A 114,069-nucleotide genomic window follows, 5' to 3' on the forward strand; every position below is an offset into this window, starting at 1 on the left:
ATCTTTATAATCAAAATTAAAACAAGGTGGACATATATATATATATATATATATATATATGGCAGCAAATCTTTCCAATGAAAAGGGAGGAAAAGCTGTACAAATCTAATACAACTTTCATATCATAGCAGGAATAAAGACAACAAAGGGGATTGCCCACTTTGATCTCGGACGGAAAAATTTAGAAGAACAAACAACAGAAAAATTAATATTGAAGAGGATAGAAAGAAAATCTTACTGAAAAAAAAAATTAAAAAAAAAAAAGACAAAAACAAAAACAAAAATTAAAATAGGATAGCCAGTAAGTCACCATTGACTCACCAAGATCATCATCATCATCATCTTTTCCAGCTTCGACTCCTTGAGAATGGATCTCTCATTCCACCAGCAACCCATGTCTCCTTTGCAATATCAGATGAAATTTTGTAGAAATCAGCGTCATATTTCATCACAACCATGTTCTCTTTCGTTTTTCTCTTCTCTTCATCCATTAGCAGTATCAGCCATCCACAATTTTAATTCACCTCTCGATGTTTTTCTTTTGGAACTTCCTATTATTGTAGGAATATGAAATCAAGTTATATTTGTTAAATATGAAAGTGTTCATCGCTGAAATTGTCTGGACCAAATGCACTTTTAGGTTGTTATATAAAAGCAGCCAAATTATAAGTTCAGAAAATTCTGGAGTCCAGCATATATATCCAAGGCTTCTGGCAAATCGGACTACCAAATTAAATAATAGCACAATGATCACGTACAGTATAATAACATATGCAAATTATATATGAGTTCAAAGGGAATATGGGTATAGAATTGATTTCAAGACCATTTCCATTAATTGAAAATTAAGTAAGAATTTCAGTCACTCACACTGTAAAGGGTTTTATTTTTATGATTTTTATAATAGAAATGGATTGCTGTGGAATGCAAAGGAAAAAGATGATGAATGTGAAATGCTGCATTCAATATATTGAAAAAGATAATGAACTGTTCGAGAGGTCCGTTTGGGCGTTCAATTTTTGAAATTAAAATTCAATTCTTATTTGATGCGCAAATTTCAAAGTTTCAAACTTACGTCGGTTGGAATAAAACCTTTCAATGATAAAGTCCTATGACCGTAATGGTGTCCACGAAGAAGGAATAACTCTATGGCACACGTCCTATATATAGTCCCACCTTCAGGAATCAAAGATTACAAAGGTACTTAGCAACCAGCAATTGATAAAAAATAAATAAATAAATAAAATCCCAAAACAGAAGAAAAACCAGTTACATGAACAGATGTTGTATAGTGACCGCCACCCAAACCTCCATAGTGATTACTAATTGCATACAGCATGTAGCAATTAGACAACTGGCTATTCCTGTGGGCAATGTAGAGCAGGAAGACTTGCTGAAGCTTATGATGTGATTATGAGAATGCTAGTTGAACCTGATTTATTTGTATGGGGTGCATTATTAGGGGCATGTAGGAATTATGGGAATGTTGATCTTGCCAAAGTAGCAGCTAAGCATTTGTCAGAGCTTGAACCTGACAATGCAGGAAACAATTTACTATTGTCAAATTTGTATGCTGATGCTGGGAGTTGGGGAAATGTTGCAAGGTTGAAGACGACAATGAAGAAAAGTTGAGAAAATTTCCAGGGTGCAGTTGGGTAGAGGCAATCTGACACATAGGCATCACTTTACAGGAAGCTGTATAAATCTTCATTCAGAATAGAAGGAAATATTGGGGTATCTTGCAAGTGATCATCAGCCTCGTGCTAGCTTTATTCTTATAAAGTTTGCTCACCGGAGGTCCCCTCTGAATCTTTTTACAAATTTGCTTTCTTGTTATCCATGCTTTGAGTTGTCACGAATGCTTTCAAATGTAATCTGCAAGCTGACTCTAGTGGACAATCAATCCTCTGCAACCAAATTGAAGATGTGAGACAAGAAGGGCCATTTAAGAATTACCTCAAGGTGTTGGGGGATGAAGAAGTCGACTGTAGAAAGACAGAAAAAAAAAAAAAAAAAAAAAAAAAAAAAAAAAAAAGGGGAAAAATTTTGAAGTATATAGGAGCATGAATTTCTTCTACAATGTTTGATGAGCCAGCAGTGGTCATTTGAGATTATAGCAATAGGAGCCGCTGAGCCGCAGTTCTAATTTATTTCAAGACTGGCAAATATATTTCTGTAACTTGCGATTATAGATGTTAGAACTTGTGATTCAAAATTTTCATTTTAACATTTCAACATGATTCACAATAATTGAATGGTTTAGAGAGAAGCCTAATAAAAATGCAAATTCGTGAAACGGCATCAAGCAGTGAGCTATTGTTGTTTAGAAACCAACCAAAACTCATAAAAAGTTCAATTCAGTGATTATTTACTAAGCTTTCGTCCGACACGCTTTTCAAGCACAAGCAGCACTAAACCCAACCTATTTCTTTAGTATGGCTGATTAGGAGTGGTGGGAACCAAGGGGACCTTTCCCTTGAAGGACTTAACCCCCTTCAGAGGCCCATCTTTAGATATCATGGGTCTGGGTCTTGTACAGCCTAGTTCAATTATAGTGTTGTGAGTTAAATGTCAAAGCATAATAATAATGCTACATGGTAATTTTTATTGCATCATTAACCTGGGGCATTACACCAGCCCTTCTTAATTCATTATAATTGGCCATAAAAGTACTTACCGAGTACAAAATTTAGACACTCTGGTCCAAAACTAAAATATTTTTCTTTTCTCTCTACCAGCCCAACTGCCCAAGTTTGGAATACATACTCGAAAACCCATGATTTTGGGTAAAGGTGATAAAGTCCAAATCACGAGTCCCGACCTGTTGGAGGGAGGGAACTCATGTAATTTGACCAGCCATGCTAGCACAATGTCTACATGGAGAACGCCGGGGTCATGGCATGGTGAACAACCGCCCCACAATTTCTTTCTAATTGCCCTATCATTTTCAGCAGATAATCTTCGACACTGTCTGATCAACAACTGGAACGATGGAGACTAAACTTGATTCTGAGATGCGGGTGCTCTTCGCAGCCATGAGTTCCAAGTTTGATCAATTGATAGATGATCGGCGCACTAACACCGGGACCGGATCTAACAATCGCAACGAAAGACCACGTATCACCTAGGCTGGTTCGGGCACCAGTAGATCTATGGCTCCTAAGGTGGCTAAACTGAACTTTCCACAATATGGCGGTAACGAGGATGAGAGGCTACGCTTTGCAGCCTACCACCTTGACAGTGATGCCCAGTTATGGTTCCAACTATTTCGAGAAGGGGAGACATCGGAGGTAACGCGGGAAGCCTTAAAAAAGGGCCTCCATGCCAAGTATGCATGGTTCAACTCTGTTTGAGAATTTTTTTGGAGATTTGTCTAAACTGGAACAGGAGGGAGCAATAAAAGGCTACTAAGTGCAGTTTGAGAGACTTTTGAGCCAAGTGGAGCGTTTGGCACCTTAACACCAGATTGCGTGTTTTGTCAGCGGCCTTAAGAAGGACATATGCACAGAAGTGCAAGCTGTTCAACCAACCAGCTTTTTTGCGGCTGTGGGTTTAGCAAGATTATACGAGGCTAGCTAGGCAACTAGCCCAACATCAGCTTTCCCAGGTAGAGCTTTGGGACCTCCCTAGCTTTCCACCCATGCTGTCTCTTGCACTTACAAGGACAAACAACCCATGTGAAAAAGCTTTCAATTTCGGAAATTAAGTTCTTAGATTTTTTATTTTTTATTTTTTTATTTTTATTTTTTTTTTTCTAATTTTAAATAATTTCTTTCATCTACTTATCCTCTAATTAATTAACAAACAGTATGATACCAATCAATTAAGTGAAAAAGCGGTATAGTTGGGTACCCTTTTGTAAAGTTATCCCTTAGTGTTATTTAAAGGGTAAAATTATTCATAAAAATGTGAAATGACAATTTTACCCTTCAAATAAAGTAGTCTTACCTTGAAGGGATTCCAAACGTCATTAAAAAGAAAAAAAAAAATGAAAAAAAAAAATGAAAACTTCACTTAACACTCCTGAGTTTCCATTACATTTGCAATTACCTCTCTAAACTTCAAAAACTCTCAATTAGTGTATCAATCTTTTAATTTTCTTTTTTGATTTTACTCATCCGTTAGAATTTTATGTTAAATCCTAGTGGAGGGGGTGTCAAAATTTTCAAAATACATTTCCTTTATTTTAGGCGAAAAAAATAAAAGAAGAAAAAAATTGTAAGGATTTAGGAACTGATCAGGATTTAATGGAATTTGCAAAAATACTTATGCTTGAATAATTTGAAAATTTTAGAGTATTTTGGGTTTTAATAGGATTTAACGGAAAATCCTGATGAATGAGTAGAATTGAAAAAAATTGAAAGATAGACACGCTAAATTGACACTTTCTAAACTTTAATGATATAATTACAAAAGTAATGAAAAATTAAGGGGTAAATAAATTTTTTTATAAAATAATAATAAAAATTTTTTAAAAAAAAGAAGGTAAAATTAAAGAAACATACCAGGATTACTTGCTTTGAATCTAATGGCAACCCATCCTTTCTTGGGCAGCGAGACGGTGTTCATCTTAGGAGGATCAATCAAATTGTAGCCTGTTGGGTCAGTCACGTTATCGAAGTTCCCATAACCCGACCCGACTACATAGAAGGTGTAGCCATGGAGGTGCATCGGATCGATGCACCTCCGACGCATCAAACGCATTGGTTCCCTGAAACACTATCTCCACCTCCTCGTTATAGTCGAGCACCTTCTCCTTTGTCCCTTGGACAGTGTCTGTGGTATCATCCGGCACCGTTTCTGCCGTGAAGTTGAAAAGAGATGGTGGGTAGTCGGGAAAATCTGTGGTGTAAAACCCACTCATGTTGCTGCACGTGTAACCATTAAGGCTTAGTGGGTTAATTAACTAATTTAGCTCCCCATCCCTAATTAATTTCTATAACCTCTAAATAACATTAATCCATTTAGCTTACAGTTGTTGCAACATGTTCAAAAGACACTTGATAATTTATGTTGAAGGAATAGGAGGAAAATTCTGTTCAAATTACTGCAACTTTTATTATAATTAGTATCTGACAAACTTGTGTACGTGCCAGTTCACGTGGATTGCTCACGTGAATTTATAAGAAAATTGTAATAAAAATTGTAGTACCCTAATCATTTTCATATTAGATTTTAGGAGAATTAAACTTTTACTCAACTCCTCTGAATTGTCGTTGTTATTGTAATTACTCTTCCAAACTTAAAAAACTCTCAATTTATATCCCGTGACTAAAATGGTCTATGCTTCCTCCCCGCGTCTCCACCCTCTTACATCAAAGCCACAGATTTCAACTTCCTTTAGGCCCCACAACAAAACACCCATCTTCTACAGAACATATCAAACATCTCACGCGCCTACGATGAACTCATGGGGGATGTACGATGATGGTCGAGCGTTGCACTCAGGAAAAAAACTCCACGCGCACTTCCTCATCACTGGCTTGGCTCGTAACGCTCGTTTAACCCGTTTTGCCGCCAACCTCGTTGCCTTCTACACGGGATATGGAGAACCGTCCTATGCTTGCAAACTGTTCGACCAAATTCCCGCAACAAATCTACGCCGCTGGATCGTCCTTATTGGGGCCTACGCTCAACATGGCTTTTATGAAGAGGCTCTGGGTCTGTTCCGTGAGATGCTAGAGCAAGGCCTGAGACCCAACGCGTTTGTCATTCCCAGCATTCTCAAAGCCTGTAGGCGCATCTCAGATGGGGAAACCGGGGAGAAAATACATAGCGTAGTTTTGAAATGCTCGTTTGAGTCCGATGCTTTTGTTAGAAGTGCGTTGATTGATACGTACTCAAAATGCGGTTGAATTGAAAAGGCGAGGCGAGTGTACGATGAAATGGTTGAGCAGGATTTGGTGGCTTTGAACACTGTGGTTTCGGGCTATGCTCAACATGGGTTTGCCAAAGAAGCATTGGACTTGATGGAAAAGATGCAGGCTTTAGGAGTGAAGCCTAATGTGGTGACTTGGAACACCTTAATTGCGAGGTTTTCGCAAAAGGGTGATGAAGTAATGGTCTCTGAACTTTTTAATTTGATGCCCAGCAACGGGGCTGAGCCTGATGTGGTATCTTGGACTTCGGTTATATCAGGGTTTGTTCAGAACTTTCGAAATGAGGAGGCCTTTGCTACTTTTAGAAAGCTGTTGGATTCTGGGTTCTATCCGAAGTCAGCTACAATAAGTAGTCTCTTGCCTGCATGTGCAACTGAGGCCAATGTGAGGCGTGGGAAGGAGATTCATGGGTATGCACTTGTGATTGGAGTTGGAGATGATGTATTTGTAAGGAGCGCCCTTGTTGACATGTATGCAAAATGTGGTTTTATAGCCGAAGCAAGGAATTTGTTCGATTGGATGTCTAAGAGGAACATAGTTACTTGGAATTCAATGATATTTGGGTACGCTAATCATGGGTATTGCAATGAAGCAAGTGAGCTTTTCAATTAGATGGAGAAGGAAGAGGGAAAGAAGCTTGATCATATGACCTTCACAGCGGTTCTCACAGCATGTAGCCATGCTGGGTTGGTTGAACTCAGACAGTCTATTTCACTTGATGCAAGAAAAGTATGGGATTGTTCCAAGATTAGAGCATTATGCATGCATGGTGGATCTTCTTGGTAGAGCAGGAAAACTTGCTGAAGCTTAAGACGTGATTATGAGAATGCCAGTTGAACCTGATTTATTTGTATGGGGTGCATTATTAGGGGCATGTAGGAATAATGGGAATGTTGATCTTGCCAAAGTAGCAGCTAAGCATTTGTCAGAGCTTGAACCTGACAATGCAGGAAACAATTTACTATTGTTAAATTTGTATGCGGATGCTGGGAGTTGGGGAAATGTTGCAAGGTTGAAGACGACAACGAAGAAAAGTTGAGAAAATTTCCATGGTGCAGTTGGGTAGAGGCAATTTGACATTTAGGCATTACTTTACAAGAAGCTGTATAAATCTTCATCCAGAACAGAAGGAAATATTGGGGTATCTTGCAAGTGATCATCAGCCTCGTGCTAGCTTTATTCTTATAAAGTTTGCTCACCGGAAGTCCCCTCTGAATCTTTTTACAGATTTGCTTTCTTGTTATCCATGCTTTGAGTTGTCACGAATGCTTTCAAATGTAATCTGCAAGCTGACTCTAGTGGACAATCAATCCTCTGCAACCAAATTGAAGATGTGAGACAAGACGGGCCATTTAAGAATTACCTCAAGGTGTTGGGGGATGAAGAAGTCGACTGTAGAAAGACATAGAAAAAAAAAAAAAAAAGCAGGGAAAAATTTTGAAGGATAGAGGAGCATGAATTTCTTCTACAATGTTTGATGAGCCAGCAGTGATCATTTGAGATTATAGCAATAGGAGCCACTGAGCCGCAGTTCTAATTTACTTCAAGACTGCCAAATATATTTATGTAACTTGCGATTATAGATGTTAGAACTTGTGATTCAAAATTTTCATTTTAACATTTCAACATGATTCACAATAATTGAATGGTCTATAGAGAGAAGCCTAATAAAAATGCAAATTCGTGAAACGGCATCAAGCAGTGAGCTATTGTTGTTTAGAAACCAACCAAAACTCATAAAAAGTTCAATTCAGTGATTATTTACTAAGCTTCAGTCCGACACGCTTTTCAAGCACAAGCAGCACTAAACCCAACCTATTTCTTTAGTATGGCTGATTAAGAGTGGTGGGAACCAAGGGGACCTTTCCCTTGAAGGACTTAACCCCCGTCAGAGGCCCATCTTCAGATATCATGGGTCTGGGTCTTGTACAGCCTAGTTCAATTATAGTGTTGTGAGTTAAATGTCAAAGCATAATAATAATGCCACATGGTAATTTTTATTGCATCATTAACCTGGGGCATTACACCAGCCCTTCTTAATTCATTATAATTGGCCATAAAAGTACTTACCAAGTACAAAATTTAGACACTCTGGTCCAAAACTAAAATATTTTTCTTTTCTCTCTACCAGCCCAACTGCCCAAGTTTGGAATACATACTCGAAAACCCATGATTTTGGGTCAAGGTGATAAAGTCCAAATCACGAGTCCTAACCTGTTGGAGGGAGGGAACTCATGTAATTTGACCAGCCATGCTAGCACAATGTCTACATGGAGAACGCCGGGGTCATGGCATGGTGAACAACCGCCCCACAATTTCTTTCTAATTGCCCTATCATTTTCAGCAGATAATCTTCGACACTGTCTGATCAACGACTGGAAATATGGAGACTAAACTTGATTCTGAGATGCGGGTGCTCTTCGCAGCCATGAGTTCCAAGTTTGATCAATTGATAGATGATCGGCGCACTAACACCGGGACCGGATCTAACAATCGCAACGAAAGACCACGTATCACCTAGGCTGGTTCGGGCACCAGTAGATCTATGGCTCCTAAGGTGGCTAAACTGAACTTTCCACAATATGGCGGTAATAAAGTTTCTGGTCTATTTTAAGCTATAGTTTATTAATAAAGTTTAGCTCCACCAACATTTTGAGAGCATTATCACCTCTTTTCTCCCCTCAAACTAGGCTCTCTAGGCTCGTTGTCTGTAATTCATTTTAGAGATAAATACAAAATTGGTCCATTTGGTTGAATTAAATTACAAATTGCTAATTTTCGTATCAAAGTGAATTCAGAAGTTTTTGTAATATATTAATTTTTTTTTATTAAGAGTGACATGTGCCGTCATTTTATTGATGCTGACGTATCATTTAACAAGATCTGTCAAATATTTTAGGGAGATGATACATGTACTACAAGCGCACTATAAATGCACAACACCAAGGCATATTGGGGTGGGTCTACACATGTGGGTCCCCCTCAATATGCCTTGGTGTTGTGCACTTATATTGCACTTGTTGTAATTTGAACATTTCCCAATGTTTTTTTAACACAACTTGACTCCAATAACTAAATTGTTTTTTAGTCATATCACACACAAAGAGTGATTGGTTCACAACAGTTGTGCACCACTCTAGAGATATGTGATGGGTCCTATGTGAGACCTATATGGTGGAACCCATCTCATATCTCTAAGATCTTACTCAACAATTACACAACTGTTGTGCAAGATTTATTTTCCATCACACAAACCTTTAAAATTACTCTGAATATGATAAGGATCAGTTTATAATTTAGGGATAAATACCCCATTGGTACCTGAGTTTTACGTGTTTTTAAATTTAGTACCTCAGTTTTGTTTTGTATCATAGGTGGTACCTGAATTAAGGGTAAAAACCCATTTGGTACCTCTGTTAGATTTTCTGTCCGAATTTTAACGGCTCGCCACGTGTCAACCGCTGAGGTTGACACGTGGCACTACATAAAAAAAAAAATTAAAAATTAAAATCTTTAGAAAATGATTAAAAATAATAAAATTTTAAAAAAGAAAATTAAAAAAAGAAAAAAGAAGAGGGGTGGCTGAGCCACCCTCCTTGGCCACCATGGAGGTGGCCGGCCACCCCCATTTTGGCCAAGGAGGTGGCCCAGCCACCCCCTTGGCCGGTCTGACCGGTCTGGGGTGGCCGAACCACCCCCTATGGGGTGGTTCGGCCACCCCACAGTTGAAAAATTTTTTTTTTGAAGGGTTTTGGCCCTAGGGGGTGGTTCGGCCACACCCTAGGGCCAAAACCCATCAAAAAAAAAATTGAGGGTTTGCCCTTGGGGGTGGCCGAACCACCCTCTAGGGCCACGGGGGTGGTTCGGCCACCCTCATACAGGCCGGACTGGGGTGGCCGAACCACCCCCTAGGGCCAAAACCCTTCAAATTTTTTTTTTTTTTTTTTTTCAACTGTGGGGTGGCCGAACCACCCCATAGGGGGTGGTTCGGCCACCCTAGACCGCCCAGACCGGCCAAAGGGGTGGCTGGGCCACCTCCTTGGCCAAAATGGGGGTGGCCGGCCACCCCCATGGTGGCCAAGGGGGGTGGCTCAGCCACCCCTCTTCTTTTTTCCTTTTTTAATTTTTTTTTAAAATTTTATTATTTTTAATCATTTTCTAAAGATTTCAATTTTTAATTTTTAATTTTTTTTTATGTAGTGCCACGTGTCAACCTCAGCGGTTGACACGTGGCGAGCCGTTAAAATTCGGACGGAAAATCTAACAGAGGTACCAAATGGGTTTTTACCCTTAATTCAGGTACCACCTATGATACAAAACAAAACTGAGGTACTAAATTTAAAAACACGTAAAACTCAGGTACCAATGAGGTATTTATCCCTATAATTTAAGCTAATCTAATGTACTAATTTTATATTTATTTCCTCATTTTGTCTCGTTTAAAAATAAAAAAAAAAAAGGAATAATTGCACCGTTGGTCCCTGTGGTATACCATAATTATTTTTCACTCCCTATGGTTTAAAAAGTTCATGGGAGGTTATCGTGATATGCAATAATTACAAATCGATCCCTGGCGTCAAATTCTGTTAAATTTTTTAACAGATTCCGTCAAATGCCACATCAGCGACACGTGTCGCCAATAAGATGGCGACACGTGTCCACCATAATAAAAAAATATAAATTTATTAAAAAATAAATAAAAATACTTAATTTTTTTTTTTAAAAAAAAAAAAAAAAAAAAAAAAAAAAAAAAAAAACCTGAAGGAGCCGGCCACCCCTAGCCACTGGGGGTGGCGCGCTGGGGGCGGCCAGGCCACCCCCAAAGGGGTGGCCGGCTCCTTCAGGTTTTTTTTTTTTTTTTTTTAAAAAAATTTTTTTTTTTGTTTTTTTGTTTTTTTAAAAAAAATAAGTATTTTTATTTATTTTTTAATAAATTTATATATTTTTTATTACGGTGGACACGTGTCGCCAATAAGATGGCGACACGTGTCGTTGACGTGGCATTTGACGGAATCTATTAAAAAATTTAACAGAATTTGACGCCAGAGATCGATTTGTAATTATTGCATATCACGAGGACCTCCCATGAACTTTTTAAACCATGAACTTTTTAAACTATAGGGAGTGAAAAATAATTATGGTATACCACAGGACCAACGGTGTAATTATCTCAAAAAATAAGAAATAAAAAAAAAAAAGGAAAAAAGAAAAAGAATAAGAAAAAAGAAAAGTAAAGTAAAGTAAAGTAGAAAGACTCAGAGACAAGTATAATATTGAACCAGCCAATGAGGTTGACCTCAATGAATGTGAAAAGGTCAAGAAAAACTCGTAACGTGCTTTATGGTCTTTCTTTGAGGCAATTGATGATGCCTCTGCCTCTACTTGTTTAGCACCTGACACTCAAAAACAAAAAAAAAAACAAAACAAAACGCCAAAAAATAAAAATAATTTATATTTGTGTCTGCACTCTCTCATCCGTGAATAGGATTCTTTCTATTTTTTTAAAAAGAAATTATATTATTTATTTTATGGTCAAAATTTAAAGTTAATACATTTAATAGTGTATATAATTTTATGTTATTGAAAATTTTAAAAGATATGTCGACATTAACTTCATATACATCGATAAATATATCACCTTTAAATCATAATCTTTCATTTTAAAATAAATAAGGGAGGGCTGAAGGTGGTCCCTCCTAAAAAAAAAAAAAAAAAAAAAAAAAAGGTTTTGATATTTAAATTTGTTTTTTTTAAAAAAAAAATAGTTTAGGTCTCTTTTTTTTTTTTCCTCTTATTTTGGCCCTTGAGAAAAAAAAAATTGATATAATCTGGTCCCTAAAGTTCAATTTCTAATTCTATCCTTATTCATAGATTGATCATACATAGTCTCTCAATCTCTCTTTAATCAATACATATAATCTCTCTTTATACTGTATATGTACAAGGTTATGTGAAATAAAAAGAGACAAATTTTAAATTTAATTTCATATATGATGACCATTTCGTCGATACCCTAAAGATGCTTTATTGAAAAAGGGAACCATTCACCTATGGTTGACTCTGCTTTCAGTCGTCTCCATCTACGGTTTAAATTTTGTCGCGTTATTTAAATTTTATTTTTGTGTGCAAGATGAGTCATTTAGTGTATTTGTTTATTGAAAAATGCTAAATTTTATTTCCACCTTAGTTTTTTTTTATTAACAAGTGTTATGTCGCCAAGTTAGTCTGACATGCTTTTCAAGCACAAGCAACACTAAAATAAAGCATTAAACAAGAAATATAATTAGAATTCAAAGAGGTACACTCATAATCATCTTGATTAACAGTTTCACAAAATTACTGTAAATCATTTAGCGTCATCAAAGAGACCTTACAGACTTCAGCAAATTCCTCCGGAGTAAACTTGGAGCAACATATCTCTGCAAGTGAAAGTAATTAAGGAGTTAGTTAATCCTTTCAATCAGAAGTCATTGTCACCTACGCCTCTCTGAATCTGCTCTTCTATTACAAGTGTTTGCAGAAATTTCACACACATTTCTAACATGAATCACTACAAAATCTTTTGGACAAGCAAGAGAATAGGCACAATGAAACATAACAGAAAACAAGAACTATCAATTGCTCAAATTCAAGAACATTTCCCCCTAGCTGCATCAGAGTCACTACAACTAATTACTAATTAAAGATACGCAATGAATTGTGAAGAAATGGTCATAAAAGGCCATTTGATTCAAGGCATCTTCGATTCCTAGGCGTATGGAAGCCCACATGCATTTCTGCAAATAAGATGCTTGGAAATGTGGGTAATATTCCTCATTTGGGTTGCTGTGTAAAGTTACATTTGCCATTGGAGTCATGCTTTAAGAAAAACCTAGCATCCAATTATGTGGATCAATTTTTCATTTTGGTTTATATTGAAAGTAAAAAGGCAAGAGTTTGTCATGACAAACCTGGAAGTGTTACGCCTGATCATAACTATGACTAGTGCCTCAGCTGCTGATTGTTGACTGCTGGTCCTCGACAATATTCATTTCCAAGATACAGTTTAGGATAGATCTTGAAAAGAATGTTATCAACATGTTTGTAATACCATATCCTCCACCTCTTCAAAAACATAAGGGGTCTCATTACAATTCCAAAACCAAAACTAAATCCTAGTTCAGCACTTATGTAATTCCACTCGATCATACTCCTATGAGATTCTTCATACGTAGTTGGAGGTGACGATCGTGGCTCCTCATGTGAGCACTGTGATTTCAAAGGTAACCCACATAATCTTTCTTTTCCTTTGAAAGAATTTTTTAAAAATGTAGCGAATTGCTTGATAAATGGAATAGGTCCCACCAATTGGTTGAACAAAAGGTTGAGGACCGAAAGGAAAATAAGACCATTGGCGAGTTGTATAGGAATCTCTCCAGTAAGCTTGTTGTTTGACAATTCTAGTGTCTCAAGATTACTCAATTTTCCCAAAGATGTTGGGATTTGGCCTGTGAAAGCATTATGTGATAAGTTGAGAATATATAACAATGTGAATTCTCCAATTTCTTAAGGTATAGGACCATCAAAGTTGTTGCAAGAAAAATTAATGGTGGTAAAGGTAGTTAGGATCTTGACTAGCTCCACCTCTGAACCCTTGCTAATAACTGTTACTGGATCTTGATAATAAAAACCACCAATACCAATTTGGATGTGATTGAGTTTTGAGTTGGCCTCATGTGCACGATCGGTCAACGCCATCCAAGTAGAAAGGAGTACTATTGGAAGGTGACCAGTAAAATTGTTTGAAGCCACATCTATGATTTGAAGCTTCGGGCAAGGGGCAAGCTCTGGATGACCAATGGGCTCATAAAATTTGTTAGATCGCAAAATAAGAACCTTCAATGTGGCTAATCCATTCAAGTAAAATGGGAAGGTGTCCTCGATGTGGTTGTTTCCAACGTCCAAGACCTCCAATGAATGGCAATTCTTCAGAGATTTTGGTAACTTTCCCTCTAGATGGTTTTTATTGATAGCTAAAGTATGTAAATTACAAGACTCCGGAAATGTATCAGGAATTGTACCATTGAGATTGTTTCTTCTTAGACTCAACACCTGAAGAGCCCCACTCATCTCACTCAAGCATTGGGGAATTGTGCCACTGAAGTAATTATCAGACAGATCGAGAAATCGAAGAAATGAAGCTTTGCATATGGATCCAGGGATACTCCCATATAATTTATTACTTGAAATAGAAAAGAATTGTGTGAATTCAAGGGACTGGCCGATGCTAGCTGGTAAGGCAGAATGAAAATTATTCATTGAGAAATCCAAGTAGCTGACAGGTGGGAGAACTGGGAGTTGGCCTTGGAACTGGTTGGAGCGAAAGTCTAGAGATCTCGTCCTAAAAATAGAAGAGATATTGGAGATAGGTCCTTTGAGAGTGACCAAGTTGTTATAGGAGAGATTTAGAAATCTAAGTTGGGGAAGTTTCCAGATCCAATTAGGCACCTCTCCATATATCTGGTTCCTTGAAAGGTCTAAAGAGTATAATTTGGATTGGTTTCTAAAGAAATCAGGAATTTTTTTCAACTTGATAGAAGCCAAGCCTAACCAAGTGGGATAGTGGGAAGACGAAAGGTTAAAACCACTATATTCATCCAACAAATTGGAGCCATCAAAGTTGTTTGAAGAAAGAATGAGGGATGCAAGACCTGGAAGCCCAAAGATAGATATGGGTATTGGCCCTTCCAACTCGTTATTGCTCAAATCAAGCTCTAGTAGTTTGTAAGAAGAAATGTTGGAAAATTCCTTGAGTTGCCCAGAAAATAGGTTATTGGAAAGTTGTAATACCTGCAATGATGGGAGGTGAAACAATGAAACTGGAATATCCCCGTTCAATGAATTGTAACTTAAATCAAGAGTGTCTAGATTCAGAAGTTCTTCCCACTGAGTGGAAGTAATCTGCCCTGCAAAGCCAGCATTTGCTAGATTCAAATCACTCAAATTCGTCAACTTGTCAAACTTTGATGGAATCTGAGAAGAGTTGAAGTCGTTGTAAGCCAAATTCAAGCTCTGGAGAAGATGAAGACTGAAGAGGCTACTTAAATCGTCAAGTCCACCCGAGATGGATTCACTAGCCAGGTCGAGACCAATAACACTTCCCTCGTGGCAGGTTACGCCTTCCCAAGAACAACAATCAGCACTTTGATTCCACTTAACAAGTTTGTTGGACCTAGCAGGATCGAATGTAAGGTTGTTCTTCAATTGCAGTAACAAGGACTGCTGATTGCCGAAACATTGCCCAGACACGCCAAAGACACAAATGCTAATTAGGAAAGGTGAGTAAATGGGGATCAAGAAAAGCCACGAAAAGGCCGCAAGTCTCATTGCAGGGAATGGAAGAGGTGGTGATATTAATTAATGGTGGATTCAGGATGGTATTGATTTGTTTTGTGTGTGAGTAAATATATAGATGAAAATATAATGGTGGAGGATGAGGGGAGGAAAGTTCCAGTAACACGACTTTTTGACCTGTGACTCTCGAATATATATAGATGAAAATACAAGTGGCCAACCAAGAAGAAGAAGATCGATGAAGTAAGAGAAGAGAGACCTTAATATTTTATCCTTCTTCTGTGTCCGGTTCTGCAGGCAAGGCAGCTTTATTCACACGTTTGGAGAAATTTGAGGTTGAGTAATTTGAATTTTTAGGAATGTGATTATATATTCACACCGAATCACACGTGATCGTCTCTTTTGACGCCTAATTTGTTTTTTTTTGAAATTTATGTGAGGATTAACTTCACGTACAGATAATTTACATGATAAAATTATTTCTCATAGTCTATCGTCTTTGGATTTAATATTCTGAGTCAGTCAAGAGTATTACGACTCGGGCTTTCTATGAAGGGGCGCCATATACCAATACAACGTGTTCTGAACACAGAATTTTAACTTCTTTTTCTATCGAGTTGGGAATTAAACCATTGAAAAATGGGTGAACTTCTCGACAACAAACTCAAAATAAAAATATCGCAAAAAATATAAATAATGACCAGATCCCCGCTGTAAGGGCCGTATAAAACGGTAAGCAAAGCAAAAGAAGCACAGGAAATGACACGCACCTCGAAAAGTCTCTCAACAATACAAAGAATGTATAAAAAAAAAAAATTTAGAACGTTGGGTCATAGAAAACAGAATTCTAGAATGAAAGGAGGAATGTGGAAAACAAGTGGAGGGTGGGGGAATTCCTACTGGTTCTTTGATTGAGGAAAGCAACAACTTTTGGTTTGGTTAGCGGAATTCAACAATTTTTTTGTGTTTACATTTTTCAGAAATTTGATGCTTAGTCATTTGAATTTTCAGAAATGTAACTATTTTCATGTTTGAAATAATTAGGAATTTCTAAAATTTTTCGAGAATATAGGATTTTCATGTATAATTTACTTTTGAAAATAATTAGGAATTTAAGATTGCCAAACTATACGAATAGAAGTCGCATTTTTAATTTAATTTAATTTTAAGACAGCCAAACTAGAATAGACAGGAAACAAGACTCCCTAGGAGGTCAATGCATATTAGGTGTTTGAAATTTCTTTCCCAATCCAATGGTCTAAAACTGAAAATCCCTAGATGCATTAAAGAGCACAAGATTAGTGGAGCCAGAAACAATTTTCATTCAATATATCAAAGAGAAGAGTAGTAGATATCAGATCAAATATTTATATCTGTATGATGTTGTTGGTGCTTCATTAGAGTTAGAAGAGATATTCTTCATTAATTATTTATTGAGTAGGATTTAGTCCACATGCTTTTCAAGCACAAGCAACACTAAAACATAACAATAAATAGGAAAAATAATTAGAATTCAAACAACATGACAAAGGTAGTTCAAATTATTACACATAAATTTGTACATCAGCAACTTAGCATAATTGTCACTGGAGAGGCCTTACAGACTTCAGCAAATTTCATCCAAAGTAAACTTAGAGCAACATATCTCTGCAAGTAATCAGGTGTACAACATTGGTGTAAGTCAATATCAACCAAAAGTTCTTTTACATGATCTAATTGAATAATTGCACAATGAAATTGATGCACACTAACTAGTACAAAACACAAGAAAATGATAAATGAGCTCGTCGAAGGATGTACGTCATGACTTCTAATAGCCACTTTGAGAGAACCGTGATATTCAAAAATAGTAAAATGTATTATCAATTGATTGACTAGGATTAAGACTGACTCTATTAACTCTAGACTAGGACTCTAACTATGCTAAGAAGAATAGGAATCAAATCCCTTATTGGAGATCTATTTCTTATTGGACTCTTGACATGAGACTAGGGCAATACAAAATAATTAGAGAAAAGTCCACATACTTCCTTCAAACTATCACTCAATTAACAATGTCCCCCCAAAACATTGTTAATGTATCCCCAAACGCCAAAAAAAGACAAAAATGACCTTACATTTTTTTTAATAAAATAAAAGTACCCCTATAAAGTCCAAAAGATAAAAAAATTATTTTTTATTTTTTTTAGAAATAAAAAAGGAAAAACTTTTAAATTTTTCTTTTAATTTTTAAATTTGGCCACCCTTGGTTGTTTTGTATTTTTTTTTTTTTTAGTTTTTTTTTTATTTTTTATTTTATTAAGGGTATTTTCGTCATTGAAAAATATTGACAATTTTTAGTAGTTTAGAAAAACATTGTCCAAATTTAAAATTAGATGAGACATTATCAATTGAGTGCTAGTTTGAAGAAGGTATATAAACTTTACCCATGATAAAATTATGCACTGTTACAAAAGCAGAATCTAAAAAGAGAAGTTATATTCACCTAATCAATCCTACAAAGACTACGTTCCTAAAAGGTCTGTCACAATAATATAATTGCACAGGGAGAAGAACAAGTGATCTTATGGGGATTACAATAATATGCATAATGTTTAAAAATTAAGTACAGCTATTGCACTTCAAATTTCTGTGAATCTTTAATCGAACTACTCTTCGACAGTAGAAACACATATATGGAAGATTGATAAAGTATATATACATTCAATACATTGTACAAATTTCAATGAACATTTCCCCCAAGCTGCATCAGAGTCACTGCAACTAATTAATAATTAAAGACACATAAAGAGTTGTGAATAGCCTAGAGTTTATGTTGCAGCAACAAGGACTGCTGGTTGCCTAAACATTGCCCAGGCACGCCAATGACACAAATGCTAATTAGGAAAAGTGAGTAAATGGGGATCAAGAAAAGCCACGAAAAAACCGCAAGTGATGTTAATTTATTGCCCAACTTCTTTTTTCTCTGATTAATTAAATGGCTCCGTTTGTTGAAGTATGGGAAAAAGAGTCAATGTTGGCGGCCGGAAGCATTCAGCAATTTTCTTTGCTATATCACGATGTTTTTCTTTTAGAATTTCCTATTATTGTAGAAGTATGAAATCAAGTCATATTTGTTAAATATGAAAGTGTTCATCGCTGATATTGTCTGGACCAAATGCACTTTACAGTATGCATCATATGCTCTTCATTGCCCTCAAAATTATCATATGCTTTTAAAGCCTTCGTTACTGGGCAAATTTTAATTTGATATTATCAAGTCCTACGTTATTGGTGGTCGGACAAAAAACACACGTATATAGAACTGTAACAATACTTGTGATGTTGTTAACACTTCTTCTTCAAAGTATTCTCTTCGTAATTAACTAAACTATGTGAAATGACTCCTCAGTCCTCATCTACAACTAATTTCTACGAAAATATCACGGAAAATAATGTAAGATGATGACCCATGTATTTATTCAACATATATGACTTTACCTGCAGAATTCGGACTACGCATTTAATAGCCCAGGAAAAAGAAAACAAAGACCCATTCAACCATCTTATCAGCGACGTGTTCTTCACACTCTTCTGAGCCATACGTTTAAATTTAACTTAATCCTGGTTGTTGGTTTTACTTCCATCTCATTTTATACCTCCAACAAGTTTTCCTCGCGTCCCTAGCTTGCTCCACTTTGTTCATTCCAAATGCTTTCCCATGACTTTTTTAAACTGTTCGATTCTTGCCAGTTGTCAAATTCTAGCCTTTCAAGCATTTCAATTTCAGCCGTTAGATTGGACCTTTTAATCATAAACCTTCAATCCTTATCATTCAGCATTTAATTTCTCTCACCTACTCACTCAGCTAGAGCTGTATCATAAGGTTTAACAATAACAAATCGTTGTTATTGTTAAACCTTATGATATAGCTGCCACAGCAGGTGTATCTGCTGAAGCTCCAACGGCTGGTATACAGTAAATCATTAGAGAAGACTTTCCTAACATAGATTATTTTCTGTATTTCTACCTTAAGTGTAATGATGTATTTCCTTATACATTGTATTCAATAAAACTTAAGCAAAAGTTTCACCATTTACAATTTCTTTCAGTTATATAAAAGCAGCCAAATTATAAGTTCAGAAAAATCTGGAGTCTAGCATATATATCCTAGGCTTTTGGCAAATCGGACTACCAAATTAAATAATAGCACAACGATCACGTACAGTATAATTACATATGCAAATTATATTTGAGTTCAAAGGGAATATGGGTATAGAATTGATTTCAAGACCATCTCCATTAATTGAAAATTAAGCAAGAATTTCAGTCACTCACACTGTAAAGGGTTTTATTTTTTGATTTTTATATTTTATGATGCGTATAATAGAAATGGATTGATGTGGAATGTATAGAAAAAAGATGATGAATGCAAAATACTGAAAAAGATAATGAACTGTTCGAGGGGCTTAGTCTCCAAATTACAGGCAATTGTTACTATTCTGAAACGCAAATAAAATAGGTATGTCCACTACAAAAAAAAAAAAAAAAAAAAAGAAGAAGAAGAAGAAGAAAAAGCGCGCCTACCAAGTGTTTGAAAAATGCTAGCATGCATGGAACAAACGCAGCTTTTAATCCTAGCCAATCACATTGGTTAGGAATCAACGTCCACCAAGAACTTCTGACCCAGCTTCCTTTCTTCTGGCTTCACCCCATGGCCCATGATATTCATGGAACTTCAACCCTCTCAATATCAGTTTGTCTCCTCTCATTACAGCAACATCTTCCATCATTGCTCCTAACAAGAGTCGTTATTTATTAGCCATACACTTAAAAGGGCAGCATGATAACCCTAAGTGTCAAACTAAAGATGTATGGGCACCATATAGATGCTTTAAGAAAAATGAATATTTCCTTTTGCCAATAAAACAATGAATTTGGTTAAACCCCCTATGGTTTGTGCCAATTCTAATCACATCCATCGGTTTCTAACCACATCTCTTATGGTACTTAATTTTTCTAATACACCACTTTCATCCCCTTCAGTTATATATATATATTGTAAGTAATTGGCACTAAGGAGAAGGGTAAGAAGAGATTCGAAACTTACGTTATATGACATCACGTGACCAGCAACTCAAATGGAACAACAATAAGATTGGAGAAATCATAACAAATAAACGTTAGATAGAGAAAGAAAGAAAGGAGAGGGAAGGCAAGGGTCGTTTGGTAGAGAGTTGTGTGCCGGGCATTTTGCGGCTTTTAGTCCATTTCCAATTTTATTGTCTTCTACTGGCATTGTTTCTTATTGGTTTGATGTTGTCTAGCCTTGTTCTTTGATCTTTTTGCATGCTATTTGCTTAGGCGAAAAGTACATATATATATATATATATATATATATTGGACTAGCATCCAAATTTTCTGCAATAATCCTATCATTTTAGAACATCACTCTTGTGATTCTATACAACAAATTTCCAAATAGGTCAAAAAGTTTCAGACTTATGTAGTTTGGAATGAAACCTTTTGTTAAGGAATATTCCTCCCCACCTTAGAAAACGTCCACGTGGAGCCTTGTGCTTAACAGGGGTAAAACGGACATTTTGCATGTATGAGTATAAAAGGGAGTATCAAAATTATTAAAGGTAGATCTACTATCTCTGGGAGATCTTCTCTCCCTCTCTCCTCTTCTTTAGACATTGGACTGACTTGATCGTCGGAGGAGGCTTCGCCGGCCAACCCCCGGCGGGTCTTTCTTGTTTTGCAGGCCTGTACATAGAAGAAGGGACGTTTCTGATCACGCCACGTCACCCGGTAAAAAATCAGCATCAACATTTGGCGCCGTCTGTGGGAACGACGTGGTCGCTCCTACCAAAACAAAAATCCAGAGCGGTGAACCGGTGATCAGAAACCCCCTTCATCAAGAGAAAGAGATTAAAGCAAATCTGAGCCTTCATGTGATGGATCTAAACTCGAGAACAGTGCATTTGTATTCGAATATTCAGATTTCATGAAGATCGATTTTGTCCTGGCTTGCCCAGCACCGCTACGTCGAAGAACAAAGTTTACCTTCGCCAGATCCACAGTTCGCCGAGTGCAAACTGATATTCAGTTTTCCACGTGCATTCAGAGTGCACCATATCATCTTCAGTGAGCCCCCGGAAGACTTCTTTGAAAGGCTCTTCTGAGCACGTGCCTGTTAGCAAGAACAAAGGCTAGAGTGGTTCTGAAGTGAGCTCCAGGCTTGACAAAGGATGTCCGAAGTCGTCATGTGATTCAAGTTAGGGGCCATATGGGTCAGACGAAACGTGTCACATTATGGTGAAATGACAGCTTTCTCTATGTACGGGCAAGATAAGTTTTCTGTTTCTCTTTTATGATCTTGACAGTCTATCTTGAAATGAGAAGTGCAAATGAGAATTTTCTTAATTTGCAAAAAAGCTTACAAATAATAAATATAGGGTGAGGAGAGGGCCACGTCTTAAGCCAAAGAAAAGTCATGAGAAATGTGGATTTTGCTTTGTTGGTCTTCGTGCAACATGATATTCTTCTGACAACATCATTTAAAAAAGCTAAAAGGAAATGGGATAGAGTTCCTATACTGCTTTTAGTCTTGTGGGTTTCCTCCTCCTTGGGGCTTTGTATAGTAAGAAGGGTAAATGCGAGATTCTTGGTCTACTAAGTCAGAGGGCTTTCTGAGGGATCCCTAGATTTTTCTGGGACCACCTGAATGTGCCCGATCTTGGTGTCGTGGACGAGTTGGATTCCGCAAGGGAGAGGAACAGAGATCCGATGCAAGAATACCAGGGTGATGGAGGCGATATTGATCTCGGGTGGCAGACTATCCGGGGACTCAGGAATTCGGGAAGATTGGTTGGTCGACAAACACCTGTATGGTTATTGTCAAGGAAGCCCGCGAATAAGCAAAGCCGATTTGTAGATTCTTGGTTGAGGGACTGAAAGCGCTCTTGGACAGGTCTCGGACGTTCGGCAAGAATTTGAATTCATTATAACTTGGCTCTATCTCCCCGAGAAGCTTATCTTCGGTCTCTGAAGCCGGGCCATTACGCCTGAGTCCCCATCGCGATCCTCGCTGCCTGGATTTCATGGCCAAGCTTTTTCGGGGTCGTCCGTCTTCATGACGACAGGATCTTCTTCCGGGCTCCATCTCCGGGAGACAGGATTATTTGCCGGGGTTCACTCCTCACTCAGACCCCAGACTTCCACGACAAGAATCAGAATTGATACCCGATAGAGTAGCCTCTCCTCCGATGGGCCTGATCAGGATGCACAGACATAGAGTTCGAGAAAACAAATCAGAACGAGATTTCCGGATGATCCGAGGTCATAAGACGTCCATGCAGACTTGCACGTTATTGGATAAGGTATGAAGAAAGAAATCCCGAACTCTGTTTCAATTTACTGCATGTCAAAAGCGAATTTGGGAGCATTTCTTAAGTGTTCGGAGAAGCTGGTGTCGGAGTAGGTGGACCATGTTTCCTCGAAGTTTCTAGATGCCTAAAGAGGATAATTCATTTAGTGCGGGAACTCGCCCAGGGACCTCAGCCAACTGGACTTCGGTTCAGTCCGAAGACGTCAATAAACGTGACAACACTGGCCAGGATAAGTTCGGAGAGCATTCACTAAGAGGTTGCTACCGGTCGGATTGATTACTGAGTCTGAGCAGCAACAAGATAGCTGAGTTCTAACGTAGACGCCATCCCTTTTTTGGGTACCTGTCCTCCTCCAGAGGTGCAGGGAGGCCTACAGTGAGCTGACGAGCGAGGGACGACGTCTACAGGGTCACTTCCGAGATGAGAAGATAGTCCCGGGGTCAACCTTAACCAATTTTATGGAACCTGGTTATAACAGACACCCTCCTAAGTCGACAGCGTCAACAACTGTGACCAAGCATGTTGGCCTGTTGGGTCCATGCAAGTTTCGACCTCAAGGACTTTATTCATGATTAGTTGGCCTTTGTAGAAGCCTCCTCTGCAGCATGTTTAGTCGCATTTCTAGTTTCTTGCTGAGACCAGGCCGTCACCGCTCAGTGTATCAGAAGCGACTAGAGAGTAGCTTATGAAAATCTGGCCCCACCTTGTGAGTTGCCTCCTTCAGCTGCGGTGCAGTGGTCGGACCTGCCCGTGACTACATTATACAGTGATCAATGGCCCTGCTGTGTTTCCATTGTGTTCCGATGGGTGCTCCGGCAAGTTCATGTTTGAGGACACCTGAGAGGCGCGCATGTCGGGAAGTATGGCCAACGTCTCCGAGCTCGTGGAGGACCTTTAGACCCCGATAAGAGGTCTACCTGTTGAAGTCTGGGACATGGAGTCCGACCTGGTGTGAAAAGAAAAGAAAGTGAGTGTTAGATGGTCCGAGATCGGGTCCGACGTCGTTTCCGAGGTCCGGGGTTACTTCCGAGGTCGGGTCCGGCCTACAGAGGTTAGTGTGGTAGAGCTCGGATAAGGTGTCGGAATAGCACTGTATGGTTTCGTGTCTTCGGGCATCGTTTTAGCTGGATGATTTTGAGAGCTGCTAGAGAAGAAATGCTGGAAAAGCGGAGGAAGCCAGACATGATCATGATGCTTGTCCCTGAAATTACGAGTACACACAAGGATTTCGTTGATAAGAACATAGAGGCTCCTTTTCTTTGTGCACAGCTTAGATTGTTGGATGGGCAGTTCCAGAGTCATTGGAAAGCAACTTTTCAGAGTTTGAAACAGAAGGTAGAATCTTTAAGACTGAGTCCTCTTGAGAAGAGATTTAAATCAGTTTAAGCTGCAATTTCTGAGAGAAGAAGGCGAGTTAGTGATCGAAACGGTCAAAAAAATTGTGGCTGCACTTGAGAATTCCGCAAAGACATGTCTGAGGTCAGTTCCGGGGTCATTTCCGAGGACCCTAAGCCTAATAAAAAGAAGAAGAAGGGGGTTACACATGAGAGCATTCGGCGATCCGAGGAGTGCAGTAACAGAGTTCAGGAAGGTATCTCGTTCGTAAAAGAAAAGCAAAGTAGAAAGAGAGCTCTAGATGGACCGAGAACCTGTCCAAGGTCATTTCTGTAATCACATCCGAGATTATGTCCGGGGTCCGGGGGCCACAGTTATCATAAAATTTTCAGGACTGGTATTAGGTTGCATGGCGCCAAGATTATATTGGGTCTGACACGGTTCTACCTAGGCAAACACGGGAAACTTGCGTCTACATCTGGTGGATAATGAGAGTTTGTTTCTTTAAAAGAAGAGGAACATGCGGTCTCTGCCCCCGGACTGCAGAGGTACCTCACCACTTCGTGTGTAGCAGTAGCGGGATTTGCTTGTTGATAAGAGGCCGATGTCCGGTCAGCTGGATCGTTGAGCAACCACGGATCAAAGGGACTCTACTGTAGGCACCATCTTTGTCTGATTGTGGGTCCGGAAGTTCAGCATCATAACAAACGTGGAATATCGGGAAATGAGGTCTGGGCAGGAGAAAGGATTGTTGTAGGTATGAACTTGGAATCCACGAGTGCAGGTATCTGACTCACTATTTGAATGGTAGATTTTGGAAGACTCATTGTTGGACTATAGGCCGGCAGAGGCAAGTTGATAACTGTAACTCAAGGCGCAAGCACCGAGGCGGCACAGCAGATTTTGCACTCTGTCTGGGTGCCACCGTGTCCCTTGTCTGGCGCTGAAAAAATGAGGCAGTGCTTTTCTGTGAAATTGGTTGATTACTCTTGCCGCCGCGTAGCCATAGCCATCTGTCCGGATAATATGCTTTGAGGCAGCTCTCGGTCTCAGGGAAGAACTTCTCAATAGACTTCGTAAATTTATTCCAGACACTATCTATGCTACAGCCGGACAGGAATCTCATCACACCTGTCCATATGGAATATTTCAAGAGCTACTGAAGGAAAGAGGATGGTCGGAAAGGTGGAATCTCGAGGACTTTGACAAGAATAAAGAGCAAGAGTCGGAGAGCCTAGGTCCCGTTCCTCAGTGTTATCCGGGAAGGTCTTCAAACTCGAAGAGGTTGACTCAGTTTGGCGCACTCCATGGGAGACACGCCCGAAGCTTCACTACAAAAAAAATTGTAAATCGCCACATGCAGTTAGCCGCGTGTACAGTAACTGTACACGTAGCAAACAGTTCGTCGCGTGTAATTAGCCGCGCAGATACACGCGGCAAACTTGGGCAATGCTAATTGCACATTTGGCAGCGTGTATTTTAATACACGCGGCCAATTTGCCGCGTGTACAATAATACGCGCTGCCAAATGGCAGCGTGTGTAAATGTACACGCGGCCAACATCTGGCCGCGTGTACATTAATACACGCGGCCATCTGGCCGCGTGTATAATAATACACGCGGCCAGATGTTGGCCGCAGTAAATTTTATATATATATATATATATATATTAATTATATTTTGTAATTTCTTTTTATTTAAAATATATTTATATATTTTATATAAATATTATTTTATATATATATATATATATTAATTCTGTTTTTTAATTTCTTTTTATTTAATATATATATATATATATATATATATATATATATATTTTACTAAAATTCTCCAAATTTATTTTATCCAAAAATATCACAAAATCAAATTGCACAAATTAATCAAAACAACTTTTTTCTTAATTTCGAATACCATGTACTAATAAATATATTCATTACTATATATAACTACTTACACAACAATATCAACAAATTTGAGATTCTTAATTTAATAAAGTTATTCGGTACTAAAAAAAAAAAAAATACACAAAATATCTACAAATCTGGAGGACGTCTCTGCGGATCACGAGGTGCAGTCCCGGGCGTGAGCTCGCCAACTGTCGATTGTCCCGCAAGAGATGGTGTAACGGGCGAAGGAGTCCCGAGAGGGGATTGTTGGCTCAGCAATTGTCCAGAAGGCGACAACGGACCAACCGTTGTCGCATTACCTGCAAGTACTAAAAATAATTAACCTACATAATATTATATGCAAATTTAAACAAGTAATGAGAACAAATTAAAAATAAACCTAAGTGTATACATAATATGAACCATACCTGCAGGCGCACTACTAACAGATGACGTACTACCGACGTGTGCAGGTGAAGACTGCTGAGCACCAGGGCATACGAACGATAATCCTGTAGAGGACATGAAGGCCTCAAAATGTCACATGCGCTGCTCCATAGCATCAAAATCTCGCATGCGCTGCTCCATATCATCAATCTGTCGTATGCGCTGCTCCATGCTGTCAGCCCGCTCTCTCTCGGCCCGCACTATGCCCTCCAACTCCGCGATTTTGTGAGCAGCCCAATCCTGAGACGTGCCCTCGGCCGGTCCCCCCCGTGTGCGGCCCCTATACGAGAAACAAGTCCCGCGAACAGGAGTAACGTTTGGCCCAACCTGCCGAACCCTACCCGCATACTCGGGTCGCCCAACCGCTTGCTCGTACGCGTCGCCAGGTGCCCAACGCACCGTATCTGATGAGACAGGGTCCGAGGCAGCAGGATCAGTGGACAAACTCTGTGTCATCCGCTCCTGTACGTCGTCAACATACAAAACAATGGTAATTAATAAATACTTTATCACACGCATAATTAATAATATTCGATAACCTATAACAGTAGCATACGCATAGGTCCCGTGTCCGCTCGTTCAGGTAAGTGCCGTCTTTCTTTGTGTGCGTCTTCACAAACGACTGGGCGCGAGTGGGGGGCGTGCCAGATATAGATGCCTGTCGCCATACAGTATAAATATATAACAAACATTGGATATTCATTTAACGTTAAGAAAGAACAATTACGCACAAATAAGAATTAGGGTTTTTACATATTGTTCCATACCTCATCGTGATTAAATCTGGCATAACTTTTGGACCCCAGACTATGGGGGATGTCTTGCTGCTCCCGCAGCCGCTTCATTCGTTCAGACCTCTCCTTTACATTGAACATTCCCAAAAAAAATGTCAGAATTGATACTTTTAATTACTTATGTGTTATGATTGAATGAACTGTTTATTAAAAAAACACAACATTATAGTAATACATTCAAAGACCTACATACCACATTTACTTTTGTGCACCACTCGTGCAGTACGTCCTCCACATCCGTTCGGTCATACTTATCAAAAAACGTCTCTGGCATTCTCGCACGTATTGTCAATGGCGTGTCACCGTCTCGAATATTTAGCTGGGTCCTCAACTTCGACTTCCACGAACGGTGCTTACGGCCCATATCACCCCAGAATTCATTCTGTGCCAGGCGCTGGTCGACGGATACGGGTACATAAAATTTTTGCTGCACATTCAATCTAATGATTAATTTTAGCAGTTCAATAAAGAAAAAATCATCTTAACTTTAATTTCACAAAATACATATATTAGTTTCATACACATACCATTATGGCATCCCACATAGCCTGCTTAACCTGTTTATCTACCTTTCCCCATTTGTCCCGCAAGTGAATATGGGACCCGCTCCGTAACAGCTTGCCCGCAGCCCGTCTATAACGATTGCATGCTCGTCCCACTGGTTGTGTTGCAGCATTGTACTGCAACACAACTTTCTTACCCCTCGGGAGCACCCAATTTCTCTCAGGGTCCTTAATCACCTCAAAATATATGCTCCCGTCTGGGTTATACCCTAGTCAATAAATATAAAACGTTAATATATTAACACTAAATAACTTAATTATATCAATAAATTAAAAATTCAATTTAAATATTATACGAACTTACTAAATTAATTAGTTTATAATGATGTATACAAATGTACTTACCCATCAGCCGAATATGGTCGAACGCTATGTGCTCGGTCGCTGGGTCACCAGCATGCTCCTCGCCTGCCTGATCTTCTGGGTGATGCTCATCATCATGATCGTCATCCGAAGGCATATCCTGGGGGACATCATGTGCTAACTGATCAAGCCCCAACATCACATCATCCCCCTCGCGGGGCAGCCGGCTCTCCCCCACATCTGGGTCCTGACTCTCCCCAGGAAGCGGCAACTGGCTCTGTCCATAAACATGCATCTGGCTCTCCCCAGGTGCCGGGCCCTGTCCCCCAGCCGGGGCCGTCAGCTGTCCCGACCGCATAGCCGGCATAAGCATCCCCCCCCTGTGACAGCGGGAATCTGTCATCCTGAGTCTCACTATCAGGAATGACTGGCATAGGTGGTGGAAGGGGGTATGGATAGTACAACGGAAATCTGCTCAGATCATGACACTCTCGCGCCCACCATCGATCAACATGGCCCGGTGAGGTCAGCCCCAACTGCGATAACGTCGTGTATGGAGAAGGAGAATATCCAGCTGAGCTCGTCTGGCCGGGATCTGACCTGCTCATCCCCGCCGTACCCGGGGGCAATGGTCTATAAATAGCGTCCGGGTGGTGTGACCACGGTGTAGTATGTAGTGCCGCTGACATCGCCGGTGTCGACGTAGGCGGGTATAGAGAAGGAGAATATCCAGCTGTGCTCGTCTGTCCGGGATCTGACCTGCTCATCCCCGCCGTACCCGGGGGCGGTGGTCTGTATACAGCGTCCGGGTTGTGTGGCCACGGTGTGGTATGTAGTGCCGCTAACATCGCCGGTGTGGATGTAGTCGTGCAATGCACGGGCTGGCGTGGTGCACGATGTGCGCAAGTAGGGGGTCTCGGGTCCATTGAAACCTGCGGACAAATGTGAGACAAATTACTTGAAATTCGTTTTAATTTTAATATTAAAATAGAATATGCATAATATACAATAAGCTCTATGCAAAATAAGAAAGTATTTTGAGTTTAAGCAAATTGTACCAATAATAAATATAGCAATCATTGTATAACATGTGCTTCAATCGGATCAATGTCGGGCCTGTCGTGATCGAATTCATCATTCGTATCATGCAGGTCATCAGTGGGTAATACGATCGGTACACACTCGTGATATGCATTATCTGCATCACTACTCCCTTCCCCCTGACCAACATCGTACACGTTGCGCGGTTTAGTCCTCACGGCACAAACCCAGTTTGGGTTCCTTTCATCCTCGACATAAAACACTTGGTCTACCTGAGATGTAAGCACGTACGGCTCGTCAGTAAGCAGTTCTCCCCTGTGGACGAGGTGAGTGAAGTTGACAAACGCTAGACCATAATCGTCGACTCTAAATCCTCTGTCCATCGTGGGGTCCGCCCAATTGCACTTAAATAGGACGTACGTAGTCCTATCGTAGTACTCGACCTCAACCACATCGGTTAACTGCCCGTAGTATGTTTCGCATTCAACGGTTGGCACACATACCCCGCTGTTCTGAGTCCTCCTTCCCACATCATGGGCTAGCGTGCGGAACAATTTCCCGTTTACCACGTACCTGTTATACTTCACTACTGTCTCCTTCAACCCTCTACTCCGCATAACCAATTTCAGCCCCAATTCCTCCCTACTTTGATCGTCAAGGCCATCAACCTATGTTATCATTTCATATATTAAAAGAATACATCGGTTAATAGCGGCATATTGTCGAACCCTATCTTAAATTGATAGGTAAATATTATATACGAAAATACCACTACTTCCTTACATATGCGCGGTACCACTTGCAGAACTGCTCGTGATGTTGGGCTTCAATCAGAGCGTCCGTGATGCGACCCCTAACGCATGATCGCCTAATAGCGTCTTTATGCATCCTACATTAAGCGGATATAATTAAAAAACTAATTATTATCAATTATATCATTTGAATCCGGTTCAATATGTAAACACTACTTACATCCGCAAATTGAGAAACTCGTCAGAGTTGAACACAATATAACGATGAATCTGATGCATCGTTAGCCGGTTCAATCTAACTCGCGTTCCTGCCCCCTTGGAACCATCAGGGTTTCTCAAAGGTCTGTTGTGGAAGGTTGGTGCATTTTCTAGATATCTCGAACAGAACGTTACTAGCTCGGTCGCTATGTAACCTTCCGCAATGCACCCCTCAGGAGCCGCTTTGTTGCGTACATTCGACTTGAAACCCCCAAGACTCCTGGTGCACACACAAACATTAAGGACTTGCCCCCGTTTATGCCATGAGTTACATGAAAAAATGCATATATATATATATATATATATATATAACTGCCGGGTACATCCACCTATACTGAACGGGTCCGCCGAGTCTACATTCGCGCACAAGATGCACGACCAAGTGGACCATGCTAGTAAAAAACCCAGGAGGAAATACCTGTTCCAGCTTGCACAGTGTGATACAGACGTCACCCTGCAGTCGGTCCATCTCAGCTTGGGTTAGCTTGGTTGAGCATATGCCTCTGAAAAATGCTGACATCTCAACGATAGGTCTGACCACTTTGTCTGGCAATGACTGACGCAATGCAATTGGTAGAAGCTGCTGCATCAGTATGTGGCTGTCATGACTTTTTAACCCTGAAATTGTACGGTCCTTCATCCGAACACACCGTGAAATGTTCGACGCATATCCGTCTGGAACTCTCACATTTCGAAGCACCTTTAAAAAGCTTTCTTTATCCTCCCTGGACATCGTGTGACAAGCTGCGGGTATATATGTTTTACCATTTGCGGCGGTGAACGGATGCAATTTAGGTCTCAACCCCATCTCCTGCAAATCCAGCCGAGCTGCCAAGTTGTCCTTCGTTTTCCCTTTGATGTCTAAAATAGTGCCAAGTATATTGTCCATGACATTTTTCTCTATGTGCATGACATCAAGATTGTGCCGAAGCAAATTGTCCTTCCAGTACGGCAATCTGAAGAAAATACTTTTCTTCTTCCATACAACATCATCAGCACCCCGTGCACCCGTCTTCCGCTTCTTCCGTCTCGTCTTACCCGCATTCTCTTTCCCAAACGCAACTCCGTCCAACTGTTGGAGGATCTCGTCCCCGCAAGGCACATCAGGAGCACATTCTAACTCCTCAGTCCCATCAAACGTTCTTCTGTTCAGCCGCCACAGATGTTCGGCTGGCAAGTACCTCCTGTGTCCCATGTAACAAAATTTACAACCGTTCTTCAGATGTTTAGAACGTGTCGAATGCATGCAACAAGGACATGCCTTCACACCTTTGTTAGGCCAACTGGATAAATCTGCATACGCCGGGAAGTCGTTTATTGTCCACATCAACTGAGCACGCATATTGAAATTCTCCATCTTCGCAGCATCTAGTGTTCGTACCCCTACATCCCACAGCTCCAACAGCTCATCAATCAGTGGCTGAAGGTAGACGTCGATATCCATACCAGGTGAGCTCGGTCCGGGGATAACTAGTGACAGGATGAACGACGTCTGTTTCATGCACATCCAAGGAGGCAAATTGTACGGTACAAGCAATACGGGCCATGTGCTGTGGGATGTACTCATGTTCCCAAATGGATTGAATCCGTCTGCTGTCAGTCCAAGCCGCACGTTCCTACTGTCGGCCATGAAATCCGGATGTAGAGAGTCGAACGATCTCCATACCTCACCGTCCGCGGGGTGCCTCAATACCCCGTCCCTAGTGCGGCCTTCTGCATGCCACCTCATATTGTGCGCCGTGTGCTCCGACATGAATAACCTCTGTAACCGTGGGATGAGTGGAAACCATCTCAACACCTTCACTGGACGTTTTTTCCTCGACGATATTACCTCACCATCCTGATCGAAATGTATATCAGCCATCCACTTAGATTCTCCACATACGGTGCAGGTATCTAGATCTTTATTGTCTTTCCAGAATAGCATACAGTCATTACGGCACGCCGGAATCTTCTCATACCCCAGACCTATGGAACTGAGGAATTTCTTCGCCTCGTACGTATTAACCGGCAATGCATCATCGCAAGAAGGCAATAACTGACTGACAAGCTCCAGAATATCAGAAAAAATCTTGTTACTAATACCTCCAATGCACTTCAAGTTGTAGAAATGTACAGTAGCACTCAATTTACTGTGCTTTGTACCGGGGTGAAGTGGCTTCTCGGCAGTCTTCAACAACTCAAGGTACTTCAATGTGTCCCTTGCAGAGGTTCCTTCATTTACTTCTCCGGGCTGGCCAACATTATCAGTGTCACCTACTTCGTGCACGCCGAAGGCGTCACGCAACATTGCGTGCATGTCACCACCTTGTTCCAGGTCTCCGCCTTGTTCTGTGACTTCTACATGTTCAATGCCACATGCAGCCGTATCTGTGACACTGGGATGGTCGTGACCCCGAACAGGACCAGCAGGGCTTAGGGTTGTCTCACCGTGCATATACCAGAAACCGTATCCCGTGCACATTCCCTTCCCCCCTGTCAGGTGGGCAAGAACGTAATCTGGGGGGTGCCGCTGGTTATTCCGGCAGTACTTACATGGGCAGTAAATTTTGCCATCAGCAGACCTACAGTTACGAACGGCGAATGCCACGAACGCTCTACACCCGTCGTTATACTGTGTCGTACCTCTAGGTGCTGACATCCACGACTTATCCATATTCCTCTGTACGCGAGTTAACAGTCTGAAACGAAATATGTTATTTGATTACAGCAAATAAAGTGCTTGTTTGTTTACTGTTTGTTTTAAACAGTTAACTCAAAGTATCATTTTCTCGTACTTTTTTTAGGGGTTAGGGTTTTTCCTTTTTAGGTTTTAAGGTTAGGGTTTAGGTTTTTAAGGGTTTAGTTTTTAGGGTTAGGGTTTAGGGTTTAGGTTTTAATATTTGTAGGGTTTAGGGTTTTTTAGGGTGTAGGGTTTTAGGGTTTAGGGTTTAACTAAAATAAAATAGTAATAAAAAAAAAAAAAAAAGAGATCTCGAACCTTTTTCTTTTATATTTTTTAATATTCTTCTTTCTTTTTTTAGGGTTTAGGGTTTTGATTTTTTTTTTTTTTAGGGTTTAGGGTTTTAGGTATTTACGGTTTAGTTTGTAGGGTTAGGGTTTGGGTTTACCTCACCATAAAAAAGTAATTAAAAAAAATAGAGATCTCTCCCATTTTTAATTTTTTTTTTTTTTGCTATTCTTTATTCTTTATTTATGGTTTAGAGTTTTAAGGTTTCTTTTTTTAGGGTTTAGGGTTAAAAAGGTTAGGGTTTAGGTTTTTAGGGTTCTAGTTTTTAGGGTTTGGGTTTTAAGGGTTTAGGTTGTTAGGGTTCTAGTTTTTAAGGTTAGGGTTTAGGTTCTTAGGGTTTAGTTTTTAGGGTTAGGGTTTTAAGGTTAGGGTTTAGGGTTTTAGGGTTAGGGTTTTAAGGTTAGGGTTTAGGGTTTTAGGGTTAGGGTTTTAAGGTTAGGGTTTAGGGTATAGGGTTTAGGATTTAGGGTTTAGGTTGTTAGGGTTTAGTTTTTAGGGTTAGGGTTAAAAAGGTTAGGGTTTAGGTTTTTAGGGTTAGGGTTTAGGGTTAGGGTTTAGGGTATAGGGTTTAGGTTTTAGGGTTTTAAGGTTCGAATTTAGGGTTTAGGGTTTAGGTTTTAGGGTTTTTAGGGTTAGGGTTTAGGTTTTAGGGTTTTAAGGTTAGGGTTTAGGTTTTTAGGGTTTAGTTTTTACGGTTTAGTTTTTACGGTTTAGTTTTTAGGTTAGGGTTTAAGGTGTTAGGGTTAGGGTTTTAAGGTTATGGTTTAGGGTTTAGGGTTTAGGGTTTAGTTTTTAGGGTTTAGGGTTTTAAGGTTAGGGTTTAGGGTTTTAGGGTTTAGGGTTTAGGGTTTAGGTTGTTAGGGTTTAGTTTTTAGGGTTAGGGTTTAGATTTTGAAGGTTTAGTTTTTAGGGTTAGGGTTTAGGTTTTGAAGGTTTAGTTTTTAGGGTTAGGGTTTAGGTTTTAGGGTTTAGTTTTTACGGTTTAGTTTTTAGGGTTAGTGTTTTAAGGTTAGAATTTAGGGTTTAGGGTTTAGGTTTTAGGGTTTTTAGGGTTAGGGTTTAGGTTTTAGGGTTTTAAGGTTAGGATTTAGGTTTTTAGGGTTTAGTTTTTACGGTTTAGTTTTTAGAGTTAGGGTTTTAAGGTTAGAATTTAGGGTTTAGGGTTTAGGTTTTAGGGTTTTAAGGTTAGGATTTAGGTTTTTAGGGAGAAAGTATTTTAGGGTTAGGGTTTTAAGGTTAGGGTTTAGGGTTTTAGGGTTAGGGTTTCAAGGTTAGGGTTTAGGGTTTAGTTTTTAGGGTTAGGGTTTTAAGGTTAGAATTTAGGGTTTAGGGTTTAGGTTTTAGGGTTTTAAGGTTAGGATTAGGGTTTTAGGGTTTTAAGTATTTTAGGGTTAGGGTTTAGGGTTTTAGGGTTAGGGTTTTAAGGTTAGGGTTTAGGGTTTTAGGGTTAGGGTTTCAAGGTTAGGGTTTAGGGTTTAGTTTTTAGGGTTAGGGTTTTAAGGTTAGAATTTAGGGTTTAGGGTTTAGGTTTTAGGGTTTTAAGGTTAGGATTAGGGTTTTAGGGTTTTAAGTATTTTAGGGTTAGGGTTTTAAGGTTAGGGTTTAGGGTTTAGTTTTTAGGGTTAGGGTTTTAAGGTTAGCATTTAGGGTTTAGGGTTTAGGTTTTAGGGTTTTAAGGTTAGGATTTAGGTTTTTAGGGAGAAAGTATTTTAGGTTTAGGGTTTTAAGGTTAGGATTTAGGGTTTTAGGGTTAGGGTTTTAAGGTTAGGATTTAGGTTTTTAGGGTTTAGTTTTTAGGGTTAGGGTTTTAAGGTTAGGGTTTAGGGTTTAACTACAATAAAAAAGTAATAAAAAAATTTCACTCTTTTGTAGGGTTTAGGGTTTTTAGGGTGAACGGTAATTTGGGCTAGGGTTTAGGGTTTATGGTTTTTGCTTGTTTTTTAGAGTATAAAGCTTAGGGGTTTGGTTTTGAGATTTGATCATAGGCATTTTTATATTGGTTTTGATTTAGGGTTTAGGGTTTATTGTTTACACCTTTGTTATAAATTGAATAATAAAAAAAATAATTATAAATGGTAGACGGTGGCCAAATTTAATTTTCTGTATCTATCCAATAATCGTTAGATACGATCATTTTATTATGAAATGATGGCGAGTTTACTTTGAATTGGTTTTTTTTTTTTGTAAAAAAATTACCTGAAATGAACAATTAAACTTTTTTTCTTTGTTCTTAAAAAACCCTAAAATTGTTTTTTGTAGTACCGAATACTTATTTATATTTTATTGGTTTTGATCATTTATTTTATGATTAAGTTAATAAAATAATTGTGACAAATAATAATCCACACACAAATTCGTAGTACAGTAATACATATTACAAAAAAAAAAAAAAAAAAAAAAACCACAACTATAAGAATATTTTTCATGCATAACAACCAACCACATCAAAACACATAAAATTACACAACAATAGATATTCAAACCCAACAAAATTAACAGCATTGCATAGACCATTATTAATTGCTAAATCCACAATTATTATATGAAACTATTAAAAAAGTTATTCTCCAGATTTTAAACAAATTAATTTAAATGCACCAAGTTTATTATAGCCAAAAGGTAAAGGAAAAAATTTGATGCTAAAATTACTCACAAATTTTTTTTTTTTTTGTGATTTGTATGCTCCTTTGCCAAAATGTACCTGCATTAAAACATATTAGTCTCAAAATAATATCCCAAAACAACTTAAAAAATACTAATCACGTACAAGGCAGAGAGAGAGAGAGAGAGAGAGAGAGAGAGAGAGACCGGGAGAGGTTTCAGAGAGAGAGAGAGATGTAGAGAGAGGCAGAGAGAAAGAGATGGGTGTAGAGAGAGAGAGGTCCGGACCTAGGGTTAGGGTTGAGTCTGTGGTTCGGTTAGAGAGAGAGAGAGAGAGAGAGAGAGCTAGAGAGAGAGAAAGCTAGAGAGAGAGAAAGCTAGAGAGAGACAGAGAGAAAGAGAGAGAGAGAGAGCGAGAGGGAGATGTAGAGAGAGATAGGTCCGGACCTAGGGTTAGGGTTCCTGGTTCGGTTAGAGAGAGAGAGAGAGAGAGAGAGAGAGAGCTAGAGAGAGAGACAGAGAGAGAGAGAGAGAGTGAGAGGGAGGTGTAGAGAGAGATAGGTCCGGACCTAGGGTTAGGGTTCCTGGTTCGGTTAGAGAGAGAGAGAGAGCTAGAGAGAGACAGAGATAAAGAGAGAGAGAGATAGAGAGAGAGAGAGAGAGATAGAGAGAGAGAGCATGCACCGTAGCCGGTGCCGAACACGGGTGGTGTAGTCACGGCCGGAGAGGGAGCTGGCCGGAGAATACACTGGATCCTGGTGGTCGGTGGACGGAGAGGGAGAGAGAGAGAGAGAGAGAGAGAGAGAGAGAGAGAGCTGAGTGAGCGAGAGAGATCGAGCTGAGGGAGAGAGAGAAATGCGGGGATCGAGGGTAGCTTCCTCTGGAAGCTACCCTTTTTTTTTTTTTTTTTTTTTTTTTTTTAAATTAATTGAAGTTTTAGCCAGGTGGCGCGCGGGAAATGTCCCGCGCAGGTCACCTGGCCAAAAATTGGCCGCGTGGCGTAATGCCACCCGGCCAATTAGAGACGTGTATTATTATACACGTCTCTATCTGTGTTTAGTTTTTTTTTTTTTTTTTTTTTTTTTTTTTTTTTTTTTTTTTTATTAAAAAAACCAAAAATGGTATATATATATATATATATATATATTTAATATATAGATTATATATATAGATATATATATTAAATATATATATATATATATATATTCTATATATATATATATATATATATATATATATATATATATATATATATATATATATATATATATATATATTAAATATATATATATATATTAAATATATATATATAGATTATATATATATATATATATATATCTATATATATATATATATATTAAATATATATATATAGATTATATATATATATATATATATATATATATATATATATATATATATATTTTTGTATTTGTAAACACAAACACAAACCCTAATCCGACCCTAAGTGTATGTAATATATATAGTGTTAAGGTTTACGTAAACTCTAACCCATAAAACTAAACCCTAAACGGTAACCCTAAAACTAATTCTTAAACCTTAAGTCTGTGTTAAGTTTCATATATATATATATATATAGGTCCAAAGAATATATAGGGTTAGGGTTTTATTAGATTACTATTCCATTAACGTAAAACCTAATTAGAGTTAGGGTTTACTTATAAGTATACCATATATATTTAAAGTACTCAACACGTAAAACGTAAATATACTATAAACATATTGCACGTAGCCCATACCCCTAACCCTATGTCTATATACTATATATAGTCATAAACCCTAACCCTAAGTGTATGTACTTTGTTATGTTGCATATTTTTATTTTTGTTCCTCGCCGTATAATTATGCATATATTTGTAGCCCAAATTTGGGTATATACAACGTTATTATATATATCTATAAACTCTAACCCTAAGTGTATATATATACTATATATATATATATATAGCCATAAACACCAATGTTAGGGTGTATACAAGTAACTATAAAGGTATATAGTTTCGGCACGCCGTTTACATGTATGCATGCATGCATGCATGCATGCATGCATATATTATATATATGTATGTACATAATATGACAAGATAGTTTTGAAATACAAATACAAATACAAACACAGACACATGCAACCCTAAGTGTATGTAATGTACATTCTTACTAAACCCTAAGCCATAAAACTAAACCGTAAACTATAAATTAAAACTAAATCCTAACCCTAAGTATATATATATATATATATATATATATACTATACTAAACACTGACCATAAAATTGAACCCTAAAACCCATAATCTTAACCCAAATCTTAAGTGTATGTACCATATATATGTAAGCCATAAACCCTAACCCTAAATATATATACTATATGTATAGTGATAAACCCTAACTCTAGGATCAAATGATAGTTCGACCAAGTTTTGAACATTGAACTCGATCAAATGATAGAGGCATGCAATTTTATACTTGTGTAAGGTATGCCATAATGATCGGGACCACAAGGCGAACACAATCAGATGGATGTTCAACGAACCCTAACCCTGAGAGTATGTACTACACATACAATAAATTAAGTCCTAACGCATAAACCATATTCAAGAAACTCAACTTGCATGTAAACCCTAAAACATAACTATAAGTATGTGTAGCACAAATTTAGCACAAATTTATTGTTGGGATATAATAAGAATTTTTAATATAAATAAATTCCAAAAAATTTAAATACAAGTACTGTATAAAACTAATTAGTTTATATACTTTAATTTGGTATAGGGTACATAGCAATTTTATACTCCAATTTATTTGTTTTTGTTTTTTTTTTTTTTTTTTTTAAAAAAAAGGAATTCCAAAAAAGTGTTTTTCAGTTAGCCACGTGTATAAAATACACCCTGCCATCTGGCAGCGTGTAATTTCTACACGCGGCCTTCTGGCCGTGTGTATAAGTACACGCGGCCTATAAGTACACGCTGCCAATTGTTTGTACGCTACATCTGGCAGCGTGTCCAGAGAAACACGCTGCCATATGGCCGCGTGTCTACAGTAACATGTACTGTAGACACGCGGCGATTTACGGTTTTTTTTGTAGTGCTTGGACTTCTGTCCCCCAACAAAATGGTTATCGGTGCTGGGGCTTCCGGAAAGCCCAAAGAAATAAAAAAAAAAATTAGTTATGAGGTCGCAAATCACCCCGGACACCTTCTGTGCTAAGAGGGCGACCTATCAAAGTTCAGGCTTAAAGATCCTAATGGAGGGGAGACTTTGCATGCTCTTCAAAGACCGGAGGGGCGGAGATAAGTTCCCTTTTCTCTTTTTATTCCATTTTATTAAATTCTGGATATTAAATATTGATGGCAGGGATACATGAATATATATATATGCTTCAGAGTGTCAGACCTGGGAAGGTCTCTCTGGCGGAAGTCTTCTCTTTCTACAACACTTTTGCAGGAACTTTTGTTCTTATTATGCAAACGGATGAAGGGAGCCCGCCCCCTCGAGGGGAGCAACGGGTGGACCCCTGCCTCTGGGCAGAGGGATGAAGGGAGCCCGCCCCCTCGAGGGGAGCAACGGGTGGACCCCTGCCTCCGGGCAGAGGGATGAAGGGAGCCCGCCCCCTCGAGGGGAGCAACGGGTGGACCCCTGCCTCCGGGCAGAGGGATGAAGGGAGCCCGCCCCCTCGAGGGGAGCAACGGGTGGACCCCTGCCTCCGGGCAGAGGGATGAAGGGAGCCCGCCCCCTCGAGGGGAGCAACGGGTGGACCCCTGCCTCCGGGCATAGGGATTGAAGGGAGCCCGCCCCCTCGAGGGGAGCAACGGGTGGACCCCTGCCTCCGGGCAGAGGAATTGAAGGGAGCCCGCCCCCTCGAGGGGAGCAACGGGTGGACCCCTGCCTCCGGGCAGAGGGATTATGAGGAGCATAACCTCGGTAAAAAATCACAATGAAGACAATGAGGAGCATAACCTCGGTAAAAAATCACAATGAGGAGCATAACCTCGGTAAAAAATCAAGAGCGGAATAAGGGCCTCAGTAAAAAACAACGAACCCGAGGAGGTGACCTCGTTAAAAACAGGGAAGAAGACGAGGATAAGGCTTTGAGAGAATCAGGACACCGAACAAGAAAATCGGCTTTTGGCTTTTCGGCCTTGATTCATTTTTATAGGCTCTGTGCTCCCAGGACAAATCACTCCGGCTAGCTATCCTCAGACCGGAGTGCTTTGGGGGGGGAAGAGATTGGGGAATTGATTATTGAATGTTCGTGGAGTGCATTTCCGGGACAGATCGAAAATTGAGAAAGAAATTTTGACAGATAGAAATTTCCGATAAAATTGCAATTGCAATATTACGGGGAACACAACCTCGTCAAAAAATCAAGATAAGGAATATAACCCTTATGACGAATCATCAAGGGGAGACAGCTCATCTCCGCTAGCAGGATTCCCTTAGATTTCTTAATCTCGGGAAATTTCAATAAGCTAATGGGAGAGATAGCTTAGTCCCGGTTGAGGACATCTTTTATTGGATGAGGCCGGAATGCCTACATCCCGGCCTTCGGATGGCTCTAACGAGACTGGGAACTTAGACAGAAGCAAATCTGTCCACGGATGACACCAGAACGATTGTTTCTCCATTTTCCCTTGTTAAATCCCACTGATCACCGAAGCACATCGGAATGATTGCTGGGAATGCCAGAAAAGCTGATCTACTGAGTGCCGTAGATTGACAATAACAAATTCGGCGTGGGAAATTATGATTTCCCATCTTCAAGACCATTTGTTGCTCGGAAACCCTTGGGGACGGGGAGTAAACCCCTTTAACAAATTGGGCTAGGGAAACGTCCCTGCAGCGGACTTTGCTCCCGGGACGCCATTGATTTTCGGACTCCTATGGTAGAATAACACGAAAAAGGGAATGGGATGTTTCACGGACTGTTCCTCCTTGAATAAGGGGGTCCTCCTCGGATGAGGAAGCTAGAAAACCCTGCTCGGACAAACGTCCCCTGTTGGGTAAAGGAACAAACCGAACATCAGCTCCTTGTAGACTGGATCCATTAAGTTGGAGAGGAAATAACGAGTAAACCGGTGTAGCCCCGGAAAGCGTGTGATGAAATAAGGATAATTGTGATGGCTGACCTCCTTCAGGGTAACGGGTGGACCCCTGCCTCCGGGCAGAGGGATTAATGGGATCCCGCCCCCTCTTGGATGATTATCCTCTCCCGGATAGAGAAGCAACCCCAGTAACTATTCTTCTTGAATGAGGGGGGGGGGGGGGGGGGGGTGGGGGGGCTCGGGGGCAACTCCGGGCGCCGTTCCTCTCCGCATATGGGGTAGGAGAAAAATCCATATAAACTTTGCTAGTTTGAGCAGGCGGGCTCCGAATCATGAATCGATGCACCCTTTTCGGGTTCAGGTTATCCTATCTAACCAAAATAGATTCCCCGAGTGTCACTGACGTAGAGGCCATAACCTGAAAATACAACTGACCGAAGCCTGCACAATTGATCAGACCCGCTGGAAGAATTATCCAGTGGAAGAAAAGTCCGACAGGACAAAATTGGGGCCCGGTTATGTTGATATGCTTGCAAGCTGGTGGCATAAATTTGAGAAAAATGGAGAAGCCAAGTCGAGAATGATAAAATTGCTTGTAGCATCTATAAGGCTGATGAGGGCTGTAATAATGATTGAGGAACGATTATTAGAACATAAGTCCGACGACCAGGATTGAGGGATCAACCCATGGCTGGTGTATGTGAACACGGAAGCACCCCCTAAGGGAAGTCGTTCCCGGAATCCCAACCTTTACTGTGCTGTTATTTCTCGTCACAGTGCCAGGCAAATGCTTGAAAACTGGGGGGTGCTACGATCCCGGAACCACCGTCTACATTCGAAACGCTTCTTGGACAAGCGGAAGGACCGACGGGCTAAACCTATGATTTAAGTAGGGAATCCCCGCACAACGCTCGAGATCTATGATAGCATTCCAACTCTTCAGTGGCTGGATACCCCTATGCTAGACCATTGTGGTCGGGGACTGTGCCACTTAGTTGCACGGCTTGGCCGGCACCGGATAAAAACGGGACACCACCCTTGGTTGAGGACAGGGGGGTGATGAAGACCGTCTGATATCTCGGATTGGGACACCCCTCCTGATTGAGGACAGGGGGGTGATGAAGGACATGAGACCCTAACAAAATCAACCTCGGATAAGGGAGTCAAAGGAGACCACCCTGAAAGTGAAATTGCCGGCGTCAGGCCGAAGTCAGTTTCCCAGAAGCTATCTGCGCTTGGAGTTATATCAAAGACAAGGGATTTCCGGTCTAACAACCTAGGAGTCGAGTGGAAAAATCGGGGTGATTACCTCCTCTTTGAAGAAACAGAAAGGGACACCGTGCCCCCAGTTGTCCCCGGACCTCAGAAATGCTGGCCGACGGGCATCCATCTACCGAAAGAAATTGACGGTCCGGCGATAGATTCCTGACTACTAAGAGCGATGAGTATGTTAAAGTGCCATCAGAGTTGCTGCCCAGAGAAGCAGAGGGCAGATGTTTAACACGATATTATGTGGGCACAATTTTATGATTTATGAGGCACACATTTTAATGACAAGCCGGTGAAGTAATTGGGAATTGACTTGAAACTCATGTCGCGAAGATATGACTTTCGCCCAAGAAAAAGATTTTATTAGATTTACTCGGAGTATACACATACATGAAGGCAAAGAGAACAGACAACCCTGAGAGAATGGACAGGGTGGTCACCCGATTACAAGTAATCCTAACACAGCAAAGAGGAATTGCCAGAAAAATCTTGAGAGGATCATCTGCGCAAATTCCAAGCGCGGCTTGAACAGCTGGGCTCCCACGACCCGTTGGGGCAAAATTTGGGTGCTGCACAGTTCCTGTAGGCTGGACAGGAACAGGTTGGTGTAAAGCCGGGGTCACACACCCTTGTGTGTCTAAAGCCGGAGATCGCACATTCAGAAGAACCGCCGCGAAGAGTAAATACTCTAGAGCCATCCATGATGAATTTGTAAATATGTTTGGTCATGAGGACCGCGCCAGGAATGAAGGGCATTGCAAGAAGATCTGGAGAGTCCAAGAAGAAAGAAGGGGAAAGCCCGATCTCCAGGAAAGGGATAAGAAGAAAGGAGGATCTACTCAAATGGGCAATCTGGAGACCAATGACCTTCTAACAAAGGAAATGGCGAATAAATAGGAAGATAATGACCATCAATGCACACATGATTTACGGGATGTTAGGTGAGCCTAACTAATGGTGAATTTATGATGGAAATAAATTTCTGATTACTTGCCATAAATGGCCTGGAATCATGTGGAACGACAGTCAAAGAGATGTTCAAGTTTCACGGGACCAAAAGAGGGCATTATGCAAGCTAGATGAGGAATGGTCGATGAGTCAGTCGAATAACAGAGGATTTATTAGGTAAATTCTCCGTACCTTTATACCAAAGATAGGAGAATTGGGGGGTAAGTGTTAAGGAATATTCCTCCCCACCTTAGAAAACGTCCACGTGGAGCCTTGTGCTTAACAGGGGTAAAACGGACATTTTGCATGTATGAGTATAAAAGGGAGTATCAAAATTATTAAAGGTAGATCTACTATCTCTGGGAGATCTTCTCTCCCTCTCTCCTCTTCTTTAGACATTGGACGGACTTGATCGTCGGAGGAGGCTTCGCCGGCCAACCCCCGGCGGGTCTTTCTTGTTTTGCAGGCCTGTACATAGAAGAAGGGACGTTTCTGATCACGCCACGTCACCCGGTAAAAAATCAGCATCAACACCTTTCAATGATAAAGCCCTATAATCGTAATGGTGTCCACGAAGAAGGATTATCTCTAAGGTACACATCCTATATTTAGTCCCACCTTCAGGAATCAAAGATTAAAAAGGTACTTAGCAACCAGCAATTGATAATAAATAAATAAATAAATGAATGAAGTCCCAAAACAGAAGAAACACCACTTACATGAACAGATGTTGTATAGTGACCGCCACCCAAACCACCATAGTGACTACTAATTGCATACAGCACATAGCAATTAGACAACTGGTCATTCCTGTGGGTAATGTAGGTTGAGAAATCAAGTTCATCAACTGGGAAATCAACAAACATTTATAGCTTATTCTTAAAATATCGGTCGTATGAGAACCTCTTCAAATGAACAAAAGAATCTCAGGCAATCGCCAGAGATCTAGCTTTTTGAAGGCTTGCTTAGGCTTCTTGCATCTAGGGCGGTACCTATAGTGACATATAGAGCAAAGTAATTGTACAAAGTGGAATAAAATAACAGCTTGATTTGCATAAGAATAAGTCAAAGAGGTTTGTAATGGTATAAGGACCAAACCCATTCTCATTCACCAAACAAAGTCGAGAATAACTGTCAACAAGAACAAAAAAAATTTAGAGCTAGAACGAAAAAAAAAAAAAAAAAATGAGAGTACACACTAACCGCATGTCTTCTGGTCCTAAAGGTTCCTCCTTTAAGAAGGCTTCAAGGCATTTGTATAGAGAAACAGACTCTTGAGGCATCCTCATGGATGTGGTCTACGAAGAACACACAAGAAGGACAATTTTTATGACAATCCAATCCCATCAGTAAAAACTTAGATGTCTTCTTCAAAACTTTAGAAAACTTTCAGCCCCATACAAGTTCCCAAAGAGAGAAGTGAAAAAAACTAATTTGATGTAAGCTGTATATTAAACCATCATTACCCATTGAAAGAGTGATGTCTTTCCTTGTAATTGTTAACTTAATTCCTCAAGCCTCCAGTTAAAGTAAGAGAAGGAAAAGCAACCCAAGAGTCTCTATTGTCCTCCCAAATAAAGCCTCAATAATAGCCTCAAATAATCAAATATAACAATCAGAAGAAAACCAGGATATATACAAGAAATACTAATGGTGATGACCTCCAGTCCTCCAGTGACATATAGGTTATTTTAAAGAAAGAAAGGAAACATGTCAATATCTATTATAATCCAACTGTTGCATTTCCACTGCAATGGTCCAAAGTGTAACCTTAATCCTTCCCAAGTCCATATGGTATTCGTCTCCTGCATGAAACAAATGAACCTTGTCATTCACTATAATCCAACTGCAATCTGGATTCTGGATTCTTCCTGATCCCTTTTGATTTCTTGGTCATTCTGACTTCATTCCCATCCTTCCTTTTCCCTGTTACAGAATATAAGTTCGATAAGACCACATAAGGGGTTGCATTATCAGGCTCCAATTCGATAAGGTGTTCAGCCGCGAGCTTTGCAATGTCAATACGCATATGGGTCCTGCTTGCACCAAGAAGAGCTCCCCAAACTCCAGAATGTGGCTCAATAGGCATTGACTGGATCAAATCAACTGCTTTGTCCAGCAATCCAGTTCGGCCAAAGAGATCAACCATGCATGCATAGTGGTCAGGCCCTGGTTCAATATTATATTGTGAACTCATTGAAATAAAGTAGTTCCATCCTTCTTCCGCAAATCCCACATGAGTGCAGACTGAAAGAACGCCAAGAAATGTGTTTTGATTTGTTTCCTGACCTTCATTCTGCATTTCCCGAAATAAATGGAGTGCTTCTTCTCCAAACCCATTTTGGGCATACCCAGTAATCATCGAGTTAAAAGAAACAATATTAGGTGCAGTGACATTTGTGAAGATCCAGTAGGCATCATCCATATTTCCACATTTTGAGTACATCGAGACCAAAGAGTTTTGAATGGACAAATCAAATTCCATAACCATCTTTAATACATGAGCATGGATTTGCAGCCCTTGGTTAAGCGTTGCTAAACAGGCTGAAGCACTAAGCACACTGCTCAAAGTAAGAGGGTTTGGCCTGATTGCTTTCTGAAGCATCTTAATAAACCAATGGAAGGCCTCCTCATACTCCCCATTATTCACAAACCCTGAAATGACAGCAGTCCAAGAAATATCATCTTTCTCAGGCATCAATTTAAACAACTGAACGCATTTGTCAGTTATCCCTTTGCTAGTTATCCCTTTGTGAGAGAATCCTGTAATCATGGTCGTCCATGATACTACATCTTTTTCTGCCATCCTGTCGAATAGCCTGAAGGCTTCTTCAACTGAGCCACATTGGACGTAACCTGCAATCAATGAATTCCAAGAAACTACATCTTTCCTACTCATATGATGAAATAACTTGGTAGCTACATCCATACAACCAAATCTACAATACATGGTCGTGATAGAATTTCCTAAGAAGACATCAAAGTCAAATCCCATGTGTGAAACTAATCCATGCACTTGAATCCCTTCTCCACACCTACCGAAAGTGCCACAAGCCTCAACAGCACAGTCAAGGCAGTTGAATTAACCTTCACTATTCCTTCCCCTTGCATGCCTAAAAACAATTCAAACCCATCTTTGAAACTCTTTATCTTCATATACCCATCAATCATTGCAGTCCAATTAATGACATTTCTCTCAGGTATGATATCAAACAAATTTCTGGCATCAACTATCCGTTCCCGTTTGCAGTACCCATCAACCATAGAGCTCCAAGAAACCACGTCTCTTTCCACCATACCCTCAAAAACCCAACCCGCCTCTTCCAACCTTCCCACCTTCAAAAACCCATTTATCAAGGCATTTGAACAAACGGGGTCCCGCCACTTCACTGGCATCTCAGAATAGAGCTTCTCGGCCTTGTCAAGCATCCCTGCCCGTGCAAAACCTGTGATCATGGCAGCATAAGAGATAGCATTACGCTTGGGCATCTCAGAAAACAGCTCAAAAGCTTCTTCTACCATACAATTGTTCCAAATATATGCAGTGATCATGGCATTATATGAAGCGGTGCTTCAGTCGGGCATTTCGTCAAACATTTTTCGAGCTTTGACAGTTTTGGCATTTTCTCCATATGCTGTGAGCATGGCAGTCCAAGAGATGGTATTCTTGTGGGGCATGCGATCGAAGATGGACTCAGCCTCTTTGATATCACCGTTTTTTCCATATTTCGTGATCTGAGTGTTGCAGTAAACGAGAAATTTGCTGCCTTTTTGGTTTGCAGTGGAGCGGAGATTGGGTTTTGATAGAATCACAGTGGAGACGCATGAGTAATGAAACTTAAAATATGGAGAGTTTGGGCAGGAAAACTGTTTATGTACAAACGTAGTAAGCTGTTTAGCTCGCATGATTGTTGGTAACTGAGAAAATTCCCTAATGTTGGTAACCTGAATCACTCGAACAAGACTTCGGGAAGCATGACGTTCTTGCCGCGAGCATTGTAGCGGTCAAACAAGGTGGACTATATCAATGAAGCTTTGATACTTTGGGAAAGGCGATGACAGGATAGACAGAACAGAAATATGGGTCAGCCCAATCTTCAAACAGTTACTAAAAAATATTTTCTGATTACTCATCAGAGCCAAACATCAGCATGAGATCTACCATGACAAGTTGTTCCGTATTAATGATTCTTTAAGCAACTGTTCTTATGTCTGATCCACGATGTGTAGTAACAACATAAATCAGTATACCATTTGGACTTAGATACATTAATCAAAAACATCACAGCAGTAAACCAACAAATGTGCAAATCCAAGATCTTTTCTTGTTGTTATGCCATATTCCGAGGCTCTGCAAACAAGCAAAGACTGAATATCAAAATAGAGATAGTCTCAGATATAGATGAACTAGGATAAATATGCATTTACTTCGAAAGAAGCAATAGCATAGAATAAATGCAAGTATTGGTGAGGTGCTCTACCCAACTGAGCTATTGCACCAATAACTTAAGATTTGAGACACATTAGTGTTTTGAGGTGCTATTCACATAAACATGAGGAGCCATATATATATATATATATATATGTGTGTGTGTGTGTGTGTGTGTGTGTATGTGTGTGTGATCAAATGTTTAACAAATCGTATTATCCATAAGAAAGGATGTAAGTTCCGGATCTCTATTACTTTATCTCAAAAAACAAACATTGCCAACTAACCTTAATTCCATGAACATTACATATTAACGTACACATGGTTCAAAGAACTACTAAACGCAAATTAACATGGCCATCACATTAAATTTATGTAAACTTAAAAAAATACTCTGTAGGAAAAAAAGACAAAAAATTGTTATGATTTAGGTGTTGGTAAGAATTTAATGAAATTTACAAAAATACTTATGCCTGAATTTTTGATACTTTTTTATAATTTTTTTTTTTTAAAATAAACACATGGGTATTTTGAGAATTTTAATAGGATTTTAAAAAAAAATTCTAACAGATGGTTAGAATTGAAAGATTGATACCCTAAATTGATACTTTTTTAAAATTTAGGTATTTTTTTTCAAATGTGATTAAAGATCAAGGAAGTTTCCATAAGTAAAACTATCTAGTCCGACTACTAAATTATAGCTTGACCCATTTTTCAATTGAGATATGAAATATTGTCACTCCAAAACACAACTTTTGACCACCTTTGTCCACGTTGCAACTTTTACTTTTACTTCAAAAAAAAAAAACCCAAAAGCTAACTCGGGACCAGCATACCATATGAACAAAGTGATCAAAAATTGTATTTTGAGACGACAAACAAATCGTATTTCTTTTCAATTATATGGCTTATAAGACAAGTTTTTATTTTTTATTTATTTTATTTTTATTCAAGCTTATAAGACAAGTTGAAGTCACATCTCGCAACGATCTTTTGAGTTTTGAGGAAACTTTTTTGAGGAGTGATTAGTGCACAATAGTTGTACAACTGTTGTGCACCACTCTAGAAACATGAGATAGGTCTCACGTGGGACCCATGTGGTGGAACCTACCCAATATTTCTAAGACCTTGCCCAACAGTTGCACAACTGTTGTGCAAGATTTATTTTCCATTACCCAAACCTTTAAATTTACTTTGATACGATAAGGATCGGTTTATAATTTAAGCTAATCTTATGTACTAATTTTATATTTATCTCTTCATTTTGTCTCGTTAAAAAAGGAAAAAGAAAAAAAGAAAAAAGTAAAGTAAAGTAGAAAGACTCAGAGACAAGTATAATATTGACCCAGCCAATGAGGTTGACTTCGATGAAAATGAAAAGGTCAAGAAAAACTCGTAACGTGCTTTATGGTCTGTCTTTGAGGTAATTGATGGTGCACATATGCGCGAAATACCATGAATGATATATTTCATTTTTATTTTCTATTAATACAATTTGACATTAAGATGTGTTGGTGCCTCTCTGTTATCATAAAAATGCTATTTATTATTTTAAAATTAATATATTTTATAATGTGTATGATTTTATGTTATTGAAAATTTTAAAAGACATGTTGACATTGACTACATAGACATCGATAGATGTATCGACTTTAAATCATAATCTTTCATTTTAAAATGAATAATATTAATTTCACATAGAGATCCAATTTTTCTTGTTCCCAAGGGGTAGTTCAATCGGTTGGAAACCACACCTCATGAAGTGGAGGTCACTAGTTTGAATCCCCTCTCCTGAATAAATAAAAAAAAAAAAAAAAAAAAAAGAAGAAGAGATGTAATTCCCCTTATACGAGTAAAATAAGAAAGTTGCTTTTCAATGTTTTCATGCCTTTAAAAAGCAACTTGTTGACAATGACTTTCCCACGACAAGAAAACGCGTTGCCTCAGTGACTCAGTCTACATGGAATACACATCATGCGTGCTTTGTTTGTGTCGTTTTCTGCCAAAGATCATCAAAGTGTGTTCAAAACCAAAGGATCCCATCTTAAGATTTTTTTTTTTTTTTTTAAATTAAAAAATACATATACTCCTCTCAAGCAATTTTTCATTGTTAATGTATATCCAAATTGCGTCAATATCTTCTTAAACTAATAAAAATAATCAATGTCTCCCATTAACAAAAATACATTTAATAAAAATTTAAAAAAATTGAAAAATGGTGACCTAGGCAGTGGGTCTTCACCAATTTTTTTCTTCAAATTTTTAAGAGTATTTTTGTGTTTTAAAAAAATTGTTAAGGTCAATTTTATCTTTTTCGGAACAAAATGGGTACATTGAAAATTTTTCTTTTGTAGTTTAAGTGGACATTAGTGTAATAAGTAGTTTTGAAAGAGGATATTGACAATCGAGTAGTAGTTTGAAAAAGTATATATATCTTTCTCAAGACTTTTTATGTAATGGACTAACCTATCTAAATAGAGAGACAGACTTAAGGGAGGGCCGTACGTGGTCCCTCCTCAAAAAAAAAAAAAAATGTTAATAAAAAGGGTTTTGATATTAAATTTGTTTTAAAAAAAAAATTAGTTTAGGTCTCTCTTTTTTTTTTTTTTCCTCTTATTTTGGCCCTTGAGAAAAAAAAAAAAAAAATATAGATATAATCTGGTCCCTAAAGTTAAATTTCTAATTCTATCCTTATTCATAGATTGATCATACATAGTCTCTCAATCTCTCTTTAATCAATACATATAATCTCTCTTTATACTGTATATGTACATGGTTATGTGAAATAAAAAGAGACAAATTTTAAATTTAATTTCATATATGATGACCATTTCGTCGATCCCCTAAAGATGCTTTACAGAAAAAGGGAACCATTCACCTATGGCCGACTCTGCTTTCAGTCTTCTCCATCTACGGTTTAGATTTTGCCGCTTTATTTAAATTTTATTTTCATGTGCAAGATGAGTCATCTAGTGTATTTGTTTATTGAAAAATGCTTGAATTATTAATATTTTCACTAAAAGCCTCCACAAACTCATGCAGCATCCTCTTGATAAATCACCACATGTTTCAAACGCTTAAGTTGATAGAATAAGATAAATTTAATCATTTAATTAATTCTTTAACACTCCCTCTCATGCGTGGATTCAAACTTTCTTTTAATAGGTAAGACCCAAAACATTGAATATTTAATTGAAAAATGAAAGCTAAATGAATGAGATAGGGTTCGAACTAATACCATGTTCAATCGCCACTTGTCCCAAAAATTTAAGCCGATAGAAATAGATAAATTTTATTTTCACCTCAATTTTTTTTATTAACAAGTGTTACATCGCCAAGTCAGTCTGACATGCTTTTAAAGCACAAGCAACACTAAAATAAAGCACTAAACAAGAAATATAATTAGAATTCAAAGAGGTACACTCATAATCATCTTGATTAACAACGTCACGAAATTACAGTGAATTATTTAGCGTCATCAAAGAGACCTTACAGACTTCAACAAATTCCCTCCGGAGTAAACTTGGAGCAACATATCTCTGCAAGTGAAAGTAATTAAGTAAGGAGTTAGTTAATCCTTTCAATCAAAAGTCATTTTCACCTACACCTCTCGGAATCTGCTCTTCTATTACAAGTGTTTGCAGAAATTTCACACACACATTTCTAACGTGAATCACTACAAAATCTTTTGGACAAGAGAATAGGCACAATGAAACATAACGGAAAACAAGAACTATCAACTGCTCAAATTCCAGAATATTTCCCCCTAGCTCCAACAGAGTCACTGCAACTAATTACTAATTAAAGATACACAATGAATTGTGAAGAAATGGTCATAAAAGGCCATTTGATTCAAGGCATCTTCGATTCCTAGGCCTATGGAAGCCCACATGCATTTCTGCAAATAAGATGCTTGGAAATGTGGGCAATATTCCTCATTTGGGTTGCTGTGTAAAGTTACATTTGCCATTGGAGTCATGCCTTAAGAAAACCCTGGCATCCAATTATGTGGATCAATTTTTCATTTTGATTTATATTGAAAGTAAGAAGGCAAGAGTTTGTCATGACAAACCTGGAAGTGTTGCGTTGATCATAACTATAACTAGTGCCTCTGTTGTTGATTGTTGACTGCTGGTCTTCGACGATATTCATTTCCAAGATACAGTTTAGGAAAGATCTTGAAAAGAATGTCATCAACATGTTTGTAATACCATATCCTCCACCTCTTCCAAAACATAAAGGGCCCCATTACAATTCCAAAACCAAAACTAAATCCTAGTTCAGCACTTATGTAATTCCACTCAATCATACTCCTATGAGATTCTTCATATGTCGTTGGAGGTAACAATCGTGGCTCCTCATGTGAGCACTGGGATTTCAAAGGCAACCCACATAATCTTTCGTTCCCTTTGAAGGAATTTTCCGAAAATGTAGCAAATTGCTTGATAAATAGAATAGGTTCCACCAATTGGTTGAACGAAAGGTTGAGGACCGAAAGGAAAATAAGACCATTGGCGAGTTGCATAGGAATCTCTCCAGTAAGCTTGTTGCTTGATAAGTCTAGTGTCTCAAGATTACTTAATTTCCCCAGAGATGTTGGGATTTGGCCTGTGAAAGCATTATGTGACAAGTTGAGAATATATAACAATGTGAATTCTCCAATTTCTTTAGGTATAGGACCATCAAAGTTGTTGCAAGAAAAATCAATGGTGGTGAAGATAGTTAGGATCTTCACTAGCTCCACCTCTAAACCCTTGCTAGTAACTGTTACGGTATCTTGATAATAAAAACTACCAATACCAATTTGGATGTGATTGAGTTTTGAGTTGGCCTCATGTGCACGATCAGTCAACGTTGTCCAAGTAGAAAGGAGTACTATTGGAAGGTGACCAGTAAAATTGTTTGAAGCCACATCTATGATTTGAAGCTTCGGGCAAGGGGCAAGCTCTGGATGACCAATGGGCCCATAAAATTTGTTAAATCGCAAAATAAGAACCTTCAATGCGGCTAATCCATTCAAGTAAAATGGGAAGGTGTCCTCGATGTGGTTATTCCCAATGTCCAAGACCTCCAATGAATGGCAATTCTTCAGAGATTTTGGTAACTTTCCCTCTAGATGGTTTTTATTGATAGCTAAAGTTTGTAAATTACAAGACTCTGAAAATGTATCAGGAATTGAGCCATTGAGATTGTTTCTCCTTAGACTCAACAACTGAAGAAGAGCCCCACTCATCTCAGTCAAGCATTGGGGAATTGTACCACTGAAGTAATTATCAGACAGATCCAGAAATCGAAGATTTGTAGCATTGCATATGGATTCAGGGATACTCCCATATAATTTATTACTTGAAATAGAAAAGAATTGTGTGAATTCAAGGGACTGGCCGATGCTAGCTGGTAAGATAGAATGAAAAATTATTCATGGAGAAATCCAAGTAGCTGACAGGTGGGAGAACTGGGAGTTGGCCTTGGAACTGGTTGGAGCGAAAGTCTAGAGATCTCGTCCTAAAAATAGAAGAGATATTGGAGATAGGTCCTTTGAGAGTGACCAAGTTGTTATAGGAGAGATTTAGAAATCTAAGTTGGGGAAGTTTTTTCCAGATCCAATTAGGCATCTCTCCATATATCTGGTTCCTTGAAAGGTCTAAAATGTATAATTTGGATTGGTTTCTACAGAAATCAGGAATTTTTTTCAACTTGCAAGAAGCCAAGCCTAACCAAGGGGGACAGTGGGAAGACGAAAGGTTAAAACCACTATATTCATCCAACAAATTGGAGCCATCAAAGTTGTTCGAAGAAAGAATGAGGGTTGCAAGACCTCGAAGTCCAAAGATAGATATGGGTATTGGCCCTTCCAACTCGTTATTGCTCAAATCAAGCTGTAGTAGTTTGTAAGAAGAAATGTTGGAAAATTCCTTGAGTTGCCCAGAAAATAGGTTATTGGAAAGTTGTAATACCTGCAATGATGGGAGGTGAAACAATGAAACTGGAATATCCCCGTTCAATGAATTGTAACTTAAATCAAGAGTCTCTAGATTCAGAAGTTCTTCCCACTGAGTGGAAGTAATCTGCCCTGCAAAGCCAGCATTTGCTAGATTCAAATCACTCAAATTAGTCAACTTGTCAAACTTTGATGGAATTTGAGAAGAGTTGAAGTCATTGTAAGCCAAATCCAGGCTCTGGAGATACTGAAGACTAAAGAGACTGCTTGAATCGTCAAGTCCACCGGAAATGGATTCACTGGTCAGGTCGAGACCAATAACATGTCCCTCATGACAGGTGACGCCTTCCCAAGAACAACAATCAGCACTTTGATTCCACTTAACAAGTTTGTTGGACATAGCAGGATCGAATGTAAGGTTGTTCTTCATTAATTGCAGTAACAAGGACTGCTGATTGCCGAAACATTGCCCAGACACGCCAAAGACACAAATGCTAATTAGGAAAGGTGAGTAAATGGGGATCAAGAAAAGCCACGAAAAGACCGCAAGTCTCATTGCAGGGAATGGAAGAGGTGGTGATACTAATTAATGGTGGATTCAGGATGGTATTGATTTGTTTTGTGCGTGAGTAAATATATAGATGAAAATATAATGGTGGAGGATGAGGCGACGAAAGTTCCAGTAACACGACTTTTTGACCTGTGACTCTCGACACTTATATATAGATGAAAATACAAGTGGCCGACCAAGAAGAAGAAGATCGATGAAGTAAGAGAAGAGAGGCCTTAATATTTTATCCTTCTTCTGTGTCCGGTTCTGCAGGCATGGCAGCTTTATTCACACGTTTGGAGAAGTTTGAGGTTGAGTAATTTGGATTTTTTGGAATGTGATTGTCACTATTGACGCCTAATTTGTTTTTGTTTTTTTTTTAAAAAATTTATGTAAGGATCAACTTCATGTACAGACAATTTACATGATAAAATTTATTTCTCATAGTCTATCGACTTTGGATTTAATATTTTGAGTCAGTCAAGAGTATTACCACTCGGGCTCTCTATGAAGGGACACCATATACCAATACAACGTGTTCTGAACACATAATTTTAACTTCTTCTTTTTCTAAGCGAGTTGGAAATCAAAACATTGAAAAATGGGTGAACTTCCCGATAACAAACTCAAAATAAAAATACCGCAAAAAATACAAATAATGACTAGATCCTCGCTGTAAGGGCCGTATAAAGCGGTAAGCAAAGCAAAAGAGGCACAGGAAATGACACGCACCTCGAAAAGTCTCTCAACAATACAAAGAATGTAGAAAAAAAAATTTAGAACGTTGGGTCATAGAAAGCAGAATTCTAGAATGAAAGGAGGAATGTGAAAAACAAGTGGAGGTGGGGGAATTCCTACTTGTTCTTTGATTGAGGAAAGCAATAACTTTTGGTTTGGTTATTGGAATTCAACATTTTTTTTGTGTTTACATTTTTCAGAAATTTGATGCTTAGTCATTTGAATTTTCAGAAATTGTTGAAAAAGGAAATAGCTTGAGGGGGAGTATTGAAGAAGGATCCCTGATTTATCTCCTTAATTGGAGTGTTGAAGATTTGGTCATTTTGGTGAATATGTTGAAGATTTTATGAAGATTTGTCCACATAAATAAGGCTGATTTATATGTATTAATTAGATTACAATAGTTCTTTCCATATTAGGTTCTAGGCTTTTCCTATTTAACCAATGTAGCCCTACGGCACAAAATCAAGTTCTTATGTTCTCAAGTTATCAAAAGGAATAAGAATATTTTCTCTCTATTCTTCTACAGTAACTATTTTCACGTTTGAAATAATTAAGAATTTCTAAAAATTTTCGAGAATATAGGATTTTCATGTATAATTTACTTTTGAAAATAATTAGGAATTTAAGACTGCCAAACTATAGGGATAGGAGCCGTATTTTTAATTTAATTTAATTTTAAGACAGCCAAACTAGAATAGACAGGAAACAAGACTCCCTGAGGAGGTCAATGCATATTAGGTGTTCGAAATTTCTTTCCCAATCCAATGGTCTAAAACTGAAAATCCCTAGATGCATTACTTTCCCAATCCAATGGTCTAATTTGAACTAAATAAAGAGCACAAGATTAGTGGAGCCAGAAACAATTTTCATTCAATCTATCAAAGAGAAGAGTAGTAGATATCAGATCAAATATTTATATCTGTATGTTGTTGTTGGTGCTTCATTAGAGTTAGAAGAGATATTCTTCATTAATTATTTATTGAGTAGGATTTAGTCCACATGCTTTTCAAGCACAAGCAACACTAAATCATAGCAATAAATAGGGAAAATAATTAGAATTCAGACAACATGACAAAAGTAGTGCAAATTATTACACATAAATGTGTATATCAGCAACTGAGCATAACTGCCACTGAGAGGCCTTACAGACTTCAACAAACTTCCTCTAAAGTAAACTTAGAGCAACATATCTCTGCAAGTGATCAGGTGTACAACATTGGTGTAAGTCAATATCAACCAAAAGTTCTTTTACATGATCTAATTGAATAATTGCACAATGAAATTGATGCACGCTAACCAGTACAAAACACAAGAAAATGATAAATAGGCTCGTTGAAGGATGTCATGACTTCTAATAGTTATTTCGAGAGAACCGTGATATTCAAAAACAGTATAATGCATTATCAATTGATTGACTAGGATTAAGACTGACTCTATTAACTCTAGATTAGGACTCTAACTATGCTAAGAAGAATAGGAATCAAACCCCTTATTGGAGATCTATTTCTTGTTGGACTCTTGACATGAGACTAGGGCAATACAAAATAATTAGAGAAAAGTCCACATACCCTCTTCAAACTACTACTCAATTAATAATGTCCCCTTAAAACACTGTTAATGTATCCCTAAACGCCAAAAAAAGACAAAAATGACCTTACATTTTTTTTTAATAAAATAAAAGTACCCCTATAAAGTCCGAAAGATAAAAAAATTTATTTTTTATTTTTTTTAGAAATAAAAAAGGAAAAACTTTTTAAAATTTTCTTTTAATTTTTAAATTTGGCCACCCTTGGTTGTTTTGTATTTTTTTTTAGTTTTTTATTATTATTATTATTATTTTTATTTTATTAAGGGTATTTTCGTCATTGGAGAATATTGACAATTTTTAATAGTTTAGAAAGACATTATCCAAATTTAAAATTAATGAGACATTATCAATTGAGTGCTAGTTTGAAGAAGGTATATAAACTTTACCCATGATAAAATTATGCACCACCACAAAAGCATAACCTAAAAAGAGAAGTTGTCATATTCACCTAATCAATCGTACAAAGACTACGTTCCTCAAAGGTCTTTCACAACAATATAATTGCCCAAGGAGAAGAACAAGTGATCTTAGTATTTTTATTTCTGTTGGTGACAGTATCAATATCGACCCAGGCCTTAATATCGGTCTTATTTCTAAGACAAAAATTGAGAATTTTCCAATCAAAATATTTTCGATCCATATTTTTTTCTATATCTATACTATCATCGTCTACTAGATAATCCTTGATACGGATACCTTCCATCATATCAAATAGTTTGTGTTTAGGCGTATTGTAAGTATCATAAATCTCTTGGTTTTTATTTATTTGTAATGGCACTCCATAAATATATGAGTCTTTCTTATCCTCATAATTAATCGATTTATACGAAAAAAAGATCATATCTATATTGTTTTTTAATATTTTCTTTTTGATTTAGTAATAAATCTATTTCAAAATCATTTTGTTTTTCGTAATGAATTAATCGGGTTTTTTCATATGAATCCCATTTGTTTAAATCTTTATTTGTAGTCATACGGCATTGATATTGATTGACTCTATTTCGCCATGGGGATTACAATAATACGGCATCAGAGTCACTGCAACTAATTAATAATTAAAGACACATAAAGAGTTGTGAATAGCCTAGAGTTCGAGACACACAGAAATAGTGATAATTAAGAGGCCATTTGATTCAAGGCATTTTGGAATCCTATGAAAGCCCACATGCAAATAAGATGCTTGGAAATGTGGGCATTCCTCATTTGGGTTGCTGTGTAAAGTTACATTTAATTGCCATTCGAGTCATGCCTTAAGAAAACACTGGCATCTAATTATGTGGATCAATTTTTCATTTTGATTTATATTGAAAGTAAAAAAGCAAGAGATTTTCATGACAAACTTGGAGGTGTCGCGTCTGATCATAACTATAACTAGTGCCTTAGCTACTTATTGTTGAGTGTTGGTCTTCCACGATATTCATTTCCAACATACAGTTTAGGAAATTTTTGAAAAGAATGTCATCAACATGTTTGTAATTCCATATCCTCCATCTCTTTCAAAACATAAAGGGTCCCATTACAATTCCAAAACCAAAAACAAATCCTAATTCAGCACTTATGTAATTCCACTCGATCATACTCCTATGAGATTCTTCATACGTCGTTGGAGGTGACAATCGTGGCTCCTCTTGTGAGCATTGTGATTTCAAAGGCAAACAACATAATCTTTCGTTTCATTTGAAGGAATTTTCCGAAAATGTAGCAAACTGCTTGATGAATGGAATCTGTCCCACCAATTGGTTGAACGAAAGGTTGAGAATTGCTAGGAAAATAAGACCATCGGCAAGTGGTACAGGAATATTACCAGAAAGCTTATTGCTTGAAAGGTCCAGTGACTCAAGATTACTCAATTTCCCCAGAGATGCTGGGATTTGGCTCGTGAAAGCATTATGTGACAAGTTGAGAATATATAACAATGTGAATTCTCAAATTTCTTCGGGTATAGGACCATCAAAGTTGTTGCAAGAAAAGTCAATGGTTGTAAAGGTAGTTAGGATCTTCACCAGCTCCATCTCTAAACCCTTGTAAGTAATTGTTATCGTATCTTGATAATATACCCAGTGGCGGAGCTAGAATTTTAATTGAGGGGGTCAAGATTTAAAAAAAAAATAAATTAAAAAAAAATTAAAAAAATATAATTAACACAATAAATAAATAATTCAACAAAATTTAATTATCGCTTAAAATATATAAATATAACTTACAATTTCTTTTGTCATTTTTTTAAACCTTTGAGTAACAAACGAGTCTCCTCCTACACGCAATATCTTCTAAAATACTGTATTCTAGCCAATTAGCATATTCTATAAACCATGCTCAATTAAAACGATGTAATATTTTTTCACATTGTGTTTTTGGAAAATCATGATTAGGTTGACAAGCCTTTTTTTTTGGATATGCTCTTCGAATTTAATCTCTATCACTTAAATGATAATTATAATATTTTTTTTTTCATAAGCAAGGATCTCGTAGCAGATTTACTAAATCTACCTCGACACAAGCTCGTTTAGAATTTGATTAGAGTTCTATAAAATTATTGTTGTTCTCCATAATCACATGTAACTACAATTATATATTTCATACAATTAAAATATATAACAAAAAGTTTATGTATATATTCATAAACAATTAATTTAAAAGAACAATTTAAATATAAAAACTTAATCAATGTGAAAAATTTAATTACATAGCTCTCAAGCTCTAAAACAAAATAGTTAAATAATTAATTTAAAAGAACAATTTATATATAAAAACTTAATCAATGTAAAAATTTAATTACATACCTTTCTAGCTCTAAAACAAAATAGTTAAACAATTAATTTAAATTGTTGAAGACTTTAAGTAGAAAGTAACTGTAAGAAGAAATCTCAAATTGTAGAATTCAAAAAAAAAAAAAAAAAAATTATTGGCACCCTACTTCCTAAAATTTGAGTAAAAAGAACGGACATATATGGCCTAAAGGCTAGCCTTTAAAACCCAATACCCAGCTTTTTGAAACAAACGTCACATACCAAGAAAAAGCTCCAAAAGAAAGAAAAAAAAAAAAATCAATTGATGTTGTCATTATTGTCAGACTTGAAAACAAGTCCCATGAAAACTTTTTACTTTAGAAGTAGACGTGTCCTCCTCTACTCCACGGAAATTGCCTTATTTAACAAGTCTAATCCTTTATCTTTTTTCTTTTGAGTGAAGGGTTAAACGACCGCTGCGTTTTGTTAAAAACAAACCGGTGCGTTTTTATCAAAGTAAAAAAAATATGCCTATTCGTCTTCAACCTTATCTTCTTTCACCTTTGGGCTGTGGTGACTGGTTTTAGGTTAAAAAACCAGTTAAAAAATGGCATAACATGGTGTGACTCATGGAACTTGATCCTCTTGAAAAAATTTTGCCCCTTGATGAGTTTTTGAAGGAGGGCAACTAAGACTTTCGAAAAAAAAATTTTAAAAGTAGAGAAAATTTTTGAGAGGTGAGGGGGGGCATTTGACTAGGGGTGTTCAAACGAGGCGGTTATAACCGCTTTAAAACCGCTAACCGCTTAAAACCGCTAACCGCTAACCGCTTATAACCGCTAACCGCTTTTAAAAGCGGTTATAAATAACCGCTAACCGCCTAGCGGAGGCGGTTAGCGGTTATAAGGTTTTAAAAGCGGTTATAAATAACCGCTAACCGCTTATATATATATATTAAAAAAAAAAAAAAAAAAACTGACCTGAGAGGCGTCGTTTTGGGCATTGCTGAATGCCCAAAACGACGCCGTTTTGGTAATATATATAAACCATATTTTCTGAGGTTTAGGTTTAGGTTTCCAACTTTCCATTTCATTTTCCTCTCGCCGACGCCGTCTCTGCTTCTCTGCAGTCTGCCCTCTCATCTCTCTCGTCTCTGCCCTCTCGTCTCTCTCGTCTCTGCCCTCTGCCCTCTCGTCTCTCTCGTCTCTGCCCTCTCGTCTCTCTCGTCTCTGCCCTCTCGTCTCAGCCGCCGCTCGTCTCAGCCGCCGCTCGTCTCCGCTTCCGGTCGTCTCCGCCGCCACTACACTGTAAGTTTCTCTCAGTTTTGGTAGATACTAGATAGTCCTTTTTCCTTTTGTTGTGAATAAATATATTTGTAGATTTAATTTAATGATTAAAAAAAAAAACTGTATATAGCAACTCTACTGGAATCTGACAAGATAGAGGAAATTATGTAGTCTAAATCTTGAATGGTCAAAATGTGACATCAGAATGCCTGAATTTTTCAATGTCAGTGCTATAATTAGTTGTTTAACTCTGTTGTCTATCAGCTTGGGAGTTTCTCTTTTCCATTGAGCATATGGATATAGAACTAGTGAAATGAAATCCTTGTAGACTCATGCACAAATATCTTTATTCTGTGTTTTTTTTTTATTATTATTATTTTTCTTTTTGGATTTCCTCTCCTCTGGTAGTGTCATCACTGTCGTATAGATCTGGTTTGTTGAGTAGTTTTTGGACGGTCAGAGTCTCAGGACTTCCATATTATACTAGATGTTCATCTCTTTATTATTATCATTTTTGTCTATTTAGTTTTTTCTGTTTCTTTCAATTGGGTTACGAGCATCTATTTTTGTCTATTTAGTTTTTTCTGTTTCTGTTTCTTATAGCCAGCCCATCACTGTTTCAGTATTTGATAGCCTGTCTCTTGCACAAACAATCACAGGCCATTATCTACCTGTGAATTAATTTTGGTGGATTTTAGTATTTGTTTGAGTAGTCCACACAAATATGTAAGTGAACTAAAATTTGTAAACCTAAGAAATCGAATCTAAGCAGATGTAAGTCCATCTTTCACATTTAACATGTTTGATTCGATCTCTAGTGATCAAGGGTGGTTCATAAAAATTAGAAGAAGAGAAAAATTAATGGTTGTTTTACTTTTGACTGTTAGAGTTGCTGGGATTTGAATGTTGGAATGGGAGGTAGCGTGTGGGCTTGCTGGGATTTGCTGGGATTTGAATGTTGGATAAGGAATACTCCAATTGACATTCGGGAGTTGGAGGAATTTGTGGAAAGCTTTGATGAAGAAGGTAAATGTTTGTAAATTAGTTGTAACTTTTCATTTGTACAATTATTATTTTTGAAACTTACTTAGTTACTTTTCAATTAACTAAAGCTTCTTCTTTTGTAGATTGCGCTCAATCAAGGAACGAAGCATCCTTGGACGGTGACTATGTGGATTTGTAATTTTTGAATTTTGGATTTGTAATGTCTTGGACTATTTGTTTATTTGGATTTGTTTGGTTTTAGAATTTTGAGTATGTGCCTATGTGGTTATTTTGGATTTGTAATGTCTTGGAGTATTTGTTTTGTTTATTTGGATTTGTTTGGTTTTAGAATTTAGAGTATGTGCCTATGTGGTTATTTGGATTTGTAATTTTTTGCTTTTGAATTTGGTTATTTTGGATTTGTAATGTCTTTGAGTATTTGATTATTTGGATTTGTTTGGTTTTGGATTTAGAATATGTTTGGATTAGTAATTTTATAACAAAGGACAAAAGGCCCAAAAAGTATTAAATTTTTTTCTTGAAAAATCTGTACAAAAAATGGCCCAAAAAATATGCACAAAAAAAGGCCCAAAAAATCTGTACAAAAAATGGCCCAAAACAGGTGTAAACCTGGCCCAAAACAGGTGTAAAAATAGCCCAAAACTGATTTTAACCCGACCCAAAACCGGTCTAAACCCGGCCCAAAACCGGTCTAAACCCGGCCCAAAACCGGAATTCGAAAGCGGTTTCAAACCGCCGGTTATAACCGCTAACCGGCGGTTATAAAAATAACCGCCTCCGCCAAGGCGGTTAGCGGTTGCGGTTGGTAAAATGAAAATAACCGCTAGGCGGTTAGCGGTTGCGGTTTTAGCCAATAACCGCCGGTTATAACCGCTTGTACACCCCTACATTTGACCCCTCTCGACCCCCCCCCCCTCCCTCCGCCCCTGAATATACCACATCCATATCAATTTGGAGGTAGCTGAGCTCTGAGTGCGCCTCATGTGCACTGTTTGTCAACGCCATCCAAGTAGAAAGGAGTACTATTGGAAGGTGAACGGTAAAATTGTTTGAAGCTACATCCATGATTTGAAGCATTGGCCAAGGGGACTCAAGCTCTAGATGACCAATGGGCCCACATAATTTGTTAGATTGCAAAATAAGAACCTTCAATATGGTTAATCCTTTCAATAAAATGAGAAGGTGTCCCCGATATGGTTGTTCCCAATGTCTAAGACCTCCAATATATGGCAATTCTTCATAGATTTTGGTAACTTTCCCTCTAGATGGTTTTTATTTACAACTAAAGTTCGTAAATAACAAGACTTTGAAAATGTATCAGGAATTGTACCGTTGAGATTGTTTCTCCTTAGGCTCAACACTTGAAGAAGAGGCCCACTTATCTCAATCAAGCATTAGGGAATTGTACCACTAAAATAATTATCAGACAAATCGAGAAATTGAAGATTTGTAGCTTTGCATATTGATTCAGGGATACTCCCATATAATTTTTTACTTGAAATAGAAAAGAAATATGCGGATTCAAGGGATTGGCCAATGCTAGCTGGTAAGGCAGAATGAAAATTATTCATGGAGAAATCCAAGAACCTGACAAGTGGGAGAACTGGGAGTTTGCCTTGGAACTGGTTGGAGCTAAAGTCTAGATATCCCGCAATTAAAGAGATATTGGAGATAGGTCTTTCAAGAGTCTTCAAGTAGTTATAAGAAAGATTTAGAAAAGAAAGATTAGGAAGTTTCAAGATCCAATTGGGTAACTCTCCATCGATTTGGTTGTTTGAAAGGTTTAGAAAGGATAAGTAAGATTGGTTTCTCAAGAAATCAAGAAATTTTGTCAACTTGCAAGAAGCGAGAATTAATCTATCAAGCTGAACCGAGGATAACGAAAGGTTAAAACCATTATATTCCCTCAACAAGTTGATGTGAGAAAGGTCCAGGGAGTTGTTAAATTTGTTTCAACCAAGTGATAGGCCTTCAAGACCTCGAAGTTCAAAGACAGACATGAGTATTGGCCCTTCCAACTAGTTGTTATGCAAATAAATACGTTTTAGTATGTAAGACGAAACATTGAAAAATTCTTTGACTTGACCAGAAAACTGGTTGTAAGAAAGATCTAACTATTTCAATGATGGAAGGGAAAACATAGAAATTGGAATATTCCCATTCAGTGAATTTCCACCCAAGGAAAGATATTCCAGTTTCAAAAGTTCTTCCCACTGAGTGAAAGTAATCTGACCAGTAAGATTATTGGAAGAAAGGTCTAGGTAGGTTAGATTCTTGGCCATGCTAAATACTGGAATTGATTCATTAAACATGTTCAATGACATGTCCAAATAGACCAATTGTGTGAGGCATGCTATTGAGTTTGGAATTGATTCACTGAAATCGCAATTCAAAAGATCTATTATTGACAACATTTTAAGATTGCCAATAGAATGTGGCAATGTCCCAGAAAAATTTGTTCTCCTAAGCACCATGGTTCGAAGAGATCCATTTGGCATATGATAGATTCAAATACCTCAAATTCACCAGCTTGTCAAACTGTGATGGAATATGAGAAGAGTTGAAGTAGTAGACAAACTCAGGCTCTGGAGATGCTGAAGACTGAAGAGGCTGCTTGAATCATCAAGTCCACTCGAGATGAAATCATTAGTCAGGTTGAGACCAATAACACATCCCTCATGGCAAGTTACGCCTTCCCAAGAACAGCAATCAACACTTTGATTCCACTTAACAAGTTTGTTCGACATAGCAAGATCGAATGTAAGGTTGTTCTTCAATTGCAGTAACAAGGACTGCTGATTGCCGAGACATTGCCCAGACACGCCAAAGACACAAGTGCTAATTAGGAAAAGTGAGTAATTAATGGGGATAAGGAAAAGCCACAAAAAGACCGCTAGTGATCTCACTGCAGGGAATGGAAGAGGTGGTACTGATATTAATTAATGGTGGATTATTCAGGATGGTATGAATTTGTTTTGTGTGTGAGTAAATATATAGATGAAATATAATGATGGAGGATGAGGCGAGAAAAGTTCCAGTAACTCTTGACACTTATATATGGATGAAAATATAATTAAGTGGCCGACCAAGAAGAAGAAGATCGATGAAGTAAGAGAGAAGAGAGACCTTTATTCACACGTTTGGAGAAATTTGCGGTTGAGTAATTTGGATTTTTAGGAATGTGATTATATATTCACACCGAATCACACGTGATTGTCACCATTGACGCCTAATTTGTTTTTTTTTTTTTGAAATTTATGTAAGGATTAACTTCATATATATACAGACAATTTACATGATAAGAGTATTACGACTCGGGCTTTCTATGAAGGGGCACCATATACCAATACAACGTGTTCAGATAGAATTTTAACTTCTTTTTGTAAGCGAATTGGGAATCAAAACACCGAAATATGGGTAAGCTTCCCAACAATAATTTTAAAATGAAAATACTGCAAAAAATACAAATAATGACCAAGTCCTCTCTGTAAGGGCCTTATAAAACGTAACCGAAGCAAAAAAGGCACATGAAATGACACGCACCTCGAAAAGTCTCTCAACGATACAAAGAATGTGAAAAAAAAAAAAAAAAATTGAACGTTGGGTTATAAAAAGCAGAATTCTAGAATGAAAGGAGGAATGTGGAAAACAAGTGGAGGTGGGGGAATTCCTACCGGTTCTTTGATTGAGGAAAGCAATAACTTTTGGTTTGGTTAGCGGAATTCAACATTTTTTTTTTGTGTTTACATTTTTAAAAAAATTTGATGCTTAGTCATTTGAATTTTCAGAAATATAACTATTTTCATGTTTGAAATAATTAGTTATTTCTAAAATTTTTCAAGAATATAGGATTTTCATGTATAATTTACTTTTGAAAATAATTAGGAATTTAAGACCGCTAAACTATAGGAATAGAAGCCACATTTTAAATTTAATTTAATTTTAAGACAGCCAAACTAGAATAGACAGGAAACAAGACTCCTTGAGGAGGTCAGTGCATATTAGGTGATTGAAATTTCTTTCCCAATCCAATGGTCTAAAACTGAAAATCCCCAGATGCAATACTTTCCCAATCCAATGGTCTGATTTGAACTAAATAAAGAGCACAAGATTAGTGGAGCCAGAAACAATTTTCATTCAATCTGTCAAAGAGAAGAGTTGTAGATATCTAATCAAATATTTATATTTGTATGTTGTTGGTGCTTCATTAGAGTTAGAAGAGATATTCTTCATTAATTATTTATTGAGTAGGATTCAGTCCACATGCTTTTCAAGCACAAGCAACACTAAAACATAGCAATAAAAAACTGGGAAAATAATTAGAATCCAGACAACATGACAAAAGTAGTGCAAATTATTACACATAAATGTGTATATCAGCAACTGAGCATAACTGTCACTGGAGAGGCCTTACACACTTTAGCAAACTTCATTCAGAGTAAACTTGGAGCAATTTATCTCTGCAAGTCATCAGGCATACAATATTGGTGTAAGTCAGTATCAACCAAAAGTTCTTTTACACGATCTAATTGAATAATTGCACAATGAACTTGATGCACACTAACTACTACAAAACACATGAAAATGATAAATGGGCTTGTTGAAGAGGGTTGTGACTTTTAATGGCTACTTTAAGAGAACTGTGATATTTAGAAACACAGTAAAATGAATTATCAATTGACCGACTAGGATTAAGACTGACTCAATTAACTCTAGACTAGGACTCTAACTATACTTAGAAGAAGGGGAATCAAACCCCTTATTGGAGATTTATTCCTTATTGGACTCTAACACGAGACTGGGGCAATATTAAATAACTAGGGAAAAATCTACATACCCCACTCAAACTGCCACATAATTGACAGTGTCCCCCCAAACTACCAAAAGATTGTCAATGTATCCCCCAAAGGCCAAAAAAAGACAAAAATAACCTTACAATTTTTTTAATAAAACAAAAATACCCATATAAATTCCAAAAAATAATTTTTTCTTTTTTTTTTTTTCTTTTTTCTTTTTTTTTTTAATTTTTAAATTTGGCCACCCTTGGTTTATTTGTATTTTTTTTTTAGTTTTTTTTTAATTATTATTATTTTTTATTTTATTAAGCGTATTTTCGTCATTGGGGAATATTGACAATTTTTAGTAGTTTAGAAAGACATTGTCCAAATTTAAAGTTTAAGGAGACATTATCAATTGGGTAATAGTTTAAAGAAGGTAAATGAACTTTACCATTATAAAATTATGCACCGCTTCAAAAACAGAACCTAAAAAGAGAAGTTGTTATATTCACATAATCAATGGTCAATCACAATAATCGAAAGGTCGCATATTCCAATATAATTGCACAGGGAGAAGAACAAGTGATCTTATGGGGATTAGAATAATGTGCATAATGTGTAAAAATTAAGTACAGCTATTGCACTTCAAATTTCTATGAATCTTTAATCCAACTCTTCGACAGTAGAAACACATACGTGGAAGATTGATAAAGTATACATTCAATAATTGATTGTAGTTTTGCTGCACATGTAATTTGTTTCTGAGTTTAGTAGCTGCTGTTTGTAGTAGTCTGATGGGTTTGTTCTTATTCTCTATTTGAGAATTAGTTCCGGTCTTCATTGGAGGGTCTGTAAACGTTTTGAGTTTGGTTTATAATAGTTTTAATTCATCCAAAAAAAAAAAAAAAAATAGTATACATTAAATACATTATACAAATTTCAATGAACATTTCCCCCTAGCTGCATCAGAGTCACTGCAACTAATTAATAATTAAAGATATGTCAATAATTAAGAGTTGTGAATATCCTAGAGTTCGAGACACACAGAAATGGTTATAAGAGGCCATTTGATTCAAGGCATTTTGGATTCCTATGAAAGCCCACATGCAAATAAGATGCTTGGAAATGTGGGCGTTCCTCATTTGGGTTGATGTGTAAAGTTACATTTGCCATTACAGTCATGCCTTAAAGAAAACGTGGGGATCCAATTATGTGGATCAATTTTTTGTTTTGATTTATATTGAAAGGAAAAAAGCAAGAGATTTTCATGACAAACCTGGAGGTGTTGCGTTTGATCATAACTACAACTAATGCCTCGGCTACTGACTGTTGAGTGCTGGTCTTCGACGATATTCATTTCCAAGATACAGTTTAGGGAAGGTCTTGAAAAGAATGTCATCAACATGTTTGTAATACCATATCCTCCATCTCTTCCAAAACATAAGGGGCCCAACTACAAATCCAAACCCAAAAACAAATCCCAGTTCAGCACTTACGTAATTCCAGTCGATCATACTCTTATGAGGTTCTTCAAATGTTGGAGGTGACAATCGTGGCTCCTCATGTGAGCACTGTGATTTCAAAGGCAAACCACATAATCTTTCGTTTCCTTTGAAGGAATTTTCAGAAAATGTAGCAAATTGCTTGATGAGTGGAATTTGTCCCACCAATTGGTTTAATGAAAGGTTTAGGACTGACAGGAAAATAAGACCATTGGCGAGTTGCACAGGAATCTTACCGGTAAGCTTATTGTTTGACAAGTCCAAAGACTCAAGATTACTCAATTTTCCCAAAGATGCTGGGATTTGACCCGTTAAAGTATTGTGCGACAGGTTAAGAATATACAACAATGTGAGTTCTCCAATTTCTTCAGGTATAGGACCGTCAAACTTGTTGCAAGAGAAGTCAAGGTTCGTGAAGATAGTTAGGATCTTCACCAGCTCCAACTCTAAACCTTTGATAGTAATTGCTATCGTATCTTGATAGTACAAATCACCAATACTAATCTCGATGTACTTGAGCCTTGAGTGCGCCTCATGTGCACGATCAATCATTGCCATGCAAGACAAAAAAAGCATTACTGGAAGGTTACCAGTAAAATTATTTGAAGCTACGTCAACAATTTGAAGCATCGGCCAGGAGGAATTAAGCTTTGGATGAGAAATGGGCCCGTAGAATTTGTTAGATCTCAAAACAAGGACCCTCAAGGATGTGTGGTTCAAGTAAAATGGGAAGGTATCCTCGATGTGGTTATTCCCAATGTCCAAGACCTCCAACCAAGAGCAATTGGCCAAAGATTTTGGTAACCCTCCTTCTAGTTGGTTTTTATTGAGAGCTAAAGTTTGTAAACCACAATTATCTGGAAATGCATCAGGAATTGTGCTGTTGAGTTTGTTTTTCCTTAGATTCAGCACCTCTAGATGTATACCACTCATTTCAATCAAGCATTGGGGAATTTTGCCACTGAAGGAATTATTGGACAGATCTATAATTTCAAGTTCTGTAGCATTGCATATTGTTCTAGGAATGCTCCCGTAGAATTTATTACTCGAAAGGGACAAGAAGCTGGTGCAAGCAAGGGATTGACCAATGCTTGTTGGTAGCTCTCCATCGATTTGGTTGTTTGAAAGGTCTAGAAAGTATAAAAAAGATTGGTTTCTCAAGAAAGCAGGAAATTTTTTCAACTTGCAAGAAGCGAGAATTAATGTATCAAGGTGAAAGGATAATGAAAGGTTAAAATCATTATATTCAGTCAACAAGTTGATGTGAGAAAGATCAAGGTAGTAAAGATTTTTTAACGGCCAAATCACACTAAGGTCCAGGGAGTTGTTAAATTTGTTTGAACCAAGTGATAGGATTTCAAGACCTCGGAATTCAAAGATAGACATGGGTATTGGTCCTTCCAACTGGTTGTTACCCAAATAAACACATCTTAGTACGTAAGAAGAAACATTGGAAAATTCTTTGAGTTGACCAGAAAATTGGTTGGACGAGAGACTTAAATATTGCAATGATGGAAGGGAAAATAGAGAAACTGGAATATTCCCATTCAGTGAATTTCCATCCAAGTAAAGATTTTCCAATTTCAAAAGTTCTTCCCACTGAGTGGAAGTAATCTGACCAGTAAGATTATTGTAAGAAATGTGTAGCAAGGTTAGATTCTTGGCCATGCTAAATACTGGAATTGATCCGCTAAACATGTTCGATGACATGTCCAAATAGACCAATTGTGTGAGGCTAGCCAATGAGTTTGGAATTGATCCGTTGAAATTACAATTCTGAATATCTATTGTTGACAACATTTTAAGATTGCCAATAGAATATGGCAATGTCCCAGAAAAATTTGTTCTCCCAAGCACCATGGTTCGAAGAGATCCATTTGGAGGAAATTCTGGCAAAGAACCTTGCAAATCATTGTATGATAAGTCAAGAGTTTGTAGCGTTGGAACTTGAAAGATCTGTTTTGGACATGTTCCATTCAACCCAGAAGAGGAGACTTCCAAAGATGTTAGGTTTTTGAAATCTGTAAAAAAAATTGGAACTGGAGAAGAAAAGTGGTTCCAATTTAAACGAATAATTGAGAGGGACTTGAGATTCCGTAACGATGAATCAATAGGGCCTGAAAGATTGCAGTGTGACAAGCTCAACACTCTCAGATTTGGCAACGAAGATGATAAGGCGTGACACCACTCCTTACCTTGGGCTGATATAACTACACCATCAAGATGAAGTTCGATAAGCTCCGAAAGGTTCTGAACGAGCATATTTAAATTTGGATTCTCAAGTGTCAATGGGGCATAAATATCATCGTAGGTGTAATAATTGCTAGATAAATCAAGAGTAACCAACCTTGTCAAACGCGAAATTGCAATAGGAATCTGCCCTGCAAAGCCAACGTATGATAGATTCAGATAACTCAAATTCGCCAGCTTGTCAAATTGTGATGGAATCTGAGAAGAGTTGAAGTTGTTGTCAGCCAAACTCAGGCTCTGGAGATGCTGAAGACTGAAGAGACTGCTTGAATCGTCAAGTCCATCCGAGATGGATTCACTGCTCAGGTCGAGACCAATAACACGTCCCTCATGACAGGTTACGCCTTCCCAAGAACAGCAATCAACACTTTGATTCCACTTAACAAGTTTGTTGGACGTCATAAAAGGATGGAATGTAAGGTTGTTCTTCAATTGCAGCAACAAGGACTGCTGATTGCCAAAACATTGGCCAGACACGCCAAAGACGCAAATGCTAATTAGGAAAAGTGAGTAAATGGGGATCAAGAAAAGCCACGAAAAAACCGCAAGTGATGTCATTGCAGGGAATGGAAGAGGTGGTACTGATATTAATTAATGGTGGATTATTCAGGATGGTATGAATTTGTTTTGCGTGTGATTAAATATATAGATGGTCGGGGGTTGTGGCCATGCACGAATCAGGCAATTAAGTAAAGTTCCGCGAAGACGACTTTTTGACCAGTAACTCTGAGTCGTCCTAACTCGTACGTGGCCGAGCAAGAGGAAGAAAATGAAATAAGAGAAGAGAGAGCTTTTACGTACTTAATTAATTAGCTCCTCTCATACGTTTTGGAAGAAGTGAAGAAAAGTCAAAAGAAATTAATAATTGCATCAAACGCCAACCACCATATATCAAATTAAATCAATTGGTACGTACCGTAACGTAGCCTTTATTTATCGCCACTGCGCGCTATATTAATTTATTGCCCAACTTCTTTTTTGTCTGATTATTAATTAAATGGACACATGAGTTTAACATTTCAGAAAATATGGCTCCGTTTCTTTAAGTATGGGAAAAAGACTAACATTTCACCTGCCCTCTGACGTGGCACTCATTTTCCTTTGTAAAAATTCTGCACATTTCTCGTTCACATTTTTTTTTAAAAAAAAATAAATAAATAAATAAAGGAAAAAAAAAATACAATTTCTTTTAAAGGAAAACAAAAAAAATGTTAGGATTTTGTAATTGGTCAGAATTTAACAAAATTTGTAAAAATACTCATGCCTGAATCTTTGAAAAATTTTATAATTTTTTATTTTTTAACAGCAAATTCTAACAGAGTACCTTTAAGTGAGACATTTGGAAACATGGATTCCCCAATTTAAGACGTTTGCTAGTTCAGTACCCTTATCTCAAAACGACGTATAATTCGATACCATTTTGTGAAGTTACCCCTCAAAATTAAGTTCAAATCTTCTCTCGCTCCTCATAGTTACTATATGACACTGCATATCATTAGACAGTAACGTTTTGGAAGTGGTGGATTATGATAGCAGGCGAAAGATGGAGGAAGATTTATTGAAAATAACATTTTTGGAAAAAATACAATTTAACTTTTCAAATTACCATTCTTTCTCTGGATGACCCCAAACTACTAAGGCTTGCATTCTAATCCCCCAAACTATCAAAAACTTTGAAAAATGTCTATTTTGACGAAATATTCCCATAATATCCCTATTACGTGTCATTTTTCAATTAAAAAATTAAAAAAAATCGAAATAATTAAAAAAAAATACAATAAAAAATCATAATCATCCAAATTTTCAGCAATATTCCTATCATTTTAGAACATCACACTTGTGATTCTATACAACAAATTTCCAAATAGGTCAAAAAGTTTCAGACTCATCTTCTCTCACTCCTCACAGTTATTATACGACACTGCATATCATTAGATAGTAACGTTTTGGAAGCGGTGGATTTTGATAGTAGGCGAAAGATGGAGGAAGATTTATTGAAAATAACATTTTTGGAAAAAATATAATTTAGTTTTTCAACATTTCTTTAGATGATCCTCAAACTATTGAGGCTTGCATTCTTATCTCTCAAACTACTAAAAACTTGAAAAATGCCAATTTTGACGAAATATTCACATAATACCCATGCCACGTGTCATTTTTCAATTAAAAATTAATAAAAATTTAAAAAAAAAAATCAAAAAATTCGAAATAATTAAAAAACATACAAAAAAAAAATCAATAACTTTTTTTTATTTTTTTTTTAAAAAAATTAAAAAAATAAATAAATCGGTTTCTAACGAAAAAAATAGACAGTAACCAAAAGGGTGTGGGAAAAATCAAATCGCTGTTGATAAATAACGCCACCCCGAATGGGCTAGTTTGGCAACCCATTTCCATTCTCTCTATTTCTTTTCACTTCTCCCAAAAATATCAAATCAAAAACATTTTAATTTTTTTACACTTTTTATATCACATCAACTATATTTTATTATTATTCAAATAATAAAATTCACTACAAAATAAAATTTTTTCACTTTTCTATAAAACATTCTTAAATTTTATATCACATCAATCACTTCTTATTCTACGACACATAAACATTTCACAATATAATTACTTATCAAACAAGCAATGAAGGAGGTCTGGAGGATGAGGCGAGGAAAGTTCCAGTAACATGACTTTTTGACGTGTGACTCTGAGTCGTTGTACGTGGCGGACCAAAAGGAAGAAAATGAAGTAAGAGAAGAGAGACCTTTTACTTAATTAGCGCCTGTCATACGTTTTGGAAGAAGAAGAAGAAAAGTCAGGAAATTAATGTGACATATATATATAATAATTGCCTCAAACGCCAACCACCATCATTTGTCTGATTAAATGGACACATGACTTTGACATTTCAGAAAATATGGCTCCGTCTGTTTCAATTAAATGCTAAAACAAAAAGAGATAAAAGATAAATAGTTTAAATATTATTTTAAATAAATGTTAGAGGAATGAGAGATGAAATATATAATTTTTTATACTAAAATAACGCTAATTAAGGGAGGAATCACTTTTGCTTCCGTAGACGTAGGGTACAACTTTTGGTTATTTTGATATTTCATTAGTTTATGGAACAATAAAAAATTTAATTCAAGTGGATTTTAAGAAGTTTTCTTTACATGTAGGGAATGCGATGATGAGATTTATAAAAGTTGCTGCTAGTTAGTGCTCTTAGTAGCTAATTAATTACCAAATCACTCATACTCAAAGAAATGTAAACCAATATTTCTTAAACTTAATCATTTACAAACCCATAATAAGAAAATGGCATTCTAGAAATTGAAGTACCGTTTCTAATCGACTAGGCTAGAATTACAAACAAAAACAGAAAATATAACACAATCAAGCCTATTTCATTCTATTTCAATCTATACCAATCATTCTTCTCATTTTATGGGAGGTAAAATTATAAATTAAGTTTTTATTTGATTATATTGTTATAATCTCTAAATTTCTTACACACGTAGAAATGAACAGTCAAAATACAGAATTGTTACGGAGAGAGAATACATAGGCTAGAAAGTGTCGAAACTCCCACACAAGAAGAGACAAAATGCACTCATAATTTTCCTTTCTAATATTTAGGATCGCCTTCCTCTTGATTTACTTTTTTTTCATTTGGGGTCTCAACGACCCAAGTGGCCGACCTATTGGGAATGCCTATCTTATGGATTGGATGGGATTGGGTTTAGCTTGTCATTGTCCTTTAATAAAATAAAAAATAAAAAAAATATCGTCATGTCCAAAGGAGAGGTGGTTGAGCAGTTGGCCTATTAGAATCACCCATTACATCTGTTAGTGAATCTGATCAAGTTGATAAACATGCATGCCACTACAGCAAATGATGCACTCTGCTCAACGATAATGATCAAGGCTCCCAAGTGCTTTCCACACCTACTCTGTTTCCTCTAGTGATCAATCATGAGCGCCCATCTACTCGACATGTGGTTTGGCAAATTATACACACAAAATCTCAAAAACTCCAGAACTTAAACTATTACATGGAAGGTATGGTTACAAGTTCATACTGCTAATGCTTAATTGGAATGAAAAAAATATATATATACTTTTGTTTATTTCAGCAACTGCTGCGCTCCACTTCGATTCCTTAGAACTTCAACTTTCATTTGTTACTAGGTCAATTTAATATTTTCTATCAATGAATTTTAGATTTTTAAGATAAGTTGTGATTTAAAATGTATAAAATTTATAGGAGTGAACGGCTGAAAATGTTAGGTTGCAATGCATTCACATACACTATAGTGACGACTGTGCAGTGCAATTAAATAATTAATGGTTGCAAGGTTAATTTGGTTCATGTTTAGACGGTAAAAAACAAAAACAAAAACAAAAAAGTCAAAGGTTTGTTTTATATTCTCTAGACGGTGTTGTACGCCTGTACCATATGTGCTGATTATTTGCTTCGAGCTAAGAGAGATTCGTAGTTATCTGTTGAAGAATGAACAAAATTGCTATCGTGCTTTCAAAGTCAATTTATCAGAAGCTTCCATCAAACAAATTTATCTAATTGTTTCCCAAGAAAATTAAAAGCAATTTATTAATTGAAAATTAAGCAAGAATTTCAGTCACTTTCACTGTAAAAGGTTTTATTATTTGATTTTTATATTTTATGATGTTCAAAAAAAAAGAATCGGATTGATCGAACGTGGAATGTAAAGGAAAAAGATGATGAATGCGAAATACTGCATTCAATATACTGAAAAAGATAATAAACCTGTCCGTTTGGGTATTCGATTTTTGAAATCATAATTTAATTCTTATTTGGTGTGCGAATTTTGAGGTTTAACTTTATGAGATAAAATTAGAAAAAGTTGAATAAAATATAATTTGTTTTTGAAAAAGTTGAAAATAAAATATGGTTTTTTTAAGAAAAAAAAAAAAGAAAAAGAAGCAAATATTATAACAAGTAGAAAACGTTTTATACTTGCATCCAAACAGATAAGTCTCCAAATTACAGGTAATTGTTACTATTTTGATTCTTACCTTTATCTACCCGTTGGAGCCCATACATACAAACCCCATTATGTTAGAATACTCTAAAAGAATTTACAGCAGCTCCTATCCGCCCCCAAAACGCATAAAAGACCATATGAAACGCAGGCTGATAAAATGCATACAACACAAAAAGATGCTCAACGTAAAATGCAAGGACAAAGGAATTCATTTGGTTTTCAGTAGGTGATGGGATCGAGCCGAATTTCTCTATGGTTTGATTGTTGGCACCCAAATGGGACATTGATTAACAGATATGGTTTTCGACCTATATATGATGCTGGAAGTTGCCTGGAAGTTCGGGTGTCTTCTATAATTCGAAATGGAGATTGGTTCTTGCCGAGTGCCAGATCAAATGTTCTAGTTGATATTCAAAGTAAGATATCTGAAGTGGTTCTTGGAGATACAGATTTACCGATTTGGAAATCTCGAAGGGGCTTGTATAATTGTTCTAGTTGAGATACAGTTTCAGACTTATGTAGGTTGGAACGATACCTTTCAATGATAAAGCCCTATAATCGTAATGGTGTCCACGAAGAAGAAATAACTCTATGGCACACATCCTATATATAGTCCCACCTTCAGGAATCAAAGATTAAAAAGGTACTTAGCAACCATTAATTGATAAAAACTTCAGGAGCTACGTACAAAGGTTAAAGGGTTATGTGGTAAACTCGATAAAAAGTCGTTCTAGCTAGCCTATAGTGGTGGCTTAGACACATCTGTCATTGTCCCATGGCTAAGGTATGTATCCTGTTTTATAGTCCCTGTTTTCTGGCTTGGAACATTCCCCCTAGGGTTTTTTGTCAACTAAGTACACAGGGTTCTTTAGTTCTACTCTTCTTCCCAATTTAATAGGTATTCGAATATGAAAAATGCTACTTTTACAACACTCACATAACACACATAACACCCCTTCACATGAGGGTGGGCCCAAGAGACTTGAGCCCACCCTCATATGAGGGGTGTTGTGTGTGTTGTGTAGGTATTATACAGCAATCAAACCCCTTGGAATGTATACATCTATGGGAGTATGAAACTAGATATCACGTGCTCTTTTCTTTTAATGGAAATTCATGTCCTGCAGTTTTAAAATATTTATTTTATGAAGGGGAAGAGAGAGAGAGCAGTTAGCTTAGAAGAGATAAGGGAAAATAGCGTACAGTTTGTGGGCACTGTATGTTGGAGTAATTAATGGAGATGACTTCCATATAAGTTAAGTATTCGAGTATTGACTTTGGGTCTAAGGAACTATTGATAATTTTACCTGATCAAATGTTCTATATATGTTTGACATTTTCTTTTTCAAATTTTCTTAAATATTTACAAAGAAAAAGAAACTTGTGGAGTACTGGATGCTGCTTGCTTTCTTTTTAATCGTTATATGCTGCTTTGCTTATGTAAATGAATTGTTTATTTTTTTATTTATATTTTTTTTTTCTAACTTTCCCATTGCAGGGAGAACCATGGCTGTGAAGTTGTTTGCTTCATGGCGGATGTTGGTTAGGTATGTTACGTTACAATATCTGCTTGCTATATTCCTTCTAGCATTATTCTGCTTTGTAAACATCGAATAAATGAGTAATATTGTTAGAAGGAAAACCCATGTCTTCTTAGTGTCTTTCTAAAATTAATGTGACTTTTAAAATCACCATCAAATATATGTTTTTCTTGGAAGAACATGTAATTGTAATAAGTACATGTATTTAGTTAAAAAATAAAAATAAAAAAAAATCTATTTAATCGTTTCATGCTCTATAACAAAGGATTGTATTAGAATTTTAATTAAATAATTAAATTTATTTATTTATTAATTAAATTTTTTAAAATAATTGATCATTTAATATGATATCAAAGCATTAACCTCACATTTCAAATAAATGTTTTGTATGTTAGGCTTCACTTATTACTTAAAAGCTTCACTTCACATTTTAATTAAATATTTTATATATCGGACCTTACCTAAAAAAAAGTTTAACTCAATATTTAGAAAAAAAAATGAAAATATTAATTAAATGATTAAATTTTACTTAAATTTTAGGATAACCGGTATTCCTAATACAAACATTATAAAAAAAATAAATAAATAAAATAAAGACAGAAGATAGTTAAGAGCATCTTCTTGTTTTTCTCAATTTTAGGTTTATTTTTTTGGGTGTTCTCCCATTTGGGAGATGCTAATTGTGTACTTGTTATTGGTCTGGGGTTGGATGACAGAGCAAAAGCCCACTCATTTGTGTCTCTTTCTTGACTTAATTTCCGTTCAGGTGCACGCGTGAAGCAATTAAAGTCATATTGCAACTCCCATTAAATGCGCCTGATTCCATTTTCTCTCACTTTTTGCCAATATCCCTTGCTAATAAGGTCAGAGTACCTTAAACACAAGTGTTCATGCCATTGCTCTCTCTATAAATAGGCACATAGGTATTACGGCCCCCTTTGTCTCGCCATTCCATTTTTCTCCCTCTCAAACACTACAGTGACTTAATAATTAAAATGTCCATCGTTACCTCGGGAGTCGGGACCAATGAGTCCCAATGGCTACTTTCTCTGTTTTACAAAAGTTTTTCACAATTATGTCATATTAGAACAATTTTTCAACCCAAAAAAAATATATTTATAATCATTAACAAACATAATTTTAAAGTTTCTAGTCTATTTTAAGCTATAGTTTGTTAATAAAGTTTAGCTCCACCAACATTTTGAGAGCATTATCACCTCTCTTCACCTCGATGTTTTTCTTTTGGAATTTCCTATTATTGTAGGAGTATGAATTAATCAAGCTATATTTGTTAAATATAAAAGTGTTCATCGCTGAAATTGTCTGGACCAAACGCACTTTTAGGTTGTTATATAAAAGCAGCCAAATTATAAGTTTAGAAAATTCTGGAGTCTAGTATATATATCCTAGGCTTTTGGCAAATCGGACTACCAAATTAATTAAATAATAGCACAATGATCACGTACAGTATAATTACATATGCAAATTAAATATGAGTTCAAAGGGAATATGAGTATAGCTGGGATTTATTTCAAGGCCATTTCAATTAATTGAAAATTAAGCAAGAATTTCAGTCACTCTCGATCACTGTAAAGGTTTCATTGTTTGATTTTTATATTTTATGATGAGTAAAGTAGAAATGGATTGATGTGGAATGTAAAGAAAAAAAAGATGAAGAATGCGAAACATTGGCCAACCAGACACGCCAAAGACACAAATGCTAATTAGAAAAAGTGAGTAAATGGGGATAAAGAAAAGCCACGGAAAGATCGCAAGTGATGTCATTGCATGGAATGGAAGAGGTGCAGTGGTGACATTAATTAATGGTGGATTTAGGATGGTATACATTAATTTGTTTTTGTGTGTGAGTAAATATATAGATGAAAATATAATGGTGGAGGATGAGGCGAGTAAAGTTCCAGTAACACAACTTTTTGACCTGTGTGACTCTGAGTCGTACGTGGCCGACAAAGAGGAAGAAGATTAAGCAAGAGAAGAAATCGAGGCCTTTTACTTAAAGCTCCTGGCCATACTTTTTGATTCATTGGTCTTCCATTTACAAGACTAAAAGGAAGTTGCCACTACTCCCTGGGGAATGCGCGCAGTCAATTTTGGAAGAAAAGTATTGGTCAGATCAGCTGGGGGGGTCTTTGGATGGGAATTGGGATAACGTAAGTATGGGTCTGTGTGTAAAGCTCGCCCCTTGTTTGGCTTATAATCAAGTTCTGACCATAAATTATAAATGATGCAACTAATTCATATATATTATTAAACCTGCTTATTAGCCGAAATTATACACTTAAATCTCTTCAATCTTTCAATTGGTTTAATGTACCTATCAATTTACTATTATGGTTACAATATTCCCTTTTGCCCCTGCAAAAGACAAAAATACCCTTAAAAATCCAAAAAAAATACAAATAAATAAAAAACCACGCAAAAAAAAAATTAAAAAATGTCCACGGCCACATAGTGGCTTAGCTAGTTTTGTTTTCTGATTTTTTTTTTTTTTTCAGTTTTTTAATGTTATTATTTATTTATTTTTTAGATTTTTAGAGGTATTTTTGCGAATCCGAAGCTTTTGGCTGGTGGCTCTGACTCGTTGCTGACAAAAACCACCAGAGTTTGGCTGGCGATGGTAACCGAAAGTGTGGAATAGAAGGTGTCGAAAGATAATGAGATGGTGAGTGACTCCGTGTCTGATAGCCCATGGTAAGGAATCATATGATATATGCGTATGAGGTAGATTTAATTAGCTCTTGCTCATACGTTTTGGAAGAAGAAGAAGAAAAGTCAGGAAATGTGACTGACTGACATGCTCAACTGAGGGGCCCGATTTTATGTGAACCGGGCCTAATCCGGTGGTCCGGGTTGAAGGATGGGAACCGATTCACTAATGGGCCTAATAGGCATGGACCGGCAGGTTGGACCGTTGTAATGGATCGGATCAACAAATACGTTGGATCCACGTGGTAGGCGCGTGATCATGACGCGCGTTGCATGACGCGCTGGGAGAGATTCTAGCACATGGAAAACAGCTGCAAAAACTTGGAGCAGCATGTGAAACGGCAAAAAGGTGCGTGGTTGCGCGTCTCACTAGTTGATGGAGGAGCATAACCTAGGAGCAGTGCATGGAGGCACGTGAAAGCACTGGTGAGGCTGTTCGCGACGATTCTGTACAATGCACAGAGACGGAGGGAGGGGGGGCTGGCAGGGGCCATGGCCCGCCCCCCAATTTTCTTAAAAAAAAAAAAAAATTCTAAGGATAAAAAAAAAATCTCAAAAAAAAAAAAGAATCTAAAAAACTAAAAATTTAGCCTATTGGTCCCTACCAATAATTTTTTTTTGCCACTGGCCGCACAGGTAAAGTGCTTGGGTGGCACGTGGAGGCACGTGCAGTTGTCTTCGTCAGCGGATCTTCCCCGGATCATAAGATCTATACCTTGCAGACCTGATTCCAGGATTATTTTGTCCAAATGGGGCTGTGATGAAGGCGTGAAAGAAATTGACAACAATTTTAAAGGCGTGAAACGATGTGTGGACGACTAGAATTATGAGACAGTCATAGAGCACATGAAGGACGCCTGGAAACATCAATGACGTTTATTGAAGGCCACAAGAAAATAGATCTGATATCATGTTGAGATTTATATATGTATAAATCTAAAATAGAATAATAGCGAAAGCAAGAGAGAGAAAAGAGATAAAATTTACGTGGTTCAGTTTATGAACTACGTTCACAGGGTAAAACTTACAATTATATTTTGCTCAATAACTTGACTGTTTATAATACATAGGTCTTTATTTATAGTTGAAGAAGTCGACCTATATAAGTAAACCTAAATTAACTTATACAAAAAAATACAAATCGACCTAAACTAAAAAATATAAATCAATAATATTATATTGAGAATATATTCTAAATATATTGTAACAATATAGATGAAAATATAATGGTGGAGGATGAGGCGAGTAAAGTTCCACTTACACGACTTTTTGACCTGTCACTCTGAGTCGTACGTGGCCGACCAAGAAGAAGAAGATGAAGTAAGAGAGAAGAGAGACCTTACATAGTATTTTTCTAAAATTTAGGGGAAACTATACTTGGTATCCTCAATCTATCATCTCATATCCCCTCAATCTTTCAATTGGTTTAATGTATCTTATCAATCTACAATTAGAGTTGCAATGTCCTTCTTTTGTCCCCAAAAGACAAAAATACTCCTAAAAATCTGAAAAAAAAAAAAAAAAAAATACTAACAGTAGGGTATTTTGGAATTGTTTTTTTTTTTTTTTTTTTTAATGCTTTTAGCTTTTTCTTGCTTGGATTTTTTTAGGTGTATCTTGTTCTGTCTGTTTTTTTTTTTTCTTTTTTATTTTTGTGGCAAAAGGGGATATTGCAACTTTAATAGTAAACTGGTAGGGTATATTAACCAAAGAGTCGTGTTATATAATCATCACGTTTCAAAATTACCATTAAATCTTTGAGGTGATGTGTGGGATTAAGTATAATTTCTCCTAAATTTATAGAAAGTCTTTTTTTTCTTTCTTTCTTTCTTTCTGCTATTAGCAAGATTTACAACTAATTTCTAAAAATACACATATTTACCTTCTTCTTTTTTCCCTCAACGTTAGATCAATGGGATTCTTTTTGCCATGAGCGTATACAAATATATTAATGGATAATATTTGTATGATTAGAATTATCAAGTGCTTTTCTTTAGAACATAACTTCAAACTTTCTTCCCCCTTCCTTCACCCTTTAGAGCATCTCATACAGTAATAGGCAAAATAACTACTAAAAGAGTACAATTTCCAACAGATTCTCTATTATCATGTCTATTTGTTTTTAAATATTATTTCTCATTTTTGTTTTTATTATATTCTTGCTCACACTCAATCAAAAGAAAAATATTGAATTTTCACATTGGCGGAGTCACCTACATTGAATTTATCATTCTTTTTGCTGCACCATACAGTGAAAATTCATTGAAATTATTCACTTGGCATTGAAATGATTCAGTTATTTTCAAGCATCATTAAGCATACGTGTGATCAACGAACAGAGAGGGATATGGGTGAGAAGAAAGAGAAATCATTAAACAAATAAATAGTGATTGTTTATTCCTTATAGAATGAACAGAGTATATTAATTACTCATTCTATAAGAAAAAAATGTTAAAGTAGCTATTCTGCTGGGCACAAAAATTAGCTAATAATAGTTAAATTCGACTATTATAAATCATTTATCAGTTCTGCTAGAGATGCTCTTTATGTTTTGTGATCTTCCTTTCTTTATAATATGCTATATATAATTACTTCAAAGAGAATTAACATATGAAGAAAGCAAAAAAAACTTAACATTCCCAAGTGCTAAAGGATATTAGAAATTCTTTCTGTAGGAAGATTCTTATATTGAATCCATAAGTGGAGTTGACGTGGTCAAAACTTAGAACGTTGGGTCGCCGAAAGCAGAATTCTAGAATGAAAGGAGGGATGTGGAATACGAGTGGAGGTATTTGAAAATATACACCAAATCAAAAAGCAGAATTCTACGAGGTACGAGTGATGTACCAATTCAATATTCTAGTAAAATTATACAATTTACGAAAGTAAAGCAATTGATTATTAAAAACAAAAAAATACAAAAAATAAAATAAAATCAAACAACGCAAAAAGAAAAACAAAGCAACTAAAAACAATGCAATAAGACTAATAATTTTTAAGATTGACCACGCAATTGACATATGTGCTTGATTAGGTTGGATTGAAGCTGAGAATGAGTTTGACCGTCTCTAATGTTCACGTGCTTTTCAATGAACTCCAAAAATTCAGGAGTATGCTCGTAAGAAATTTGTACATATGGAGTTTTATTGATTTTGTTCATATTCAATGTCACTACTATCGTCAATATTTCGTTCGTCTTCAATAATCATTTTATGTATTTTTAATTATTATGCATGCTTTTATAATGAAAAGTGGGTGGGAGAAAGAGTGCGATACATGAATATCATTTTATTTTAGTTTTAGCTTTTCTCAATATTTTATTAGTTATAGTCTATTCACTATTCATTCTATAAAGAAAATAGCTACTTTGCTTTATCTGCTGGATTGGAAAAAAAAAAAAAAAAAAAAAAAAAAAAAAAAAAAAAAAAAACTTGATAATAGTCAAATTTGATTATTTTGAGGCATTTGACTAGCCGCTCTAAGGCTGTTTGATACAAAATTATTTAAAAATTAAACAAAAAAAGATACAGATGAAAAACTAGGGGCATACATATTCTTCATTAATTATTTATTGAGTAGGATTCGGTCCACATGCTTTTCAAGCACAAGCAACACTAAGACAAAGCAATAAATAGGGAAAATAATTATAATTCAGACAACATGACAAAAGTAGTGCAAATTATTACACATAAAGTAGTATATCAGCAACTGAGCATAACTGCCATCGGATAGGCCTTACAGACTTCAGCAAACTTCCTCCAGAGTAAACTTGGAGCAATATATCTCTGCAAGTGATCAGGCGTACAATATTGGTGTAAGTCAGTATCAACCGAAAGTTCTTTTACACAATCTAATTGAATAATTGCACAATGAACTTGATGCACACTAACTAGTACAAAACACAGGAAAATGATAAATGGGTTTGTTGAAGGATGTCGTGATCTCTAATGACTACTTCGACATAACCGTGATCTTCAAAAACACAGTGAAATGCATTATCAATTGACCGACTAGGATTAAGACCGACTCTATTAACTTTATACTAGGACTCTAACTATACTAAGAAGAATAGGAATCAAACCCCTTATTGGAGATTTATTCCTTATTGGACTTTAACATGAGACTGGGACAATACTAAATAATTGGAGAAAAATTCACATACCCTCCTCAAACTACCTCTCAATTGACAATGTCTCCTCCAAACTTTGAATTGGTACAATGTCCTCCAAAACTACCAAAACATTATCAATATACCCCTCAAAGGCCAGCAAAAAGACCAAAATGACCTTATAATTTTTTTAATAAAACAAAAATACCCTATAAATTCCAAAAAATAAAAACTGAAAGAAAACTTTTTAATTTTTCTTTTAATTTTAAAATTTGACCACCCTTCGTGTTTATGTGTTTTTTTTTTAATTATTTTATTAAAGTTATTTTCGTCATTGGGGAAACATTGACAATTTTTAATAGTTTGGGGGAACATTATCAATTGGATGGTAGTTTGAAGAAGGTATATGAACTTTACCCCTAGTAAAATTATGCATTGGTACAAAAATTAATGGCACACGAAAGCATAACCTCTACTTCAACGAACACGTGAAAGATTTGCACTACTAATTAAGACTATATATATTCACCTAATCAATCCTACAAAGCCTACGTTCCTAAAAGATCTATCACAATAATCAAAAGGTCGCATATTGCAATATAATTGCACAGGGAGAAGAACAACTGATCTTATGGGGATTAGAATAATGTTTATAATGCGTAAAAATTAAATACAGCTATTGCTTTTATAATTTTTGTAAAATTTTAAGCAAAAGAGAAGTTTATAAAACACTCTTTGAAAGTAGAAACACATACAAAGAAGGAATTGGAACTAGAAAAGGAAGAGTTTATCATGACAAACCTGGAGGTGTTGCATCTGAACATAACTATAACTAGTGCCTCAGCCCTTGATTTCTGAATGTTTGTCTTCGACGATGTTCTTTTCCAAGATACAGTTGAGGGAAGATCTTGAAAAGAATGTCATCAACATGTTTGTAATACCATATCCTCCATCTCTTCTAGAACATAAGGGGCCCAATTGCAAATCCAAACCCAAAAATAAATCTCAGTTCAGCACTTATGTAATTCCAATCAATCATACTCCAATGACTTTCTTCATATGTCGGAGGTGGCAATCGTGACTCCTCGTGTGAGCACTGTGATTTCAAAGGCAAACCACATAATCTTTCGTTTCCTTTGAAGGAATTTTCCGAAAATGTAGCAAATTGCTTGATGAATGGAATTTGTCCCACAAGTTGGTTAAATGAAAGGTTTAGGACCGACAGGAAAATAAGACCATTGGCGAGTTGCACAGGAATCTTACCGGTAAGCTCATTGTTTGACAGGTCTAAAGACTCAAGCTTACTCAATTTTTCCAAAGATGCTGGGATTTCGCCCGTTAAAGCATTGTGCGATAGGTTAAGAATATATAACAGTGTGAGTTCTCCAATTTCTTCAAGTAGAGGACCGTCAAAGTTGTTGCAAGAGAAGTCAAGGTTCATGACGTTAGTTAGGATCTTCACCAACTCCACCTCTAAACCCTTGCTAGTAATTGTTATCGTATCTTGATAGTAAAAACCATAACGAGTACTAATCTGGAGGTAACTGAGCTTTGAGTGTGCCTCATGTGCACGATCCATCATTGCCATGCAAGACGAAAGAAGCATTATAGGAAGGTTACCAGTAAAATTATTTGAAGCTACGTCAACAATTTGAAGCATCGGCCAGGGGGCATTATGTTTTGGATGAGAAATGGGCCCGTAAAATTTGTTAGATCGCAAAACAAGGACCCTCAACGATGTGTGGTTCAAGTAAAATGGAAAGGTACCCTCGATGTGGTTGTTTCCAATGTCCAAGACCTCCAACCTAGAGCAATTGGCCAAAGATTTTGGTAACCTTCCTTCTAGTTGGTTTTTATTGAGAGCTAAAGTTTGTAAACCACAATTATCTGGAAATGCATCAGGAATTGTGCCGTTGAGTTTGTTTTTCCTTAAATTCAGTACCTCGAGTAGTGTACCACTCTTCTCAATCAAGCATTGAGGAATTGTGCCACTGAAGAAATTACTAGACAAATCTATAAATTCAAGATATGTAGCATTGCATATTGATCGAGGGATGCTCCCATAGAATTTATTACTTGAAAGAGACAAATATCCACCAAAGGCACGGGATTGACCAATGCTTGTTGGAAGCTCACCATAGATTTGGTTATTTGAAAGGTCTAGATAGGATAAACTGGATTGGTTTCTCAAGAAATCGGGAAATTTTTTCAACTTGCAAGAAGCGAGAATTAATGTATAAAGCTGAACCAAGGATAACGAAAGGTTAAAACCATTATATTCAGTTAACAAGTTGATGTCAGAAAGATCAAGGTAGAAAAGATTTTTTAACGGCTGAATCACACTAAGGTCCAAGGAGTTGCTAAATTTGTTTGAACCAAGTGCTAGGCCTTCAAGACCTCGAAGTTCAAAGATAGACATGGGTATTGGTCCTTCCAACCGGTTGCTATCCAAATAAATATATTTTAGGTTATTGGAAAATTCTTTGAGTTGACCAGAAAATTGGTTGGACCAGAGTCCTAAATATCGCAATGATGGAAGGGAAAATAGAGAAACTGGAATATTCCCATTCAGTGAATTTCTATACAATTTAAGATTTTCCAATTTCAAAAGTTGTTCCCACTGAGTGGAAGTAATCTGACCAGTAAGATTATTGGAAGAAAGGTTTAGGTCGGTTAGATTCTTGGCCATGCTAAATACTGGAATTGATCCACTAAACATGTTCGATGACATGTCCAAATAGACCAATTGTGTGAGGCTCGCCAATGAGTCTGGAATTGATCCACTGAAATTGCAATTCCGAATATCTATTGTTGACAACATTTTAAGATTGCCAATAGAATGTGGCAATGACCCTCGCAAATCATTGAATGATAAGTCAAGCGTTTGTAGCATTGGAACTTGGAAGATCTTTTTTGGAAATGTTCCATTCAACCCAGAAGATGAGACTTTCAAAGATGTCAGATTTTTGAAATCTGCAAAAAAATTTGGAACTGGAGAAGAAAAGTCGTTACCATTCAAACGAATAACTGAGAGGGACTTAAGATTCCGTAGTGACGAATCAATAGGGCCTGAAAGATTGCAGTATGACAAGCTCAACACTCTCAGATTTGGCAATGAAGATGATAAGGCGTGACACCACTCCTTACCTTGGGCTGATATAACTACACCATCTAGATGAAGTTCGATAAGCTTTGAAAGGTTCTGAATGAGCATATTTAAATTTGGATTCTCAAGTGTCAGAGAATAAGCAGCTTTGTAGGTGTAATAATTGCTAGATAAATCAAGAGTAACCAACCTTGTCAAACGCGAAATTGCAATAGGAATCTGCCCTGCAAAGTTGGCGTATGATAGATTCAAATATCTCAAATTCGCCAGCTTGTCAAATTGTGATGGAATTTGAGAATAGTTGAAGTCGTTGTAAGCCAAACTCAGGCTCTGGAGATGCTGAAGATTGAAGAGGCTGCTTGAATCGTCAAGTCCACCCGAGATGGATTCATTGCTCAGGTCGAGACCAATAACACGTCCCTCATGGCAGGTTATGCCTTCCCAAGAACAGCAATCAATACTTTGATCCCACTTAACAAGTTTGTTGGACGTCATAGCAGGATCGAATGTAAGGTTGTTCTTCAGTTGCAGCAACAACGACTGCTGATTGCCGAAACATTGGCCAGACACGCCAAAGACACAAATGCTAATTAAGAAAAGTGAGTAAATGGGCATCAAGAAAAGCCACGAAAAAACCGCAAGCGATCTCATTGCAGGGAATGGAAGAGGTGGTACTGATATTAACTAATGGTGGATTCAGGATGGTATTGATTTGTTTTGTGTGTGATTAAATATATAGCCGGGGGTTGTGGCCACGAATCAGGCAAGTAAAGTTCCGCGAACACGACTTTTTGACCTGTAACTCTGAGTCGTCGCACGTGGCCGAGCAAGAGGAAGAAAATGAAGTAGGAGAAGAGAGACCTTTTACTTAATTAGCTCCTGTCATACGTTTTGGAAGAATTGAAGAAAAGTCAGGAAATTAATAATTGCCTCAATTGGTACGTACGTAGCCTTTATTTAGATATTATTGAGTCCTACATTATTCTCTTCGTAACAATACTTGTGATGTGGGTAACACTTCTTCTTCAAATTATTCTCTTCGTAATTAAAGTACTATGATATGACTCCTCAGTCCTCATCCACAACTAAGTTCTACGAAAATTTCATGAAAAATAATGTAAGATGATGGCTCATATATTTATTCAACATATATGACTTTACCCGCAGAATTCGGACTACGCATTTAATAGCCCAGAAAAAAAAAAAAAAAAAAAAAAAAAAACAAAGACCCTTTCAACCATCTTATCAGCAACGTGTTCTTCACACTCTTCTGAGCCATACGATTAAATTTAACTTAATCTCGGCCGTTGGTTTTACTTCCATCTCATTTAATGCCCCCAACAAGTTTTCCTCACGTCCCTAGCTTGCTCTACTTTTGCGCCTTCCAAACGCTTTCCCTTGACTTCTTTAAGCCGTTCGATTCTTGCCAGCTGTTAAACTCTAGCCTTTTAAGCATTTCAATTTCAGCCGTTAGATTGGACCTTTTAATCATAGACCTCCAATACTTATCATTCAGCATTTAATTTCTCTCACCTACTCAGCCACAGCTGTATTATAAGGTTTAACAATAACAAATCGTTGTTATTGTTGTTATTGTTAAACCTTATGATACGGCTGCCACAGCAGGTGTATCTGCTGAAGCTCCAACGGCTAGTATACAGTAAATCGATGGAGAAGACTTTCCTAAACATAGATTATTTTCTGTATTTCTACCTTAAGTGTAATGATGTATTTCCTTATACATTGTATTCAATAAAACTTAAGCAAAAGTTTCACCATTTACAATCTCTTTCAGTTATATAAAAGCAGCCAAATTATAAGTTCAGAAAATTCTGGAGTCTACCATATATATCCAACGCTTTTGGCAAATCTGACTACCAAATTAAATAATAGCACAACGATCACGTACAGTATTACATACGCAAATTATATATGAGTTCAAAGGGAATATGGGTATAGAATTGATTTCAAGACCATTTCCATTAATTGAAAATTAAGCAAGAATTTCAGTCACACACACTGTAAAAGGTTTTATTTTTTGATTTTTATATTTTATGATGCGTATAATAGAAATGGATTGATGTGGAATGTAAAGAAAAAAGATGATGAATGCGAAATACTGAAAAAGATAATGAACTGTTCGAGAGGCTTAGTCTCCAAATTACAGACAATTGTTACTATTCTGATTCTTAGCTTTATCTACCCGTTGAAGCCCATACATACATACCCCATTCTGTTAGAATACTCTAAAAAGAATTTACAGCAGTTCCTATCCACCCCCAAAACGCATAAAAGACCATATGAAACGCAGGCTGATAAAATGCATACAAAATGCAAAGATGCTCAACGTAAAATGCAAGGACAAAGGAAGTAAATACAAAACGCAAGGGAAACCGCATGAAACACAAATAAGATAGGTATGTCCAAAAAAAAAAACGCGCCTACCAAGTGTTTGAAAAATGTCAGCATGCATGGAACAAATGCAGCTTTTAATCCTGGCCTATCACATTGGTCAGGAATCAACGTCCACCAAGAACTTCTGACCCAGCTTCCTTTCTTCTAGCTTCACCCCATGATATCCATGGAACTTCAACCCTCTCAATATCAGTTTGTCTTCTCTCATTACTGCAACATCTTCCATCATTGCTCCTAACAAGAGTCGTTATTTATTAGCCATACACTTAAAAGGGCAGCATGATAACCCTAAGTGTCAAACTAAAGATATATGGGGACCATATAGATGCTTTAAGAAAAATGTATATTTCCTTTTGCCAATAAAACAATGAATTCGGTTAAACCCCCTATGGTTTGTGCCAATTCTAATCACATCCATCGGTTTCTAACCACATCTCTTATGGTACTTAATTTTTCTAATACACCACTTTCATCCCCTTCAGTTATATATATATTGATAAGTAATTGGCACTAAGGAGAAGGGTAAGAGGAGATTCGGAACTTATGTTATACGACATCACATGACCAGCAACTCAAATGGAACAACAATAAGATTGGAGAAATCATAACAAATAAACGTTAGATAGAGAAAGAAAGAAAGGAGGGGGAAGGCAAGGGTTGTTTGGTAGAGAGTTGTGTGCTGGGCATTTTGCGGCTTTTAGCCCATTTCCAGTTTTATTGTCTTCTACCGGCATTGTCTCTTACTGGTTTGATGTTGTCTAGCCTTGTTCTTTGATCTTTTTGTATGCTATTTGCTTAGGCGAAAAGTATATATATATATATATATATTGGACTAGCATCCAAATTTTCAGCAATAATCCTATCATTTTAGAACATCACACTTTGTGATTCTATACAACAAATTTCCAAATAGGTCAAAAAGTTTCAGACTTACGTAGGTTGGAATGAAACCTTTCAATGATAAAGCCCTATAATCGTAATGGTGTCCACGAAGAAGGAATAACTCTATGGTACACATCCTATATATAGTCCCACCTTCAGGAATCAAAGATTAAAAAGGTACTTAGCAACCAGCAATTGATTAAAAATAAAAACCGAAGAAACACCACTTACATGAACAGATGTTGTATAGTGACCGCCACCCAAACCTCCATCGTGATTACTAATTGCATACAGCATGTAGCAATTAGAGAACTGGCTATTCCTGTGGGCAATGTTGGTTGAGAAATCAAGTTCATCAACTGGGAAATCAACAAACGTTTATAGCTTATTCTTAAAATATCGGTCGTATGAGAACCTCTTCAAATGAACAAAAGAATCTCAAGCAATCGCCAGAGATCTAGCTTTTTGAAGGCTTGCCTAAGCTTCTTGCAGCTAGGGCAGTACCTATAGTGACATATAGAACAAAGTAATTATACAAAGCGGAATAAAATAACAGCTTGATTTGCATAAGAATAAATCAAAGAGGTTTGTAATGGTATAAGGACCAAACCCAATCTGAGATTAATCAAGTAAAAGTATTTATTTTATTTTTTTTCATTCTCATTCACCAAACAAAGTCGAGAATAACTGTCAACAAGAACAAAAAAAAATTAGAGCTAGAATGAAAAAAAAAATGGGAGTACACACTAACCACACGTCTTCTGGTCCTAAAGGCTCCTCCTTTAAGAAGGCTTCAAGGCATTTGTATAGAGAAACAGACTCTTGAGGCATCCTCATGAATGTGGTCTACGAAGAACACACAAGAAGGACAATTTTTATGACAATCCAATCCCATCAGTAAAAACTTAGATGTCTTCTTCAAAACTTTTGAAAACTTTCAGCCCCATACAAGTTCCCAAAGAGAGAAGTGAAAAAAAACTAATTTGATGTAAGCTGTATATTAAACCATCAGTACCCATTGAAAGAGTGATGCCTTTTCTTGTAATTGTTTACTTAATTCCTCAAGCCTCCAGTTAAAGTAAGAGAAGGAAAAGCAACCCAAGAATCTCTGTTGTCCTCCCAAATAAAGCCTCAATACTAGCCTCAAATAATCAAATATAAGAATCAGAAGAAAACCAAGATATATACAAGAAACACTAATGGTGATGAACTCCGGTCCTCCAGTGACATATAGGTCATTTTAAAGAAAGGAAACATGTCAATATCTATTATAATCCAACTGTTTCATTTCCACTGCAATGGTCCAAAGTGTAACCTTAATCCTTCCCAAGTCCATATGGTATTCATCTCCTGCATGAAACAAATGAACCTTGTCATTCACTATAATCCAACTGCAACCTGGATTCTTCCTGATCCCTTTTGATTTCTTGGTCATTCTGACTTCATTCCCATCCTTCCTTTTCCCTGTTACAGAATATAAGTTCGATAAGACCACATAAGGGGTTGCATTATCGGGCTCCAATTCGATTAGGTGTTCAGCCGCGAGCTTTGCAATATCAATATGCATATGGGTCCTGCTTGCACCAAGAAGAGCTCCCCAAACTCCAGAATGTGGCTCAAAAGGCATTGACTGGATCAAATCAACTGCTTTGTCTAGCAATCCAGCTCGGCCAAAGAGATCAACCATGCATGCATAGTGGTCAGGCCCTGGTTCAATATTATATTGTGAACTCATTGAGATAAAGTAGTTCCATCCTTCTTCTACAAATCCCACATGGGTGCAAGCTGAAAGAACACCAAGAAATGTGATTTGATTTGTTTCCTGACCTTCATTCTGCATTTCCCGAAATAAATGGAGTGCTTCTTCTCCAAACCCATTTTGGGCATACCCAGTAATCATCGAGTTAAAAGAAACAATATTAGGTGCAGTGATATTTGTGAAGATCCGGTAGGCATCATCCATATTTCCACATTTTGAGTACATCGAGACCAAAGAGTTTTGAATGGACAAATCAAATTCCATAACCATCTTTAATACATGAGCATGGATTTGCAGCCCTTGGTTAAGTGTTGCTAAACTGGCTGAAGCACTAAGCACACTGCTCAAAGTAAGAGGGTTTGGCCTGACTGCTTTCTGAAGCATCTTAATAAACCAACGGAAGGCCTCCTCATACTCCCCATTATTCACAAACCCTGAAATGACAGCAGTCCAAGAAATATCATCTTTCTCAGGCATCAATTTAAACAACTGAACGCATTTGTCAGTTATCCCTTTGCTAGAGAATCCTGTAATCATGGTCGTCCATGATACTACATCTTTTTCTGCCATCCTCTCGAATAGCCTGAAGGCTTCATCAATTGAGCCACATTGGACATAACCTGCAATCAATGAATTCCAAGAAACTACATCTTTCCTACTCATATGATGAAATAACTTGGTAGCTACATCCATACAACCAAATCTACAATACATGGTCATGATAGAATTTCCTAAGAAGACATCAAAGTCAAATCCCATGTGTGAAACTAATCCATGCACTTGAATCCCTTCTCCACACCTACCGAAAGTGCCACAAGCCTCAAACAGCACAGTCAAGGTAGTTGAATTAACCTTCACTATTCCTTCCCTTTGCATGCCTAAAAACAATTCAAACCCATCTTTGAAACTCTTTATCTTCATATACCCATCAATCATTGCAGTCCAAGTAACTACATTTCTCTCGGGCATGATATCAAACAAATTCCTGGCATCAACTATCCGTTCCCCTTTGCAGTACCCATCAACCATAGAACTCCAAGAAACCACGTCTCTTTCCACCATACCCTCAAAAACCCAACCCGCCTCTTCCAACCTTCCCACCTTCAAAAACCCATTTATCAAGGCATTCGAACAAACGGGGTCCTGCCACTTCACTGGCATCTCAGAATAGAGCTTCTCGGCCTTGTCAAGCATCCCTGCCCGTGCAAAACCTGTGATCATGGCAGCATAAGAGATAGCATTACGCTTGGGCATCTCAGAAAACAGCTCAAAAGCTTCTTCTACCATACAATTGTTCCGAATATATGCAGTGATCATGGCATTATATGAAGCGGTGCTTCGTTCGGGCATTTCGTCAAACATATTTCGAGCTTTGACAGTTTTGCCATTTTCTCCATATGCTGTGAGCATGGCAGTCCAAGAGATGGTATTCTTGTGGGGCATGCGATCGAAGATGGACTCAGCCTCTTTGATATCACCGTTTTTTCCATATTTCGTGATCTGAGTGTTGCAGTAAACGAGAAATTTGCTGCGTTTTTGGCTTGCAGTGGAGCGGAGATTGGGTTTTGATAGAATCACGGTGGAGACGCATGAGTAATGAAACTTAAAATATGGAGAGTTTGAGCAGGAAAACTGTTTATGTCCAAACGTAGTAAGCCGTTTAGCTCGCATGATTGTTGGTAACAGAGAAAATTCCCTAATGTTGGTAACCTGAATCACTCGAACAAGATTTCGGGAAGCATGACGTTCTCGCCACGAGCATTGTAGCGGTCAAACAAGGTGGAGTATTTCAACGAAGCTTTGATACTTTGGGAAAGGCTGTCAGCGATGACAGGATAGACAGAACAGAAATATGGGTCGGCCCAATCTTCAAACAGTTACTAAGAAATATTTCCTGATTACTCATCAGAGCCAAACAACAGCATGAGATCTACCATGACAAGTTGTTCCGTATTAATGATTCTTAAAGCAACTGTTCTTATGTCTGATCCACAATGTGTAGTAAACCAACATAAATCAGTATACCATTTGGACTTAGATACATTAATCAAAAACATCACAGCAGTATCCCGAGGCTCTGCAAACAAACAAAGACTGAATATCAAAATAGAGATGTCTCAGATATAGATGAACTAGGATAAATATGCATTTACTTCGAAAGAAGCAATCGCATAGAATAAATTCAAGTATTGGTGAGGTGCTCTACCTAAGAAATTAAGATTTGCGACACACATTAGTATTTTTTGAGGTGCTGTTCACATAAACATTAAATTTTTAAGTATGTAAACTAAAAAAAATGCAAGCTTTTTTTATTAAAAACGATGCACACATGATTTTCGTGTTCTATAATCAGTGGGTAAAATGAGAATACAAAAAGAAAACTAGACATTTTTACCTTACCCACACCCAGTGGCCGAAAATCCCTCAATTGGCTTCATCGAGCTTCTTCTCTTTCTTCTCCGCTCGAGGACCCATTTCCTATAATGTAAGACAAGTTGAAGTCGCATAACGCAGCGATCTTTTGAAGAAACTTATTTATTTATACACTAAAATGGTATATGCTTCCTCCACGCGTCTGCACCCTCTTACATCAAAGCCACAGCTTTCAACTTTCCTTAGGCCCCACAACAAAACACCCATTTTCTACCGCACATATCAAACATCACCCGGCGCCTACGATGAACTCATGGAGATGTACGATGATGGTCGAGAGTTGCACTCGGGAAAAAAACTCCACGCTCACTTCATCATCACTGGCTTGGCTCGTTTAACTCGTTTTGCCGCCAAGCTCGTTGCCTTCTACGCGGGATGTGGAGAACCGTCCTATGCTCGCAAACTGTTCGACCAAATTCCCGCAACAAATCTACGCCGCTGGATCGTCCTTATCGGGGCCTACGCACAACACGGCTTTTATGATGAGGCTCTGGGTCTGTTCCGTGAGATGCAGGAGCAAGGCCTGAGGCCCAACGCGTTTGTCATTCCCAGCATTCTCAAAGCCTGTGGGCGCGTCTCAGATGGGGAAACCGGGGAGAAAATACATAGCGTAGTTTTGAAATGCTCGTTTGAGTCCGATGCTTTTGTTAGGAGTGCGTTGATTGATATGTACTCAAAATGCGGTCGAATTGAAAAGGCGAGGCGAGTGTACGATGAAATGGTTGAGCAGGATTTGGTGGCTTTGAACGCTATGGTTTCGGGCTATGCTCAACATGGGTTTGCCAAAGAAGCGTTGGACTTGGTGGAAAAGATGCAGGCTTTAGGAGTGAAGCCTAACGTGGTGACTTGGAACACCTTAATTGCGGGGTTTTCGCATAGGGGTGATGAAGTAATGGTCTCTGAACTTTTTAATTTGATGCGCAGCAACGGGGTTGAGCCTGATGTGGTATCTTGGACTTCGGTTATATCAGGGTTTGTGCAGAACTTTCGAAATGAGGAGGCGTTTGCTACTTTTAGAAAGCTGTTGGATTATGGGTTCTATCCAAAGTCGGCTACAATAAGCAGTCTCTTGCCTGCATGTGCAACTGAGGCCAATGTGAGGCGTGGGAAGGAGATTCATGGGTATGCACTGGTGATTGGAGTTGGAGATGATATATTTGTAAGGAGCGCCCTTGTTGACATGTATGCAAAATGCGGTTTTATAGCCGAAGCAAGGAATTTGTTCGATCGGATGTCTAAGAGGAACATAGTTACTTGGAATTCAATGATATTTGGGTACGCTAATCATGGGTATTGCAATGAAGCAATTGAGCTTTTCAATCAGATGGAGAAGGAAGAGGGAAAGAAGCTTGATCATCTGACTTTCACAGCGGTTCTCACAGCATGTAGCCATGCTGGGTTGGTTGAACTCGGACAAAGTCTGTTTCACTTGATGCAAGAAAAGTATGGGATTGTTCCAAGATTAGAGCATTATGCATGCATGGTGGATCTTCTTGGTAGAGCAGGAAAACTTGCTGAAGCTTATGATGTGATTATGAGAATGCCAGTTGAACCTGATTTATTTGTATGGGGTGCATTATTAGGGGCATGTAGGAATTATGGGAATGTTGATCTTGCCAAAGTAGCAGCTAAGCATTTGTCAGAGCTTGAACCTGACAATGCAGGAAACAATTTACTGTTGTCAAATTTGTATGCTGATGCTGGGAGTTGGGGAAATGTTGCAAGGTTGAAGACGACAATGAAGAAAAGGAAGTTGAGAAAATTTCCAGGGTGCAGTTGGGTTGAGGCAATCTGACACATAGGCATCACTTTACAAGAAGCTGTATAAATCTTCAGCCAGAACAGAAGGAAATCTTGGGGTATGTTGCAAGTGATCATTAGCCTCGTGCTAAAGTTTGCTCCCCTCTGAATCTTTTTACAGATTTGCTTTTTGGTTATCCATGCTTTGAGTTGTCACGACTGCTTTCAAATGAAATCTGTGAGCTGACTCTTGTGGACAATCAATCCTCTGCAACCAAATTGAAGATGCAAGACAAGAGGAGTCATTTAAGAATTACCTCAAGGTGTTGGGGGATGAAGAAGTCGACGGTAGAAAGACAGAAAAACTCGAGAAACAAAAAAAAAATAGCAGGGAAAAATTTTGAAGGATAGAGGAGCATGAATTTCTTCTACAATGTTTGATGAGCCAGCAGTGGTCATTTGAGATTATAGCAATAGGAGTCGCTGAGCCGCTGTTCTAATTTATTTCGAGACTGCCAAATACATTTCTATAACTTTGTGATTATACATGTTAGAACTTGTAATTCAAAATTTTCATTTTAATATTTCAACATGATTCACAATAATTGAATGATCTATAGACAGAAGCCTAATAAAAATGCAAATTCGTGAAACGGCATCTAGCAGTGAGCTATTGTTGTTTAGAAACCAACCAAAACTCATAAAAAGTTCAATTCAGTGATTATTTATTAAGCTTCAGTCCGACATGCTTTTCAAGCACAAGCAGCACCAAACACAACCATTTCTTTAGCATGACTGATTAGGGGTGGTGGGATTCACCAAGGGGACCTTTCCCCCTTCAGAGGCCCATCTTCAGATATCATATGTTTGGGTCTTGTATAGCCCATCTTAACATGGACTTAACCACCTCGGCTCACTGAGTAACACTACTCACTACTTTCCTAACCCTTTGAGCTTACTTAAGACACTATAGGCAGCCCAACCATGATCCGCTTCAACCCAGTATTTAGGGTGGGCTGGGCTCATATTTTTGTAAAGCATGGCTGATATAAGAGTTTTTCTTTTCTTTTCTTTTTTGAAGGGAGGCTGATATAGGAGTTGATAGACTATAATGTTTAATTAATTATATGATATAAATATGTGACTGTGGATGTAAATAGATTGTAATGTTTTAGTACTCTAATCAAATTTGTGAATAATTTCTTTAATTAAAAAAAAAAAAAAAAAAAAAAAAAAAAATTATAGCGTTTTTCGCAGTGAGTGAAATGTCAAAGCATAGTAATAATGCCGCGTAATTTTTAGGGAAAATTGCACCGTTAGTCCCAGTGGTATGCCATAATTATTTTTTACTCTCTATGGTTTAAAAAGTTACTGGGAGGTCCTCGTGATATGCAATAATTACAAATTGATCCCTGGCGTCAAATTCTATTAAAATTTTTAACAGATTTCGTCAAATGTCACGTCAGCGACACGTGTCCATCTTAATAAAAAAATATAAATTTATTAAAAATAAATAAAAATACTTATTTAAAAAAAAAAAAAAAAAAAACAACTGAACGGGTGGCCTGGCCGCCCCCAGCCACTGGGGGTGGCGCGCAGCCACCCCCAAGCTACAGGGGGTGGCCTTCGATGGCCACCCCTGGATCTTCCAGGGGTGGCCTTTCGAGCCACCCCCGGCCACTGGGGGTGGCCCCGCGCCACCCCCAGTGGCCTGGGGTGGCCATCGGGCCACCCCCTGTGGCTTGGGGGTGGGCGCGCGCCGCCCCCTGCAGCCTCTGGGGGTGGCGCGCGGCCACCCCCAGTGGCTGGGGGCGGCCAAGCCACCCCTTCACCCCCAAAGGGGTGGCCAAGCCACCCGTTCAGTTTTCTTTTTTTTGAATTTTTTTTTTTTAAAAAAAAATAATAATAAGTATTTTTATTTATTTTTTAATAAATTTATATTTTTTTTATTAAGATGGCGACACGTGTCGCTGACGTAGCATTTGACGGAATCTGTTAAAAAATTTAACAGAATTTGACGCTAGGGATCGATTTGTAATTATTGCATACCACGAGGACCTACCAGTAACTTTTTAAATCATAGGGAGTAAAAAATAATTATGGCATACCACAAGGACCAACGGTGCAATTTTTCCTAATTTTTATTACATCATTAACCTAGGGCATTACACTAGCACTTATTAATTCATTCTAATTGGCCATAAAAGTACCCATTTAGAAATACATACTCGAAAACCCATGATCTTGGGTCAAGGTGATAAAGTCCAAATCACGAGTCCCAACCTAGGTGGAGGGAGGGAACCCATGTAGTTCGACCAGCCATGCTAGTACAATGTCTACACGGAAAACGCCAGGATCGGGGCACAGTGAACATCCACCCCACAGTTACATCCATAACCTGCAAACGAATGTAGAATCCAACACGACACTTAATTATGGCCATAATCTTCAAGTACGCAAAGAAGTCGACATCATGCCTAGTCAGGGTTGTGCCCCATTAGCAAACGACACCTGGCCAAGACTATACCCTGTCAGTGGATGCCCCACATAAGGCAAGGATTCACAACCATTTAAGGTACAACACATACAAACACTTGTAGTCTTGTACATTCTCACATACAAAATCATTTATGAAAAATCCCCTAGCTTTCTTAAAACAATTCGTCATATTCTCTTTACTAACTTAAGCATCATAGAGTTCTTATGCTGGTCAATCCTAACATATCTTTGATTGTTTCTTCCTATCTTGTTGGCATTCATTGGCAAAATCCAACCATGCGTTCAATTGTATCATATTCTCTTTGTTAACTTAAGCATCAGAGAGTTTTCCCATCGACCAATCCCGACAAAACTCCAACTATTTCTTCATATCTCGCAAGCGTCCCAATCTGACCGTACGATCAATTTCATCATCAATATTGTTCAATAAGAAATGATAAAAATGAGTTTAGAAGGGTCAAACGGATAGAAATCCAAAATTCGAACTTAAATCTTAATTATATACGTTTGTAAAGTTACAAAACTTAAGAGACTAGAAGAAGTAAATGAATCTTTTGCTGCAAGATGATCTAGAAAAGCACATAAACACCCTCTTAGGCAGAGCATCCAAAGAGATAATGTTCCACGTGCTACACCATTCATTCGCTCAAAAGCAGAGCATCACAATTCACAGGGGTTGGTGGTTTTTTACACCCAAAGATTTTATTATTATTATTATTTTGGCCAATTTTGACATCAAATATCAACCTACAAGGATCGAGAAACAGACCCTTTTTGGAAAGTATTCCTTTAAAAGCAATTTTCTGGTATTGAAACAAGTATTCCATTGTTAAAAGAAGATTTGTTTGAGTTTCCTTGTTGATGTAGACACCTTAAATTAGCTCTTATCTTTTTATCAACCATTGCATGTCGTTTATTAAAAAAAATACTTAGACCTTCAAATGTTATATACAACCACATGTTTATTCCATCTTTTTTTATGCAATTTTTTTCTTTTTTGTGAATGGGTGTTTTTAGAAGATAAATGCTAGAAACTACATTTTGTATCCCTTAAATTTATTTTTTATTTTTTTTTAATAATGGGGTATTTAAGGGTAAAGGGTTGGTCGGTACTTGATTGGGCTTCGGGGCTGTTTTATTTTGCTTTCAAAAATACATTTTCATTTGATATAAAGGTGTAGAGAGTTTTTAGGTCGGGTCAATATTTGAAAAGTATTTTGTATTTTGAATAATTTGTTAGTGGTCCAGAAAAAAAATTGGATTGTTCGGTAAACTTTTGTGTAGTTATTTTTATTTTTCAAATGCTGAAAACCCTTTCTTTTCAAATTTCAGTTAATTATAGAGATTTTCAAATGTAATCTCTTTCCCTAACACACTTTTTAAAACAAACTCAAAAACTGTTAAAAAGTAATTTAATATAGTATTTTTTAAAGGTTGGAGATTGTTAATGTACTTTTTTTTTTCCTAGTGTAATAATTGTATTGGGCAACTGATTACGTGTATGAAAAATAAAAAATTAGGAGAAATGATCCCTACACTCATTTCTCACAACAGCCCCACAACAAACTGATGTGGCTGGTAATATTTTATTATTTTTTTACAAAAAGAAAACAAAAAAAATAATAAAATATTACCAACCATGTCAGCTTGTTGTAGGACTGTTGTGAAAAATGAGTGTAGGAATCATTTCTCAAAAATTAGAGTTGGGCCGTGCTATAGCCACTTGATGGCTGTTGCCATCGCGGAGCTCGTTTGGGTGTTTTATTTTTTTGTATTATATTTTTCTATATTTAAAATTGTGAATACTGATGAAAATTATTTTTTAAAATTATGTTTTGATAGTTTAAAGAATTTGAAACAAAATTAGAAAAAAATGTTTGGGAGTGTAAATTGAATTAAATATAATTGAAAATATATATATAATTTTTTATTATTATTATGAGGGTGGCTGAGTGGCAGAGCCACCCCCGAAAATTAGCCACCCTTGGGTTTTATTTATTTATTTTTTCTCGTTATTTTATTATTATTTTTGAGTTAGGTTAATGTTTTTTGAATTTGGTTAAAAATGGGTCGGATAAAATTTCAATACAAATTGAACTTAAAAAACCAACCCAAACGACTTTTTCAAATACAATCAAATATAATTCAATTCGAGTAATATTTTTTACACAGTTTTTGCACAATTCTAACTAATTTTTTTTTTTATTATTTTTTTTATGATCAATTATTAAATTTGTTTTTCTACATGTGGGTCCTAAATATTCAATTGTTAATCTTAAAAAAAATTGTTAGAGTTATGTAAAAATTATGTAAAAATTGTAATAAAAAAAAAAAAAAAAACATTACTCAATTCAATATAACATAACATGCCTTTAAAGAGGTTGGTGTCACTTCAACTGTTAGAATCGGCAACATAACTGTAGTCTACCTATCTTTGACTAAAATGGTTCAAAGAATAACTGTTTTAGTTGAAAAAACATTGTAGAAGTGTTTTAGTTGAAGTATATTAATTACCCAACTAATTGTATGGCTAAATAGCATGAATAAAATGTACTTTTCATAATTAATTAATTATTTGTTACGAGATATATATATATATATATATATGTGCAATTTGTGTGACCACCGAAAGAAGGAAAAGACAATGAAAATTATTTTAAGTGTTTTTGTTTTAAATTATTTGTTAATATTTTTATTTGAAAAATAAAAAATAAAAAACTTTTTTTTTTTCATGATATAACACACATATTAAAGGGCATTTTATACTTGGTATACTAAAGTGTATGAATAATGTTACATTTACAAGTCTTTTTACAACTTTTGGCATGTGATTATATGTAATTAGACTTAAAAATTGTAAGCATTTAACACTCTCTAACACCTTCATATTACATGTTAACACGTGCCATAAATTATAAAAAAACGTTGTAAAAAAGCTATAATTTAACAAGTTGATATATGTTATATATTCTATACTGGATTTCACTTTTTTTTTTTTAAAAAAAAAAAAAAAAAAAAAAACTATCTAGATCATAACAATATCATAAAATAAAACAATTTGTATTTTGTTTTTGACTAATGCTATTATACTACAGTTAAACTCACAATTATCTTATAATGCAGATGTAACAGTTTCAACAAATTCTTAATTTTAATTTTTGTTAACAAGGACGGATTAAAGATTTAGTTGAGAAATTGCTACAGTAATATTGCTGGATAATTATGAAATTAAAATATAGTTTCTAACATGACTCTTTATTTATTACTCTCTTAACAAGTATGACAAAAATAATTAGCACTTCCCCGACCTCTTCCAAACTTCTCCATAATGCAACTTAATCTTATAAACTTTTCCCCATCTTGGCATCTTAACTTAGAACAACAAAATTTCAACGTTAATACTCATTTATGTGAAGATATAGTTCATTTTCACGTTAAGAGTTATTTAGTTGTTTTAAATATTTTTTTCGTCTGAGTTTAGAGATGATTTAGGTAGAGCTGATAAATTGAAACTGTTGTGGCATATTTTTGGACGGTCAGACGATGGGTCGTTGAAAAAAAAAGAATACTTGCAAAACAAGTTAAAAATTATCGGGATGGCATCGGCCAGAAGGAGGGCCGACAGGAAGCCTTTAATAGTTAAGTCAATATTTTCCTTTAAGGAAAAACCGGAACGGAGAATGGAAAATGGATAATAATTAGCTACAAATCAGTCTAATAAAGTGATATGTGTTCTTAAAGCATGTCAGAAGCACTTACTTTTTTAATAATGTTATTAAAAAAATGATAGTTTATTACCCAAAAACACAACTATTGATTTTTTAAAAAAGAAAACACAAAACCGTACCCCAATTCATTTACATAGTTTTGTGATTTTTTATTTAATAATAATAATAATAAAAATTAATATTTATATCAATAGTTATGTTATGAGGTGACAACATATCACATCTCATTAAAAAAATATGTACTTCCCACACGTTAAGACACATTAAAAGACACATGTCCCTTAATTAAATTAGTTTATAGCTAATTTTTATTTGTGGAAAAGATAATGTGCAATGTGTCCCTATTAATTTGAGAGGCTCGTTGTTCAACAAGAGACAATATTAATGTGAATAGTTTTTTTTTTTCTTCTTTTTATTTTTTTTGGATTTATGACTTTTCATGTGGAGAAGATCGCGATGTGGTCGGCTGCAATTGCCTGATTATTTTTCATATAAAGGCAGCATGAATGATCCTATAGTAGTTGTTTTATACATTCCAAATAATATAACTTTAAAAGATAAGTCGAGTTTATACTTAGTTTGTTTGGGCGTAAAATATTTAAAAATATTTTATATATTTTTTAGTGTTTGGTGCAACTGAAAATTATGGTCAACAAAAATTATTTTCAGTTTGACCGTAAAAGCCTATTTAATTTTTGAAAAACGATTTACGATTTTAAAAACTTTAAATCATTTTATAGATTTAAACTATTCATCTTGTAGGTACGTTTGTGGGAATCCACCATTGTCGGACATTGAAGTTTGTTAGTAGTTCGAATCTATTGTCGAAGGTTCCTAAATTTTGATATCCGATTACCGGATTCCGACGTCAGCGACCACTGCTGGATTTTGGCAAAACAAGTTGGAATCTGGCCAGTGCCAAAATATGACACTAGTTTGCCAGAATCCGGCAACATTTGAATCCGTCGTTGGATTCTGGAGACCATATTCCACCTAAATTGAACGGAATTCGGCAACACTGTGCCAGATTCCGACTTGTTTAGTCGAAATTCGGCACAAATTGCGAGATTTCGACGAAACTAGCTGAAATATGGCTATACCGTACCAGATTCCGACCAATTTAGCTTGAATCTAGTCATTGCCGCTGAATTATGGCTTTTATCGCCGAAATCTAACAACAGTAGTCGAAATCCGATAAAAGTGGCAGAAATTCTGCTGGCCAGTAATGAAATCTCGTCACCTGTAATTTTTCACTGTTGATGGTTTTTTCGTACGAGCCAAACGCTGAAAAATATTTTACGTCGAAATAAACGGAGCATTAATGTAAGTGCTAAAAGAGTGGTACTTCGTAAAAAAAAAAAAATTGTCACACACATATATTTCTACATTATAGCAAATTAGTTATTTAATATCCTAAATGGCTAAATTAATCATATGAAATTATACAACCAGCCATTGCAATTCGGAATATAACCCACATCATATCTATTAAAATTGTAGCATGTTTCCGAAGGAGTTAGAAATAATTTTCTTTAAAAAATGCTTATTTTCACTTTGTAAATACGCTTTATTTTTCAGAAAACTAAAAAACAATTTTTTTGTCAAAACATTTTTACAATATAGAAAACAAGAACGTAATAAAAATATACTCGATTCTCAATTATAACACACTACAATTTTAATATATGTCATTTTTCAAGCATTTTGATATTAAAAAAAAAAAAAAAAAGTCTAAATACCATAATTTAGTCCACACTAGCTCACATTTACTCAGTGAAATGCCCCCATCAAAGCAGCGAATCTAAGGAGCTGACGTGTAAGTCACACATCCCTCTTTTGGGACACGAGCCAGCAACCGAACATCGTTATCTCCCCTCGCCATTTCCCTACAACAGTCGGTTATCACTTGGTCAATTACGCCTAATCTTTAGGAAAATATATGCGAAATAATTATTTCAGATGTTCCGAAAATATAAAATAATAGAAAACCCAAAAAAGGAAAATAATTTAATCACTAATATCACTGTATTTAATCGTCCTTGGCTTTTGCATTGGAACAAAACCCTAAGGGTTCTTGCAAAGGCCCAAATCGCCGCCGGATTGATCTAAGTCGTTCGTGCTAGCTCGCTTGCTCTCTTGGACTCTTTGCTATTTCATCTCGCTCAAACCATTCCTCAGCTCTGACACTGTTTTCTCTAATTTTTCTCGCAACGCTTGTCTTTGACTCCTTGTGTTTGTATTTGTTGTGGGATATTTTTTTATTTTTTGAGAAGTTAAAGTTAATTGTTGTGGGATTTTTTTGGATGTTACACGAAAACATGCTGCGCAAAACTTGGTTTTGGGGAGTCGGTAACTTGGGATTGTGATATGTTTTTTGATGGTTGATTGTATAGTTTTAGAGTTGGGAGTAGGTCTGGTAGTGAAACTTTTGGGTTTTGATTGGGTTGAAAGTGAGAATTTTGGGGTTGTAAATATAGGGGTTAGGATGTTTTGGTGGTAAAGTTTTGATTTTGTGATTGTTTTAGGGTTTAGGGTTTGGTTATGGCAAGTGGGTATTGATCAGCTTGGGGTATTGTTGAGAGGGTGATGATCAATTTGAGGTTTTGAGAATGTTGAGTGAATTGGGACGGAGACCCATGCTTGGTGGTAACGAGGGACCGTTTGAGGATGACTTGGATATGGAGATAGGGATGTTGCTCCGCGAGCAGCGTAGTCGTCAAGAGGCCGATGATCTTGAGCGTGAGCTTAATTTGTATAGAAGTGGCTCAGCTCCTCCAACTGTTGAGGGTTCATTGAGTGCAGTTGGCGGGTTGTTTGGTGGCGGCAGTGGGGGAGGCGGCAGTGGTAGCACCTTTTCGGAGTTTACTGCAAGTAAGAATGGGAATGAGTTTGCTTCTGAGGAGGAGCTGAGGTCTGATCCAGCTTATCTTTCGTACTATTACTCGAATGTGAATCTGAACCCTCGGCTTCCGCCTCCTTTGCTTTCGAAGGAGGATTGGAGGTATGCACAAAGGATGAAAGGGGGGAGTTCAGTGTTGGGTGGGATTGGAGATAGGCGGAAAGTGAATAGGGCCGATGATGGTGGTGGTAGGTCGTTGTTTTCCATGCCGCCAGGTTTTAACACGAGGAAACAAGAGAGTGAGCTTGAGTCCGACAGAGGACGTGGCTCTGCAGAGTGGGGTGGTGATGGACTGATTGGTTTGCCAGGTTTGGGACTCGGAAGCAAACAAAAGAGCCTCGCTGAAATCTTTCAGGTCATTTGCTCTTTTGACTGTTCTGAATTTTGGTCAACTGTCCTGGTCTCTGAGATCATTGTTTTTGTGCAATTATTTGTTGATGGTAGTTTGAGTATCAAAGTATTTTTTTTCCCCTTGGTTTGTCCGTTGTTAACTTTATTGCTTCCTCCATTGATCTTTGACATGAATATATTGCGTATCTTTCCAGGAAACAGTTTATGTGATTGAAAATATAGCTAATTGAACCGTATCTTGGGGACTCAGATGTGTGTCCGCCATGTTGGTTAGAACTTTGGTATTAACTTCTAATTTGTATCTTCACTATAGGCTTTTTTTGATTTTTTTTTGGTAAGTAAACGAAATATCATTAAAAGCGCAAACAGGCTCAACTCATCAAGTAATGTATACACGAGAAACATATAGTTAGAAAGAGAGAACAAGTAAAGAAAATCATTGTATCTTCACCATAGTTACATGATTTGTATCTATGATCAATTTAAAATTCAAAATCTTTTGGAAGTTGTCTGGTACAAATTGATTTTCGTGTAATCAAGAATGGTGTCATGCTGATTGGTAATTTCTTTCAATCAATTGTGTCATCTACACAGAATGAATGTCAGAGTAATAAACTGTTATACTTCAAAAAGTTAGTCTCACATTGAAAAGATGAATTGTCCACATAGAGTGGCTGGATTGTAAAAGAGCTCATGGGTGCTAAGTCTTTAAGTCATATATTGATTCCTTACTAAGTGAGATTGAGTTTTATAAGTGATTTTAGGGAGCTCCAATTGCAACTTTACTAATTCTTTTGTAGTGATAGCGCAGATGTGGCTAGCGCTTTTCCTGGGTTACATAAACAGTTTAATGAGTTCATGCTATCACAAAGCAAGTAAGAAAGTAGCATTTTAAATTTTTCTATACTTACCACTTCCTTTTAATTTGATCATTCAAGAGTTAAGAAGGCTAAAAGACTTATGTTTGAAGTTTACTGGTGATTCTTCTACCTCTGTTATTATTTACCATTCTTTGAATTAAACCACATTGAAGATAGCTAAGAGCTTTATGTTTCTAGCTTGTGTATAAATACTATGCCCTTATCATGTAATTTTACTTTTGTTTTTGGGATTGGCAAACTACACACACACAGTAGGTCTTGAACCCACAATCTCATCCTCCATCTTGTTCTATGTGAGGAGGAAGTTCCATTTGAATTAGAGCTCATTGGCATCTCATGTTACTTTTCTTATTTCCCCATATCTGAATTTTTTGGATTTTGTATGGCTTGTGCTCATGCATTCAGGCCTAGGCCCATATACTCTTGATGAGACTTTGTCATTGTTCATGAACTACTAGAATTTATTTTACATGCAAGTTGAATCCTTTGTTTATGGGAATAATATGAAAAATGATTTGGAAATCATATGGTAGTGAAATTCCACAATTGTAGGAGTTGCCCAGCCTACGTCTATTCATTGACTTGAGTTCCTGATATGTGGAAAGCCAAATGTTCATCTTCACCCCTTTTGGAAATTTTGATGCTTTGATAGTCTTAGGTTAGATTAATATATGTATATTAGGTCCCTATTTTAAACTCATGACACTTTTTCTCTCAATCTTAATCAGATGCGTGCATGTATATTAGGTGCCAATTTGAGTTGGCTACTCTTTTGATTACTTTAGACTTTCACATCTGCCAAAGAATATATCATCCTTTCTATTCAAGGATGATTGTTAACCATGAATTTTTATTTTGAATCTCTTCTTCTACTCTTTGCTATTGGTTATAGTAAGACCTTTCTCAATTTTCTGTGTTCAACGTAGTAATGTTATTGAACCATCTGTTTCATTAGTTTTGTTGTGGAGACATATGCCTTCTGAACCGAAATTATTGAACTGCTGTTCTTTGTTTGCATGTATATCTTGCTTGTTACCATCAAGTTTGGTATGGCCATTGTTACACTGATGTGCAAGTTCTTCCTTGTTTGAATAGTTTACTCTTTTTTGTTTCCCTTATTTTTTCGTTTGGTGATTTAGATTTTAGTATCTGTGCAGGATGACTTGGGACGTGTATCTCCTGTTACTGGACTTCCATCTCGTCCAGCCAGCCGTAATGCTTTTGATGAGAATGTTGAAACGGTAGGATCCGCTGAAGCAGAGCTAGCTCATTTGCGCCGTGAATTGAAAACTTCTGATGCTTTACGAACTGGGGCAAATGGTCAGGGCTCATCTGTTGTCCAAAATATGGGGCCTCCTTCTTCGTATACTTATGCTGCTGCTCTAGGAGCTTCCTTGTCAAGAAGCAACACTCCAGATCCACAACTTGTTGCTAGGGCTCCTAGCCCTTGCCCTACTCCTATTGGAGGAGGCAGAACCGGCACATCTGAAAAAAGAGGCATTACTAGTCCGAACTCATTTAATGGTGTCTCATCTAGCATCACTGAGTCTGCAGATCTGGTAGCTGCTTTATCTGGCATGAACTTGTCAACAAATGGTGTGCTGGATGATGAAAACCGTTTGCCATCCCAGATTGAACAGGATGTAGACAATCAACAAAATTATATGTTCAGTTTACATGGTAGTCAGAATCATATCAAGCAACATTCATACCTAAAGAAGTCAGAAACTGGGCATTTACATATGCCTTCTGTTCCTCAATCAGCAAAAGTATCTTACTCTGATTCGGGTAAGATTAATGGGCCTGGGTCAGACCTGAACATCTCGTCCTCGGATAGGCATGTGGAACTGCAAAAGTCTGCTCTTTCTTCTAATAATTCGTTCTTAAAAGGATCTACTAATGGTGGAGTTGGCTTAACTGCTCAGTATCAGAATGTAGACGGTACAAATTCGTCATTTACTAACTATGGTTTGAATAGTTACAACATAAATCCAGCTTTGGCTTCCATGATGGCTAACCAACTTGGAACTGGTAATCTGCCACACTTGTTCGAAAATGTTGCTGCAGCATCTGCTATGGGAGCCCCTGGGATGGACTCGAGAGTTCTTGCAGGGGGTTTGCCTTCTGGAGCTGCTGCATCTGAAGCACATAATCTTGGTAGAATGGGCAACCAAATGGCAGGGAGTGCTGTTCAGGCACCATTTGTTGATCCAATGTATCTTCAGTACTTGAGGTCATCTGAGTATGCAGCACAGTTTGCTGCTCTCAATGATCCCTCTATGGATAGGAACTACTTAGGTAACTCATACATGAATTTACTAGAGCTCCAGAAAGCTTATCTGGGGTCTCTTCTGTCCCCTCAGAAGTCTCAGTACGGTCTTCCATTAGGCAGTAAATCTGGTGGGTCTAATCATCATGGTTATTACGGAAATCCTGCATTTGGTGTTGGCATGTCTTATCCTGGAAGTCCAATGGCAGGTTCTGTTATTCCTAACTCTCCAGTTGGACCTGGTAGTCCTATAAGGCATAATGAGCTGAACATGCGTTTTCCTTCTGGCATGAGGAACTTAGCCGGGGGTATCATGGGACCCTGGCACCTTGATGCAGCCGGAATGAACATGGATGAAAGCTTTGCGTCCTCGCTTCTAGAAGAGTTTAAGAGCAATAAAACTAAGTGTTTTGAACTTTCTGAAATTGCTGGTCACGTTGTTGTGTTCAGGTATGTCCTGCTTAAAGATTTTGTTGTGGACTATTGTTATAGTACAAATTCTGAACTCTGAAGTTGCTTTCTGTGGTTTTCTATCTTTTATGAGCAGTGCGGATCAGTATGGGAGCCGATTTATTCAACAGAAACTTGAAACAGCTACAATAGATGAGAAAAACATGGTTTATCAGGAAATCATGCCCCAAGCTCTTGCTTTAATGACTGATGTGTTTGGTAATTATGTTGTTCAGAAGGTAACCAACATTTTACTTTTTTGCAGACAAATTTAGTTGTGCTTTTAATACTCTTTAGTGGATTTATTGAGTAACACTTGATAGTTGAATACAGTTTTTTGAGCATGGACTTCCAACCCAGAGAAGGGAATTGGCCAACAAGCTTTTTGGTCATGTACTGACACTTAGCCTTCAAATGTATGGTTGTCGAGTGATCCAGAAGGTATCAATAATTTTTTGACTTGGCAGCATTTTCATGTTATTATCTCGTGCAAAGAAATGTTCATTTATGGATCTCTATACTTTATGCTGTGAAAGTCATGCCACTAACACTTTCTCTTCATCTTGGTTTAACTGTTAAATTATTTCTTATGGTAATTTTGATGTAATGATTCTTTCTGATGATGGATTTCATTGGACTCTGCAATTTCGGCCAATTTAGGACTTTTAATCTCTGAAATTTGACTATAATTCTTTTATTGATCAGGGATGCAATATAGTTATTTTGACACAAATGTAGAGCTATTGTATACCCCTTTTAATATGGAGCTTCAGTCATATCTATGGATGTGTTTGAGACTGATATCCCTGTCTCCATGTTTGGCCGTCACTTTCATTATCATGCTGTATGAGTAAGAGAAGCTGTGTTGATCGCTACCATATACAATGATCATTATCTAATTCTCTGATGACTAAAATGATGTGATTATATGAGTGTTTTTAATGGAAGTTTCTGGTGCTAACGTGATTTGTTTAACTGTTCAGGCAATAGAAGTTGTTGATCTGGACCAGAAGATCATAATGGTTGAAGAGCTTGATGGTAATGTCATGCGCTGTGTTCGTGATCAGAATGGGAACCACGTGATTCAGAAATGTATTGAATGTGTTCCTGAAGATGCAATTCACTTTATTGTCTCAACATTCTTTGATCAAGTTGTCACCCTTTCCACCCATCCGTATGGTTGTCGGGTGATACAGGTTGAGAACCTTTTTATTGTTACTGTAGATTTTGATTATCTCGTTTCAACTGTTAAGAACTATAGGTTCTATAAAACAATGTTTTTCATATGGCAGAGGGTACTAGAGCACTGCAATGACCCAAAGACACAAAGTAAAGTTATGGATGAGATTTTAGGAGCTGTTAGCATGCTGGCACAAGATCAGTATGGCAACTATGTTGTTCAGGTTCATGATCTTTACTGTTAGTTTCTGCTCAGAGTCATACATATGCTTCAGTTTATGGGAGTAATATGACTTGTAATTTCATGCTCTTTGTTATATTTGGGCCATGGGTTTCATGTTCTGTGCTGTTTAACAGATGCAGGCTTTCACTTGAGATGATTTGATGTGGTGATAATGGCTTTTAATTTTGTTGCTGTACTTGTTATGCGCCATCCTAACTACTCTTAAGTTCTTCAAGTCTGTTATTTCCATCTATACTGCCGTCTAGCCTTGTGTTCCATTATATAATTCTCCTAAATCTTAGCAATTAAAGTTTCTATTGCTGAAGTCTGTCTACTCTGTTACTTTTCCGTCTTCCCTCTTCTTTTATTGCAAAGCCATTACGGTTTGAAATTCTTTTTCACATCTTCTTTTACTTCAATTGCTAATTGGATTTGGAACCACTGTTGTGTTAAAGTTGTAACATAACATCACCGTGTGTCACTTATTTTTGTGGCCAAGCTTATACTATCAGGAACTCTTGAATTTATTTAGATGTTTGCTCCACAAGTGTTGAAGACTTTGGTATATGTGGAACTCTTGCGTCAGAGGTAGATCATTATTTATGCTCGTGTCTCAGATGCCAGCTCCACTTGTTTCATTTCATGAATAGACACCCCAAAGTTTTCTTTGTAGAATACTGCTTTATAGTTCTAGATGTTCTAAAATTTGGACCTTCCAGATGTGTCTAGTTAGTATAATCTGTTTCAGTTTTCATGGATGCTTCTCTCATTGATCTCTTACATTTTTTTAACAGCACGTGCTGGAGCATGGAAAACCTCATGAACGGTCTGCTATTATCAAAGAATTAGCTGGAAAGATAGTTCAAATGAGTCAACAGAAATTTGCCTCCAATGTTGTGGAGAAGTGTTTAACTTTTGGTGGTCCTTCTGAACGTCAGTTACTAGTTAATGAGATGCTTGGTTCTACTGATGAAAATGAGCCGCTTCAGGTATGTCCTATCTCTACATGCCTTTATATGTGTTGTGCAAGAAGTTTCTGGTTTGTGAACTTGGGGTTTTAGAGTCAGAGTTTCCAAAATGTCCTGTCACCATTATGAATTTTCGTACATGGTGGACATCTAGTTCTTTGCAATCAACTTTTGTATCTTTTAGAGAGGGTATGTAAGCCCCTTGAAATGCCCCTTGAGATGTTACTTTCACATAGGGTGGTGGAATGGTGATATGGTGTGACAAATCTGTTCTTTTTTCTGCGGCAACTGCAGTTTCACTGTGGACTTGCAAAAATATTCTGTTTAACAGGCTCCAGGTTTCCAGAACATGATATCTTTTAGAATCAGAAGCTGTGGATTCCATGATCTCTTGAAAGTTCTGACCTTTGGTTTACGCCTTTTTGAGATGACAGGAAGTAGATCCATGGATGAGAAGATACAATGCTTTTATTGGGCTAACCTGTTTTATTTTTTCTTTTCATGGATTATTTGATGGCTTGAGCTCTGTGATCAGAAAATTGTAGTATTTCCTTTAGTCAAACAAGTGTTGTTTATGTTAAATTACCACTTATTCTAAAATTTTAAATTGATAGGAAGAGGTAAATTTAATCATTTAATCAATACTTTAATACTCCCCTTACGTGTGGGTTCAAACTCTCTTTCAATTGGTGGGGCTTAACATGTGAAATATTTAGCTAAAATGGGGTGAATTGTGGAGTCCAGGTTCGAACTTATGACTTCTGGCTCTGGTACCATATTAAATCACCACTTATCCCAAAAGTTTAACTTAATAGGAAGATATAAAGTTAATCATTTAATTAATACTTTAATAGTTTACAGTTTAGCATCTTGGGCATTAGGTCTGCAATTGATTATGTTGATATAGTTTCATGTCCATTGATTTCTTCATTTAGCTATTCAGCATGTCCTCAAGATAGTAAAATTTTCAGTTGCTCATGGTACCTAATTTTTATTTCTTGCATGATATCTTTGTTATGTATTATTGCTTGCCATTTTTCCTTGTGATCTTTCCTTAGTTATTTCTTGTTTATTATCCAGGCAATGATGAAAGATCAGTTTGCAAACTACGTTGTACAAAAAGTGCTGGAGACATGTGATGACCAGCAACGTGAGCTGATCCTCTCGCGAATAAAAGTTCATTTGAGTGCATTGAAAAAATACACTTACGGAAAGCATATTGTTGCGCGTGTAGAGAAACTTGTTGCTGCTGGGGGTATATATTCTTCCCTAGTTATCTTTGTCTTGAGTTTGTATTTCTATGTACTTGCGTAAAAATGTATTTACTTGTTTTATGTTTGAAATCCATATAGCTTTATCTTCTATTTATTTATTTTCTATTGTTCTAAAAGATTGTAGTTGATTGATCATATAATTCTTCCTTGTTATAAAAGCTTGCTAACTTGTCACCTAAATTGCTTGCAGAAAGGAGAATTGCTGCTCAGTCTCCACACCCTGCTTAGGCAGCATAGGGAAAAAAGTTCTGTACAGCTAACCGAGGCTAGTGTGAGCTTCATCTTTTCCTCTCGTTCAACCCCATGTCTAGAGATATGACTCTTGCCTGTCTATTGAGACAGGTACGAGCCCAACTGGAAATAAAGTTGTTGCGCTTGTGCTGAAAAACTGTACATTGTGTAGTTTAAGGTTTATACATAGAATCAAGCAAGCCGAGGATCAGATGTTGAATGCACCTGATGCCCCCGCAAAGGAGATAAAAGGACTATACGAGTTTTTAAGGGTGTAAAAATTATGAAATGTTGAGGTAGTTTTTCGGGTTAACGCGACTGTACAAATGTTGCCATGTGGAGAGCCGTTTATGTTTAGGTGAGGCCAGAGATACCCTTAATGTATGCTTATTGACATTTTTTCCTTTCACCATTGAGCCACAATTTTCATATGCAGTCAAGCATCTTGTTCTCTCTTTTTTATGAGAATATCTTTTGATGTTGATTCTTGTTTCATTTCACATCTTATATATATTTTTAGAGTAATGCCATCACATGCTCTTTCTCTGATTAGGCTATGTTTGAGGTTTACTTTTCAACTATAGAATCCATGAACGGAAATGTTTTTTGTTTGATTTTCTAGTACGTGAATGGAATATGGCCTTGAAGTACTCCTGTATCAGGCCATAAACCTGATATAGAGGGGTATGAAGCTTTTGATTTTTGACACAGCCATTTCATATTGTCTTGTTTGGTTTAATGGTTTTAAAATTTGCAGTTTGAAAAAATAGATTTCAAAATTTAGTTAATAAAAATGCAAAAAAGTGCAGTTAAAATTATGGTTGGTCTTTAAAATTCTGCATTTTAGATAATGCATCTCTTTACTTGCTTTTGAAAACATAGAACTGTCGTTTTTTATTTTCTTCGAAAATGTTCATTTAGCTTGTGAAGTTGCACCCTTAATTTCAGAAGTGCTGGTAAACTTGATGCCGACCCTTTAAATATAAATTTAAGAGGTCTTAATGACTTTAGAGTTGCTGATTTGAGCCAAAGTTGCCAAGATTGTGCTTCAGTTTGATCAAATTTTGAATTACTCGTTATAATTTTTCTTTTTCAATCCATTCTTTTGGGTGACAAGTTGTTAATTTAGTTGGTGGTTTCATTTCAGTCAAGTTTCCGATCCTTTTTTTTTTTTTTTTTTTTTTTTTTTTTTAAAAAAAAATTTATATTAACTGAATTTTACTTGTACAACCTGTCATGGCTGGTCAGATTATTTCACCACAATCATGGTCAATTTCTCGAGTAATGATATACGAAAGACTCTTATTTGTTCTTGTGACTTCTAAAAATCAACATCAGTCACATTACTTTTAAAAAGATAAAAGTTTTATATATAGTATTACTCCTTTCAATGAGTACGAATACATTTGGTACACGGAATTGTTAGTCTAAGACTATTGTTTTCATTTTCAATAAAAATTATTCTATTTTTCTAATGAAATAAACATTTCACATATCATACGTAACTTTAAGTCTATGTAGCATTACATGGTTTTCATGCTTACATAGAGCGTTTGATTTGTGCAATGGAGAGACGTGCTAAATGGCAGGTGATCGAATATTGCTGCCGCAGAAAAGGCAGACCAAGCAGTGTAATTAGAGCAACGCCAATGAAGGAGAGAAGAGAACCGTATGCTGAAGACACTCAAAGTAAAGGCCAAGCGGATTTGACTTCTTTTTACCAAGAAAAAAGAATG

At 37.0% G+C, this 114,069-nt stretch overlaps 8 protein-coding genes, 1 long non-coding RNA gene and 2 pseudogenes across 11 annotated transcripts; 3 read left to right on the top strand and 8 right to left on the bottom strand.

Annotated features, from left to right (window-relative positions):
• Nucleotides 1-5,399: 5,399 nt before the first annotated feature.
• LOC133878511 (pentatricopeptide repeat-containing protein At5g59600-like) lies at nt 5,400-7,284 on the top strand (annotated as a pseudogene).
• Nucleotides 7,285-13,424: 6,140 nt separating this feature from the next.
• LOC133876887 (receptor like protein 26-like) lies at nt 13,425-15,245 on the bottom strand. Its single transcript, XM_062315125.1, has one exon. The coding sequence runs from the start codon at nt 15,243-15,245 to the stop codon at nt 13,425-13,427; it is 1,821 nt and encodes a 606-aa protein (XP_062171109.1).
• Nucleotides 15,246-19,631: 4,386 nt separating this feature from the next.
• LOC133877207 (uncharacterized) lies at nt 19,632-43,901 on the bottom strand. Of its 2 annotated transcripts, XR_009901679.1 has the most exons (3): nt 43,760-43,901; nt 43,576-43,666; nt 19,632-19,989 (listed from the first exon to the last, which is right to left on the bottom strand). It is a non-coding gene; the product is annotated as an uncharacterized LOC133877207 (long non-coding RNA). The 2 variants fall into 2 exon arrangements; XR_009901678.1 differs by having other exon boundaries at nt 43,576-43,901.
• Nucleotides 25,887-27,466, bottom strand: LOC133877014 (uncharacterized). Its single transcript, XM_062315246.1, has 5 exons — nt 27,244-27,466; nt 27,024-27,116; nt 26,813-26,914; nt 26,238-26,718; nt 25,887-26,129 (listed from the first exon to the last, which is right to left on the bottom strand). Exons 1-4 carry the CDS (start codon nt 27,412-27,414, stop codon nt 26,350-26,352), a joined length of 735 nt encoding a protein of 244 aa, XP_062171230.1. The 5' UTR covers nt 27,415-27,466; the 3' UTR covers nt 25,887-26,129; nt 26,238-26,349.
• An 11-nt stretch (nt 43,902-43,912) lies between the features above and the next one.
• Nucleotides 43,913-47,188, bottom strand: LOC133877208 (pentatricopeptide repeat-containing protein At1g53600, mitochondrial-like; annotated as a pseudogene).
• A 4,499-nt stretch (nt 47,189-51,687) lies between these two features.
• On the bottom strand, nt 51,688-53,656 carry LOC133876888 (receptor-like protein 43; the record flags this gene model as incomplete). Its single annotated transcript, XM_062315126.1, has 2 exons — nt 53,038-53,656; nt 51,688-52,679 (listed from the first exon to the last, which is right to left on the bottom strand). Coding segments are annotated over exons 1-2 (1,611 nt in total), but the record flags the coding sequence as incomplete, so codon positions are not given.
• A 13,870-nt stretch (nt 53,657-67,526) lies between these two features.
• Nucleotides 67,527-70,213, bottom strand: LOC133876889 (receptor-like protein 6). Its single transcript, XM_062315127.1, has 2 exons — nt 67,642-70,213; nt 67,527-67,546 (listed from the first exon to the last, which is right to left on the bottom strand). The coding sequence occupies exons 1-2, from the start codon at nt 70,211-70,213 to the stop codon at nt 67,527-67,529; spliced, it is 2,592 nt and encodes an 863-aa protein (XP_062171111.1).
• Nucleotides 70,214-82,477: 12,264 nt separating this feature from the next.
• LOC133878386 (receptor-like protein 6) lies at nt 82,478-86,833 on the bottom strand. Its single transcript, XM_062316938.1, has 2 exons — nt 83,848-86,833; nt 82,478-82,723 (listed from the first exon to the last, which is right to left on the bottom strand). Exon 1 carries the CDS (start codon nt 86,801-86,803, stop codon nt 84,005-84,007), a length of 2,799 nt encoding a protein of 932 aa, XP_062172922.1. The 5' UTR covers nt 86,804-86,833; the 3' UTR covers nt 82,478-82,723; nt 83,848-84,004.
• Nucleotides 86,834-88,523: 1,690 nt separating this feature from the next.
• LOC133878125 (pentatricopeptide repeat-containing protein At1g53600, mitochondrial-like) lies at nt 88,524-93,709 on the bottom strand. Of its 2 annotated transcripts, XM_062316631.1 has the most exons (5): nt 93,604-93,709; nt 90,201-93,285; nt 89,865-89,953; nt 89,681-89,771; nt 88,524-88,801 (listed from the first exon to the last, which is right to left on the bottom strand). In XM_062316631.1, the coding sequence occupies exon 2, from the start codon at nt 92,877-92,879 to the stop codon at nt 90,708-90,710; it is 2,172 nt and encodes a 723-aa protein (XP_062172615.1). In that variant the 5' UTR covers nt 92,880-93,285; nt 93,604-93,709; the 3' UTR covers nt 88,524-88,801; nt 89,681-89,771; nt 89,865-89,953; nt 90,201-90,707. The 2 variants fall into 2 exon arrangements, with proteins under 2 accessions (XP_062172615.1, XP_062172614.1); XM_062316630.1 differs by having other exon boundaries at nt 89,681-89,953.
• Nucleotides 93,710-93,749: 40 nt separating this feature from the next.
• LOC133878126 (pentatricopeptide repeat-containing protein At5g59600) lies at nt 93,750-96,072 on the top strand. Its single transcript, XM_062316633.1, has one exon. It carries the CDS (start codon nt 93,760-93,762, stop codon nt 95,434-95,436), a length of 1,677 nt encoding a protein of 558 aa, XP_062172617.1. The 5' UTR covers nt 93,750-93,759; the 3' UTR covers nt 95,437-96,072.
• A 7,569-nt stretch (nt 96,073-103,641) lies between these two features.
• On the top strand, nt 103,642-112,817 carry LOC133878354 (pumilio homolog 2-like). Its single transcript, XM_062316877.1, has 9 exons — nt 103,642-104,862; nt 106,897-108,458; nt 108,556-108,697; nt 108,792-108,899; nt 109,442-109,654; nt 109,751-109,861; nt 110,655-110,849; nt 111,909-112,083; nt 112,293-112,817. Exons 1-9 carry the CDS (start codon nt 104,218-104,220, stop codon nt 112,328-112,330), a joined length of 3,189 nt encoding a protein of 1,062 aa, XP_062172861.1. The 5' UTR covers nt 103,642-104,217; the 3' UTR covers nt 112,331-112,817.
• Nucleotides 112,818-114,069: the final 1,252 nt, after the last annotated feature.

The sequence above is a fragment of the Alnus glutinosa genome, chromosome 9, assembly GCF_958979055.1.
Source record: "Alnus glutinosa chromosome 9, dhAlnGlut1.1, whole genome shotgun sequence".
Classification (NCBI taxonomy): Eukaryota; Viridiplantae; Streptophyta; class Magnoliopsida; order Fagales; family Betulaceae; genus Alnus; species Alnus glutinosa.

Bases quoted from the DNA above. Each gene is read 5' to 3' on its own strand.
- LOC133878354 (XM_062316877.1), top strand. From the start codon at position 104,218: ATGTTGAGTGAATTGGGACGGAGACCCATGCTTGGTGGTAACGAGGGA. The intron at 104,863-106,896 runs GTCATTTGCTCT...GTATCTGTGCAG, and splicing joins GCCTCGCTGAAATCTTTCAG to GATGACTTGGGACGTGTATC. The intron at 112,084-112,292 runs GTATATATTCTT...AATTGCTTGCAG, and splicing joins GAAACTTGTTGCTGCTGGGG to AAAGGAGAATTGCTGCTCAG.
- LOC133878386 (XM_062316938.1), bottom strand. From the start codon at position 86,803: ATGAGATCGCTTGCGGTTTTTTCGTGGCTTTTCTTGATGCCCATTTAC.
- LOC133878126 (XM_062316633.1), top strand. From the start codon at position 93,760: ATGGTATATGCTTCCTCCACGCGTCTGCACCCTCTTACATCAAAGCCA.
- LOC133877014 (XM_062315246.1), bottom strand. From the start codon at position 27,414: ATGGGCCGTAAGCACCGTTCGTGGAAGTCGAAGTTGAGGACCCAGCTA. The intron at 27,117-27,243 runs GTATGTAGGTCT...TTCAATGTAAAG, and splicing joins GGTGCACAAAAGTAAATGTG to GAGAGGTCTGAACGAATGAA. The intron at 26,915-27,023 runs GTATGGAACAAT...GTATGGCGACAG, and splicing joins CCAGATTTAATCACGATGAG to GCATCTATATCTGGCACGCC.
- LOC133878125 (XM_062316631.1), bottom strand. From the start codon at position 92,879: ATGCGAGCTAAACGGCTTACTACGTTTGGACATAAACAGTTTTCCTGC.
- LOC133876889 (XM_062315127.1), bottom strand. From the start codon at position 70,213: ATGACATCACTTGCGGTTTTTTCGTGGCTTTTCTTGATCCCCATTTAC. The intron at 67,547-67,641 runs GTAAGATTCCTG...CCACTCATCAAG, and splicing joins GTCAAACAATAAGCTTACCG to CAATTTGCTACATTTTCTGA.
- LOC133876887 (XM_062315125.1), bottom strand. From the start codon at position 15,245: ATGAGACTTGCGGCCTTTTCGTGGCTTTTCTTGATCCCCATTTACTCA.